Source organism: Rhea pennata, chromosome 20 (genome assembly GCF_028389875.1).
Source record: "Rhea pennata isolate bPtePen1 chromosome 20, bPtePen1.pri, whole genome shotgun sequence".
In the NCBI taxonomy this organism is placed as follows: Eukaryota; Metazoa; Chordata; class Aves; order Rheiformes; family Rheidae; genus Rhea; species Rhea pennata.
The window spans coordinates 4,897,654-4,999,131 of NC_084682.1; the positions used below are offsets into that span (position 1 = coordinate 4,897,654).

At 55.9% G+C, this 101,478-nt stretch overlaps 3 protein-coding genes across 7 annotated transcripts; 2 read left to right on the top strand and 1 right to left on the bottom strand.

The window, feature by feature from the left end:
* Positions 1 to 20,632: 20,632 nt before the first annotated feature.
* TIMM22 (translocase of inner mitochondrial membrane 22) lies at positions 20,633 to 24,097 on the top strand. Its single transcript, XM_062592801.1, has 4 exons — positions 20,633 to 20,910; positions 21,084 to 21,280; positions 22,342 to 22,414; positions 23,520 to 24,097. The coding sequence occupies exons 1-4, from the start codon at positions 20,697 to 20,699 to the stop codon at positions 23,594 to 23,596; spliced, it is 561 nt and encodes a 186-aa protein (XP_062448785.1). The 5' UTR covers positions 20,633 to 20,696; the 3' UTR covers positions 23,597 to 24,097.
* Positions 24,098 to 25,635: 1,538 nt separating this feature from the next.
* On the bottom strand, positions 25,636 to 72,206 carry ABR (ABR activator of RhoGEF and GTPase). 5 transcript variants are annotated; one of them, XM_062592795.1, is made up of 23 exons: positions 72,109 to 72,206; positions 57,391 to 57,575; positions 51,172 to 51,276; positions 50,317 to 50,502; positions 49,118 to 49,225; positions 48,232 to 48,292; positions 45,090 to 45,142; positions 44,619 to 44,759; positions 44,151 to 44,272; positions 43,846 to 44,011; positions 43,487 to 43,609; positions 43,174 to 43,249; positions 42,893 to 42,997; positions 42,264 to 42,338; positions 41,965 to 42,062; positions 41,726 to 41,857; positions 33,035 to 33,094; positions 32,744 to 32,853; positions 32,369 to 32,508; positions 31,346 to 31,480; positions 30,773 to 30,878; positions 28,696 to 28,843; positions 25,636 to 28,124 (listed from the first exon to the last, which is right to left on the bottom strand). In XM_062592795.1, the coding sequence occupies exons 2-23, from the start codon at positions 57,496 to 57,498 to the stop codon at positions 28,035 to 28,037; spliced, it is 2,448 nt and encodes an 815-aa protein (XP_062448779.1). In that variant the 5' UTR covers positions 57,499 to 57,575; positions 72,109 to 72,206; the 3' UTR covers positions 25,636 to 28,034. The 5 variants fall into 5 exon arrangements, with proteins under 5 accessions (XP_062448779.1, XP_062448784.1, XP_062448780.1 ...); XM_062592800.1 differs by lacking the exon at positions 72,109 to 72,206 and having other exon boundaries at positions 51,172 to 51,266; positions 57,387 to 57,575; XM_062592796.1 differs by lacking the exons at positions 57,391 to 57,575; positions 72,109 to 72,206 and adding an exon at positions 53,391 to 53,881.
* Positions 72,207 to 79,438: 7,232 nt separating this feature from the next.
* Positions 79,439 to 90,216, top strand: TRARG1 (trafficking regulator of GLUT4 (SLC2A4) 1). Its single transcript, XM_062592814.1, has 4 exons — positions 79,439 to 79,834; positions 86,273 to 86,405; positions 89,579 to 89,639; positions 90,045 to 90,216. Exons 1-4 carry the CDS (start codon positions 79,439 to 79,441, stop codon positions 90,214 to 90,216), a joined length of 762 nt encoding a protein of 253 aa, XP_062448798.1.
* Positions 90,217 to 101,478: the final 11,262 nt, after the last annotated feature.

Consider the following 101,478-nt stretch of genomic DNA (forward strand, 5'->3'; position numbering starts at 1 on the left):
TCACCTAAGAGTCCAAATAGACCAGCGTGAACTTGGATATCTTTTGACAGAGACACAAAAATCAAAATTTCTTCCTGGCTGAATGAGTAGAAGGGCTTTGATTACATTTTTTTTTTAATCTCACAATTTGCTTTACATGTTATTTCACATTCTCAAATAAGAACACTCGCTGAACTCACGGGAAACAAATCTGTCTGGGGCCAACTCATAGTGAGAACTGACAGCCCCTTCCAGGTGCCACGGAGGTCTGTTTACGAAGGGGTTTGCTGCACAGAGGCACAGGGGAAGGTCAAGTGCTCTGCTGCCGTTCTGCAGAGAACAAAGGGAGCAAGTGACATTCCCTGTATTTAGCCTTGGTGCATTTGCAGGAATGGCTGTATGCTTTCTCCGCAGTTCTAACCTGTCAGCTCCTAATAACTAGCAACATTTATTTATTTATTTTTACTAAGTATATTCATTAATTCATTAAAATTCTCAACACATACTGTATGGGGCCATCACCTGATCTCATTAGAGGAGAAAGCTTCACAGCCTTTGTTGAGGATTGTGATCACTTGACTCTTTTTTTAAAGCATTGACAGATTATGTAAATTGTATCACAGTAACATTCATTTAGCATTCCCACAGTTCATGATTTACCTTAACAATCTTTGATGCTTTACATATATTTAATAAAATTTTTTTTTAATGGACATATGGTTCACAGTAATTATATGAATGACCAAGCAACTGCACATGCAAACTATCTCACTGATTAGATCTCCAAATTATGCAGATTTGGGGTTTTACAGATCCAGTGGCTGCACACATATTTTTGCCTCATTATTCTCTCTGGATTTCTTCATAACTGTATCTCATACATTCCTGTATCTCATACTTTCCTGCTGTGAACTGCACAGATGCTTTTTCTTGATATCCAGAAGAATTTAATCTTGAGTCGTCCATGGCATTATAGAGTTCCAGTGGAGTGGTAGGTTCATTATACCATAATATTAGATGTAAAAGGAGATACTGCTAAAGTAAACCTCAAAAAACGCAGCCAGAAGCCTGAAGTAAAGTGACTTTATCATGGAACGATAGCTGAATTATGTGCCATGTAGCTTTAATAATATTTTGCCAAATCAAACAGATCAAACCAAAATTGTTTATTGGTTTTCCATGTATTTATATATGAATAATCATCTATAAAATATGGAGGAAAGGCTTCTCATATAATTGGCTAACCTGAACCTGCGCTGTAGGTAAAAGGTTTTAAATCTCTGAAGTGGGACTCCAATACTTTTTTCAAGCCTTATATTTACTTCAAAGAATAAAGGCAGGTCGCACACATCTTAAGCTGCTTTCATTCCTCAGTGACACAAATCTGAGTTATTAGAAGTACTGCTTCAGGAGGAGCACAAAATAAAACTGCTCTCCAAGAGGAAATAATGTCCTGCTATTTTTTGCTGAGGGCAGGAAATATAGTCACACAATCAACACCAGTTTTTCTCCTCCTCCAAATTTAATTTACCATATTACAAGAAAACAAACAAACAAACAAAGCTTCAGCGAAGCCGCAGGCGGTTGGAACGATGGAAACCCCCAGAAGTTACGTACCACGAACGGCTCATTACGCATTGAGGGGCTTGGCTGTCTAGTCAGCAATGAACTGTCAAGCAAAGTATTAGCTTAGATACATAAAACAGCAGCAGTCAGTTAGCATTTGGGAAATAGGACATCAAGAAAAAAAATGTTTCTCTGATCCTTGCATAGAAACAGTATGTGTGGGGAGAGTTTGTAATAGTTTATAAAAGAAACTGTCTTTATCTAGTTGGCTCAAGCCCACCATTTGGTATAGGTGAATGATTAAAAACTAAAATAATTTTCAAATCTGGAAAGATAAAAAAGGAAAATATTTGTGGAGAAACAAACACGCTGAAAAAAGAAACAGTGTAAGAGATTGAGTGCTACTAATAGAAGCCACAGGTAACAGATGGCAATTCTGAAGACATTCAGGTTAAAAGACAAAACCTTGAATTGTCCCAAATCTTAAACTAGGCAGCAGTTTGTCTGAGCAGTACAAACACTACACGGCAGCCTCTGCTTCCTTGACAGCATTTTTCAGGGTGAGGTTGAGAACATCGGCTTGCAGAGACCATCCTTCTGAGCTTGTAGAAATCGCTTTGAAAGTAGCCAATCACTGTCACAAACCATCCTGAATAACAGCTTGGGGAAAGGATCACTATTAAGTTTTTATCACAGCTGAATGGATCTTGAGAATTGTCCCTTTCACAGGTCAGGACAAAGGTCGCATATACGTATTCACATCGTAATTACTGCAACAGAGACTATTGTTCAACATGCTTTTGTACACGATATTCCAAATCCTGCACTTCTGTATCTGTGAAGCTGCCAACAGGTAATAGCTCCCAGTGGCTTTAGAATACGCTGATCGAAGTAAGCCTACTATATTTACAATAGATATCAGCATCTCCTTCTAAAAGGAGCCCAGAGAGTTTATGACTTGATTTCTAGGATACTGACAGAGAAATCTGAAAGAGAGAAAACAGCAGAAAAAACAGCTTTTCACAAGAGATGCAGTCAAGCTGTTTGTGCAAATACAATGACAAAATCCCTAGTTTTACACTCATTATGCCACAATATGCTTCAGTTGAAACATGCTTGTGTTCAGTCTCCCTGAAGATGAGTCTATAAGCAATACTTGGAGCAATATGATTCTGCTTCTCATTTCTTTCTTTACATTTCACAGGGAACTTTCCTTCGGAAGCAAGCAGAATGTCACACTCCCAAAATTCAAAGCCTTTCCGTTGCATCAGCAAGAGCAGGTCAATAGTGGGCAACAATTAATCACTGTAGCATACTCTGCTTGGAGCTGTACTCCGAAAACATTTATAAATTGAAGATAAGAAGCAGTCCCATGCTGAAGTAAATTGGAGTTCATGCCAAGAACATGTTTCAAAGCAGCAAAATCAATTCTACTTGGAGCAAACTTCAGAATGAGACTGCATGTTTTATTTTTAAACTCGAAACTGTTGGTGTTTGAATCCCTATCTCTTCTGAATTAGGTGCAGCAAATGGGAGTTTGTTGTAGAGTTTATAAAAATGGAAAGCTGGTCCTGACAAAGCTTTTTCTTCTCAGCAATCCTCTGAATTCCCTGCAGATATCTGAGTCACAGTCCTTTAAAGATTCAGGCCATGATATATAACTCATCCTTTCTCACTGGCATTTTTAGGGTATTTGGAAAACTCCAATGGGGACTATTTTAGCAGCCAGCATAAAAGCTGGCATAGTGGGAAGACCACCCATTTTATTTGAAATATTATTGTTTTATTTAAGAACTTAGACATTTTTTTATTAGAAGAAATAAGCATTTATTAATAAAAATCTTTAGAACCAGCCTGGAATTATTCCCATTTTCTAGCTAGTAAAACTGGTCTGAGAATTTACCCTAAATCTCATGGGCAGTCATCAGCAGAAATAACGCTAGGTTTCTTGGCTCTCAAGGCTTGGCTATCCATCAAAGGTTTAACATACCAATCTTGTACAACACTTCCACTTCTAAGAAACACATTCTGCTGAGTATTAAAGGCTATTTTACTCTGAGTAAGTAAAAAGAGTACATAGGTTGATCTTAAGTGATGACAAGTCATATTAATTCAAGGTCAGAAAAACTAGCAGTTACTCTATCAAGTTAATAAAAATCATTAACATACTTGCAGAAATGAAATTACATAGGAAAATTATTTTTTGGCTGTTGAAGACAGAATGTATCCATACCATCTGTACTTTGCATAAACTATATTTTGGTGCTCATGTCTGTGTAATACTACTCTCTCAATAGGCAGTCAAATTAAAGCAGAATCATTCAAGTTGCTTTGGGAAAACAAACAAACAAAAAATATGAAAACTCGTTACTAGGTCTGGAGAGCAATATAGCAGATGGCAGGTTCACTGAGACCTGTAAATGCCCAGCATTTCTGAAAAATGTGATCAGAAGTACCAGTATTGCAGATAGGACTCTCAGAGGACAGAAGTCTGTGACTTTGGCAGGTTAATAAAAACAGTTCCCAGTGCCATTTTCCTGCAATTCAGTCACTTATGTTACATTGAAGGGTTAGACTATTCCAGAACCCATACTACACATCCACATTAAATCAAAGCATGATTCTCTTCTGGATTTTTGGCATGTAAAATTTGAATCAAGCTCTGCTATTTTTAGACAAATTATCAACTGGAACAGAGAAATACCTAGCAAGTTCAGTAAGCCATAAAGCATTTCCTGCTGGAGTGTTGGAAGCTGTATGGCAGCATAGCCGTTAGTGTTGAAATAGAATTCTTTGCTGCCTTTCACATCAATTCATTTTAAACAACAATTTTTAGGGTTGACAGATGCTTTCATGTGACTCATCTTGACTATTTAGCTGATATCAGGAATCAAGCCAGGGTCACAAAGCAGGGAAGCTGATAGTCCAACATAGTAATTGCCAATTTGAAAGTAGATAGTACAGATTAAAACCTATGTAAAAATCATACTGGAACAACAATTAAAAAAAACAAAACAAAACAAAACTTTCTTTTACTCTCTTTTCCTCATCTTTAACAGCTACTTTTGAGCCTCTGTTCTTTTAACTCAATGTGTAGTATTTCTGTATCTAACACATCCTCTTTTTCCTCCAGTTTCCATTATCTTGTTTTCAGATTGTCTTTGAGTCTATCTCAAAGTAACCATCATCCGTAACACTTGCTAGATTTTTGCAGGTATAAAGTTTAGCTTTCATCAGAACTGGACTGAAAAAAAATATTACAAGCCAGACCACTGTCTTCCACCCAGCGTCAATCCAAAATAAACTAACAAGATATGGCTATTTCTCACCACCTCATCCCTAATGCTCCTCTTACTTTTGCTGACCACAGAAACAGAGAATCAATTTTAAACCTGACCTCAAACACTGAGAAGCCTTTTCCTCTGGTCTACCTCAGTAGACTTGCTTTCCCATCTCATTTGCAGCTGAATTATCATGTTTTGCTGGTAAACTACCATGAGACAAGACATTACTTGGAAATTTTTATGTCCAGACTGCATGCTACAGCCAGGCAAATTCTACAGGTTTTGTGGGTGCCTTAGGTAACTTTTTTTTAACACACACAAAAAAACCCCAAACAACAACAACAACAAAAAAAAAACCTTTCCAGGGCTCAGAAAAGTGTAGAATAATAATACAGCTAAGCAATTATAAAAATCAAGGTGCTTTTTCTAACATATTAAAACGTATATAATTTTTAGATTTAAAACAATACCCAGAAATAAAGGCCTAAGATCACATAGTTGGTCAACAGAAGAAATATCAGTTACCAGAAAAACAAAACATCAGTTTTAGGATTTAATCATCAGTGATTCTGATAAAACTTAATGGTCACATCTTCAGCATCTTCATTGTGCTAAGATTGCCTCATAAGAAACTCCTTTGTAAGATTTCTAAAAATCTCAGCAGAAAGCTTTTACATGAGATCAAATGAGAATCTTCTTTATAGGGCACATGGTTCCCCTCCTCTACAGTATAAACAACTGTTGCACAGAGCCAGTTCCTCTCCCTTCCTCTTTGTGGTCTCTGAAGGAAACACACAGCCAACAGAAACTCCCTTGCATCTCCCAAAGATAAAGTTACTTTACCTGCGGTTACAGCAGCAAGACAGGACCTCACGTTCTTGTTTTTGTGTTCAAGACTTTTCTTGCTTATTTCCTAAGTGCCTTTTCCATAATTCTCTAAAATAGATACTTATTGGTCTATAAATAAATATCCTGCATGGTTACAAAGATAAGTAAATTATATTAGAAATAGTCTAAGTGAAGAAAGTTCCAACTAGCCGTGAATTAAAAGTGTATGACCATCAACTCAGCTTCTTAAACCATCCCAACAGAACTGCCAAACTCCAGATCAGCTATTGCAGGACTCTGTGTAATTCTCAACACTGATCAAAATAATTCCTTTCTTCCACTAGCTAGCATTAGGGTCATTGATGATTTTTCCAGGCATGGATAGATGAGACCAGAGCGAGGCCTCCTGCCTACCCTCTCCAACAGAAATTCTCCCTAGAGTTTTGGATTTATGAATGTTTTATTCTCAAATAGATCCCACTTTCCAGCTGGATGTGAAAAACGAAGCAGAAATTACAACAAACCCCTCATTTGTGCATACAGACAAAGAATTTATTTAGCTGCATTTCTCTTGTCCTTGTTCCACATTCCTGGCAAGTTATAAGAGGAAATAAAAAATATATATATAGCTTTGCTACTTCACCAGATAAAATTCCAGGAACAGTCATCCAGCACAGTAACTGATGCTTAAGATCAAGCCAAAGCTGTACGCTGAAATGGCTGGGAATCTTTTCTTCCAGTAACTTAAATTATGCTGTTTGTACATGGATATTCAATTTCCTCCTCCTCTTTCCTCACACTGATTATCTAACCAGACACCATAACACATCTCAGAAGAGAAACTATGCTACCTCCCTATGACTCCTGATCATATAAACAACATAGGGATAAGGAAACAAAAATATCAACTCATCTGCAATTTTATGCTCACTGGCCCTTCAGAAGAACAATGGCAACTACTAGCTGGATGGTATGATACCTTAAAAAGTTAAATGAAGGACAGCTGTATGCTGGCTGTCAATACAGAGTCCACCATGCTTCTCTATATCTACTTAAGTAGATGTAATTGTTGTCTTAGTAAAGTTAAAAGGACAAAAAAAAATTGATATGATCTTTCACTAACTTGAAGGCAGAGATGTGGACCTGGATGTGGTAATTCTGCATCGTGTTCATCACATTACTGATGGATGCATGTAAGAAAAAAATAAAAAATAAAAACCACACGTAAGAGTAGGGTGGCAACATGCATTTGGATACCGGCAGGCAGGGGCAACATATTCTCAGTCTGGGATAGTGTATATTAAATCATGCAATGGTTGTATGCATACGTAAAGGTTATACAATTAATTCCCATTTTTATCAAGTCACATCAAAACTACTACAGTGATTCCACAGTATAGACTTTGGAGAACACTAGTTGCAATTCCTTATAACTTGAGCAGACAAGCAGACAAAGTATATCAGTTTACACAGTGCTCTTTATCCACCTTTTGGAAACCTAAGGCAAAGGAAAGATAGAAGAAGAATAACACTGATGCACTGATTCTGAACTTCCTAGCTTTTGGAGATTAAAATCGTGCTGTAATTGCAAGTATTTAGGTCACTCTGGGCTTTCCTCAGTATGCCCCTGTTCTGAGTAAATGGGTTTAATTTAATTTATGTGCAGTGTATTGCAAGTTGAGAACAAAATGTTTTTAGAGCTATTTCAAGGTAGCTAGTGCTCATTAATCCAGTTCTTTGAATTACTGTCCCAGTGAATATAGCACCAAGCAAGTGACACATACAGTTAACACTTCCCGTTTTATCAATTCATAAGTAGGAGGAAAAGGTTTCATTTTAGACAGAGCGAGAGCTATGTAATTGCTAAAGAAATGAAAAAATAACAAGGGGTTTCCTTGGTAATTACCTATCATTACATGTTTCTATAGCGCAAGAGGTAGATACTTCTGTAAAAAATAAAAATAGAGAGAAAGAGAGAAGGAACAATCATGTTTTTTGAATGGCAGAGAGATGAACAGCATGTGGCTACATGCTAATCCTGACTGGTATATGTACACAGGCCAGTGGTTCCCTGTCCTCTCAAAGCCAAGAAGGAAGACATTGTAGTCACTGGTTCAGGATTCTACCCGATTCTACCCTCAGTTCCATCACAGATTTCTTGTACTACTTCTGACAAGTCACATAATCTTGCTATGCTTTAATTTTTCATCTATAAAAATGGAAAAATCATAATGATTCACCAAACAGCAGACTTGCAAAGATTAAAAACATGAACGAACATCATTCATGTGCTTTGGAAAGGAACTCCATAGAAAAGCAAAGTAAAAATGAAATAAATCCGCATCTCTCACATAACTCACAAGTGAGCAGCCCCACAGATTGCCACATACTGGGATGTTTCCCTGACTCCCATTTTCCATTCATTACAATGCAGAGAAATAATAGAGATCTGAAAGCTATTCCTTAAGGAGATATTTATCCTTCATTAAAGTGCCAAATTGTGTCTTGATTTAATAAAGTCAATAAATCGAGAACTTTTGAACTTTTATACGAATGACAAGCAGTACGAACTTCTAACATAAGGATTTATTTGGAAAGAAGACCCCATTAGTAAATTACAAAACTGTGAGAGAAACCAGAAAACTTCTGCATTTTAAAAACATTCATATTGCATAGGAAGATAACAGATTAAACAGTGATATCAACTGTTTATGATCAGGTCTTACGGGATCACTAAGGGGCTGAAAGATTGGCCTTGGCATGCTGCATAACAAAATTGTTTGAGAGCTGAGCTAGAAAGGGAAGAGGTAGTACTTGTGTGCATGTGTTAGTATGAGGCATCCCTATTGTAGTTATCAGGAGATTTGTGTGAACAAAGGACAGTGTATTTCAATAAATCAAATATCCTCTATCCAACTGAGGTTACAATAGCAGAGAAGAGTTTAGAGTTTAGAAAGGGTTGAAGAAAAACACTCAAAACAGCCCCTTTTGGAAGAGGAGGTGAGGGGGGAACAAATAAGTATGAGGCACGGAGGAGCTTAGACTGTATACAGGAGAACCGGTAATCTTTTACTGCGAAATACAAAGACTTAATTAACATCTGTACAACTTTGCAAAGCTCTAACATGCTACATAAATACCAACTATTACTGTTATTATGATCAAGCTTCAGTCCAGAGTACATTTTTAAGGCCAACTGTTATACTATTATAGTTAAAGGGTCTTGCTGAGATTCTGAACAGCTCTTTGCTATGATGGTGTAAGAAGCTACCAGTCTGGTACATTCCTGATGCTTTCACTGATCGCCCACAAAGGAACTAGCTGCCAAATCGATTTGCTTAGCAGCTTGCTCCTTTCTGCCCTTTCTTCACTGGGCCATGTGAGCATACAGTAGCAGAGGAAAGCTTATTTGTGATTCTATTTGGTTTAAGTGTTGGAACACAATCCTAAATTCCCAGAGAAGAAAGCAGAAATAGGCACGGAGAGAAAGCTTCAACCCCTCTGTCACTAAACTCCATGTAGCCGAAGAGAAGAGAATACAGCAGCTAGCTCTCATAGGCTCATATGTTTTTTCTGCTGTAATGGTTTTAAATCACCCCCAGGCTATTTTCTGCCTATGCAGCATTGTTTGCAATGTACATTTTTTTTTGCATTTCCCACAATTTAGTTTTAATTAGAATGAAATACTGCAAACAAATGTTGTTGAGCAAGACAGGTCCATTTACTCTAAGGCACATTGCTAACCCCAGAACACTGCTAGAGATAATACAGTTCTCACCTTAAAAAATAAAAGAGATTAAAATACTTACAGTAGGAGCTTGTCCTCTTTTCTGCATTAAAAAGAAAACTGTCTCCCACTAGCTTCTGACTGCATGTGCAAGCCAGACTGAAAATTTAGGGTTTGAATGCTTCCCTGAGAGGAAAACCACATTGCAACGAGACACAGAGCTGCTTGAGAAATGATTCACATACGGAAGCAAGCTGGCTTCACCAGCACTTTGGCATTCAGTACACACACGCACACACATATGCACATTTGCTTACTCAGGGAAAGGAGAAATATTTTATTTTCATCAAAGCAAGAAGGATTTATGCAAGTTAAGCATTTGTACCCCAGCTCTGAAATACACAGAGATGCTTCAATCTATAAAGCAGCAGAGGAGTTTCTTTCAGTATCCCATCATCCCAAGAGCAGAACTGGACACTGGGCAGAGAGTATAAGCCCCAGACTAGTCTGCATAATCAAGTAAAACTGTAGAAAGGGCAAGGTGGTCATAAAAATAAGACCTTTTTTCAGAGGAAATCACAGAAGCAGCTCCCAGAAGCTTTTATAGTCCACACTAATAATCTCTCTCCCAGAGTGCCAGTGATCGCAGCCAGGATACCTTATGACATTTACTTTGCATCCACCATTGCTTCAAAAAAGTGAAAAGCAGGAAAAGTTACATTAAAACAGAAGCTTTTACTCATTTATAAGGCAGAGTATAAAATGCATCCATAGACTGATACAAGAATTGAGAGAACATTGCTCCTTGAAATGACAAGTAGTAGCTCAGTAACTCAGTCCTGAGTGACTTTTCTTGAGCTGTGCAAGCAGAAGCATCAATCTGTTCTTTATTTAGAAGAGAACAAACAAGGATCAAGAGAGTGAGAATTGTTAAAGAAAGTCCCTCTTTCTTTAGCTTCCTGAAGAGAATTTAATCTATGAAAAGGGAAGCAAAGGGTCAGAGGTTCTAATGAGATAAATCAGACACAGATAGGATAAAGTTGGAGGAAACAGAGGAGATGCAAATAGAAATCAAATTCAAATCTAATTTTCAAACACTGAAACCTAAAGGGTTCAGAGTTGGGATTGTTGTTTGACTCTAAATGTACAGGGTACTGTTCACTCTCTGATGTAAACCTCTAACCTAGAACACTCAGACTGAAACTATAGATCAGGAAGTGTCTTCTGAACTGCACAGAGGGATCCTCTTCCAGCAGTGTGAATACAGATAAAAGCAATGTTGATGCTATAGTGGCAGTCTCATAATAATAGAAATAGGGAATATTTAGAATATGACCCTAAAAAAAATTGCATTATTTGAATAATACAATCTTACTGGACCCTTTAGCAACCCTTCATTCTAGGTGCCATTTTTTTTATCCAGGCTACTTTGACAGTTACTTAAGTACCCAAGGATTGACTGTGTGGTCACAGGTAGTAGAATTCATCCATTCCTATCTTTTTTTTATGTCTAATATTAAGAGTTTTTGAGACTGTTCACAATCTAAGATCAGATTAAAAGACAGTATATTCTGTCATTCATATTAACAAAATACATGCAGATATTACAATCTAAAGAGACTATGTTTCTCCTTCCCAAGGAAGGGACACTGCATTCAGTGATACATGCATAGACAACGAAGTCCCTCAGATATGCAGTGTAGGTACTGCAAGTCAGTCTCCGCTTTGATAATGGACCATCTTCAAAACTGAAAATATACAGCTGAAAAATATTGACACAGAAATAAAAATTGCAAGCCCCTAGACCCTGAACTCATAAATGAGAGTAACATCACTTGCATTCATCCTGCTGAAAAAGTTTCTTGTTCGAAAAAACACATACTTTTTGGACTGCAGCATATGTTTGTCTGCCATTTCTGGTGAGTTCATATAGGCTCAGTGGGAGAGTAGCCTTGTCAGCTCAATAGGTTTTCCCATCCTTCAGCTAAGAGGAATAAAAACTTGAAGTGAAGGGAGTAGGGAAGGAAGAACTACTATATTTCACTCTCAAAGACATTTTTAGCTTTGATAAATATAATTTAACCAAAATCTAAGAATAAAAATGTTTGGGCATGAGGAGACAGTCATAACATGCTTCAGCTTTGGTAGATGGGCTACACAATTTTCCTAAACCCAACAGATCAGAGAGTACATTGGTTTATTTAGAGGCTTTTTGGTAGCACTTATTGCTGTAATTATCTGATTTCTTCACTTAAACCAAAGAATTAATCAGCACATAAACTTCTCAGTTGAAAAATTCCCTCTATTATTTAATGAACAAAGAGCCCAGAGGCAGCTAAAATAACTTGGCCAAGGTCACAAAGAAAGTCTGTGGCCTATCCAGGGCCTTAACCATAATTACTTTCACATATCCAGGATCAGGGGAAAAAAATCAAATAAGGATATAAAATTTTGTTTAAGAGTCTGCCAGACTCACACTCAACTTGTATATTTGGTTGACAGACAAATGAACAGTTAGCAAATTGGTTACATGATGGCCCATCCACTAGCACATCCATGTCCCATGACGCTGCAACAAGGGAGGAGCCTTAGACCAAACCCCATTAATCAATACACCTGCACCTCAAATACTGCATTGAACTTAAATTTTTTTATATTGCAACCTGCATTGCCTACACACTTTTATAACAACAAATGTGGATGAGACAACATTATGGAATCAGTGAAAGGCAGAGTTTGTAGTGGCATAGCTCATCTGAAAAGCAAACGCACTGAAAAAGAGTGGGAGAAAAAAGGTTCATAGAAGGAACATATAAGATTAAAAATATCTTTGTAGTTACAGGTATTTATGCTATATTTAACTGTTTTTGTGCATGCAACAACCTCAATTACAAAGACAGAGATTCCATAATCAAGGCTATTATGTCAATAACAATGTCTTTTTAAAGCAAGTCTTTAATTCAGATATAAGACTTGGAGCAATACTGTCTGGAGTTAAAAAAAAAAAAAAAAAAAAAAAAAAAAAAAAAAAACGAAAGTAATTACAAAGGAAAGTCTTCAACAGACAGTGGGTATTGCTGGAGACAGACCATGGCTTTGGGACAGTATTTACTCCCTCTCTTTCCTCCTCTTTGTACATAACTGATATAAACTTCTTTTTATTTTCTCAGTTCCACTACAGATGTCAGGAAGTTCAAGGAGCTAGTAGACATTTGCAGAATGAATCACGGGGCACCAGTTTCCATTTTGACAAAAACAACTGCTGTTCAGTCAACAAGATGATGCTGATCAAATGGGTGGGTATAAAAAGTGAACTTCTGGAATTGTTGCCAGAAAGGCTCCACCAGCGTGAGAAAGCTATGTGTGCAGGCTTTGAGAACAGTTCTTTCCTGCATTTAGGAGAATATTACGTGGCTTCATGTTTCCATCCATGTACCTGAGAAGCTCAGCCTGTGTCATGGCTACCAGCTTTGACTTACAACTAGAGAATTTTTTTTTTTTTTTTTTTTTTTTTTTTTTTGTAGGAAGAAACTGGAATCATTAAAGTTGGAAAAAAGCAGCTATATTTTATGGAACAGGGAGTGCTATATGAGATGAAAAAACAACTTCCTTTGTTGCCTGTTGCCAAAATTTCTGAAGACCAGACAACAACTTTAAAATTTCCAAGGGAACAGCCACTAAGTATGTCAAAAATTAGAATTAGAAAACAGACTGTTTCAACAGTAAGCATCTGTAAGAGGCTGCAGCATTTTTTAATACTTCTCTCATTTCCAAATAGAACAGAGAATAGTTAATAAACTGCTATTTACCACATGCTTCCCCCCAACCAAACCCGCAGAATGGTGCAAAATGAGGAAAGAAATCTATGCGGTGATGGAAGACTCACATAAACTATGTAATTCATTTATTTAAAATAAAAGTCTCTGATTACTTCTGCACACATTTAACCAAGCAAGGTTATTTTTCTCTGCATTTTTCAAATGTCTCTGTACTTTATTAGGTATCATGGCACAGCAACAAATCAAGGATAGCTTTACTGGAATCATCGTTATTCAGAATGAGGATAAAACTAAATATGTGGGGGGAAAAAAGGCAATTCTCTGTGCTTCTGCCTAAAGGGTGGAGATATACCTACTTTCAGTGGTCTTTTTGACTTCTTATAAATAACAGAAACTTTGTACTTCAATGACTAAGTCAAAGATTTAATGTGGGGGGGAGGGTCTCCAATCTTTAATTCCTCACTGCTCTTTTTCTGCTGTATAGGTTATAATGCAGCACTCATTAACAATTCGTAGAGAATTCAAGCAGCACAGCAAGTTCCCACTACCTACACAGGCAAAATACTGCACAATGCTGCTTGCTCAACCCTGCTTGCTCCTTTCCCTTATTGTTCCAGATGGATCATATCCCTAAAAAGCTAGCATTTTATCACCTAACAGAAAAGAATTAGAACAGGTGTCTATTAAAAACAGTAAGAAACTTTCAATATAAATAATTTCATTAGATTTTTGCTGTTCACTTGACACTGCAGAACTGTGCAGGAAAATTAGGAACTGGGAGAATGTTTGTGAAACTGCCATAGAATTAAAAAAAAAACAGTAAGATGGTGTAAGAATGTCCCACTGCTTTAAACTTTTCAGTGCATTTCAGGTTGATGCAAATAATACAACCAAGTTTTCAGCTTTGTTTTAGAGGGACTGATACTTGAATTGCTGACTTAAGTGGAAGCAGAACTGCAGGATATGCCTCTTACAGAGTGTTTACTGCAAGAAGCCCAGCAGCAACAAGAACTAGGACAAGTTAACAGAGAAAAATGATAAAGTACAGCGAGTTCAAATCCCTGGAGATGAACAAACTCTCTAACATAGATTAGGATTTCAGAGAAAAGTTGTGAGGTTTGATTCTCTATACTGTAATATCTCTGAGTTTGTCTTGTTCTTACTCTCTACATCTACTTCACAGGTTACTTAAACGGAATCAACTAATCATTGCTATAGATTATTTAAGATCCTCCCAGTATTAACTATAATGTTACATAATAAATAACAAGAAATATTCAATGACATAATGCAAGGAAATTCCATTCTAAGATCCTGGTTCTGCTTTCAAGATTTCTTACAAAAATTACTTGCTTAGATTTTTTGGTTACTAACCGTTACTTCAAATTTGGAGCCCTCAGTCCAAAAGTATTTGGTATACAATAAAAATCTCATGATATCTAAAATCAGTTATGAGCACTTTTTAACTCAGCAGGAAGATCTTAATATGCAGATCATACTGCCTACAAGGCAAGTAAGAAGAAATACCTGTACTTCATCAGCATGAACTCTTTGTGTCATATAGGTACATAGTAACACTTGCCCCAGCTCTGTCATGTCTGTTGTCCCTACACACAAATTCAGAAAGTGAATGCAATTTGCTTCTGTCCTTAAGGTACATAAATCAGCCTCTCATTTTCTTATAAAGACTAGCTAAAGAATTGGCCTGTTGTACAAATGGAAGCCTCACTTACTTTTAACGGCCAAAATCAGCAGGCCATATAAACAGACGAATAAGGTGCAGAAATAGTTATGTATATTTATTGGAAAAATTTACCATTTCCAACAAAGGAGGAAACATTTGATTTGTAAATTAAACACAAAATTTCTAGCTGTTAATGGCATAGAGAAGCCTAGGTCTGGGTCCAAAGAATAATGAATGCAATGGAGTTACTTGCATTAGATACACTGGATTACGTCTAAAGATAATCAAGCCATTACTAAGTATTTGGTTCAGATCTCTCTCACACACAAAGTTACCAATAATCCTTACTTTCTGGTGATTATCCTGCATTGCATGAATTAGAACACCTTGGATTTGTTCATGCAGTTCCCTTCACAGCTACTAACACTAATTAGTTCACTTCTTGACAGTATCAGTAGAAAGGCCATCAATAGAAAGTGTTGGATCAGCCAATGAATGTGACTTCTTCCTACTCCTAAAAGAGCTCAATGGTGAAGACATGTTCTTCAGGGAAAGCTTGGTCCATCACTGTCCATGTCACTGTCCTCTATTCTTTGATTTGAGGACTTCATACTCTAGAATCACCGCTCTTACTCCTTTAGTACCATTAACATTCACTGTTATTAAAAATTAGAAATACATAATTTTCCTCCTTGATAACGAGTGTGATCTCATTCAAAGTGTGAATACAACAGCCTAAGCATTATCCCTATAGTAACTCATGGAGCTGGAAACCTTCTACCAAGAAGAAGCTCACTTACAGCAGTTACCATGGTGACACTCAGTAATAGATATTTAAAGGCAGCTCAATCATAATCACATAAATTAGATATCAAGAGGCTTTAGTAAGAAGGACACAAAAAGCTTGAAACAAGACTGCCAGGTCTAGTGGTGGTTTAAGTGGACAAGGAATCTACAGAGTGAGATCTGCTTATACCACCACTCAGTTGGACACAAAACATCCATTCTGTTCAAATCTGCACTGAAGTTTGTAAAATAAACTGTTTCAAATTAGTCATTAAAAAAATTGTTCTGAAAACCTTATTTCAATAGCTGTGGCTCTATCAATCCTTTCAAAGTTGTCACTGCCAGAAATATAATAAAAAGGTGTGCTTCTGTTCACCCCACATTAGAATCAGGCTGCTAGAAACTGCCCTATCTACCAACATCACCTCAAGAGGGCTGCTTCAAACAGAGAAACGCTGGCAGCAGCAAATACTGCCCTTCCCCTTCACCCTGACAGTGCAATGCCCCCAAACAGATAAGCCCCATTCCTGCAGCGCAGCCACAGATTCAACTAGAAAGGGACCTTGCCTCTACATCTGGAGGGCTGAGCTACCCTAAAGAAAAGTGCCATGCTGCTTTTTGGGGGATTACAGTGCAGTGAGTAATCATGAATCTGTATAAACCTGAAGCTGTCTGAATTGAAGAGGAATCTTTGGTGAACTAGAGATACGAATGTTTCTTTAGGCTCTGATATGTAGGGCTGCAGTCCACTGGAATATAATATAGAGACTCTTCAGGATCAGATCGCTAGATATGAAGACACTTCACTAAACTGGCAAAGTCTATGTAACGTTTATCTAATTGAGATTTCCTTTCTCTTTTTGCTGCATATTTCCATGACAACTTTCCCTCAGTATCAACTTCTTTATATTGGAAAGATCTCTCAAAAGAAAATGTAGGCTTCTATAGCAACAGCTAAAATCCCTGGGAGATGATGATGTCTAAACTTTATACAGATCTTTTTTTAGTCCATGAGTTACAACATAAGCACATTTCAAGTTTAATAGGTGAAAACAATAGTATGGCTGATATTAGGTAAATGATGAAGAAGGAAATGAAAAGCTTGCTGAAGCAGCACAAACACAGAGAAACTACCTTACTTTCAAAAGAAGTAGGAGAAAAGATGTGTGCTCTAAGATTATAAAATGTTAAAGAGGGAGATGATAGGATCAAAGCTTTTAAAAACCCACATCCTACTCCTTCCTCCCCACTGAGCTACAAAACAGTCACATGAAACAAGTCTGTTGATCCTAAAAGATTTTATTTTAAAACATATATACATATATCTACAGTCTGACCTGAAAAAAAAAAATCAGGGAGTCAGGGTACCTTTTTGGTTTTAACTTCCCTGTATCTGCCATTTCTAGCTACAAAGATTTTGTCAGTATTTTAGCTGTTTGCCATCATAGTGGCAGTGCTTTTCATCATGAAAAGCCTTGTTACCTTAGAAGATTCATGTAGGCCAAGGGAAGTACAGAAGTTAAACCAAATTTCATTAGCTGACTTTAGGCATAGCTCACAAAGCAATTTACTTCTCCAGTGCCCTTTCAGACATAAAATCTAAAAATCTTCTAACCAAAATACTATTACATTCACAATCTGAATGAGAGGTAGGAAAGCACTAGCATTAATTTGCAGATGGGTAGACTATAGAATGGAAATGTAAAGTAGTGCTGCCAGAACCAGAAACAGAACCCAGCAAGCCCCAACTCACTTCCTTTTATAGCCAATGGAAACTCTTTGCTATACATAGGAGGCAAGGTGACCTATTAATGCAACTAGAAAACAGCCATACCTTCTTCACCTCTTGTGTGCCTGAAAGGTTTTCATTTTTTTCCATAAAAATATCTATTGATCCATTATCTCTTCCTCTCGTATCCCTGGATGATCACTGTTCCAGTAAGGGAAAAGGGAGCAGGTGGACAGGCATAAGAGTGAAAAAAATACATTAAACAAATTAGTTTGACTTCCATCTTCAGCCACTTTGTGTCCAGTTAGATAATTACAGAAAAGGCTCTGGAACTGGAGTGATTTATAAAACAAAGTTGAGAGCAATGAAAACACCTTTTTTATAGCAATACCAAAAATGACAGCCTAAGTCTATTGAAAAGCTAGGAGTTCTACAACCAAGACAGGGACACAAAAACAGCATTTCAGGCAGAAGTGCTTTTTTCATGGTTTAAATTCTTTAGAACTTTTTGGAGAATATTGAAATGTTGGAGAAAGGCTGAGTGACACTGCTGCACATACTGGTCAAGCAAAACTGAAATATTTAATAATATTTATTTTTTTAGGCGCTGCCCTTCGCTGAAACAGACACAACACATCAGCACACTGGCATTGTAGTCTCATGTAACACTATCATCACATAGGAACTTTCTCTCTCCTCCCCCCCCGCCCCGACTCCCCCCAAACACACACCTGAAATGTTAAAAATAGCCTAATGTCTTACACTGGACTTCAAGCTCCAAGACTCTAGTCCAATCCAAGTGTGATTTTAGGCACACCATTCAGATGAGAGCCTTGTGAAGGAAGATCAAATGCACTGGCTACACATCTGCAATAGTGAAGGTCCACAGGATTATGAAAGAAAATAAACAGCTTGAAGTTTCATATAAAGAGCTCATTAACCAAAGATGTGTTGAATTGGCCTGGATTGCCCAGACCTCAACCCTCCATCTAATTTCACTCGCATGAAAAGCCCATTCAAGCTGATGAGGTTATTCAAATAATCAAGTGCATTTATTTGTTTATATGTGAAACACAGATCTGCATGTATGGAAAAATGAGAAAAACATTTAAATACCTAGAGAGAGAAAAAAAATAGAACAAATAAATATACAAATATTTGTTTCTAAATATAAATATTTATGCAAATATGTTCATAAACATTTTATTGTATTTGTAAACAAATATAAATGCCACATTTTCTCCAAAACCCAGGAATAAAGAAAGTCAAAACAACATTCCAGCTATACATGTAAGCTCTCAGTGCTCAAATTCCAGATCCAAGATATCCTTTTTTCTTTGTGCCTTTGGAAAATAGGCTTTGCAGTGTGACTTCAAAATCAGTCAAGCTAGGCTATTTTGGATCAAGGAGACGATTGAAATCGAAAGTTCAGGATTCCTTAGGGAGATGATCCTGCCAGCAACCTTCTCTTCCACATAAAGATACTGTTTTACTAGATTGCAACAGAATGCTTTTCTACTGTTTCTGATCTTAAAAAAGAAAAGAAGCCCCCCTCTACTCTCAAAACAAGAGTGAAGAGGAACAGCACTGAGCAGGTCTGATGATTCAACCAGTAGAGGGCAGTGGAATTTTAGAGGAAAGTTGTCGACAATTAATGTCATATAAGGAAACACTTGAAGTGGTAAAATCATCAATTTATATTGTTATTTGAACTTATTTATCCAGTTCAGAAGATATAAACACGATACAACGCAAAGGATAAATGAAGAAAAAAGAACAGATTACTTCAGAATTTCTAAAATCTGAGTTTCATGGTGTGCTGTCAGGACAAAATAATAATTATTTTAAAGTAATTAAAATAACTAACAAAAATTTTAAAATTATTGCAAAATTTTATATCATTTTAAATTATTGAAATACGCTGCTTTGAAGTATCCTATTGAAACCATCACAACTATTTCTCAGGAGTAAAAGGACTATAGATAACTTTTTAATTTAAAAAGAGAGAAAACATTTTAAAAAAAGAAGTCAACAAAGCTGATTTTTATAGACATATCCATCTTCACTTGTGCTAAGTTGAGCAGCAAACTGTTTCTAGCCCACAAGAACAAGAAGGTTAAACAGGCTATGCAAATGAAACACAAGCAAACCACATACAGAAGACTTTTAATCTTGACAGCTCCCTGGTTACCAAAGTAGTATGAATGAAACAACTCTCACCTCATTACCAAGCAGAAAAAGCATAAAAGAGCTATACTTTTATGTGATTCAACACTAGTTAAGTTTGTCATTTGTGACCAAAAGTCTAGAGGAAATGCTCTGACCTTCTCACCTTTTCACTTAGCATATGGAAAAGGTGGAAGACAGGAGGTTCCTGTCCAAGCTCAGGCTAGGACCTCATAGCCTGAAATTGCCCTATGGCGTGAAGCTTTTTTGGGTCTCACCTCAGAAGACACAGGGCGTCCACTGGGGCACACCACAATTTCCCACACATCTGTGTGGGACACTTTAGGCAACGAACCGTTGCTCTCCAGAAGGACTTGGGCAGGACTTTGTCCCTGTGGGGGGATGGCGGTGACACCGAACGAACGGTGGCAGGACATTACCTGCTGGGTTGCGTCGCCCTCACTGGAGCACGCTCCGGACTTGCCCTGACAGCTCGAAAGATCGTACCGGGGCAGGCTGCCCCGTTCCCGGACGGGCTGCGGCAACCGCCCGACCGGCGCAGGGGCCTGGGACTTGTTGCCCCCACAGACACCGGCGCGGTCAGTCAGGTGGGAAGCCGGAGGGGGGGGGGGGAAGAGGCGCACACTGCAGTGCCTCCCACCCCCTCCCCGCATCTCAGCCGGAGCAGAGGGACTCAGACCCGCACCACACCGCCTCAGCCCTTCCGCAGCCCCGGCCCCACCCCGGGCGAAGCTCCCCGGCCTGCCCCGGCCCCGGCGCCGCTCACCTGCCGCCGCCTCCGCCGCCTCCTCTCGAGGATGCTCTGGCAGCTGGTGCTCTCGCCTCACCTGTAACGGTCCTAACGGCCGCCAGGGGGCTGCCGCAGAGCACGCCGGGTAGCGTAGTTCTCCCCTCAGCCCCGAGGGACTGCCAATCCCGTGAGCCTCCGCGCGGCCCACACCGCCCTCCGGCGGCGCGGAGCCTGTCGGGAGCTGTAGTTCCTGCGGGGCAAAGAGCGCGAGGGAGCGCTGGCGGCGGCGGCCCTTAGCGAAACTACAACGACCGTGGGGCGCTTCGCGGGGGGGAGGAGGGGGGGCGCGAAGGTTGGGGCGCGTTAGCGGCGGGTCCCCCGCTGCCGCGCTGAATCCACAGGCGGGCGAAGCCGGTCATGGCGCCGCCGCCGGCCTCGGAGGGCCCCGAGGCGCCGCCACTGCAGTACAGCCTGCTGCTGGAGCACCTGGTGGGCGAGCGGCGGCGGCCCCGCGCCTGGGACCCCGCCGCCCTGGGCGGCATCCCCAGCCCGCCCAAGAGCGAGGAGCAGAAGATGGTGGAGCGGGCCATGGAGAGCTGCGCCTTCAAGGCGGCGCTGGCCTGCGTGGGAGGTGCGGGCAGGGCCGGGGCCGGCGAGGCAGCTGCCGCGCGGGGCGCCCCGCGGCCTGCTCCCCCGCGCTCCTTGAGGGAGAGCCGGGCCTGAGCTGCCCCGACCCCCGGGAGAGGCGGGGGGGGGAGGAACCTGCTCTGGCGTCGCTCGTTTTACACCTTCTGTCCTCCGCAGGGTTTGTTCTGGGGGGCGCGTTCGGCGTGTTCACAGCGGGCATCGACACCAACGTCGGGTTCGACCCCAAGGACCCCTACCGCACCCCGACTGCAAAGGAGGTCCTCAAGGACATGGGGCAGCGAGGCATATCCTATGCGAAGAACTTTGCCATTGTGGGCGCCATGTTCTCTTGCACCGAGTGTCTGGTAGAGTCTGTGAGTAACGATTTCCTCAGCGTTATAAAGCGTTGTCTTGTATGTAGATCTAAATAAATATGTGTTTCCCATTAAAGGGAGGGGGGTGCAGACAGGCATAGGCTAAAGTCTGTTCTGCTTCTTGGCCCACAAAGCTTTTCAGCTTTGAGCAGCGACTTCAGAACTGCTGTTCTCTGTAGTGGAATAAGCACGAGTTCATTGTGCTCCAGGTCCACATGATAATGAAGTGCTTGTCAGTTCAGGGCCTGAATGTATGGGCAAGTAAACAATACTGTTGAAACCCCAACTACAATTACTTGTTATTACTTTAAAACATCAGTCTGTGACTTGCAACCTGGTAATTTGAACCTATAAAAATTCCAGATGCAGAAGGGATCCTTTGATGGAAATTCTTTAGTAACAGGCCTTTTTTCATCCAGCCCCTAAAGCAAAAAATGACTTTGTGCAGCTCATTGGTAAATCTCTCAGCCATTTACTTAAATAGGAAAACTAGCCTGTTTTAAATTTTAGTGCTGCCTTTTAATTGAAAGGCACAATTATTTCTTAGCTCATCTAGAAGAAAAGTGCATTCACTTGCACAATGGAGCAGTACATAGAGATCTTTCTGCACCAGTGAAAAATTAGTATGTTCTAGCTATGGAAATTTGTCTTCATCAGCAGAGTGCAACAGCCTGTGCTTGTGCTCAGAAATGAGCTGGCTATGTGGACAGGCTCAGTGTTGCACTTGTTGGATTGTTGTGCCTTTAAAAGTCTCTGAGCTGGCACCACTTCACAATGCTGTGTTCTGGGGGCTGTGTCAGATCACCTGAGAATCTTTGCCATAACACTGCATTGCACCATATGGCTATGACTTACCTCTCCTAGTGACCTGTTTCTTCCCCTCCTTCCGCCCCCAGAATTCTTAGATTTGAAAGTGCAGGGGGCCATCTGCTGAGAACAGAGGGGAAAACATCTTCAGCTCAGAAGAAACTAGAAGGACATTTTAATATCTGTTGGCATTAGCATGGATACTGAGTGTTCGTTCCATATTTGCTTTTTGACTCTGATTTTTAATTCCACAGTATCGTGGAAAGTCGGACTGGAAGAATAGCGTTATTAGTGGCTGCATCACAGGAGGAGCAATCGGCTTCAGAGGTTGGTAGTGCCTGCTGTGAGGGGCTTCTGTGATGAGTCCATAATTTGATTAAGTAGCAAGCAGTGTTTTTAAGGCAATGCACAAATCTCTTTGCATGGGATTATGATGATGTGTGAGTGAGTACTCCAAACTGGCAGAACTGCTATCTCCATCACTTTCCTGTCAGCTTGAAAGATTTGTGTGGGTAGGGAAGGCTGGTTGTACAGGACAGTGAGATATGAGAAAATTTAACACAAGTGACTTGAAAGTTAATCAGAAAATGCTCTTTGCTATCTGCAGTCTTCTATGGTGTTACAGTGAGTGAGCCAAAAATACATAGTGAACAACTCACTGATGTTTTAGCTTTTGTGCTAACAGAGCTCTGCTTTATATATAGTATTTCATTGTCAGGAACTCTGTTAGCTTCAACAGTGTGCAAAATGCTACCCTCCCTGCCCTGAGATCAAATCAAACAGGCAATTCTACCTGACTGTACAAAAGCAGGAAACACTGGGATTTTATAGTCCATCAGTCCCTAGTAGGGACCTTGCTGGCAAGCCTTAAGGGAAAAGACAGCTGGAGAGAATCTGCAAGTAGGAAGAGGGCTGCTCTGCTCATCAGAAAAATTAAACTTCTTTCATCTCTCCTTTAAAAAACAAACAAATAAAAAAGCTGTCCAAAGAACATAAAAGAAAGAGCTATTTGAAAATCCTATTTGAGCTTGTTACGCTATCCTGGACTTATTCCTCCTAGAGCTTTTAAAGCAGCAGTTGCTCTTCCTGTCCATCTATTGTCCAGCAACAAAGATGTTTGCAGCGCTCTGATCAGAGTGCATTGAAGTTAGCCAGAAGCACTGGAGTTTTCTCTTCTAGCCTTTGGGTGGAGACTGGGAAACACAGAGGCTAATCAATGTGTCGAGCTAGTCGAGCCCTGGGAATGCAAGTCGAGTATGTGCCAGGTTACCCCCATCCACTTGGGCAGGAGCAATGACAGCTTTCCCTGGTAGAGGACTATGAGGTTTCTGCAGCTGTAAGCTCTTCAAGACAGCAGTGGAGGCTAGTTACTGGGAGGAAAAAATCTTTCCTATTTTTTTTCTCATTCGTTCTAATCCCTCTTGCATTGCAGCTGGTTTGAAGGCAGGGGTTATCGGATGTGGTGGATTTGCTGCGTTCTCTGCAGCAATTGATTACTATCTACGGTAACAGCAAGATCCCACAGGGCAAGTTTCCTCTACATCACAGCAGAGGAACCATCAGGCGTACCTTTCCACTGCCTTTTGAGTCCTGATCAGTGCAAGCTGGAGGGCACTGGCAGCTCTTCCTGAATGACTAACAATAATCTGGCTCTGAGCCCTGGCGTGCTGCTTCAGGCGGAGTTGCAGGAATATGCGAGGATGGAGCGAGCCAGACACAGTGAGCAGTATCACCAGTATGGATCAGCTGACTGTCGGTTTCCAGGAATCAAGCCTGGAGCTTTCTAGATCCTTTGGGTCTGATTTTAATTAAATCTGTTGCTAGCATCGAAAGAGGCAGGAGGACAGTCTTTGTAAAGAAATGCACTGGTTTAGGTTACTGTGTATTTGAACATGCTGCAAGTATTTAACAGTTACCACTTTGCTGCTTGCTACTCTGTTGGGGAGAAGTAAGATCCTGTGGAGAAATACTTTGTTCCAGGCTTTTCTTAAAATATCAACTGAAGACAAACCGCCATCTGCACAACTTGTCTTATTTCAAGTACAGAGATGAGAGCCAGATTTCTTTACTATGTTTTAAATGGAAAAGCAAAAAGGAATTCTTAGCCTTAGAACTGTGTGGTTACTGGCAGATGAACAAAACAGTTTAAGGGGGGAACGGAAAAGAGGTAGTTGCAGAAGTATAATTCTCTATAGCCACTTGGCTAGCCTGACTTAACCTCGCTGTGGGAGTACAAATAATCTTGCTACTGCTTTAACTGCTACAGGCTCACACCATTAGTTCCAGCAGCTTGATGGCTAGACTAGAAAGCAGAGTTTTAAGAGTAAATCACTGTTGGACCGATAGAGGCATTCACTTAGCACACAGACTGTTTCCCATGATGTTTTTGCACCACCCCTGAGTGCCCCAGTGTTACTCTGGGGAAATCAGTCATTTCTGCTGTATTTCTGCAAATCATTGATATTGAAGTCAAAACACCTGTTTGTGAGCTCAGGGAACTGCTCCCTTTTTGATCTGCACTCGTGTTAGGTATCTTGCTGTTATAACCAAACGCTAGAAACACTGTTGCCAGACCTCAGGGGATGACTTTTAAACTCAGAATTGTTTAGAATAGTTTTAACCTTCCTTAAGCCACTCTACAAAGGCGAATACCTACCATTGTGTTCTAGAGGCATTGGGATTTCAGATTCAGTGTACTCCTCTATTGAGGGTTCCCTCACCACTTCCCATTCTGCACATCCATGTTTTGACATCCCAGAACAGCAACAGCACTTGCCTTACCTTGGAAGAGCAATACAAGCAGAGTAGTTTGGCTGTTAAGGTGGTCAGTTTGGAGACATATTGTTTCCCATGCCCAATTAGGCAGCACCATGTGATCTATCAGCTGAGGTTTCTCAATTGCCAGCTCTCCTTTGCTGCACCTGTCCAGTATCCTCAGGCCAGAAGCTGTGCAGGTCAGCTGAATTTGAAGCTTGAGTAATTCTGGACTGATTAAACAAGCTAGCTCCAGACAGTCCAGGTTTTAGCTCCAGACAGTCCAGGTTTTTGCTCCAGAATGTACTGAAGTGCAAGGCTGTAGCCCAAAGCATAAGATCTCAGTACCTGAAGGGAGGGTGTCAAGGGGACAGGGACAAACTCTTTTCAGTTGTCCCGTGTGACAGGACAAGAGGCAATGGGCAGAAATTGAAGCACAGGAAGTTCTGCCTGAACATGAGGGGGAATTTCTTCCCTGTGAGAGTGACGGAGCGCTGGACCAGGTTGCCCAGAGAGGTTGTGGAGTCTCCTTGTCTGGAGATACTCAAGGCCTGCCTGGATGCAACCCTGGCTAACATGCTCTAGGTGACCCTGCTGAGCAGGGAGGTTGGACTAGATGATCTCCAGAGGTTCCTTCCAACCTTACTGATTCTATGATCTCTCTTAAAAGATTACCTGGCACAATGCCTGTGTTTGTACCACTGTCTCAAAACACATAGCAGAATTTCCATGTCGAGGGAGAAGCTACGATGCTACGGTGTTCAGTTAGTGCAGAGCGCAACACCACAGGGCTCTTTTGTGCAAATGTTGGGGCTTTGCATTTTTATTAACTTTTTTTCCTCACGTGGTTTACAGCCATTTAAAGTTTATAATCTACAGAAATTGAAACAGAACACAAACAAAAATATATCCTTAACAACTTTTAAAAGTCAAATATTAATTAACAGTTCTATTCTACCTGTAGCTGCAAGAGTCCATCCCCCCTTCTTTCCTTTCTGTAGGGACAAACAAAAGCCAGTCACTGGGACGGCCGCAGCCTGTTGTGCCAAGGCTGTGTGGACCAGGCCTCCAGCCACTGACGTGCAGGGGGGAAACTGGCTGTAGAGAGTCTCCATCTGGAACGACACTATCGTGGACAGAGACTTGGATACGTGTAACAAATCAGACACACACAGGGATCCCTTGTGCAGTCAGATCTAAAACTGAGCCTCCTTACTGGGTCCAGGGCCAAGAAAGACACTCGGTTATTTTCTACAATGCTGTTTCCCTTCTGTTTAGCTGGTAGTCACGAGGAGTGGGGTCTGGAGTGTGAGCCCTTTAGAAGGGGACCAAAAGGCCTCCCCTCCTTTAGTTGCGTTGCTGGTGCAGGGCTGGCAGGTGCCACCTTTGCTGGGGAGGTGGGCTTGGGACACACCTGGTGCATCGGTGGAACACGATGGGCTCTACCTGGAACAGTCTGTTAGTCAGATGAGTAAAGGCAACACCACTGCAAGCAGGGATACGCTTGGCCACTTCTGGTCCATCTCCCTTTGGCACAGGAGAGTGCAGGGCCAAGACAACTGAGGAGGGGGCTTTCCCCACAAGAACACAGACTCGTCTCACAGAGCGAAAGGATTTGTGTCCCAACAGGTACCAGCACCTACCTGTAAGCATGGGAGGGTGGGGAGATACTGGGAGCCAAGCGCACAGGCAGCCAGAGCAGATCCCGGTGGCCAGTGCGTGCAAGCTGCTGTACTGCCTTGGGACATGGCTTGACAGCTCCAGCCATCAGCCTTTGGGTCAAGACCTGGCGCTGTAAATTAAAAATGGAACTGACCCAGCTGGGCATACCTGACCCAGCAGCGATCGCTTTGTGAGAAAGAGCAAAAGAACCACTTCTGCCTTCAGTGCTGAGGGCCAAGGCAAACAGAGCCTCCAAAGGCTTTCCCTCCTCTGGGCCTCCTGAACTGGTGCTCGGGCTGGGTCGCTGGCCAGCTGGAGCACAAATAGCATTTGCCTCTGGCAGCCTAGCTAGCACTGAGGCAGAGCCGGTTGTTTCCATTTGCCTGGTGCTCAGGGCAACAGGGAACAGCCAAGGAGGGTAAAGAAACTCCCTTTCCGGTGGCCACGGCAGGCCACTCCACTGGGTTGCAACAAGAAGCTGCAGCAGGTTTGGTGGCCAGGAGTCTGTAACCCTTTTGGCAGTGCTCAGCTGGAGAGCGGCCTGTGCAGACAGCTAAGGCAGAGATGCGGACGTACAGAAATGGCGGGGACGCATCCTCTTGCTTGGCAAGAGCAAGGCCTAAACCCCATTCCTTTCCTCACTAGGGCCTGTTGAAGAAATTTTTAACCTTCGTGGCCTGATGGTCATAGGCTAGAACACAGGTCTGGGGTCAGCCTAGGGCCAGAAGGAGCAGATCCAGCCCTGCTGGCCTTCCCTTGAGCCTGCTATGGTTCGGGACCAACACAGCACCTCTCATTCCAGCCTTGGAATAGCAGGTTAACCCAAAACGCTGCTCAGGAGACAAGAAACAGCGAGGGGAAGTAACCACCATGCTACACACGCACAGGCAAAGCACACGCAAGGGCTATAGAGGAACTTGCCTGAAAGCACCCGGAAGAGACGTGGTGAGGAAGATGCAGTACCCTACTCCTGTGCCCTCACAGTCGTAGGTTTGCTCAGGGCAGAGCAGGGTCCAGGCACAGGGTCCAACATTTGCGCAGGCAGCAAGCCAAAAGGGAGCTGGCCGTCACTGTCACCAGGGAGCTCCCAGCCTCTGAAGCGAGCCGGTGCTGCACATGCAGGCATGGGGCAGGCGAGCTGGGCAGAGAAACAGGCACTCGTGGGACGCTGCAGTCTTCGAGCTGGGCAAGACGTGAGGACGCTTGGTTGTAGTTAGAGGGCAGAAAGGAATCCAGGAGAAAACGAGCCAAGGGGGAAGCCTGTGTCCACAGCCCTTGTCAGTCACTACCTCTTCGGTTGAACAAATATACATAAAAAACAATTCCTGAACACAAGAAGGGACATAAGACAACTACTTTACAGACGGGCACGGCGCCTGGGGCAAGACCAGGCCACTGGTACGAGATTGTACAGGAGCTGCAGGCGGCACCATCCTGGTCCAGGCTGTTCTCCCTGGGAGGCAGCGATCCAGTCCATGTCCCCCAGCAGGGAGGCTGGGAGTGTTCGCAGCTGGTGCCTCCCCCCTGCAGGCTACACGTCCGTGGAGAAGTAAAGTGTGTTGCGCTTCAGCTCAGTGAAGGAGATGGGAGGATGCTGCAGGTAGTAGAGGAGGACCTGGACCTGTGGGAGGCGAACGGAGCGTGTTTGGAAAGAGCTGGAAAGAGGCAGAGCTGCCAGGTCCCAGTTTGTCTCTGCACTGACATTTCCAGCAGAGAAGGATAAATCTACCCAGACAGGCAGGTAAAACCCTCCTCTCCGGCCTCCCTCCGCTTCCCGTGAGTGTCCGGAGGGCCTGGGCTAGCGCAACCCCAGCGAGACCTGTGAGCCCGCAGCAGTGCTGCGGCCGCAAGCTCGTGCTCTGCTCTGAGTTGCAGAGTCCCCGCGTTTCCAGGCCTCTGCATGGGGACAGACCTCCACAGCGAGGGCTGTCCGGAGGCAGGGCCAGCCTCTGCAGCCGCGGCCGCGCACGTTGCTGGCAGCCACAGCGCCGGCATGGGGCTGGCGATGGGCCGGTGAGCAAGTGGGGAGGACAAGGCCACATCGCAGCGCTGCCCCAAGCTTTGTGTCAGCCGCAGGGGACACTTCCCTCCTCGCCTTGGGACCACGGACACGTGTCAGCGAGCGGCCAGGGCAGGGCAGCGCCGGCGGGGGCCGCGTCCCAGCACGGCCAGCACACCCTGCACAGCCTTACCTGGGCCATCACGTCATGCGACCAGATGTCAGAGGCCAGGGTGAGGTGTCCTTTGCTCTCCCCCTCTGAAGGTCTCAGCAATGTTGGCCCAAAGACTGTGGCCAAGTTGTGGAGTGACATTTTATTGATGGGCTCCTTTTCAGCTACCCTGCAGGATGGGGAGAGAGGGCAAGTGTCAGACCCTAATATTTTTCTCCCAGAGCAATGCAGCCATGGGGCAACCGGGGCGGGGGGACAAGTGCTCCTCTCCCTTCCGGCTTCCAGCCCCTGCGGGGCAGCTGCTGCTTGCAGCTGCCCTTCACGCCCCCCCTTCCCCCCCCCCCCCCCGCAAAACCAGGGGCAGGGCAGGCAGCTCTGCCCCCCACCCGGCCTCCGCTGGAGCCGGCCGGGCCTGGCCGCGAGCCCCGGCTGTGATGTGGCAGTGACCAAGCCCTCGCTTGCTGATGTGCTGCCGAGCCTCCGCCCTCCCCGAGCCCCCGAAGGGTACGGGGAGCTCTGCATCAGCCCGGGCCTCTCGGCACCGACTCCCCCAAGACGCTCCCAGCCCCTCCAGCCCCGCTGGACCGCAGCCAGCCCTCACCAAGGGAACCGGGGCCACAACATTGCCATGTTAGGAGACAGCTGTGCTCCCCCGGCACAGGCTGCACCGCTGAGCCCCGGCCAGGGGAGCAGATGTGGGAACTGGCTGTGCCCGGTTCTCAGGATGGAAACTGAACGGATTTTCCTCCTCCACCCCCGGCAGCAATCACTTTTTCTGTTTGATTTTAGCCAAACCAGAGAAAAACGTTTCATGATGCAAGTAACATGAGCCACGAGCGCCGTTCCCAAACTCGAGGCAAGCTCTCTGGCCAGGTCCTGCCTGCGGGACCACAGCCCTGTGACAGCCCTGTGCCCTCTGCAGGGTTTGGGGTTCCAGAACTGCCCTTGCCCAGGCTCGGATGGACTCTCCCAGCTGCAGATGGACCCAGGCTCAGCCAAGGTGAAGCAGGTATGGGAGCACAATTAGGGATACAGCCACTGGGACCACTTGGCAAGCCACATATTGCTGCATTTGTCCCAGCACCAGCAGCTCCGTGCAGCACGGGGGCATCACCACAGAGCTGGAGAGTTCCCAGGGCTCAGCCACATGCTGCAGGCAAGTTACAGGAATTACTGCAGCTTGTTTTGCAGGGGCGTGAGTGGTGGGAAGGGACATGACATTCAGTTTTCCTGCTAAGAGTGACATTGCGCAGCCCCGAACGGACACCTCCTCCCGCACCGAGGCCAGCCGGTCCCTATGGAGAGCTCATCTGACCAGCTGCACAGCTGGGCTGAGGCGGCCAAGAGCTGCGTCTTGCCCAAGGATGTGCGCTGCCTGCGGAACAGGCCTGCACGAGCGCCCCTGCTCAGCCGCACTGCGGGCTCCCCGCTGGCACCGTCAGCAGTGGGGCTGCTCTGTGGGGCCTCGCTACGCAGAACTGCCCCAGGATCCCTCCAGGATCCCACAGGGCCCATGGAGAGGAGCCGCAGGAAGCCCAAGGAGAACATCAACATCAGCCAAAGGGGCTCACAGTATCTGAGCCCAAACAAACTGCAGCCCACGAGGCCTGGCCACCGCTCCCCACGAACGCACCAGAGCCCAGGGCGATGGGGCTGGGCACACATCTAGTCTGTACCCAGCCAGCACCAAAGCGCCCCAGAGCAGACTCTGCAGGGCCACACCGCAGCCCCCCAGCATATCCTAGGCCTGGCAGTTCCCCGCCCTCACCCTGGCTGCCCCACAGCACTGTCCCAGGCCTTGCACCTCTCGGAGGGGCTGGCAAAGGGCCACGCTGCAGCCTACCCAAAGCAGCTGCTGCCGCCGGCGGTGCCGCCCGCCCGGAGCCCCATGCTGCACCTGCACGGTACCATCTGCTCCGTCAGGGAGCAGCCCGCAGCCACCGCGCAGCCCGCGGGACACAGACAGGGGCTCGAACTCTGCTCTTTTCCCCAGGCCCACGGAGAGGCAGGGAGAGGGGCCTGTCCTGCACGCATCCCGCCTGTGCTGGGCAGGCCCTGGGAGCCACCGCTTGCTCTGCTCAGCGGGCCGAGCTGTTACCTTTTCAAGTGCTCCAGCAGGAAGAGGAAAGTGATGAGATTGGGGTCAGGTAGTGAGCGGAGAAGGTGCATCATGCAGTTCTCCTTGGCAGCAGGATCCGAGAGGGCTGGCGACAAGGAGAGAAAGCTCAGAATGGGTTGCCAAAACCCTACGTCTTGGGTCACTAGAGCACTGAACAGGCGCACGCAAGCAGCTGGATGTCGCGGGGCAGGGTGGAATACCAGCAAGTCTCGCACTAGACCCACTGCCAGGAGAGGTCCGAGGGTGCTCCAAGGGGTGCCTAGCCTCCAGCAACGGCACTGGCAAGGGTGCCTGTCCCAGGCAGGCAGCTGGCACCTCCGAAGCAGCGGGACTGGACTCCTCTCTGCAGCCAGCCCTGAACTGCAGGGCTGTGCCTGGACCCCGGAGCTGCATCATGATCCCGGGGCCAAGGGCAGCCGGGACGCTGCTCAGCAGCCCGCCAAGCCTAGGCCATGCAGGGAAGGACTCTGGGGAGTCTCCAGCCTCAGGGCAGGTGATGCCAAACAGAGCTGTGCTTGGGGACCCAACCCCTGCTCATCCCCAAACACTTACCAATCCCCTCCATGAACGCGGGGTAGAGCCTGTCAGTGAGGAGAGGCTCGGGCAGCTCACGAAAGTACAGCTTCAGCGTGCCAGCTATGGCATTGATGTCCATGTCACTCAGCATCACAAGGATGTCCTTGTTATCTGTCCAGAGAGCACCCACGCGTGACACCTTTGCCTCTGCTCTCAGACACCTGCATCACCCCAGCTGACTGAGCTGGAGGAGCAGGGACAGGGCTGCAGACCCGGCTGCGCTGCCACCTGCTCGGGGCTGGCACTCAGAGACACACCAAGAGCCCCCTGGGCTTGCTGAGCCCCAGGAACAGGGACGCGCGGGCTAACGTAAGCATTAACCCAGCTCCTGCCCGCAGCAGCGAGCGGCACTTAGCCTCGCTGTGCACGGGAACCGCTGAGCGGCTCCGACCTGCCCCGGCAATGGCACGCGGAACAATTTGCAAATCCATTTGCAACGTTTCCCTGACTCAGTGTCTCCCGCGGAGCCAGCCAGGCACAGAGGCAGATCAGAGAGGGCAACACACAAATGCTACTGAAAACAGGTCAGGGCAGAGCAAGGCTGCCGGGATCCCTCGCGGGGGCTGGCAGGGCTGGCATGGCCGCCCTTGCGCTGGCGGCGATTCCAGCGGCCTCAGCCCGGACGCCCGGACGCAGCCTCTCAGCGCTTGCTCTTCCAGCTGCAACTTCCTCCTCGTACCTAAGGCCCTTGCCGGGCACGCCTGCACGCTTGGCACAAGTGCCGCGCCAGCCCCCCAGCTTGCGGGGCCAGATGTCACAGGAAGCAGCTGGAGGGGAGCCAGCAGGGCTCCCGACACGGGGCTCGGCGCAGGCTCGGCCTGGGGTGCCCAGCCAACGCGGTCCCTCGCCCTCAGAAACCACAGGCTTTCTGAAACGCTGCTTTAACCCCAAGCTCTGTCGAGCTCAACTGGTGAGCGACAGCCCTGGAGGCTCAGCAAAGCCTGCGAAGGCTCCCAGAGCGGCCGGATGAGCAGGGAAGAGACCCGCCAGGCCACTCACTTGCATCGAAGACTGCCTTCAAAGCCTGGATGTCTGTGGCGACCCCGGAGATCCTGTAGATGCCAACCTCCTCGATGCCCCTCTTCTCCACCTCCTCGACGCACTGGCGCACGATGTAAGGCACCTTGGAGCGCTCGCGCCTGGCTCAGAAAGCAGAGGCGTGAGCACAGGTGAACCCGCCGCGGCCAGCCCAGCCCTGCAGCCCCCGAGCCAGGCAAGACCCCCACGCGTGGTGGCAGGGACGGCGCGGGCGAGGGAACGGGTGGAGACGGGCCCAGCTGAGGCAGGGGACGCACGGTGAGCGTGGAGCGAGTCCCCAGGCCCCATGGCTCACAGCGACAGGAACAGGCCAGCCACCCCCCGGCCCAGACGTACTTCGTCACGACGCTGATTTTGACTCCGAAGACACCAGTCTGCTTTTTGGACGGGGTCCTCTTCAGGCTCATGTCCCTGCTTGTGAACTTCATGGAGAACTCCACCTTGATCTGCAGGAGACACAGGTGGGCCCCAGCCCACACCTCCGTGATGCATGAGCCCACAGTACGGCCCCCATGCGCCCTATGAGCCCCGCAGGCCCCAGCTGGTCACCCCCAAAAGGAAGGGGCCAGCCGCTCCCCTCCCGCTGCCATCACCAGGGGCTTTGGGGCTCCCCTCGGCCCCACTTACCCCGTTCATCTCAATCACGTCCATGTGCCAGTTCTTGGTCTGCACGGCCTGCGGGTCCAGCTGCAGGGAGAGAGGGCACGTGAGGATCCCCCCGCGCCGGCAGCCCCGCGCCGCCCCCGCTGCCTGCCCCAGCCCCACGTGCCCTGGGGCCTCTTCACCAGCCACTGAAGCCCTTGGCCTGCAGATGGTCTCGCGCACCGGGCACCCTGTCCCCCAGGGACACGGGGGGATGGAGCTCTCCTCTCCACCTGCCCCAGGGGGCAGCGCAAAGCCCCCCGCCGAGCCCCCGCGACACCACCGCCCAGTGCAGACCCGCGCAACGAGAAACTTCCAAGAATCACAACTATTTCTGGAGGCAGATTAATGAAACAGAACTAGGGCAGCATTTTCCATGCAGAAAAACAACATCTTCCGATAGCCAAGGCTATTTATAACCCCTGGGAATGACGGGCTCTGCTATTTCTGGCTTTCGGGCTAGCAGGGGACTCTGGTACGCTTCCCTCGGGCCCGGCCCGCCGCGGCCGCGGCTCTGGCGTTCCCAAGGCCCGGACACGTGCCGCAGCGAGCGCGGCGCGGCTGCAGCCGGAGGCCCGGCGCCCCCAGCCCAGCAGCCGGCCGGAGGGCGCACGGAGCTGCCCCAGCCCCCCGGCGACGTGGGGCCCTGCCCGGAGGTGACAGCAGCGGCTGCAGCCCCCAGAGGGGCCGGCAGCGGGGCTCAGCCCCCGGAGGGGCGATGAGCTCCAGCTGCGAGCGCTGCCGTGGCCCCAGGGGGAGGCAGGGAGCGGAGCCAGGGCGAGGGAGACCGCTTGTGCCGGGACGGCCGCGCGGCACCAGCTTTCCTTCCCGCGGGGACAGGGACGGGGGCACCGCAGCCACCGCACTGGCCTTCGCTCCAGCTGCCTTCTGGGGCTTTTGGTCCCCAGCTGGCGGCATCGATCCGTCCCCATCGATCCATGTAATGCACGGCACGGGCGGCGGGTGGGCGGCAGGGCAGAGCCCGGCACTAATGTGCCCTCCGGGAAGGGGAAGGGACAGGCTGGGCTGGGCTGCACTGCGCTGCGCTGGGGGGGCTCTGGGGGCTGCGCGCGGGGCTGCCAGGCGAGGCCTGCGCCAACCGCGGCGCGGCGGCGGGTCACTGCTCAAGGACGCGGGAGTTTCCCCCAGCAGCTGCTGGCTCAGGAGATGCTTGGCACGCGCAAAACACCACGGAGCGCCGCCGGCCCGGCCGCGGAGCTGCCCTCGCCCTGCCCCGGCGCCGGCCACCCCGCGGGGCTGCTCCGCCACGCGCAGGGGACCCTGCGGTCCCTCGCGCCCCACTCACGCACCGAGGCCCCGTGCTCCCGAGGGGAGGCTCCCAAGCCACCCTGGCCCCCCAGCACAGACCCGGTACTGAGCACCCCCTTGCTCAGCATCTCCCACGGAGGCAGGATAGGGCCCGCAGCAGCAAAGGGGAGAAGCAGCAAACGAGGATCCCAGCGATGGGGCCGCTGCCAGAGGACGGGGAGACGCCAGCAAACGGGCCCCGCGGCGGCCCCAAGCAGCGCCCGGGCCGGCCGGCCCACGGCAGCCAGCCCCGAGGCCGGACCCGCCGCGCGCCCGCGAGCCCCGGGCCTGGCCGGGCGGCGGCGAGCGCGAGCGGCCCCGGTGCCACGTGAACCGGCTGCGGCTTCCAGCGCGCGGCCCAGGAACGTCTCCTCGCGGACCCCTCGCCGGCGCCCCAGCGCACCGGAGAGCCCAGGCGAGCCCTGCGGCGGTCGGGAACAGCGGCTGGGCAGAGGAGGAGGGGGAGGGGGAGGGAGAGGAAGGCTACAGCTGCCCTGGGCTCCTGGGGGGCCCTGCAGCATGTCTGGGCACAGGGATCACGAGGCTGCAGCCAGCCCGCAGCCAACTCTGGTCCTGCCGCTCCGAGTCCCCCGTGTCCCTCCCTCCCTCCCGGGCAGGGTCCCCCCCCCCCCGGCGTGCCGGCTGCTGCGGGGAACGCCAGGGCCCGCACGGCACGGCCGCAGCCTCCGCCCAGCACGACGACGACCGAGACCCTCCACGTGGGAGCACCCTGCTCCCAGTCCCAAGGTCCTGCCCCCGTCCGTGGCACCCTCCGCTTTTCCCTGTGCAGCCCGTTTACGGCACCGACAGCCTTGGGGGCGAGGAAGGGAGCGTGCCCAGCCCCGCGAGCCCCGGGAAGCTGCCCATCGTCACCCCAGCCAAGGGCAGCCCCGGGCCTCCCCACTCCGCAAGGTTAATCGGAAACAACGCACGCTTCTTCCCTGTCCCGTGGGACCCCGAGCTCCGCCAGCCCCGGCGCCTCGCACCTGGAAAGGGCTTAGCAGGACTCCGCGCAAAGCTTTAATAAAAGCCAGCTCGGCTGCCGCCAGCGCCGCAGACCGGCCTCCCGAGCACACGGTGTCCCTGCGGCTGCTCGCCCCGCCGTGGCCCCCGGCACCCGTGCCAGCGGCACGCGAGACGGCACAGTGACGTGCTGCTGTCACAGACCTGGCACCGTGTCGGTGCCCGGTGCATCCCCGCTGGAGCCGGGACAGCTGCCCAACCTCGTCCAGGCACAGACACGTATCAGCCCCTGCCCAGCAGCTCTGCACCGGATGCAGAACAAGGCGTTCAGAGGTGCTCCCAGGCCCCTGGGCTTCGCCAGCTTCGAACACCCACCTGTGCCAGGGCACACGTCTCGGCCGGGTGGCTGACCCTCTCCAGAGCTGCTCGCGCCTTCGTCTAAGCGGACTCTCAGCAATGGGACACCCGCGTCAGGCTGGCACCGAGACTGCTGCAACACAGCTCTCACCCACAGCAAGGTGAAACAGCCCCAGCCGCAGCCAGCGGCCCACAGACATTTGCAGTCATCCCATTTTGCCAAATTGTCCGCAGCTGTTTGCTTGCAGGACGAGGCCCCTTGGCCCTGCGGGGCCCAGGGCAGTGCATGAGCATCCCGGCAGCCCCGCAGAGCCTCCTGCGTCCCGGGCAGGCTCCGGCGGCAGCCTCCTCCCCGCCGCCCGGGCCTGCTGCTCGTCCCGTGCACAGCAGGACGCTGGACTCGAAGGAGACGAGGCTGCATACTTGGATTTTGTCCTCAAAGCACCTCCGGGCCGTGCGCTGCCGATACAGCCGCCGCGTGGGCGGCGGGAGCCACACTGTGCCGGGATAGGTACAGCCGCCGGCGGCTGCGCCGGGCCGGGGCCGAGCCGGGCTGCTGCGCCGCTGGCTCCCCGGGGCTCCCGGGAGAGGGGCTGGCAACGGCCTCGGCCGGCTCCAAACCCTCGTGGCGGCTCTGCAGAGTCCCGAGCAGTGGGACGCCGCGGCAGGGCAGGGGCTGCCAGGCCGGCACGTCCCTCCCTCCTGCCCATGAGGTCACCCAGCGCATCAGCCCTGGGGAGACGCCGGCATGAGCAAACCGGTGACTCAGCCGGCGAGACCGTCTCCGCTGGGGCAGACCCGCGCCCGGCCGGCCCCGCGTCACCCTGGCTGCCGCATCCCCGGGAGCTGCTGCAGTCACAGCGCCCCGTCCCGTCCCGTCCCATCAGCACGGCACCCACGGGCGCCCCAGCCAGGCCCTGCCCTGGCTGCACCCACACGTGCCCCTGCCCGCACCAGCTCCGGCGGGCCAGGGGGTGCCCCCCCCGCCACCGCGGCACCTTCGCTAGGGAACCAGGCGGTTGCTAAGCTGCTCCGCGCCGCGGGGGCAGAGCAGCCCCCGCAGCAGCCAACGACGCTGCCGGCAAAGCGCGGCCCCAAAGTAGCGGCGATTTGCGGCCCCGGCCGACAGCAAGCTGAGAAGCGGCACGCGCCCGCGGCACGCCGGAGCCCTGCCACGACCCACGCGCGGACCGAGCGGGGCCGCGGACGGCACCCGCAGGCGGGTGAAGCGCGTGGAGGGCTCAGCCATGTGCGGGGGCCGAGCGCCGGCGCCTCCCGCGCGGCCTCAGGGCCCCTCGGCTGGGCAGCAAATGGCTCGGCAGGGGAGCTGCTGGCGCGGGGCTGGGAGCACTCGCTGGAGAGCCACTGGGCTCCGCGGGTTGCGTTACAGCCGCTCGCACCCCGCAAAACAACCAGGGGCTGGTTCCCAGCCGGGAGAGGCCGCGGCTCCTTTGCGGGGTGGCTCGGGACCGCGCATTCCCCGCTCACCCATCCCACCCCCCCCCCCCCCCCGCCAGCAGCCGCGGGCAGGAATCATGGAGCCGAGGGAAACAAAAGCACCCCGGGGTTGGACCCGGCGGCACGGCAGCCAACGGGCGGCCCCGCGGCGCAGCCCTCGCCGCCCCTTAATCCCGGCTGCACAAAATCGAGGTTAATGCCGCTGCGTCACAGCCAGCCCTGCCGGCACCCAGGCGAGCGCTGCTGCCGAGCAAACCTCGGCCCCAGGGGGGCCCTCGGCTCCTGCCCGCGGCCCCGCTCCTCCCCGCGGCGGGAACCCCGGCAGCCCGGGTCCCCCGTGAGAGACGCCGGGAGCCTCGGGGCAGCCTGCGACGGCGCCTTCGCCTCGCTGCGCCCAGCCCCGCACCGTCTCCCCCCGCGGCCGCACAGCGCCCGCTAACGCAGCTGCCGCCCGGCTCCAGCCTGGCCCGGAGGAGCCCGCCGCGGACCAAGGGCGTCTGCAAAACAAGCAGCACCTATCGCCCATCTGGAGATGCGGCACGCGGGCACTGGGTGCTGCGGCTCCCCAGGGCCCGCGAGCAGCGCTGCGTCCCCGCAGCACAGCCAGCCGACGGCCGCGGCCGGGCAGGGGGCTCCCCGCCGGGCCCTGGGACGCGGCCGCGTCTCCTCCCCGCCGGCCCCGCGCCGCCAGGGCGCTGCACCCCGCGCCGCCGGCCCCGGGGCACCGGCCAGCCCCGCACAAAACCAGCCAGCCGCTCCGGGGGGCACGGCTGCCCCCGGCACGCAAAGGGGGAGAGCCCAGGAGAGGGGAAGAGACAACAAGCACCAGGGACAAACTACTCCTGAGAGCCGCGCAGCCGAGGCACCCCCATACCCAACTCGCCCCCTGCAAGCAAAGCCACCAGCCAAAATGCCACCGGGTAACGCAGCCCCCGCCGGTGCAGGGCCGCCCCCCGGCCGCCCGCTCCGTGCCCCCAGCCCCAGAGAGGCACCTTCTGCCGGAGCAGCTTGCTGCGCACCCTGCCCCAGAGGCGGGCGCCTGTGTTGGAGGGCCGCTTGCCGTCGGGCTCCTCGATCCGCTCCAGGCAGCCGCGCTCCAGCCGCTCGCACACCGAGCCGGGGCTGCAGTCCGGCTGCACCAGCACGTCCGTCATCGCGACCGCTTCGGGCTCCGGCGACGCCAGGCGGCAGGGATCCCCCGGCGGGGGCAGCGGGCGCGCGGCGGGGTGGACGGCCCCGGCTGGCTTAGGAGAGTGCCGGCATCCCCGCCGCGGCCGGCCGGAGGGGAGCTAGCGGCACCCGGGGCGGCTCATCCGGGAGAGGCGAGCGGCGCTCCGGCAGCGCGGCGGCGAGCAGGCAGGGCTCATCTTCCCGGGTGTGAGCCAGGCGGCTCGGCAGCCCCCAAAGCCTCCCTCCCCCTCCGAGGAAGTGACTCAAAGGCAGGGCCCCCCCCCTGTCCCCCCCCTCCCGCGTTTAACTCTCGCCGCGCCGCCCGCCGCGGCTGCTCGCCCGGGAGCCTCGGCCGGGCTGTTCAGCCCCGCGGCGGCCGGCCGCCGTTAACCGCTTCCCTGCTCGAGCGGGAGGCCTGGCCGTGCGGCAGCGGCCGAGGCTTCCCCGGCCCCCCGGGGCCTCGCCGGCCTTGCTGGCCGGGGCCAGGGCTCAGGGCCAGCCCTTCGGGGGCTCCTGCTGGGCCTGGGGGCAGGCTGGGGAGCGGGGTCCCCTCCGCATCTCCCCAGGCTGCCGCAGCCCTCGTCACCTCGGCTCCGGCAGAGCTGCCTGGGGCGCCGGGTGACCCTGCCTGCACCCCTGTCCCGGCACGGCTCTGCCCGCCCGCGGCGCTCCTGGCACCGGGATGGCGGTGAGATGCCACCAGGCGCAAGCTCAGAGACTCGCGCTGCCCCCATCCCCATCCAGGACTGAGCACCGGGCAGGATCTAGTCCTTGGCAGCCCAGGCCTGCGGCCCCTCGCAGGGCCAGGGAGGCGGCGGAGCCCTGACACCACAATCCTGCCCCCTCCAGAGCCTCTACCAGCCGGGCAGGGAGCCGTTCCCCGTGCCAGGCACCCATGGCCACGTCTCCTTCCCGTGCATCACATGGGGCTGCACAGCCGGGAAGGGGCTGCTCCATCCAGCCCCATGACGCCTCCTGCCAGAGACCCCATCCAGCACCGTCTCCTCGCCCACCCCAGGGCCCGGGGGCTGGACTGCTCTCTCCCCTCCGCACGTACTCGCGGGCTGCTCTGCACGACCCCGGCACCTACCTGCCGCTCACCGCGGCACCGGGCAGCCCTGCCCGCCCAGCCCTGGCAGCACCAAGCATGGCCGCCCGGCTGCGGCAGGCTCCGAGCTGGGCTTAGCCCCATCGTGCTGGGAACACGGAGCTGCTGCGCCTGCACCCCTGCGGCACAGCTACCCCCATGGCAGCCCGGCCTGGCCTTGGAGACGGCACGCAGAACGGGGTCAGCGCAAGCTCGGAGCGGCAGCGGAGCCATCCCCACGCACGGACGCACCTTCACCCGGGCCAGCCGGCGAGGCAGCAGGGCCCACGCGGCCCCATGGGCGTCCCGGCCGCGGCACGGGGCTCCCTCCGGCAGCCACGGAGATGCTTGGCACACCACAGACCCCTCCGGGGCTCGGTGCTGGGATCCTCGAGGTGACCCTGGGCAACGACTGCAGCACCATCCCCAACCACGTCCTCGATGTTGGCACAACGTGACCTGCCCGTGTCCCCTCCACACTCACGGGGCTTCCCCGCCGCTCCCCCGGGAGAGGCGCTGCGGCGTCCCCCTTGCACGCGACCCGCTCCCCTGCCCGGCATCCGACAGCTGAGGCCGAGGCTCAGGGAAGGTCCTGGGAGCAGCCAGCTGCTTCCCATTGCATCCCTCCTGCCCCCGAGCGACTGCGGGGCCGGGACAGGGACGCACGGCACGGCATGGGGAGGGCACTGGGAGCCAGGCTGCCGCGGCCTGGAGGTACGGAGCGAACGGGGCAGAGGCCAGCGCCTGCCTGGGCTCCGAGAGCGAAGGCTCAGAGGCCCCCAAACTCCCTCCAAGGGCCGGCGCTCCCTGCAAGCCCCAAACAGCCCCAGCCCTGTGCTCCCTCCACATGTCCATTGCTAGGGGGTAAGCGCTGGCTCTACCGGTGACATGAGGTCCCACGGCAGAGGGATGACCCGCCAGCGCCAGCCCCTGCCCCAAGCTCTGGCACCGGGTGACAGCGGGACGGTCTCGATCCTGCCCCACGAACACTGCTCCGTCCAGCCAGGCCCCCTCTGGAGCCAGCAGCGCTGGGGCCTCCTCGCTCCCGTTCTTCCTCCTCGACTTTTGCACGGCGGAAACAGGCTGTGCTGTCCCTGCCCCAACTCACGCGTCCCCCAGGGTGACTCATGTTTGTTGACACAGGCTATTTCCGAGAGTGAGAGCGCAGCTGAGCTGGCTCCCTGGGGGCGCTGAGGCCCTTCCCTGCCCCAGCCCTCCTGCGCATCGCAGCACCCAGTGCCACCCCTGTCCCCAAGGTGGGGGGCAGCAGGGCAATTTCTGCCAGGGACAAGCTGTTGGCAAAGCTGAGCCCCTGTCTCCCACCTCGCATGGACCTGTCCCCTCCATAGCGCCTTCCTCCCAGCAGTGACGTTTCATGCTCCTTCCTCCTCCCCCGGGACCTGCCCTCGGGCATTTTCCCACAGAACAGGCAGCTGTGCCGGGCCCTGTGAAGTGGGCTCGCGTGGAGGGACATGTCCCAGGAGCAACACCGTCACGGGTAGAGGAGCAAAGGCAGCCAGGCTGGAGGTCCCCCACCAAGGCACTACATGGGGCACCCCTGACCCAAACCATCTCCTGTTGCCCTGGGCCATCCCGCAGCCTGCCGAAGGTGGGACGCCACAGGGATGCAGGCCCCAAGGTCGTGCTGGCCCCCTCCTGCCCCGCCGACTTGCTCACCTGAGAGCATCTCAGGGCAGCCGAGGCCTCCATCCTCCCTGCCCAGCAACAGCCAATCCAAGGCAGCTCAGCCGTTGCCCTGGCAACACCGGTTGCCATAACAGCAGTGCTGATGGAGGTGCAGGCAAGGCAGATGGTGGCAGAGAGGGACAGCCGCGGCCGGCGGGGAGGGACGGCTGTGCTGCCATGGGGAGCGGGGCTGCACGCTCAGGGCCCCCTCTGGGGCGGGCAGCCGCCAGCATCGCGGCTGCTTCACCGGAGCCGGCCCCCCTCCCCGCGGCCTCCATCTGCCCGGCCATGCTGCAGCGCACCGGCAGGAAGGAAGCTCTCCCAGCCCGGCCCGTGCCAGCCTGCTCCTCTCCTGGTTCTCCGGCTGACGCGCATTCACTGAGACCGACACGGGAGCTGTGCCGGGGCCCGAGGCCGGATGCATGCTTGGGGGCAGCTGCCAGCTTTGCCGCCTCCCCAGGATCCTGTCTCGCTTTGTCCCACGTTCTGCTGGCATGATGCCCCAGCTCATCACTCACATCCCTGATGTCTATCCACCTCACTCCCTTCAAACCCGAGCCGAGACCCCCATGCTCTGCACCAAAGGCACAGCAGCCTGTTGGGCTTCTCCGATCCCAGACACAAGCTTGGAATGCCCCAGCACATACCTGGATCTGCCCCTTGCCCATGATCTTGTCCACGATTTCATTGTTGTCCTTGTTGAGCTTGGTCTTGTCGTAGCATTTCTCATAGCACAGGATCCGCAGGGACTGGGAGCCCTCCAGCTCAATCTCAAACTCCTGGGGAGCAGAGGGAGGGTGGCTCAGCCCCAGAACGACTTCAAAACTGGGGCTGGAAGGGAGAGGGAAGCACAGTCCTTTCCCTGTGTCCTGCTGCCTCCCCTCACCTCATTCCACTGCGGCTCAGTTGTGTCCCGGAAAACCCTGGTCTTGGCTTTGCTGACGAAGTAGCCGAAGGAGTCCACTTCCAGTGTGCAGTAAAGGTCTGGCAAAGAAGACACAGCTGAGTGCCTGAGTGACACCTCCCAGCGCTTGCACAGGGGACAGCAGCACTGAGCTCCCGGGACCCATTGGCTCCTGGGCCTTTCCCACGGGACTGCTGAGCACAGAGCAGGGCCCCATCTTGGAGCCAAGCCCACACAGGTCCCTCTGAGTGCTCCGAGCCAGTCTGGGCACCCTCACTTACTGGCAGACTGCTTGAAGCCCTTGGCAGAGTGGACGATGACATGCAGGAACCCGTAGAGCCCGGGGGACTCGTCGTCTGCAACGGAGGGAGCAGAAGAACATTATTAGGGTTCCAGATTCAATCTCCAATGCCCCTAGGACCAGGGCATCCCCAGGACAGACTTCCCCATTGCAAGCCCCAGCACAGACCACTGAGGTGCTGCGTGCCTGCAGTGACATTGCAGGGTCTCCAGCCCCTGTGGAGGGCTTCCCCAGAAGGCTGGGAAAGGACAAGTCTTCTGCTGTTGGACAGCTCTAGAGCACATTCCCAGTAGGACTGGCTGGTCTCACTCGGGGAACACCCTGGTCCTGCCCAGCCTGTGAAGACGTTGGAGGGACCCCAAAGCCAGCCGGGGAGCAGAGACCTCGGTGTGGCTGGGACACTACGCCCCTGTCCAACTCTGCCCCGCCAGTGCCACCTGGTGGGTGCATCTCCCCTGCACAGCCTGGACAGCCTGAGCAGAGCCCCCCATTCCAAGCAAGGGACCCTGCAGGCCCCAGGCCATGCTGCATGGGGACACTGTGCTCCCTAAGGAAGGAGAGGCAATTGCCTGGAGGGAAAGCGGGGCTTCCAGTCCAGTGGACACTCACCATCCTTATTACTGGTGACTGGGATGTTGTGGACAGTGCGTAGCTTGAAGCAGGATCCCGTGAGCACCTGCAGCTCCACTGAGCTCAGGACGAAGGCCTGGAGGTCTGGGAGAGGGCAGGTAGGGAGCCTCAGCAGGACGCAGCCAGCGCTGTCCCCAGGGGATCAGACTGCAGCAGGCTGCAATCCTGCAGGGCTCCCTGCGGCCCACAGGACCCAGGAGCTGTTATAGCTCCCACAGGGGCCAAGAGCCCCGAGGGGCCCTCTGCAGCCCAGGACTTACCCTTTTTCTGCAGTTTCTGAATGGCCTCCCTCCACTCAGACCTTTCATAGTCAGATGATAGCAGGAACAAGTAGCTCTGCAAGAGAGAGGGTGATGTACCAAGCCATACACACACAGGGCCGTGAACATCTTCTGCCCAGATGTGCCAGGGCGGAAGAAAATACAGCGCTGCTGGATGGTTGGGATGGAAGGTGTCTGTATGCTTGACCCTCCAGACTGCAGCTGAGAGGGGCAACACTTGTCTCTCTCTGGAGAGCACCGTGCAATATGGCCCCCTCCACTTCGCTCGCTGCCTCCAGCCTGCCCTCCTCACCTTGCCATTGCGGTTGTGGATGCGGAAGGGAATGGCAGGCGAGTTCAGAAGCAGCCAGAATTCATTCTCAAACATCTTCTTTTTGAGGCGTTCAATGGCCCGGCTCTGCCCCTTGTTGGCTTTCTGTAGGCAAGGAGAGGACAGAGGGTCTGAGTCAGCCAGGGACGCGTGGGCGAGACTCCCCAGGCACCCCCATTGTCCGTGTGTCCAGTCTCCAGGACGAGGTGTTGGCTGCCCACTGGTGACCCCACATGGGGGCAGATGGTCCAGCCCCATGGACATCCCAGCATATGGCCCACACCTGCACCGCTAGCCAGCTGAGTGGGCCCCATGACCTCACTGGCCCCCTGCACTCTTACCTCTTTCTGCACCTCGCTCTTGATGGCTGAGATTTTCATCTTCATGTCCTCCAGCTCGTGATCAGGGATGACATGGACCTGCGGGCAGTGCTCCGACTCCTCCGGTGATGGGAACACCAGATCAGCCAGGGGCACATACCACTTGCAGTCATACTGCTGGTGCTTCCTGCAGTTGAGAGTCAGGTGCTGAGCGATTCCTCCTGGCCCTTGACCAATTCTCACCGGCACATCTCCTGAAGACATCCTCTGTCCTGCTGGAGGATGGGGCATGCAGCACATCCACCCAAGCCCAGTGCCCTCCTTACCCCACTGCTGTCTTCTTCAGCTTGGCGCACAGCAGGACATCAGTGAAGAGGAAGACATGTCGCAGCTTCCGTGAGCCCTCCGACAGCTCCACCAAGAAGCCATCCTTGACCAGCTGCCGGGTCTGCAGGGAGGCAGGGCTGGTTTGAGAGCAGGCAGAGAGCGAAGGCCAACAAACCACAGGGGAGAGACACCTTCATTCCACTCCAGGCCTGGCCAACAGGCCAGGGACATGGGAAGATCCATGTCCCCTCGATGCCATTATGGTCCCTTGCTCTCACTAGGGTGCCAGAAAGAAGCAAGGACTAGGTGCAGCCCCAATCCTGCACCTTGGGGCTGTGTCAAGAGGCCCTCTCTCTACCTCGCAGACAAGCTCTGTGGGGTGGCTCAGAGCAGAAATACCAGCTGGGGGCTTGCAGAGAGCTTGACCATCACCCCGCGCCCAGGTACTGCCCTCCCTCCTGCCTCACCTCCCCCTTGGGGGTGGTGACTGCTGTCCTCCGTGGATCGATGTCCTCATTGATGCTGGAGAGGAAGTTCTGTGAGATGCGGAGGGCATCCTGGAGCAGCAGGTAGTCAGGGTGGTCAGCAGGGGTGTGCTTGAGGAGGTCCTGGAACAGGACAGCCACGGGTGAGCAACCAACAGTACTGTTCTCCTGCAGCACCCACTCTAGGGTGCTCCCAGAGGACCCCTGGCAGCAGTCCTTGGGACATGGGCAGCTCCTGGTGAAGAAGCTGCCAGGTGATTATCTCCCAGGAGCTATGGGACCCAACTGCAGCATGCCACAGGGATAGCAGAGCCACCAAGAGCTTGCTCCATGCCAGGAAGGGCCATTCCAGCCCCAATACCCACAGGAACACAGCCTCCATCAGCCATTTTGCTCCATGACATCTCAGTATCCTCCCTCCACTCCCCACCTTCAGGCTGGCATCACACTCACGTGCAGGACGAGGGTGCTCCGTGTCACTCGATCAATGGGTTTGTACAGCAGCGCTGTGGGGAGACACAAGGTGTCAGCACCCACCCACCTACCGGGGCCCAGCACCTCTTCCCCCATCCTGTCCCTGCCACAGGAGCCAGCACAGTATCCTGTAAAGGCTCCTGCTGGGCCCTGGGCCCTGTTGTGCTGGGGGCAGGATAAATGGCAGCCAGGCTGGACACTGGAGCAAGTAGCAAGGTGTAGATGGGATGGCTGGGCTTGGCGGCCCAGTGGCAGCAGCTGCCCGACGCACACTTTGATTTTGGGGCTGCACCCAAGCGGTCCCCCTCTCTAAGCAGAGCACATGAAGAGCTGGGCTCTGCTCCCCAAGCTTTTCCCAACACACAGGATGAGGCCACGGACGTGCTCAGGACCCTGACTGCCACCACAAGCCAGCTCTGTTCCTCCTGCACCCAAGCCCCAAACGACCCGCTGCCCCATTGCTCGTTTCGAAGGACACACGGTACGACACTGGCAGGATCCCACGTGGGAGCTGAGTACTGATACAGAGCCGAGCCCAGACCCGCTGGCAGGGACAGTCCTGCCCTGCTGCAAGGGCTGGTGGACACTGTGCCATGAGGGTCTCTGTCCTCTTTAATGGGAGGTCTCCACAGGTGGTGACAAGCAAAGACAACGGCTGTGTGTGCTTCCCGCAGTGCCCTGCTCCAGGCACATCCCCACACCAGCCAGATCTGCCCTTGCCCTGGGACCAGGCATGGTGGGGACACTGACCCAGCACTGTCCCAGCTGTGTCACCCTCATGGGCCCAAGGTGGGTGCTGAGTGCATGTGCTGGGCCAGTTTCTCTTCCTCTCTGCAGAGGCCGGTCACAGACTGCAAAGCAAGAGGGGCTCCACCATCATCATCATCATCATCGCTCCACCCTACTTCACCTGGGCCACGGGACATCCCTACCGCAACTGTGCCAACACATCTGAAAAAAGCAGCCAGTCTTGACTCAGGAGCTGCTGGCGCAATCCCTGCCAGCACATCTCTGCTGGCTAACGGCTCCCAGGCAGATGACTTCCCCGAGCGCTCAACGGGCCTCCGTACCCGGCCACCTTGCTGTGACGCAGCTGCCAAGCGGAAGAGCCATGCGCTGTCACCAGCAGCTGGGAGCTTTGGCAGTTTCCCTTTTCCCTCATGGGCATTGGTGGGTCCCGCACGGAGCCGCTCCAGCCCTGCTCTCGCTGCGGGGGCTCCCAGCATCTCCAGGAGATGCCCCTGGTGTCGCCCAGCCCGTCAGCAGCCCTGGCCCCAGCTGGCCCCGGGTGCAAGGGGAACTCGGTCCATCCCGCGGCAGCACGAAGCACAGCTAAAGACGCGGCCCCAGGGGTTGAAGCCTCGTCCCATCACCTCTGCCTGTGACTCCTCCCTGCATTTCCTCTGCTGCGCCTCCGTCACACCCCTCGTCCCCGCTTACAGAGGGGAGCAGAGCAGCTCTGTACAGGGAGGGGGTGCAGAACTGCCCCCTGCTCGGGATCGGGCTCACAGCACCTACCCCCTAGAGCGGGGGACACCAACACCCCTTTTTCTCCCATGGAAAGCCTGCCACAACCCTCCCAGTGGGGAACAGGCGCGGGGGACTCTTTAGAGGCTGGATCCTCTTGCTCCCCATCCCCTCTTTCGGAGGGCAAACCACGGAGCATGCACACAGAACCGGCTCCCAGGGCCCCGGGGCTGGCCGCTTGCACGCCTCTCTGGGCTATTTATACCCAGACAGATGCATCTGGATTTTCCCTTCGATTCAGATCACTTCCCCAAACTGAAGGGCCCAAGCGAGGACAGGCTTCAGGCAGGAGGAGAAGAGGGAAATGCACAGCCTCTCCCTACGCTCGCTATGAGTCACGGAGAGGGGGTCCTATTTCGTTTCCCTCCGAGGAGCTCGGTGGAGGCAGAGGGTGGTGTTGAGTTGCACCAGGCCACAAGAGAAGAAGCTTGTGTCCTAGCAAGCAGGGGGTCTGTTTGGGAAGAGAGATCCTGGGACCGGCCCCCAAACCACGGGTAATTCCCTGTGCCTGTTGGCAGGGAGAAAAGACACCGCAGAGCGAGCCAGGACACTGGTGGCACCCAGCAAGAGCACCGCTCCAGGCTGCCTCAGGGAGGGAGGCGTTCGGGGTATCCCCCCTTTTCATCCTGCCCCAGACCCACGGGACAGATGGAGCCTCCCACTGTCATCGTTAGGGATATATGCGAAGCACGCAGGAGCCCAACGTGTCCCCAGGAGGGGCCGGGCCAGGCCCCTCTCCGGCACAGTCCCCAGCAGCCAGGGACCTAGAGGCAGGTGGTGCGTGGCCGGGGCCGGCAGGCAGGCACGGCGACAGGGAGAAGGGTGTCACAGCCCGAAGATGCTCGCAGCCCCCGGCGAGCGCACGGGGACCCCTCCCGCGGCCTCCCCCACCGCCGGCCCTGCAGCTGAGCCTGGCGGAGCAGGTCCTCTCCCTGCCCGCCCTGGCCCGTCGCCTTCCTGCAGCTGGCTCCACCGCCGGCACGAGACCCTGCCCTGCGGGGAAGGCGAGCGCGTGGCCACATGTGCCGGAGCCAAGACGATTCAATAGAGCCGGGAACAAAGAAACTCCCAACTTCAGGCTGCAGAGCACGATGCAACCGGCAGCCCCCGCAAGGACAGCATGCCCTAGGCCAGCTCCCCTCCCCTTGCCCCGCGGCAGGGGGCCAAGCTGCCAAAAACGCTCCCCACCGGAGCCCCTGCTGGGAGCCTCCCCCCATGCAGCCCCCCGCCTCACCGTAGGTGCAGTTACAGCAGAGCCGGACGACGACAAGGATTTCCATGGCAGCCCCGTCTCCGCGCAGCCATCTCTGCCTCCCCTCGGCAGCTCAGCCCGGCTGCGGCATGGCATCAGCCCCTCAGCACGGCTCTCCGCGCAGCCCGCGCGCGGGGAGGAGGGGATGGGCCGGGGGTGGGGGGCTGCCGCACGCCCCCGGCATCCTAACGAGGTGCGTCCCCCCGCGCCGCCGCCGCCGCCGCGCACGGCAACACAAAGGGCTCCGCTCCCGCGAGCCGCTCGGTAATTCACGCGCTCCGGTCCCGCGCGGAGACAAAAGGCTGCATCCCCCTCCCCACGCCCGCCTGGCGCATTCCCTACCCTCCATGGTGACGGACGTGTGGCTCTCCTTCGAGTCCTTGGGGCCTTTCACCTTCAGCTCCTACGGAGGGAAAGGCCATGAGAGCAGCCCGCCGGGGGCTGGGGTCCGGGGAAGGTCATTGCTCAAGGTCACGGGGAACCCCCCCCACCCCAGTGCACCCAGAGATCTCCCACCAGCCCCAGCGGAGCGTCTCCTGGAGCGTCCCAACGCTGGTCCCGCTGAGCTGAACACAGATCTCGTGCTCCAGAGGGGTGGTAGGAAGTGGGGAACCAGGTCACGGCCACAGAAGCCCCCATTTCCTAGGGGAGCTCAGGGCAAGGCATGGAGGCGCAGCCGGGAGCCCGGAGGGAGAGGGGCGGCAGCTGACCAGCACCCAGCGCTGGAGGGAACGCAGCAGGCGCGCTCGCCGGGCCGGGACTGGGAGCTGTGCTGAGGCAGCCCGTGTGCGAAGACTCATCTCTGACGGTCTCCCAAACCCACTCGCAGCACCGCAGCAGTGGGTGCAAAGGGCGGCTGCTCCCTGCAAGGTACGCGCAGGGCTGGGATCTGACATCCCCCACGGCCACCCCCTGCACGGACATCACCCCAAACAGCTTGCACAGGGGGACCAAAGCTTGAAAGATTTGTTCTACCATCCTGCCCAGAGGCTACTCACCTCAAACTCAGCAAAGATGGCCTTGCCCAAGGGACAACTACTGACAGTCCTTAGGACAGGGACAGCACCTTTTATAGGGCATCAGGGAAGGACTCAGCCATGGGGACAATGTTCTCTGCCCCACATCTGCCCCCCATACCATGATGCAGGCTGTTGGAGGTCTGGCCACAATAGGGGCTATGCACAGAGGCTTCTCCCTGGCCCCACTGTGCAGAGCCTGCTGAGCTCACCTCTGAGATCTTCTGGAATTGGTAGTTGCTCTGGCTGCATTTCTCTGCTGTCTCCAGCGCAATTTTGTAGTTATCCACAAAGGCCTTGTACACCCCGAGCTGGCTGGCCTGTAGGGAAGGAGGTTAGCCAGGCACCCAGGGGGTGGTAAAGCCTCCAGCACTGAGAGAGGCTGGGTAGCAGTAGCAGGGACATACCCAGAGCTGTCCCCTGCCTGAGGGACAGCATGGTGATGCTTGCACCCTCTGCCAGACCCCAGGGATCACAACCAGCCAAGGACAGAATTGAAGCCTGCATGGCTTGACTCTGCACGGAGAGCCCTTGGCCACGGCAGGTGGTGGGGCTCACACCAAGCTCCATGCCATCACCATGCCACCGACCCCCGACAGATCTCCTGAACGAGTAGTAGAGGTGGCTGAAGCTGTAGCTGCTTCCTAGCGCCCTTCAGCCTGTCCTCTCCCTGTCACATCCTCCAGCGAGGCCATGGCACAGCACACAGCAGAATCTATGCTCCCATTTACAAGTCAGAAGAAGCTGCAAAGCCCAGCGTGACCCCAGGGGAGCTGTCACCACAGCACCCTCCTGAGCCTGCGGGCAGCCAGCAGCCCGGGGCAAAGAGGAAGCAATTTCGCTGCCTCTCCCCAGAGGGCAACCCCTGCGGCTGCTCCTGCCCTCACCTGCAGAGAGCTCGTGCCAGCCCAGAGGCAAAGTCAACCCCTCTGCTGCAAGCCAAAACCGTACCAAGGTTTGCCCTGAGGGCTCACTGCTGCTCTGCAGTCGGCGGCTGTGCAAAGCAGCCAAGAAGGCAGCTGGTTCAGGCAGGGCCTGAGCCCACGGCCGACGAGCTGAGCACACACGCTGGTACACAGCATCCCTGCCACGCAGAGGGGCACCGAGGCTGCTTTCCAGCTTTCCAGCACTGGATAAACAGTGCTAATCTCTGTCCCAGAGGCCACATTAGTGCTCCCAGGATGGGAGGGATCGGGCAGCAAGTGGTGTACTCTGGACACAAGCAAACCAGACTGGGGCTGCTACAGGGAGGGTGCAACAAGTTCCCCAGCCCACGCTGCTAATGAGCATGTGGCAGCACAGGATCCGGGCAATGCAGTGGGACTGTTCTGAATGTCCTGCATCAGAGCCTCCTGGCACTCCAGCCCTCCTCCTCTTCCTAAGCAAAGCAAGCCCCAGGGAAGGCACATACCAGTTTCTGGAAGAGGTGGCCCATGGTGATGTTGCTGTCCCACTGCTGCACCTTCGGGGACAAGCTGTCATAGAATTCTTTGTGGATCTCATAGATGTCCTGGATCTTGTAGAAAATTGTCTCAATCTGCTGGAGGGTGAGGACAGGCTGCGATGTGGTGGCTGTGGCCTTGAGTGGCTTCATGGGCTGTCAAATGAGGAGAAGGGAGAGTGTTTGAGCCCAGAGTTCAGAGGGAAAATGCCCCCAGAGACATTTCCAGACCATAACAGGGCTCACTGGAGGCCCACCACTGCCTAGAGCTGAACCCCAAGGTACTTGCAACCTTGCCAAGCCAGGACACCAGGTTGGTGCCAAACAGCTAGAGCTGTTTGTGCAGGGGTTGTGGGACACTTGGGGAAGGAGGATCTGAGTCAGGAGCAAATGTATCTGGGACAGAGTCTCGAACAAGCATCTCTCTCTGAGTGGCCAGGAAACAGCCAGGAGTGGGGATGAGGGGCAGAATCACTGTGCAGGGGTCATGCTCAGCTTGTGCATCCTTGCAAACTTCCTTGTCCGTGGCAGTAGTGACCTCCATGTTGTGCAACTGCGTCTTTGCCACAACAGCCAGTAAGTCCACAAGAGGAAGCGGGGCTATAAATACCTCCACACCAGGCATGCTGATGGAGGGGGAGGTGAGACAGGATGGCCAGGCCAGAGCAAAGCTGGCTCCAGTGTGACTGCTGCTGCTTTGCTCCCTCCGAAGCAACTCTCAGGGCAGGCCCACTCAGGAGAGGCTGTCTGGGAAGAAATGACCCTCTCTATCCATCCCATCTGGGGGACATCCTTGGAGAAAGGTCCCCTTCGATCTGTGCTTACCAACAAGAGTGCCTCCAGCTGGTTGATGTAGATCTCCTCGCTAGCCAGGAAACCGGAGAGCACCAGCTTCCGCATCTCCAGGCCTTTGCCAGCATCTCGCTCACCCTGCGCAACACAGCAAGAAACCCAGCGGAGTCAGCAGCCAGCATGGGAAGAAACCCCGCATCCCTCATCTCTGCAGAATCCCAACACGGAAACACGTCCCTGCCTGGATAGGGGTAACTTTACCACAAGGACCAGTGAGGCCAGGCATATGCCCGCTGGGTGGCACAGCCAGACTGGAGCCAGCTGCAAGCCACAGGCTGGGCTGGCTTTGCTCCCCTCCCTGCTCCTGGCTGGCCGGGAGCCCAGTGCCACTGGCAGCACTCCAGGGTGGCGCGGGCCACAGCAGGACTCTCCCAGGGCAGAGTCCAGAGGCGCCAGTGAAGCAGTGCACGGCGGCGGACAGCGCGGCCACGTGATCCAGCACCACTCTTCTCCCCGGCTGGGGCTTTCCCCCGTGCCTGCGCCTGCTCCCCGGAGAAGCACCACCCCATGCAGCTGCCAGACACGCTCGGCTCCCACCGCCCAGCAGCATCAGCGGCGGCCCTAAGCTGCGGCGGGATGCGGGAACAGTGCCCCATCCAACACGCCATTCCTCGGACAGGCCAGACCCTCCTCTTTCCTCCGCAGGCGACGCGTCTCCCACCCTGCGACACCAGCCTGCAAACGCCAGCGTGGCTCACCCGGCACCCAGGCACGGATGCCCCATCCCCTGGATCTCCTCGAGCACCCAGTGTGCCCAAGCCTCCTGCACAAGTTGCCCCGAGAGACACAGTCGGGAGCTGGGCTGTGCCGCCGAGACCAGGGCCAAGCAGAGCACAACCCTGCAACCCCGCACGCTCCCCCCGGCTCGGCCTGCCCGCAGAGCATGTGGGTGCTCTGCCCCTGCCCTGGCACCAGTAGCCCACAGAGCCCGCACGGGGGTGGCCGGCTGTGCCCATGCAGCCGTGGCCTGCGCCCACGCAGGCGCGCGCTCACGTGGGGCAGGACGCACAGCTCCCGGGCCGGGTGGGTGACACTGCTGGCAGCCAAGCCAGGAAGTGCTCGCCCAGCTCCGGGCCCAGAGCAGCATCTGCCTGGCCCGCTCCAGTGGGTGCCCCACGCTGGCACAGCTGAGCCCCTGCTCCGCCAGCCAGCTCGGGGGGCTGCCATGGCCCCCACTGCTGCCTGGGTGCCCACCCTGCTCGGCCCCGGGGGCCTGCTCCCCGCAAAGCTGCACCCTTACGGCCGGGGCCGAGATTCCTAGCACGGTGGAGGGTGCTGGGGGGAGCCGGTTTTGTGTGCTCAAAGCTCACGGGCTCTTTCCACCGATGAGTCACGGGCTCTTCCTGCTTCCCCCGAGGCCGGGCCCTGCGAGGCAGCCTGGGAGATAAGGGGGCCCGTCCGCTCCCGGGGCCCCCAGCACCGCACGGGGCAACGCCAGCCGGACCCCCGCGACCTGGACGGGAGAGGAGCAGGGAGCCGGCCCCGGGGCAGCTCCCCACGCAGGAGAGCCCAAGGATGGAGCGGCTGCAGCTGCAGCCCCCTGCTCACCTGGGGTCCCTGGCCGGGGTGGCGAGAGGAGGGTGCAGAGCTGGGGCCAGCAGTGGCTGTCAGCACACAGACCCCCCCTCCGGGCACCGAGGCCTGGCTGGGGTGCCCAGGGCCAGGGTGCAGCGTGGGCACAGATGGGTTTGGGGCTGCGTTTGGGGGATTCGCCCGTGGCCGTGCGGTGAGTCGGTAGCACAGAATGGTCCAGCCTTTTCCGCAGCATCCAGCACCAGCTCTGCTGGGAGAGCCCCTGAGCCACGGCTGCCCACCGCCGGCCGGCACGACGGCTCCTGCTCCCCCCCGAGAGTGGGGCCAGACGCTCACCATGCTCTGCTCAGCCACTGGCTGAGCTCTCTGCAGCCAGCCCCTCTCATATCACTGCTCCCTTCCCACTGCTCCTGCCCTGGGACATCTCGTAGCCAAGCCCTCAGCCCTGCGCCAGCCCGGGGTACGGCGGGGCCGCAGCGATGCTCCCTGTGCCCCCCACGGCTCACCAGCGCCTTGCCGCGGGGTGCTGCTGCTGCAGTGGCTCAGGTGAAGAGAGCCCCCAGACCAGGACGCTGTTGGCACCAACAAAATGCCCTTTCTTCATCCCACCCACGGTCCAGCACAAGGCCCTGGTACCCCGAAAGGGAATCTGTGCCCACCTTCTCGCTGGCCAAGAACGGAGAGCCTGGGCTCGTGGGGGTTCCCGGCTCAGAGTCATCTTCATCCTCTAGGACTTTATCCAGGTACCCTATGGCCTCCTCTTCCTCCTCCATGGCCTGCCGAGCACCGGGGGACAGAGGGGAACCTCAGGAGGCTCCAGATGGGAGGGCCTACGCCACAGAGCCAGCCTGGCCTGACTCAGCCCTGGAAGCTGGCCACAGCCTCTCGATGAAAGGAGCCATTATGGGATTGCCGGTGCTCCCGCCGGCCCCAGCTCAGGCCGTTGGCCCCGGTGTCCCGGCGGGAGCGTGAAGGCACTTCCCAGGCGGCTGCAGAACGGCCTCTGCGCCGCAGCGGAAACTCCCGGGCCGTCAGCGGCGGGGGAAGAGGGCCAGCTCAGCTCTTCCCTCGCCTCCGCCGAACCCCGCGGGGGGCTGCAAGCGGTGGAGGGCTGCTGCCCGCCGCGCTGCTCCGCAGCCAGCCCCGCCGCTCCGCCCTGCGCTCTCGCTACAGGAAATGCATGTCTTGGAGCTGGAGGTGGGGCCGCTCCGGTGGCGTGTGGTCAGCGCCGGGCGCGCAGCAGCCTGCCGCCCGCCCGCCTGCTTTTTCGGAGTTGGATTTTGCAACGCCGAGCGGCAGCGCGCTTGGCCTTGGGGAAGCCAGCTCCAGTCATCTGTCCTGCCCCTGTGGCGAGGGGGTCTCGGGAGGGAATCCAGCTCCCTCCAGGGACCTCAGCACAAAAAGCAGGACCTGCTGGTGGAGGGGTCCTGGCTGCATGCTCAGCACTGGCACAGCGGCACCTGCCCCTGTGCCAGCCACATCACAGCACGGTGCCCCAGCCTTGCCGGAGCAGCACCTTTGCCTCCATCGGAGACCCACCTGGACCCGCTGTGCCCCCCTACACTGCTGCTCCCCAGTGCCTTCTTGTCCTGCCAGACAGAGCAGCAGCCATATGGGAGCATCCACCCTGCCTGCTGGCACCCACAGGGGCCCCCACCATCCTCCTGCGTCCCACAAGCAGGGGGACCACAGGACTTTTCACCAGCAAGAAGTGACCCCAGGAAGACAGCAGACAGGATCAGCTTCCATAACAGGGACCTGGACCTCAGCTCCCCAGGAAAAGGGTTCTGGAGTCCTCCCATCCCACAGGAGACCTCAGCAGTTTGGCCCAAGAAACATGGCCACACAAATGCCCCTTCCTGGAGCATCTACTCAGCACCCAGCAGAAGGATGAGAACCAGTGCCTCGCTGCTAGCCCTGGCCAGATGACAACCCACCCCAGCAGCTGCTGGGGCAGACGGAGAGCCAGGAAACAAGCTCTGATGTGTGCATCTGTGTGGACATCTCCTGGGCCTCAGCAAACAGGGCAAGACTAGACTGGGGATGGTGACGGGTGCTTGAACCAATTATTTCAAGAGCCATTTTAGCAGTTCCCCCCTCTCCTCTGCAGTAAAAGGGAACCAGGGGCTGCTGGCGCTCTGCCTCCATGAGCCTATTTCTTCTCTTTGCTCCTCTCAAAGCCCGTAACAAATTCCTGGTGCCAGAAGCAAGGGCAGGAACACAGACACGGACTTTTCAGAGCCCACATCCAGCTGTGCACTTCCACGCTGAAGCTCCGTCTTGACACAGTCATGGGATAGGGGTCTCTCCCAGGATACCAGGACTCTGCACACAGTAGCCAGTCCTCAGGGCAGGGGAAAGCCCCCCACACCACAGGAAAGCCACCTTCCACCCAGTCCCTGACCTCAGCACACAGATTTGTGGCAGGCGGCAAGCACACTGGGGATGTGGGGAGAAAGGCCGACAGCAAAGCACTATCCTGCCCTGTGCCAAACCCCACAGCATCCAAGGAGAGCCTGGGCCACCTACCTGCACAGGGATTGTGGCCTGTGCCAGGACACTCACATTTTCTAGGCAGGGAGACAGAGGGAGGGACTGTGTTTGCCCTCAGCTGCTGGGGGCTCCGGCCTCAGTCACAGCTACCCCAGGAGCTTGCAACAAGGGATGTCCTGCTAGAAACCCACTCTAGACCCCCGAGCTGAGGGATGTCACCCTCAAGCATGGAAAGGCAAAGATACTAGTCCCACCTCACCAGAGAACAGCAATGAGGCTGTGCCAGGCACCCCATGTTATCCGGACACAGGGATCAGCACACTACCTTGTGCCCACCTTGAGGCTGGAAGCACAAAGAGATTAAAGCTGTCAGCCCCAAACTGGTGTATTCAAACGGCACTCAGCTAAGCTCCAAGGCAAGCAGCTGCAGATAAAGAGATTGGAGGCAGAGCCGGCAGTGAGCTTTAATGCTTTCCAATCCTGTTAGCTCCAGGACAGCGCAGGGCCAGCGCTGAGCTGAGACGGCCACTCGAGACCACTTCAACGCCTGTGTCTAGTCTGAACGGCTTCTCTCCACGCTCAGTCGGTCCCAGGGAGCACACCTTTGGCAGCACCCCCGAGGACCTCCCCATCCACCTTCCTATGTCTCCAGGATCACCCTTCACTTTCCTTATCAGCCCCTGGAGAAGGACACTATCTAACAACATATCCACCAACAAGTCCCAGTGCCAGTCTCAGGCGCTGTAGCTAGCTTGTCCCGGGGGACAACTAAGCTGCAATGCGGGACCCAAAGCCTGGGTGGTTTGCACCCAGCCCTGGGACACTGCTCCTGTGTGTTGCCTGGTGGGGAAGCAGCAGGATGGCCTCTCTCTCGGTGGAGGTAGCACAGCCCTTGGCTAGCTGGTGGGGTGCAAGAGGGCTTGGATGGGGCCCACCTTTGTGGCCGCCAGTGCTGGCTGCCCAGAGGATGCTGCGCTGCTCACCCTGGGCAGAGGCAGGGGAAGGCAGGGCAGGCACCCGCACCCTGGGGAGGAAGCCACACCTCTCGGCTCCTCTGCCTCAACATCCGGGTTTAGGGCTTAACTCTTTCCATGACACAAACCCTCTGGCTCTCCAACGCAGCCTCCGCCAGCACGGACCGGCCCCCTGCAAAATCACAGACTTCAGCCCAGCTGCAGCCCACTGCGGGACCCTGGCAGCTCACCCTGCCACGCTGGGTGGCAGCAGGCACCGGCGCAAGGCTCCCCCACCCAGCGGCCCAGCAGGCGTTTTCTGAACCAGCCTTGTGCCAAGGGAGCGTGCCAGGGCCGGTGCCCAGGGAGCCGGGAACAAGGCTGCGGCACCGCCCGGCCGGAGCCAGCCCTCCCAGAGCACACCGGGAAAGGCAGCGCTGGGGACAGCAGCCCCCCTGCCCCCAGGCTTTAGGGAAACGGTTATTCCAAAACAAGTATTTTCTCCTTTTGATTTTCCAGTCCAAAACTTTCTAAACTTTTCTCCTTTAAAGATAACGGATGAAATCCCAATGGCTTCACAGTTGCTACTAAGAGCACAAGGAGAGCAAGAGTTAAATCTAAGTTTCCCAGAGAAGAGGAGGGGATTGACAAGGTCAGTCTCCAGCTGGCGGATTGTCCCCTGCACCACTAGATGGAGCTGGCAGCCCAGCAGAGCGGCTGTCCCCTGTCCCCAAGGCTGGGCTCCTCCCCAGAGCACGGGGACAGGGATGCTAGGGACCTCACACCTCCTAGCAGCTGGAGATCCCAGCCACTCTCCGGTCGATTCAGGCAGCTCTGACTCTCCAGCAGCCAGACCCTGCTCTCCTACCTCCTTGTGCTCTCCTAGCTGTGCCACCAGCAAGGCAGGTGTGTTTTCACTTGTCCCAAGGGGCTGATGCCGATGTGACCCTCAGCTGCCACTTCCCCTGCTCCTTCCCACTAACACGGAATCCTTAAAGAGAGCAACCAAACAACGTGCTGCTCCTCCCGAGCTGCGAAGAGGAGCCCAAAGCATGGAGGGCCGAGGACAACAGGGTTTGGGAAACCAACCCCAGCCATTTGGGTCACAGCAGCTCCAGACCATCACCACCACTGGAGACATGTCCAAGCTGGGCAGTCCTCCAGTGCCTGCTTCAATGGGGCCCAGTGCAACGCTCCACGTCCAGCCACCTACCCCTGTGCCGAGGCCGTCGGTGGGCGTGGGAGAGACGCCGTCCCCGCCGTCTTGGCCGCGGGCGCTGAGCTGGGGGGACATGGTGGGCGACTCGTCGATGTAGGGCATGGTTTCCGAGCCCTCCGGCAGGGCCTTGGGCTCCTCGTTCCCCTCGGCGTCGTAGTCGTCTGCACCATAGCTGAAGTCTACGAGGAAGAGAAGATGGCGGTGGTGAGAGTCCGGGAGCTGTTGCCACATCCAGGCCGCGGGAGGGGCACAGGACCCCCTCGCCGCCCAGTGCCTACCAGCAGGAGAGCGGGGGGGTGCCAAGCGGGCGCCTCCATCGCCGCTCGCCCAGGCTCTCCGGCGCGCAGGACGCTCCCGAGCCCCGCGAGGGCCCTCCAGAGCCGCCGCGGCGCCCGGGGCCCTGCGGCGCGCGCCGGCCGCAGCCCTGCGCCCGCTCCCTGCCCAGCCCCGCGCGGCGGGCGTCCTGCTCCGAGACGCTTCCCTCCCTCTGCGGAGCACACGCAGCCGGAGGAGGAGGAGGCCGCAGCCGGCTCTGCCGAAGGGTGGGGGGGGGAGCCATTTTGGGGAGGATGGAGGAGGGACGGGAGCAAGGGTGCGGGGGGGGGGTCTGCGGTGGCCTCCCCGGCGCGGCGGGGGGCCGGGGTACGGCCGGGCTGTTGCCATGGAAACCGCGGCCGGCTGCGCGGCGGCGGGAAGAGGCGGCCGCAGCCGCCCCGAGATGCTGACAAAGGGGAGGGCGGCCGGCGCCGGCGGGGGAAGGGAGCCCGGCCGCGGCGCGGGGGTCCCCTGGGGTCACGTCTCGCGTCCCCCCGAAAGAGCTGTAGGACAACACGGGTGCCCCGTGCCCAGCAGGGACAGGGAGGAGCAGGGCCCCCCAGGGCCGCCCGAGGCGGGATGCGCAGAGGCGCCGCCATGCCAACCCGGCCCTGCACGGCGCCCGCTGCCCCGGCCGAGGGGGCTGCTCGGCGGCGCCCGCCCAGCTCCCACCGACGCCCATTAATGCCTCACGCGGCTTAATAATTAAAGCTGGCGAATCTTTAAATCAAAGAGCGGGGCCAACGCTGGGCAGGGAGGCAGGGAGCCCCGTCCTGCGGCCCAGGCGCGGGTGGAGAAGGGGAGGCCCGACACGGCCCTTCCCGCCCAGCCAGGCCAGACGCGTCCGGCTCCGCCAGGACCACGGAGCCGCTCTCAGCACACACTTCATTAGCAATTAGCTGCTAATGAGCTTCCACGGGTGCCGGCCGCCATCATCCCGGCCGGGCGGCCATGGTGGCGTCTCCAAGGCGATGGCGGCTGCCGCCCCGGGGGCGACACAGAGTCACGCAGAGACGATCCCGGCTCTCCAGCACCCACCACGACCCGAGCGAGCGGCAGCTCCGGGGGTGGTCACCGCCTCCCCCAGCCCAGGGATCTCCCCGGACCCAAGTGCCACCGGCAGTCTCCGCTGCTCTTTCCCAGTCCGAGCAGATCGGTGCCCCCGTTCCATGTCTGACTTGGAGACTCGAGACCTAAAGACCTTTGCACTACCCAAACAGGGCACCAAGAGCGGACCCCTGCAGCGCTCGGAGAACTGGCTGGCACCTGCAGCACTGAGCAGCCTTCACCATGGTCTGGAGAGCCACCAGCCCGAGGTCCCACAGGAGAGCCCGTGTCACCACTGCCCTGGCCCCAGCATTGCCTCCAGCGGTGCCACCTGCTAGCAGGACCCATCAGGCTGCTCCTGAGCTGTGCATTATTTATCAGGCTCCCATCAGGGGAGGATGGGCAGAGGTTTCCCACACATGGTTCCCCAGAGAGCCAGACAGCTCTAACTCATGCAGCAGAGAGGGGACAGCAATGTACCCTAGGACTTGCCAATACTACATCTCCAGCTGCAAGGAGACAAATCACCCACTAGCAGGAAAAATGACCACTTTTTGCTGTGCTCTTGACTCTGTGTAATGGGCTGGACCTGCATCACTGGATCCATGCGGAGGAGATGCCTCTTCTTGCAACCAGGGACCATCTCTGACTCTCCACATGGCCTCCCTTCTGAGCCAAAGCAAAGCAACCAACCTCTTGAGGACTCTTCATGGACCACTCTGCCTCTCTGGCAGTAGGGCAGCAGCTCTTGTTCCCACCAGATAAACACCACTCTTCCCTGGGCTGGATTAGACAACTAGCCCTCCATGGAGCAAGACTCACACAGCCTCTGCACTCTCTTCTGGTTGCTACTTTCCCCTCAGCCGAGACAAGCAGGGAGAGGGCATGAGCCAGGGCGCACTGCATATGGAGCCCACCAGGCTGCATGCAGCCCCCCTGAGGGGAAGCATCATCCCTTGGCATGCCAAGGTCAGGGCCAAATGCCAGCAAACAGGCTGCATGGGCAAGGGAGGAAGGGAGGGCATGGACACTACTTCATCCTAGGGGCCATAAAAGATCTGTCCCCTGTATCCGCCTGCCTCAGTGGCTCCCCCTCTATCTAAATACCCAAGTCAAAATCCAGACTTATTTTTACTCCAGACACTTGGGTTTTAGTAGCAGCAGAAATTCTCCTGCTCTGCCCAAGGTGTGGGTGCCAAGGCAATGAAAGAAGCCTGGTCAAGCACAGCCATTTCCACTGACAAGGACACCTTAACCTGAAGCAGTCTCTTCCCACCATTTCTCCAAACTGGTATGTGGTCCCAGGACAGTCACAGGACAGCAGGACCAGGACCTCTGCCAGGAAAACAACATTTCAGTTCTGCCACATCTTTTCAGGTGCAACCTAAGTTAATCCTAGAAAGGAGATCTCCAAACGGGAGTGCAGTCCAGGATAGCAGCCAGCTCCTTCACAGCCCAGGCCAGACCCAGGTCTCTAGCACAGTCACAGCAACTCAAGGTGCTTTTTTTTTTCCTTTTCCTGCCTCTGGGAGGGATCGGGCACACCTCAACAGCTCATTTGTCTTGTCCCATTTCCAATGGAGAAGTTCAATGTTAATGGGTAAGAGAATTTTGCTATTCTGAGTCTTCAAGGTTTGGGAAAATGCCATGTTTTTACTGTGGCTGGGTGAAAATTCACCATGACAACACTGATGCATGATCTGGCCTCAGACCTGCCTTGCTCTTCACCACCTTCCTCCTCAAGTCTCCTTTGAAGGGTAGCTCACAACACAAACAGCATCTTTTCTGCACCCTGCGCTCCCTTTCCCATCCCACCAGCACAGCCCTGTTTGCGCCCATCAGGTTGTCCTCTCAGGATGTTCAAAAACCAGAGTGCTGGGGAACACAGCTTGCTGTTGTCCTGACATGCCACAGTCTTGGCACCAATTCCAGTTGCCAGCATCCTCCAGGCAGTCACAGCAGGAAGACACCTGACAGCTGGAAGCGAGCCACACATGGCTGCACAGGAGCCGAGGATGGCAGCCAAAGCGCCCACGCAGGCAGTGCCTGGGCAGCCAGCTGCCCACGTGGCCAAACACCCCTCAGCAGATGCACCCACATGGATGGAGACCACCAGTCACGAGCTTACAACATGGATGAAGAAGCCTTTCTTCAGTCAAAGCATAGCTCGCCTCAGGCAGGTGGAGGAGGAGACATCAGCACAAAAAGGCATCTGTCCAGAGACAGAGCCCTTCTGCAAAGTTATTCTCCAAGTGAAACACCACGGCTTGCCAGCCTGCTTGAAGGGGTCTTGGGCTGACCAGGCTACAGAAAACAGCTTGGCTTCTTGGAAGCCCCTTCTCACAGCTGCACAGACATACAGACGTGTGGGTCCACCATTGTCTTCACTTACATGATGAAGGCCAGAACTTGCCAAATATCCCAGGAAATATTTACATGTTGAACTGTCTCTCTTGGGCCTCTATTCTCAGCAGCAGAGGTGGTCAGAGAAGAAATCAGGAAGTGGGAGCCAAGCCAGTTTTTTTCGTAGAGATGCAACTGCTGGGAAGGTGTCCACGGATGCTAGGTCTTGATGTGGCCTCCAGGCTCTGTTCCAGCTGCCAGCACAGCCATAAGCAAGACATTGAGACTGATGATTTTGGAAGCAGCCTCCAGCTGTGGGTGTCTGTGTTGCAGGCTTCAGGCTGCAAAACTTCGGGGGGCTCAGCCTGCTTTCATGCCCAGCCCCACTCAATGAGCCGTCCAGCTGCTCCTGTGGCCTCCACTCCCACTCACTCCAGGTTCAAGGGCAAGTAGGTGCTAAATAGACGCAGGGAAAATGATTCCCCCTATTCTTTGGATTCCCATCTCACTATCCCACATGCTTGCATCAAACCTTGCTGCCCACTGATCCATACCTCTGCAAACGCCAAACTCTAAACTCAATAGCTCCAGAGCAAACATCCTAAGGGGAATTCAGACCCCTAAAACTACCCACCTGCATGGCCACACAGCTCAACACTTCCCCAGAACCAACAACAGAGAACCTGCAGCTGAGTCCTCCTGCATCTCATAGCTGTGTCTCAGACTCCCTTAGCCATCTGCAAGACAGCCAGTCTGCCCTGGGGCCCCCAGGCTGCCGTGGGGCCAGGACAGCTCTAGGGAATGCAATTCACACACCGGGTCCAGGTATGCCTAACCGTGGGGTTGGGAATCACACGCAGCCTGCACAGATGTGCTGCTGCAGGATCCCCTGGCCCCGGCGGCTGCCGGTCCTTGGATACAGACCCCACAGGACTGCATTTCCACAGCATCCTCAGCACAGCGCCTCGGAGCTCGCTGCGAAAATCACTGCTGGCGGAGAGGGAGAGGAGGCTTCCGAGGCCACAGAGAGCCAGCGACGGGACCCGGGGGAGAAAGTCCCCACGTCCCCAAAGACCCTGGTGGGCAGAGCAAGTTGTCAGCCTGCTCTGGCCCCGGCCCCAGCGAGCCCCACCGTGCCAGGGCCACCATCACCATCCTGCTGGTGCAGCCCCTCGGAGCAGCTCCCCCAGGCTCCGGGGGTGCCTGCACTGACCCCGGCTCCGGGTCCCCCACGGCCTGCCCCCTGCCCGCGGCTCGGCTCAGCCCGCGGCCCTAGGGCGCAAGCTGGGATCCCCGGGCGCAGCATCCTTCCCCCAGCGCAACGCAGCGTTACACAACAGGTAGGGAGGGACCCGCCGCCCCTGCCGCAGCCCTCCCGGCCCCCCCTGCCCAGGGCACGTACTGCTGTAGAGGGTGTCGATCCAGGAGAGCCGCGGCAGGCCGCGGTGGCTCAGCGGCTCCATGCTCGCGAGGGCTGCGCCGGCTCTCAGTCTCGCCAGCCGGCTCTCATCTCACAACAAAGGCGGCGAGGGCGGGAGGCGGGGGGCCGCGGGCCCGGCGGGGGCTGCACGGCAGCGCTGGGCACGGCCGCCTGCCCGGCCGCGCCGCCGCTTTTCTGCCAGGGGCGCCCGGCGAAGGAGGTGCCGCCTGGCGATGGCAGCGCGTCCCGCCTCCCGCCTCTGCCTTGCCGGGGGGGAGCCGAGCCCAGCGTCCCCCGCACGCGGCCACGCCAGCCCCCAGCAGGTGCCTGGGGACCGGCGGCGGAGGGAAGGGAGGGGAAGGGAGGGGACGGTGGCAAGCATAGGGCACGGCACGGTGGGCTTGGGGGTGGGCAGCTGCCCCGCAGCCCCAGCTGGGGCAGCAAGAACGGGAGGGCCAAGGGGGTCCCCAGCTCTGCTGCTGCCGCTTGGTGACCTTGGCGTTGTCCCCCACCCCGCAACGGGGGGATGCCAGGCTCTGCCCCCTCCGCAACGAAGCATTGCTAGCTCCTCGCCAGAGGCACCACCGGTTATCGACGAAGGCAGCAGACTCCTCCTCATCCCGCTCCCCGCCCGGCTCCGGAGGCCGTGGGAGGCACCCAGGACCCCCTACCAAGGCAGAGGCATCGGTGCCACGGAAAAGAGGCACGGGACTATTGCCGGCCCCAAGGAGCCATTCCAGCAACCCAGGGCAGCAGCTCGGTCACCGGCAGGTCCTGCCACGTCACGGACCGCTACACGGCGCCTGCTGGCCGGGAGCCAGGGACTGGCAGCTCCCTCGGCCCCACGCGCAGGGCTCTTGGGGGCTGGAGAAGGCAGCGAGCAGCCCAGGCAGGCAGGGGTTAAACTGTCCTCCCCGTCTCCATGTAGCCAAAGGGAATCCAAAGCGCTGGAGTCATCAACCCCAATATGTCAGCGCACCAGCCAAGCGTTCAGGCGCGGAGACTGCCCTCCTCCAGCTCGTACCAGCGCCGGAGGCACGGGCAGCCTCCAGATCCGGTGTCCTCGGCGACCTGCCCGCGGCCTCGGCCGCCCGGGGAAGGGCCTGGAGCGGGTGCTGGGACCAGATGGGAAACGCGCGGGAGGGCTAACGCTCTGCTGGGCACGCGGGGATGGAAGAGCGGCTCGAGCGTGAAGTACCAGGGCACGGGCGGCATCAGCAACGGCCTTGCCTGGACAAGCTGAGCGGGACGGTGCCAGGGCGCTGCCACCACCGACCCTCCGCCACCGCCAACCCTGCGACGTGGCTGACATGTTTTGGGGGAGCAAGGCGACGCCAGGGAGCCGCGGGTTCGGACGAGGCCTGGCACGGAGGGAGAGGACTCGGCCCTGCCTCCCGCCGTGGGCCCGGCAGCCGCTCGCCGCGCAGGGACCCGCCACCCCCCGGCTCTGAATCAGCGAGCGATGAGTCACCAGCACAAGGTGCAGCCCGGCGCAGCGGGCAGGCAGCCGCGGTTTCCCACTCCCCGCGCGCCCGCGCCGGCCGAGGCCTCCCCGGCGCCAGCCAGCACCGAGTCTGCAGCCGACGCTCCCGTGCCCTGGCCTCGGGGCTGCAGGGCACGGAGCGCCGGCACTACTGAAGCGTCCCCTGTCCCCAGCGCAGCCTCAGAGGAACAGGCCCCTTTGCACCAGTCCTGCCACCCCCTGACTTCTCTCTGCCAGGGCAGCTCTGCGCAGAGGTGCATCCGAAGGAGCAGAGAGCGATGCTCGCGTCCGGCCGGCACTGCTGACCACGCTGAGCCCCCGGGAGCCGCGGCGCTCCCCCGGCTCGTTACGGCTCACAGCGGTGCTCAGAGGAGCCGGCCTTGCCGTGCTCGAGGCACCCAGGAGCTGCCCTCCCCGGGGCCCCTGTTACCCATCCCGGCCATCCCGGCGGCAGCCCCCGGCCTCCCCCGCTCCCCCGCGGAGCCGGCGCCGGCGGCTCAGCCGCCACCGCGGTTCCAGGGGCTGCGGCAGGGCAAGGCGCGTCGCTGTGCCGAGAGCCCCGGCTCCGAAGGCGCTGGGGTCAGGGCGCCAAGTTGCCAGTCGCTGTCCCAGCCTGCTCTCAAGCGTTTTGAAGCTGGGGAAACACCAGAAAGCACCGAGTGGCACCCAGCACTGCACAGAGCGGAGCGCAGGGAGGGAGGCGGGTGCTGGGCTGGGCTGGCAGCGCCCAGGCGAGCGCAGCAGAGAGCGCGCACACAAGCGCAGCAAGTGCCCGGTCCTCGGCAGCACTGGCACCCTGTGCAGCGAGCGCCGCGCTGCCAGGAAGGGGACAGCGGTTCAGCTGAGCGTGCACGTCTGCCCCGGCCCCGGCAGGAAACCGCGCTGCGCTCGTGCTTCGGAGGACGCGTGAGCAGCAGCAGCGCCGGCCCGAGGTCCGTCTCCCCCCACCCCCAGAAAGCGCCGAGCATCAGCTCGGGCGCAGCAGGCGGGCTGCCGCACGCAGCACAGCCCCTGCGGTCTCGCCGGCACCGGCAGAGCTGCAAGCGGCCTCCGCAGTGCCGTTCGGCGAGGTGCTGGGGGAGGCAGTACTGCTGCCCTGGCCGCAGGCCCAGCTCCCACCCCGGCCCCGCGTGCTCCACAGCTTGGCCCTGGGTCAGGTAGTGACAGCGGTGAGCCCAGGGCCCGCCACAGCCCGCAGCTGGGGGCACCCCGCTCCGCTCTGTGCAGGGTCCGGAGCTATTTCACAGCCACGCGGAAACAGCTGGGGGGTTTGGGGAGCAAACGCTCATGGCACAGCTCATGCTGCGACCAGGAGAGCCGGGCGGCCCCGGGCAGGAGCCACCCAAGCACAGCGCCAGCAGGCACGCGGTGTCCCCAACACCGCTCCACCAACAGCACCGCCGCCGCCGCCACGGGGCCGAGCCAGCCCGACCCTCCGCGGAGCACCGGGCGCCCGCGGGCCCTGCGCGCCGGCGGCAGCGGGCTCGCTCGCGCTGCCCACCCCGCCGGCTTGGGGTTTTCACACGCTCCCCTCCGGGCCCTGCCCGCTTCCTGGCTGCTCCCAGCCAGGGCACGAGCCCCTCCGCCGCGGGGAGACCCCCCTTTGTGCTCCTTCCTGTTTACCCAGCGCGAGCTGAGCATTCAGGCGAGGAGCCACCTGCGCCAGCGCCCACGGGCCACCGCGGTCCCCCAGGCAGACCCTGCCAGGAGTCCCTCCGCTGGGCGCCCACGGGGTGACACTGCGCAGAGGGCACTGGCAGCGACGTGGGCCGAGGGGACCAGGGCAGGACAGGTCCCCGGAGCCAGGCTGGGCTAACTAAGGGAAAACGGTCCATGCTCCAAGATGCCCAAACCAGAGCTATCCCTGTAGCACGGCTCAACACGCGCTACCTGGCAGCAAACAGGCGGAAAGGTGCCTTAACACAGCCAGGGCAAAGCAGCTCGCCCAAACCACACCGCCACTCGGGTTGTCTGGGGTTTTGTGCTCTTCTCACTTTGCAAAAAAAGACCTTCTAGGTAGCTAAACCGCCTCACCCCAGGCACCACCCTGGCACACGTGTGCCCAGCTCTGCACCGCACACTGCACAGGCAGCAATGCTCTGGGCGGACACGTGGCTCCAGCACAGCTCTGGCACCAAGCAAATGGCTGCAGAGAGGGGGAGGAGGTCAGGGCAAGGCAGCTCGCGGGCAGCGCAGGCGGTGGCCGCGCTGCAAGGAGGCACGAGGACACAAGGGACAGCAGCACATCTGCAGGCCCCCGCTACCCGGCGGCATGCGGCAATGCAGACAAGGCCCTGGCGAGATGCTGGGAACCCCATCCTCAAACATCCCCAGCTGCCTCCCCATGCAACGCCGCTCGCCCCAGCTGGGAGCATCCTTGTGGTGAGAGCTGAAAGCTGAGTCCAGCCACCTCCCACACATGGGTCGGTCCCTCCCTGCCACCCGCGGGCCCTGTGCAGCCTGCCTGGTGTCTGCCTGTCTGCCTGGCCTCTGTCCAGCCGCTGCCAGGCAGCCCACGCGTTTCTATTTCTGGACGCTTGTGCAAGATGCTCTTCCAGTTGTGGCCACATGACCCTCAGCGCTCGCCCGGGCCAGGCTGGGCCGGGAGCTGGGTTGGAGTTAGCACACCCAGAAAGGGGCACCCGAGCAGCCAGCGACCGGTGCACGGGGCTGAGTGCTGCCCCGGCGCTGCCGGAGCTGCCTGCATATTCCACGCTGGCATGGGGCAAAGGGGGCTTCTCCCGATGGAAGAGCAGAGAGGAAGAGAGATGGGGAACACCGAGCGAGGGGCAGCGTTTGGGCAAGGACGAGGGAGCAGCCACTAGGCAGCACTGGGAGAGCAAAGCCTACGCTTCTGGAAATTGCTCCACCACATGCGCTGAAGCCATCGCCCAGCCATAGCCAGGAGCCAGGGCTCAACATGCCGGTCCAACTCAGAATTACACTTTTTCCCCAGTATTGGTTTCCTGCAGTATGGAGACCCCAAGGTTTGTGCAGCTCTGACTCCAAACTCGGCTCCCACCCTGGGGCACAGGCGGTCCACAAGTGCCACTCGACTGGCAGAGGTGACCAGGGCGACGGCAGCTGCTCGGAGCCTCCTTTCTTCCAGGTCCCCCGCAGAGGAAGGCAGCGAGATGCCCTCCCAGTCTGGGCAGGGCAAAACCTGCCGCATGGCTTAGAAACACAGAAACGAGCCCCACGGGGACAACCACTTGGGAGCCAGCACAAACATCGGCGCTTCCATGGAGAAGCCCCGAGGAACCTGCTGCCGGTACAGGACCACGTCTCCTGGGCAAACAGCGCTCGAGCGCGAAGTGCCGTCTGCTCCCGCAGGGCGCAAACGAGGGGCCGATTCCCCGGTTTGACAGGGCACTGGTTGGGCCCTGCCGTCAGCTCCGGCAGGCAGGGACAGGCCCATCCCCACGGGTGCCACCACGGAGGTGCCGAGACCTGCCAGATCCGTGCTCCAACACCCATGTGTCCCTCCTCTGCCAGCTCATGCCTTCCCCTGATGCAATTTCCACCTGGGAATAGCTGGTCTTTCCGGGCAGGGAAAGGGAAAACACAGCGCAATCGTGCTGGGGAACAGCCCTGCTCATTCAGCCTCTCAAAACAACAGATTCGACAGAAGGAAAGAAAGGTGGTGGCATCTCATAAGAAAAAAACTCTAATATCAGATTAAGGCCTGGTCCTGCTACCTGAGCAGCATCACATCTGTCTTCCTCGAGATAGCAGATTGGCTCGGTATCTCTCAGACACAGAGCACGAGCTAGTCTTCTGCTCAGCCCCTGTGGCCATTGCTGCCAAAATAACTTGGCTAGGTTTTCCTTAAGCTGCAGGATCTGGGAGGGAGAAGGAAGAGGTGTTGGTCTGCGCTATCAGAATTAAAACCACCCATGGAAGAAAGCCTCAGTGCTGGGCACAAACGTCTCCCCGTCTGCCAGACCTTCAAACAATCGCTGAACTTAGTGGCCGCAAGGTATCTCGGAGCAGATCTCCCAAACGCCCCTCTCAGCGCGTCGGTTCAGACACGGTCCAGGCTCTGCTTCTGAATCAAGTCCAAGGGAGCCATGAGGCATCGCTGCTCCTCATCTACATATGCAAAGTACCCTCATTAGCAAACACTGATAAAGAGATTAGGGATGGAAAAGCCAAGTCTATTTTAAGATCTCTCTTAGAGGGGATGCAGCAAGATTTGCACGGTCCCCCGATGCGATGCCTTGGCGGCTGCACCCACACAACCGCCCCGTGGCTGCCCAGACCCAGCCGACGCTCGCGCCCCCAGCTGCCCCCAGCGGTGCTGCTGCCAGAGGGAAAAGCGCCGTTTTCCTGGCTAGACACACGTTTTAGCGAGCTGCTCTGGCTAAAGGGGGCCTGCTGCGGAGGAGCATCTTCCCAGGAATGAATCCCAGATTTCACGGCTCTAATAAGACTTAAATGCAAATGTATTCAGGACCCGGAGGGCACTTCTAGCTCGAGCTAGAACCAGCCACCAAAGGAGGGTTTCTGGTGAGTCCTGCCAGCCTGTACAACCACGCTGCGCCTGGCTGCCACTGCTCGCACCGATGGCAGAGAGCACCCAGGGGCCAAGGGGCCCGACGCGGCCAGCGCCGTGCCGAGCCAACATGAACCGCCCCAATTCGCGGCCCGGCCGCGAGGGCGCCGCGACGGAGGTGGGAAGGGGCCGGCTTTGAAAGAGGAACTCCATCATCCTGCGCCTTGCCCTCCGCGCCGCTTCCCGCGGCGCAGGAGCAGCCGGAGCTCGGGGACCTCCTTTCTTCGCTTTCTGAAGGAGCGGGGAACCGGAAAGGGGGAAAGCAGGAGAAGGACGGAGGCAGCCCCGCAGCGCCAGTGCCAGCCCTCTCCTCTCCCGCAGGACAACGGCGTTTGGCCCAAGGGAGCTCAGCATCTCCTCGGCCCCAAGGGCTGGGGGAAAAAACCTCTGCAGGGAAACCCAGACACCTGCCGCTCCCAGGACCGCGTACGCCTTCCCATCGCCCAGCCCGCCTGCGTTCCCGGGGCGCTCAGAGGGGCTGTGGCTCCCGAGAGAGGCGTTCCCCCATCTGGGAGATCCCGGGGTGCCACACGGCTCTGCCCGGAGCAGAAGCCCCCCAGCACCCGAGGAGCCGATGGCAGGTTTTACTCTTTTAGCTCCTTCACAAACTGCTCCTCTGCCCTTGGGCCAACACAGCGAAGTTACGCCAAAACCCAGCACTTACTTACCACTTTCATTTAAAAGCCATGAAGCCAGAACTGCTCAGCTCAAAGGCTTTTAACCTCCCGAACTTCTACATTTATTTTTTTTCCCCACTTTTTAATGGTGCCAGCCTGCCCCCAGCGCAACCCTTCGGCCCTCGCGGCCCGTCACCGGCCGTGCCCGTCCCCCGCGAGGGCGACCTGCGTCCCGGCGCGGCGCGCGGCAGCCAGCCCTGGCAGGGGTTCTCGCAGAAACGCCACGTTCGGCACCTCCCCAAACCCCGCCGGGCCTCGGAGCAGAGGGAGACGGTTCAAAGGTCCCAAGCAGGGCTCGCTCGCTCGCTCGCTCACGTACGCCAGGCTGTGATTTCGTCCTCTCCTAAGCACACAAAATTACCCGCTGCAACTCTCCGCCTCCTTCACCCACCAGAAGAGGAGCTTTCAGCACGTTCAGAACCAAACAAGCACTTTTCCAACAGCTGGGAAATACTGTTAAGTTAAAATTTAAAAAAAGTGAGGACACAAACTTTGCAGACGAGCCGTCCTGGCGCGCGAACTCCCATGCAGGGACCAACTCCAAGATCCTGTCCGTGCTTTAAAGACGGGGAAATGGGTGCACAGAGAAGGAAGCAACTTGGCAATAACACGCCTGAGATCCTTCACCTTTCACGCACCGCGAGCACCCCGCACAGAAAGAGATGCCTCGAGATACACTTACGACTTTGCTCACTATCTTCTGTCCTCCTTTTGTTTGGGCTGGGGGGGATTTTACGAGGAAGGGACGAGGACACAGCAGGGTCCACAGGCGACCCAGGACAGCGGGACAGAGCCACGGCTCCAGCACTCCCCGGGCACGGCCAGGGCCACACCAAAGTGCCATTTCCAAGAGCATTTTGGCACACAGACCTTTCCCAAGGCTCCCGTGTTTCCGTGCTCACCAGCTCTCCGGCATGGAGACAGAAACCATAATTCCAGCTAAACACAGGGCTCAGGATTTCCTTTCCGACATGGCCCACACCCGCAGGGTCCTGCTGCGGCCAGAGCCACCGGCCAGCCGCGCGGGGGCTCCCGGAGCCCTGCCGCCGCGGGTGCCCGGGCGCAGGGTGCTCTGCGGGGCGGGGGGAAGCGGACGGCGCCCCAGAGTCCGACAGCGGCTTGCAAAGTCCCGGCAGCAAAGCAGCTCCGAGGTAGAGCCGGCCTTCTCCGAAGCCTCCCAAGGGCAGAGCAGGGAAACTGAACACCGAGGTCGTTCCCCCTTGGCGCAGCGAAGCCGGGAGCACCGGATGCAAAGCGTCTCCCGCAGCGCACCCTCTCCTCGGCCGCCGGCATGGCTGTGCCGCGGTGCTGAGCTCGCATGCAGGCGAGGACCCCTCCGGGCTACGAAGCTGGTGCTCTCGCAGGCCCAGAAAATTATTTCTTACACTACGCTCCAGGAAATCCCTTGAACAAAATACATCCTCCCATCCACTAGCTCGAGAGCAGCATTGCACAACCTTGAGTATTGGGAAACATTCAGGAGCATCACGGAGATATAAATAAAATACAGCATTTAACCGTCAATAAGAACGCATTGCCACACGCGGCGCTCGGTCGCTTGGACACACTCGAACCTCCCCGCGGCCACTGAGCAGCTCTCCGAACCCACAAATGCTGCCCGCTAGCGGGCAGCGCTGAGGGGCTCGGGGCCGCGCTCCGGCACAGCCGGCGCTCCCGCGGTGTCCGGGCACAAGCTCCCACTCTCCCGCCTGCCCCGAGCCGGCTGCTCCCCATGGATTTGCGGCCGGACTCGGAGGGTCACAGAGCTGCATGCATGGGCACCTTACAGGGACGTGCCGCCGACACCGGCCACGTGCCACGGAAGGGTCACCTCCGGACAGCTCAGGGATGCGAAAGGGAAGCCGAGCTCTTCTCTGGCTCCGGAGACTAATGCAATAAATATAAACTAGGCTCAGTAATAAGCATGTTTATAGATCAGAGTACTTGCTACCTGGGCAATCTGAAAAAAGTGCTATATAGGCTTGAAAAGAAACCCCCAAGCAATCAAGCAACAACAAAATTAACTCAAGCCAGCTGCAGAACTAGCTGCAAAAAAAAACGTGACATTTGCTTGCTGTCAAGGCTGCGTTTGAACCAGGACTGAAGCGTGTGGGCTGATGCAATAACGACTTCCAGGCCGCTGGAAGTAGGACAGCGCGACACGCGACAGCGCGCTGGCTGTGCCCTCAGTGCCACCGAACACCCCATCGTGGGCGAAAAGCCACCGTCCTGAGCGGAGCTGGGGCCCCGCGGGCCCAGCACGCTGCTGCTGCGGCGGCTCCAGGGCCTCCCCGGGGAGGTCACGCAGCGCAGCGTCACCTGAGCAGAGATGTCCCCACGGCCAGGTCGCTCCCGGAGGAAGTGACCTTCACGCAGTGCCCCAGCTGTGGCTGGAGGTGGCTCCGGGGCCAGAGGCCCTGGCTGCACGTGGGATGTCACCAAGGGCCGGCCAGGTGGGGCCGGCCACCGCCCCTTGCTCACCTAGAGCTGAGTCCTCATGTAGGCAGGGGCAGACTGCGGTGGCACCGGATGCAGTTAGTGGTGGGATGAGGACAACACAGGGTGTTGGGTGGCCTTGCTGGTAGGACAGGGACAGCACAGGGGGTCAGAGTGGCCTCGGTGGTGGGACAGGGACAGCACAGGGGTGCAGGGTGGACTTGGTGATGGGATGGAGAGAGCACAGATGTGTGGGGTGGCCTCAGTAGTGGGACGGGGAGAGCACAGGGGTGCAGGGTGGCCTCGGCGGTGGGACGGGGACAGCACAGGGGTGCAGCGTGGCCTCGGCGGTGGGACGGGCAGCGCCCGGGGGGCCCGGGGCGGCGTCGGCAGCGCGATGGGGCGAGCAGCGGGGCCGCGGGCGGGGGGCACCCACCTGCCGAGGACGCGTCCTCCGGGTCGGAGCTGCCGTCGCTGCCCGCCTCGGGGGAGCTGGCGGGCGGCGGCGGCGGCGCGGCGGGCGGCGGGCGGCGGCGCGGCGGCGGCGGCGGGGCGCGGGCGGGCGGCGGCGGGGCGCGGGCCAGCGCCGCCTCCAGGTACAGCACCTTGAAGCGCTCCTCGGCCAGGGCGCGCTGCAGGCGGCGCAGGCGGCGGCGGCAGCGCTCCAGCTCCCGCTCCATGGCCCGCACCGAGCCCAGCTCCATGCGCGGCGCCGGCTCCCCCGGGAACTCGGCCTGCCAGTGCCGGGCGAAGTCGGCCCGCGCCGCCGCCTCCTCCTCCGCCGCCGCCGCCATGCCCCGCCGCCGCCGCCCCCCGCCCCGCCGCCGCCGCCGGCCCCAACTTTCCCGGCCGCCTTCCGCCCCCGCCCCGGGCCTTGACGTCGGCCCCCGGCGCCGCCCCGGGCCCGGCCCCGGCGGGGCGGGGAGCGCCGCTGCCGCCGCCCCCGGCCCGGCTCCCGCCGCGAGCCCCGCGCACGTCCCTCACCGCGGCCTCGCGGCGGCCCGCTGGCGGGGGCCAGCAGAGAGCGGCTCCGCTACGAGCCCAGGTTTCGGCCGCTCTCGCCTTCCGGCTCGGCCGCGGCTGGATAGGCCCCGCGCCCCGCGGAGCCCGCCTCGGAGCCGCCGGCCGCGGGGGAGCCGAGCGGCGCGGGCCGGAGGATGGGGAGCCGCGGGGAAGCGCCTGGCGCCGGCAGCGGCTGAGCGTCAGCAGAGCGGCAGCTAACGGCACCAGCAGTCCCGCACCCGGCGAGAGCCGCCGTCCCGAGGACGCGGGGCGGCTGCGGTGCCGCCGCCAGCGCCTGCCCCTGCGGGCGCCCCGCACCGCTGCCCGGGCGCACGCTCGCGGCCGTGCGAGCGCGTTTCCAGCCCGGCCGACGTCGTCGACTGGGCTTGCTGTGGCACGGGGCCCCCCCGGGGGCTCTGGGGCTGCCGGTGCTCCCCAGCTGCAGGACGGAGGCTTTCTAGCCCCCCCGCCCTGCCCTGGGCCGCAGGAGCCCGCGGGGCCTGCACGTGTCTGGGACATCCCGGGGGACCCCAGCAGCGCGGGGCCACGCTGGGTGCCACCGCGGGCGCAGAGGCGCCAGGGCTGCGCGAGCCTCCGGGCGACAGGGCCCCGGGGAGCTCCTCGCCCTGCTTCCTGCAGCGCTGCGGGGGCGGCTCGGAGCATCCTTTGTGCCCCAGCAGGGACAAAGCGCCCGAGTTATTTACCCCCAGGGCGCCGGCCCTGTCCCTGCCACCCCAGGGTGCCAGCCGTGTCCCTCCCAGCAGCCGCTGCCTCCTTCCCCGCCGCCTGGAGCACCCCGGGGCGGGGGGTCGTGCACAATCCTCCGCACGTGCCCATCCCCGGCTCGTGGGCGCCCGGCCGGGCACCAGCACGAGCTCCCTCCCCACGGGCTCCCTCCGGCACAGCCTCCTCCGGGAGGCCGGAGGCTGCCGGAGGCTGCCCAGCTGGGTGGGAGGCAGGCGGGCACCGCGGCCCATCAGGGTTGCCCCTGCACCGGCCGCGTGGATCTTGTCTCTACCGCAGCGTTCCCAGGTGCAGCCATGTCCCCGGGTGCTCCGGGAAGCTCTCCCCTGCCGCAATGGCGGTTTGGGGACACGGGGTGACATGGGGGGGGGGGTCTGATCTGGGACTGTTTGCAGGAGCTGCAGTCCCACTGCAGCAGTGGGGCTAGGAGTGGCGAGCTGGACTCTGGAGACAGGCGTTTTGGGTGTAGGACCAGTGAAAAATGTGAGGATGCCGCCCAGGCGAAGGCGGGAAGTGCCTGCGTCCCGCACGCCACGGGCCAGCGAGGTGGCACATGCCCACAGGGCAGAGGCCTGCGTGGAGGCCGGAGAGGAGCGGGGTGCGTGGAGTGGCCTGATTTACGCGCGGCCTCGGATAATTACAGCGTGTTCAGCAGCCGTCAGGCAGCCGGGCCCGGCAGAGCCTCACAACACGGTTCTGCCTCCCTGGCTCAGCCCATAAATCTTCGGGGCACCCGGCCGTAAATCAGCGGGGCCGAGGGAGCAGGCCCGGGGGGCACGTCGCTCCCCGCCTGCCCACCCGTAATGGGCACGTCGGTAGGAAGCACCCGGGACGAGGTGGAGATGCCTGGCGGGATGCACTAATTACAGGCAGCGGGTGGCATCCGATGCTCCGTGATTTATGGTCCGGCCTCCCCCTCTGCTGCTGGATTCCTGCAGCCCCCGGGCGCCCGGAGCGGAGAGGCCGGGAGCCCCGCGCGCGGCGGGCACAGGCAGGGTGGCGGGGGCGGCTGGCTGGGCCCCGCGCTGGCGTCGCCTGGGCAGGACACGGCTTCCGCACCCTGCTCAGCAGCTCCGGGCTGCACGCCCGGACCTGCCCCGCCAGCGACCCCGTCCCCGCGGCGGGGGTCCATCCTGTTCAGCCGGGCCTCCGTCAGCCTTTCTGCAAGGTGAGGGCCGTGGGGAGCGGTCAGAAACCCAGGCGAGCTGCACCTCCTTTTGAAGTCCTGCCGCCCCGTCCTCTCCGCTGCCCGCGGCTCCCGGCTCCTGATTTATTGGGTTCCTGGAGCACAGGCACCTGAATTAGCCCCAGCTTCAAAGAGGGACGAGAGGAGCAGGGTAACAGTCAAATCACCTCCTGCTAATTGCGGCTATTGATCAAACGCCATCGCAGGCGATCAGATAAGAGCGGCCAGCTGGAAGGGGGGGCACGTCCTCCTGGGGCGCTGCTTTTGCACCGCGAACCCCAACAATTTGTCAGCATGCCTCCTGGGCCGCTTTTCAAAACATTACTCCTGGCACGTTTAGGCATTTAATAACTGCTTTCTAATGAAAGGCTGGGCAAGGGGCAGAGCGATGGGTAATTTGCTCAGTGGGAGTTTATCGAGCCACCTACGGAGGGGGGGCAATAGAGCCGCGAGGGGCCGAGACGCTCGGTGCCAAGGGACGGGGGCTCCCGTGGCAGCGCGGGGTGCGTGCCGCAGCTCCACGCGGCGCCGGGGCAGGGTGCTGGGGCCTCCCCGTGGCCCCCCGCTCCACCCAGCTCCTCTGGCACCTGCAAACCCCTCCTGTGCTGCGGCGGCTGGAGCTGCGGGGAACAAGGGGCTGCTCTGAGCATCCGTTTGCCGGCAGGCCCGGCAAAGGCCAACAGGCCCGGCAGCACCAGCCCGGACAGCTCTGCCCCTGGGCCCTGGCTCCACGGGCAGGTAGCACTTTAGCTCTTTCATCCCCGGCCCCCCGCCCCGCGCCGTCCTGCTTCCTGCTCCGCAGGGCAGAGGCGTGCCGAGCGCAGCGCGGTCCTGCGCTGCCGGCGCCGCCGCGGCTGGGGGGCTGCTCCTGCCCCGGTGCCCAGCGCGGGGGTGAGGCGGGAGGCCGCCCCAGCTGGCCGCGCGGCCTCGCGCTCCAGGGCGCCGCGGACCCCATCGCAGGGCGGCGCGGGCCGCTGGGGATGGGAGAGGCTCGGTGTGCGGGGGGGGGGGAGCAAAGCAACGGCGGAGGGAGCGGGGGGACAGGGACAGGCAGGAGCCGCCGTCCCGCAGGGCTGTGCCGCCGTGGGCACGCGCAGGGCGCAGGCGGGAGCTGCTTCGCCTCCTCCCGGGCCCCGGCACAAGGCTTTGCTGCTTTCCCCAGCAACTCACTGCTCCGGGCCTCAGTTTCCCTATCCGGGAACTAGGGAGCACCCTGGAAAGGAGGGCGCTGGGGAGCAGGCGGGCGCGAGGCCCGCGCTGGGCTGGGGCGCCTGGTGGGACGCGCGGGGCCGGCCGCGTACCCGGAGGCAGGCACTAAGGGGTCGGGGCAGGGCGCCACGTGACGCGGGCGGCGGGGGGGGTTTTAGAGGGGGCCGGGGCACCGGCGGGGGGGGGGGGGAGTGTCTCCCGCACCTCGCGGAGGCGGCACGCGCGCCCGCGGCCCCTCTGCCGTCCCTCTGCCGCAGCCATGGCCGCAGCAGGCGCGGGGAAGGGCGCCGGCGGCTCCGGGGGGGAGCCGGCTGCGCCCCGGCCCCGCTGCGGGCAGGACGCGTGGGCGCCCGCTGGGCAGGAGGCGGCCGCCCGCCCGGGACGCGCCGAGGAGGCCAAGGTGAGGAAGAGGAGCAGACCGGTGCGCTCCAAGGCCAGGAGGATGGCTGCCAACGTCAGAGAGCGCAAGAGGATCCTGGACTACAACCAGGCTTTCAACGCCCTGCGCCTGGCCCTCCGGCACGACCTCAGCGGCAAGAGGCTTTCCAAAATCGCCACCCTCCGGAGAGCCATCAACAGGATTGCGGCTCTGTCCACGTCCCTGCACGGCGCCGCGCACCGCTGGCCCTGCGCCCACGCCGAGTGCCGCGGCCGGGCCGGGGGGCCGGCACCGGAGCGGGGTGCGAAGGACGGCCGCCCCCAGCTCTGCCGTGAGCCCAGCTACGCGCACGCCGCCGGCCTCCCGCGCTGCGCGCCGGCCCCGCCGCACGCCGCGAGCCAGCTCCCGCGCCCCGAGGAGGATCGCTCCGTCCCCAGCCCCGCGTATCGCTCCGGCGGGAGCCCCCCGCTCGGCCTCCGAGCCGCCTGCCAGCAGAGGCGCGCGCACGACCGCCCAGCTCCCCTGGCTGGACCCTTCGCCTGGCAGCTGGGGTGCTCCCAGCGCGCGGGATACCAGCAGCGCCTCCCCAGCCGCTGACCTGCGGGGCCGGGACGCGGCGGCGGCGCGGGGAAGGTAACGCAGCTGCCTGGCAGAGGGGGGGAGCGGGAAGCGGGAGAGCGAGCCCCGGCGGGGTGCCGAGCGCAGCCGTGCCGGGAGCACGGGATGCTCCGACCGGGCCCCCGGCACTGGCCGGCCGCGGCTCTCTGCTCCGCAGGAAAACCGAGAGCCGGGGGGGGGGAGTGGGAGACGTCGCTCTTCCCCTAAAAGAAGCTCCAGCCTCACGTTTCTTCGCTGCGAGGTTTCATTTCGGCAGTTTGTCAGTTATTTATTCTCTCTTGCTTTGTGAGAAAACACGACTTGAAACCCAGCATCGGGGCGCTGCCCCTCCCCGTGTGCGGGTGCGCAGAGGGGCCGCGCGGGTCCCAGGCAGGGCGACCCTCGCTGCGCTGTAGCGCCGGCTCGGAGCTGCCCTCTTCGGGGCACTTCCCCCCGGGGGCACCTGGGCCACGGAAACGCCCGGGTTTGGGTGGGTCGAGCGGCCCTGGCTGCCGGAGACGAGGCGGCCCGGGGGCGCGAGGGCCAGCGTGTGCCGGGCAGCACGGTCAGCCTCACCTGCGCCGGGCCCCGGCGGCGCCCCGAAGGGCTCCGACCCCGGCTCGAGGCTCCCGCTCCCGGCCAAGGGCCGGTTCTAGCTCTCGCCCTGCCAGCGGTGGGCGCGCGCCGCTCGCCATTGAAGTAGCCAACCGAGCCCTCTGCTCGCCGTGCGTGCGGCCCAGAGCCAGCTCCTGGCGGGAACCGGCTGCTTCCTTCAGCCCGGGAGGGGGACCGGGAGCTGGGCCATGAGCTCAGCGGAGGAAAGCTGGTAGCAGCCAGGAGAGAGAGCTCTTTGCTCAGCTAAAGAGGCTGCTTAAAGTGCTGACAGCTGAGATATCTTGGCTTTAATCTCAGCAGATGTTCCCCTTCCCAGGAGAGGGCCTGCAGCTATTGCTGCTGAGGAATCCTGCTTCTCCGCGCAGCATCCCCGCTCCGGCCGGCTCGGCCACGGGGCTGCGGCTCCCCCGCGCCCAGCTCGCTCCCAGCCCACCACCCATGTCCCTGCGCTAACCGTGCCGGGAGGCTGAGCCCGGGGCTGCTGCGATTCAAAGAAGATTTGAGCGAAAACCAAACGCGTGTCAGGCCTGCCCTGGCACAAATCCCCCGCTCCAGGTTTCAGCCCCTGCACCGGGGTAAATCAAAGCGGGACAGGTGGAAACTGAGGGCCACAGAGGCAGGAGGAGGGGGAGAAGCACCAGCTGGCACAGTGAGACCCCAGCGGAGCCGCTCCCCTGCTCCCAGGCTCACGTTTATGAAACCCGGGCCCCACCTGTCTCCAGAGGCTGCAGGACAGAGACTGGCCTGGACACGCAGGGATGCAGCACGGTGCCGGGCCGGGTGGGATAAGGCCCAGGGCCGGGGCCGGGTGGGGGCAGCAGCCGAGTGGGCTTTGGTGGGTCTGGGCCCAGCGGGTCCCCGGGCACCTCGGGGTGAGGCGGGCGGCATGGGAGCGCCCCGGTAGATGGCACTCACTGCCCGGGAAATCCCTGCCGAGCCGGAGAGGAAAAGCTGGGAACCGAAACAGCATACGGACTGGTGGAAAACATCCATGTTTGCAGGGCAGCCAGGCTTTGTGCTTTCCCACAGTCCTCGCTCCTGCCACCACCCCTTGCCCCTCGCAGCTCGCCCGGGCAGAGCAGTGTTTGCTCCCAAGGATGCTGCTATTTGCTTTATAGGACCTTGCACTGGCAGGTCCCCCTGCAGACCCTGGCACATAGGGACAGACTATTTGTCACCGATCTGATCTCCCTGTCCTCAGGGTTCCCAGGGCGGCTCTGGAGTCACCCACACCCCGTGAGGGCCAGGGCTGCTCAGCACAGCGTACCCAGGACCTCGTCTCGCCCTGTCCCCGGGGCCTGCCAGCCTCAATTCCCAGAGGAGCAGGAAGCCGGGGCACCTCAGGCACCCGCACACTGCCCTGCACCCCACACCCTGCCCCATGCCCCACACCCTGCCCCGTGCCCGCCCCTCCCCTCCCCCCCACACGCTGCTCCGGCAGGATCAAACCCCGGGCAGGGGGTGGCACAGGTTTGCCCTGCTCGGGAGCGGATGGGGGCTTTGCAGCCTGCTCTGCACCCTGTCCCCCCACCCCGCCTGGCCTGAGGTGTCCCCGGGATGGCAGGGCCGCGTGTGCCCACCACCCTGCCCAGGGACACCCCCTCCTCCTCGGGGACGGGGGGAGCCCCGGCGGGGGCCGTTCACAAGGTGCCGCAGTGGGGCCCGGTCGCGGCGCCGGCCTCGGGGGAGCCCCGGGAAGCGCGGGGCCCGTGGGGCGGGACAGGGAGGCCGGGATGCGGGGGTGCCGCGGGGAGGGGTGGCGGGGGACACCCGGGATTTCCCACGGCCCCCGCCCCGCGCATCCCGGCAGCAGCCGGGAGAGGCGGCGCCGTCCGCAGCGGCCGGGCGGGGGCCGAGCGCGGCGCGGGCCGGGCGAGGGGCGCCGGGGACACCCCGGGGGCGGTGGGCGGCCCCGAGCCTGCCCCGGGGGCCGAGCCCGGCTGGCCCCTCCTCCGGCACGGCCTCCCGCGGGGCGGTGGGCCCCGGGCGCAGAGCGGCGGCGGCGGGGGCGCTCGGAGCCCGCTCCGCCGGGCCATGGCGAGCGGCAACGCCGCGCCCGGGGGCGCGGGCTCGGGCTCGGGCTCGGGCTCGGCGCTGCCCGCCCGCTCCCTGGAGACCGAGAAGCTGCTGGCGGCGCCCGAGGGCCGGGAGGAGAAGGGCCTGCGGGGCTCCAAGTCCTTCTCGGCCGCGCTGCCCGGCGAGGCGGAGCGCAACGGGCACGGGCTCACCTACAAGTCGGTGTCCGTCGGGCACCTGGAGGCGGCCCCGCTGTCGCCGTCCCGGCTCAGCCTGGGCCGAGCCTCCTCCACGGCCACCAGCACGGCGGCGGCGGAGCAGGGCCGCCCGCGGGACTACCTGGTGCTCGCCATCTTCTCCTGCTTCTGCCCCGTCTGGCCCATCAACATCGTGGCCCTCGTCTTCTCCATCATGGTGAGTGCGGCTCCGCCCGGGCTCTCGACGGGGCGGGCGGCGGCGCGGGGCCGCGCCGGGAGCTGTCCGCGGTGCTGCGCCCGCGGTGCTGCGCCCGCCGCGCCGCCGGGCTCCGGAGGGGCCCGCGCCCGCGGCGGGGCTGGGCCGGGAGGAGGCTGCGCTGCTCCGGCAGCCCAGCCGGGCGTCGGCGAGGGGGCTCGGCTCCCCCGGGGCCGCGGCGAGCCGGGCCGAGCTGGGCAAGCGGTTCCCGGGCGGGGCCGGGCCGGCTGCCGGGGCCGCGGGCTGCCGTGCCCGGCGGGACGGGACGGGGCAGCTCCTCCACGCGCCGGGAAGATGCGCAGCCCGGGCCTTGGGACTGGGAAGTGGGTGGGAGCCAGGGCTGGACACGCTGCCCCCCTCCCCGCCGGTGTCCCCGGGGCGGACGGTCCCTCTCCCGGCAGCTACGGAGAGAGCTCGCAGCTGCTGCCATGCCTGAGCCCCGATCCCCGCGTTTCCCCGGGAAGGGGACGCCCGGAGAAGGGCGCTCCCTGAGCACCCCTTAGAGCGAGCCCACCCCTGCAGCGCCAGCAGACCCTGCCCAGCCCTGCTGGCTGTGAGCTACGTCCTCTTCTCAGATGCTTCAAAGGAACTGGCTGCACCTGCAGCTCTTTTAGTTGCCCTAAAGAAGCAATTTTCTGCTTAAAATACACCAGCATCAGAGCAAGGGAGAATAAAGCCAAGCAGCCTTGCCCCCCCCGCTCAGGTACAGGTGGCTCCGTGCTCCCAGATCAGTCAGCAGAACCTCAGGAGTGCAGCCACCTCCCAACCCTTGAGGAAGGGGCCCTGCTCCTTTACACGCCCCGGGTACCTTTTATGCCCTTGATTTGCAATCAAGACAAATTTCTCCTTTGAAAACCAGCTCATGGAAAGCAATTGCCTGCTTACGGCACAGAAATACCCCAAGGGAGATGAGGAGTCAGCACCTCCCCAAAAGCCAGTAACAACTTGAATAGTCACACACCCGTAGGTGCGATAGTGAGCCCTGTAGAAAGACCAGTTTCCATTTTGAGGAGCAATCCATTTCTGTAGGTGCCAGCTGCCATCTGCATGGCACAGTTGCGTGGTGGAGTCTGTTTAGCCAGCATACGGGCAAGCCGGGCTCGGCCACGTTTGGCTTTGCACTGCGGCGAGAGGGATAGCAGATGGGTACTGCATATCCCCGGGAATAAGCGAGGTCTCTCACAGGGATTTTCCAGCCACAGCAGCCTTCATGCAGAACAGGTTCTCACAGTCTCCTCTGTGGGTGTTAGAGCCTCCAGCATGGTGGGAATGTGCCTTGGGCCCGGGGTGGCTTTTCAAACACATGCACAAGCCCCATGGAGTAGAAGAAGGACCGAGGAGGAGGTTGACAGCACCAGGCTGTGACACAGTGTCGCCCACTTACTGTGTTAAACACAAAGGGAGGCAGCACCAACAGGTCAGTAAGACACTCGGCTTCCCTGCTGGCCTCTGCGGACCTTGAAAACCTCAACCAGCCACCACTCACGCAAACCTAGGGAAGGGGGACACTTGGCCCCAGTCCTCCGGAGCCTCCAAGGCAGAAGGCGCACCCAGATGAGCTGTTTTCCAGGACGAGCTTTCCGGCATGTTACGAGCCAGCGCTCACCCCTGGACCATTCCCAGCCGCACTGTCCCTCTGCGGGGACGCTCAGTTTATTGCTGCTATTTCTCTTTGGCTGTGCCTGGGTCCACCCCACACCCCAACACCATCTGCCAGCCCGCGGACTCCCGCATGGCTCGAGGATGAGGAGTGATCCTGGCTCCACGCTAACTGTGGGGAGCCAGGAAACATTATCTGACTAATTCCTCCTGCAGACAGGAATAGCTTTCAGGGCGTTAGCTGGCGTTTCACCTGCTGATGAATTTAGTGACTACTGAGACTCCCAAACGCGTTATGCTGTGTCCCCACAGCATAAAAACTGGGAGCTTCTGAGCACCTGCAAATCTGCGCAGAACCAGGCTGTTACCATTGCCAGCACCTGGGGAAGAGCCTCGCTGTCACACTCTGAACCTCGCTCACAGCCAGGGAGGGGGGGAGACACTTTACAATGTGCTGACTTTCTTTTAGCTCTGCGATTGTATTTTTCTTTCCTAAGTCAATGCTTTTTGCACATGAAAGCTTTTCTGGGCAATGAGCAGCAACCAGAGAGGAAAGCAAATGAATGCTTTTGGATGTAGTCTCATAAATCATTTTTCAAAAGCTGCTCTCAGATCTGAGCAGAGCCCATGGCCAGAGGCAGGAAAAAAAATCTGCTGTAATGCCTAGCCTTTCGCAGCTTAGGCTGGTCTCATGGACAGGAGTAATGTGTGGCTGCTCCGCTGACCCTTGGATATGTTCTCCTGATAAACCGAGAACCAACTACGGTGATTCCTGGTCTGGCTGCACAGTCAGGTCTGGGTTCCTCCCAGCTCTCCGTGCTGGTGGCCGCGAGCGCAGGAGCAATCCCACGAGGAGAACGTGGCAAGGCCCATGACACACGCACACACACTTCATTTATTGAAGCCCTTCCCCTTACTACCATAGCATAGGCCCATGGTGAGGGTGGAGGTGCAGAGTTCACCAAACACCCAGCACCACCCAGACCTACTTAGGTGAAGCGAGAAAGAAGTGTAAATCCAGCCAGAAACACCATAAAGTAAAGCCAAGTGCAATTCTGCGCAGCATTTGTTGTCCAAAATAAGTACTATCACTATAGGAAGATGTAGGAGAAGTCAAACTATCCTTGCTCATGTTAAATTACATATTCATAGATCCATGCGTGATGTTGACTTGCACCTCTCGGAATGCTTTCTCCAAGAAAATGGAAACCTTAAGTATTAATGATTTATTCAGAGTAAGTGGTGGAAGCCAGCAGAGCACATCTGAAGCTGGCTGCTAAACTGTGAAAGATTGCAGGGAGGAGGATGTGACAATTTGTCTTCTCTGTCCCTGGGACTAGCACAAAAAAGCAATTGCCTTAATTTGCAACAAGAAGACTTAGCTTAACTCTTAGGTTTACCTGCTGAACAGTAACTTGAGCAGAAAACAGTTTGAAAACAGGTAATACTAACATCTCTTTTGGATCATCTACACACACCTGACTCCATGCATGCTGATGAAAAGTATGTCCCTTCCTGCCCCGCTCCCAAGGTTGTTCATACTCTCGTACTACTCCTCTGTAATACTAAGCTCCTTGATACACATGCTGATACACTCCCCCTTAGCCCTCAAGCATTTTTAAGGATATTCTGCCTCTGCAATCCTGATTAATAAACAAAACATTCATGTTTTTATGTAGAAATCAAAATACAGGATTACTGATACCAGACAGCTGTAATCAAACCATTCCACTCCAATGAATAATATATGTACAAATGCTTGCTAAACACTCCATGCAAATGCTTATGTATTTTTCATAATTGTTCAGGATAAATGAGCAGTAAATATTTCCAGAAGCTGTAGCGATAAATATGTCAAATTCATTAACCCATATATTTTTGCCAAAAGAAAGCTAAAACGGCAAGTTTCGCTGCAGTCACGGCGCCCAGCCGGTGCGTTGTGATTGCAGTGAAACCACACCCTGCAAAGATATTACACTTCTATTACGAAAACCCGAGCCTACGAAAACTAACACGTTACAAATTGTCAGTGAGCAGCTAAGGGATCATCCCACCAGTCCCTGCACTACTGTATTCTCCCCATCTCCCCCCATCGTCCCATGAGGCTTAATTTTGTCACCTCCAGTTCTGTAATGAAAATAGGCTCTTGGCTGCACACAGCTGATTTTAGAAACTGTCTGTCAAATATTCTATAGAGTCCAAAAGGAATAAGGCCATGAGCTCTCCTCATGTCAAGCGTTGTGGAAGTTGCTCTACAGCCTGATGCGTTGGGAGCAGGAGGTTTGGGGGAAGGCAGCGGCATCACCCGGTTGAGGCTCTGCTACGCGTTATTTACACGGTGATGCCAACTGAGCCACATACATGCAAATCTTAAAAATTGCATTTTAACAGTGCAGGTGTTATTTCCGAGATGTCCCTTTTTTGAAAGGAAAGTGAGATTGTTCTGATACACTCCATCTTGAATTCTTCTTACCTAGCTTATTATTTTACAGAGACTTTTCCTAGTTTTCTTTTTAAAAGTCACCTTCCAAAACCACGACTTGGAGCACGGGAGCAGGCTGCAGAGAGCTGCCGTGCTCGGCCGGGCTCCGCAGGCTGCTCCCGCTGCTCTCTGGAGACCCACGGCTCAGCCAGGGCAGGCACGGCCGGAGCTGCGGAGGGGCAGGGGCACGAAGCTTTAACCCGTGTGCAAATGCTAAGTACTTAAAAATAGCTCTGAAGGACAGGACAAGATTAACAGTTTCAGACTGGTTAAAATATTTACCAAAAATATGACCCAGTGAGGTCAAGGGGAATTTTGCTGGGCTCCTCCATGAGGTCAAGGTGGCACCTCAGGGTGCAGGGCTTCCTCGTCCTTGCCATGGTCTCCCCCGGCCTGCGCTGCTGCTCTTTCCTCTACCCTGTCCCCCTGCTCCAAGCCCTGCCAAACACGTGAGAATTTTACCAACAGCCCTTTAGACTCCTCATCCAATTTCCCTCCCTCCAAAAACCCTTTCTGATAGTTTTTGTCTGAGGCAAAAGATTCCCTGTGTGAATTCGGGTAGACGGCTTTCCCGTTGGGAGAGCCGTGCCCGGCACGTACTGCCTGGCTCATCCTGAGAAGGGAGCTCCACTTTTGCTGATGGAGGGACTCCAGCCTCTCCATCACACGCGCCATGAATGCTGACGCACTGTGAGTAATTTAACCGTAATAACCTCACCGTCGTACTGCTCAGCTGCCCTTCTGCTAAGTGCTAGGTCCTTGCGCAGCCAAATGCAGGAAGCCTAGCGCACTCCTTTCTACAGGCTGAGGAGCACTTTGTGTTCTCCTGTCAGCAGCAAAGCTTTTCCCTCACCAGGAATTTTTGGTTTCAGTATTTTTCACTTGGGAACCAAATTACTGCCAATTACAAGAGCAAGAAATAAGATCATTCCTTATTTAAACTTACTCTGAAGGTTTATGGTGCATCTAATTGTACTTACGTATTACACTTTTTCTGATGAGCCTTGTGCTTGGTCCTCAGGCTTCTGAGTGTCCTTAGCATAGGTAGAGTCTTCTCTCACCTAGCCGTTCAGCAGTTTGGTTGAGCACAGGGCAGTGAAATAGCTGATAATGAGGCTCAGAGGAGTCAGCCACAGTACCGCTCTTGCTGCCCTGTCGGACACTAAGCACGGTCTTGGAGAGCCCACACTGAGCTGTGGAAGGACAAGTACAGCTGTAGTGGGCAGACCACTACCAAGTACCCGAGGAGCCCTAGGATCTAGGTCTCCAGCAAGGTCTCTGTCTTGATGACCAGCCTTGATAGAGCTATGAGACATGGAAAAACACTGAGGTCTTTGTGGGACAGTTTGAGGGAAGCTCCAAGTTGCCTTCTCTGGCCACTGTGGGTTGCCACTTCCTCCCCAAAACAAGGACCACTGCAATTCATCCCACCAGGAGGCTGCATACTTCAGGATCTAGTTATGATGCCAGTGCCTACAAAACATCAGCATGAGGCAAGCCCCCGTCTAGCTCCAACACTTGGGGATCCCTACTGATGAACTGACGCACAATAATTTTCAGCTGCCTACCAGCAAGCTCCCCCTGCCCTCTTCTTCGTACCTGCCACAGCTAGGGAGCCCTTCTGTTCAGAGTAGAGGAAAGCTTTCACTGACCCGCATAAAGAAATCAATAGAGCAGCAGGGGAAAACGCAACGAAACCAGAAGCAGAGCAGAGATGCTATGGGGACTATTCCTCCCCTCCCTACAGCGGGCATAAGAGCAAGAAATCACTGTAGGAGGATTGCATTCAAAAACAGAGATGACAAACACGAGCTATGTAAGTCAATGTAGAAACTCAGGGTAATGCAGAGGCTCCAAAGTGCATCCTAGCACAGGACGAAGTGCAGTGGTACCCATGGGGCATGCAATCCCTCTTCAGAGTCCCCATACAAGTGAGCTGCTTTGGGGGCTGAAGTAAAGAATTTCAGCTTTTTTTTTTTCCCCTCATAAAGACAAAGACAAGTTGCTGTTAGCTGGGGCTTCACTATTCCTCATATCCTACACGGGATACTACACTGATTTTAGACACACCGATAAAAAAAAAGACTTGAGTCAGTGCAGCTTCTACCAAAGAGGCCAGTCTAGAGCAGTTCAGTTCACCAGGGTAACAGGACCTGGGCTTGCAGACGGGAGACTTACTTCTGTGAGAGCTGAGGACTGTAAATCCAGACCCACATGCCAATGCAGTAGCTCTCATTTTGGGGAATACAGCCAGAGAATCGCCAGAGAGCCATGACCGGTCTCCAGCCCCCGTTTCTGTGTTTGTGTTTCCCCCCCAGTCGAGGAACAGCGGGCAGCAGGGGGACATGGACGGAGCCCGGCGCCTCGGCCGCATGGCCAGGCTGCTCAGCATAGTCTCCATTGTCCTGGGGACCATCATCATCGTGCTCTACGTGTCACTCAGCGTCAGAGGTAACATCTCCTTCTCTTTTCCCCAGCCCGGTTAAAGCAGGGACTCCATACCACTCCTTGCGTGCTGCCTCCAGCACATCATTTGTAAGAGACACTAACCCGCATCCCCAGGGCAGGTGGCACATCGATCCCAGGGGAACTGAAGGGTCAGGGCACTAAGCCCCTGTATGATTCCGGCCAGTGTGTCCAGCCCCTAACTGCACACACACACGCAAAACACCTTGGAGAACAGGTTAGTTGTAGCAGTAGTAGGCACTGTTCAAATGCCCAGAAGGAGAAGTCCTTCCTATGGTGTCCTGGTGTCCTATGCACTAGGGACAACACCAGATTTCCCAGACAAAAATTGGTTTGGCTGGGGCTGCAGGTCCTACCCTGATCAAGGTTGTGGCGGGTTTAGAAGCACAGTAGTGGGGTAAAGCAGAAGTGATTCAGCGCACAGATCAATCTGCCTAGAACTGCAATCCCCAGATGGTTGGAGAAACTCCCAAACACAAGCCCAGCTGCCAAAACCAGCAGCGCTGCTCAGCCAGACAGCAGCACCTCGGATGCAGCACACCTGCACACCCAGAGCCCTGACCAAGAGCATAAATAGCTGTGACTATTGGAAGCTGCCCTGAGACTCTCTTTATTTTACAGTTTCCTAGAAGACATTTCAGCATGCAAATACCTTGAAGAGGAGGAAGACAACTTTCCTTTTGGGGTTTTTACTTTCAGCCTTGCAACAAAAATTGTCACAGTATAGGTGGACAGCCCTGGGAAAAGTCTGCTCTGGAGCGCCATCTGAAGAAATGCATGCGTCTACTTCACGATCTCTTGGAAGATGAATTTGTACAAAACTAAAGTATTGGATAATAAATTGTAACAAGCAATGGGAAAGAATATCAGATCCCGAGTGGAGTTGAGAAGGAGGAAATCCACTACCTCATTCCTCTCCAGCAAAACTCTGAGCGGGGAGACAACCATCGGTAAAACACAAGAAGAGGAGAGAGAGTTTCAAGAATGAAGCTTATTTTAAAGAAAATTTAAGGAGAGAACAGGACACTTTGAGGAGTCCTCCTGAGAATTTTGGCACAAGCTACTGTATTTTGGGAGGGGTTGCTGGTTTTTAAATTGTCAAATTCTCTATGTCTACAAAAAAAGCTCAAACTGCCAACAGGAGATGAAATCTGTTCCACGCAGGAGGAGGGCGAGCAGAACTGCAGAAGAAACACAGCTCTGCTCTGAACAACACCCAGCTACAAAAGCTGGAGGATGTGGTGGGTGTTTTTGTATTTTTGATGAAAAAAAAAGAGACAATGACCATTTGCATGCCTTTGGGAATGTTCTCCATGTCCGTTCATACAAGCTCTTTTATCACTTACAGCATATCTCAAAGCTGGGAGAGCAGGATGTTGCTGCATGAAAACGCCAGGCTCCTCCTCACCCGGATCCCATGATGGGGTTTTTAATGGAAGGAAAAATGTTTTCTCCGTGAAACCACACATTTATTTTTCCTCTGTGCCCCCAAAGTGAGGTTGATACCTGTGGCGCTGAGGAAAGGGCCTGGTTAACGTGCGGCGGCAGCAGTACCAAGGCACAGAGAGCCCCTTCTACCCGCTCAGGCATATATGTCATGTCACATCTGTCACAGAAAAGCTAAAGCATGACCCAGCCTCCGCCACGGGCAGTGCTCATCTCCCCTGCCCCTTCTGGGCTTCAGCTGAGGGATGACCAGGGAGATTTGCGGAGGCACAGAGGGGTTTAAGACCCCTGTTCCTCTTCCACATCCCTGGATATCTCCAGCGCCCCGTGAGCTGGCTGGCATCAATTCCACAGATATTGTTTTTTAATGTTTTATATTTAAAAAAAGTGGACTTTGCTCTTCCGGATCTGCCTAACGGGCCTCCCCCACCCACCGAGTCTTCCACGGTGCGTGGCTCCCGAAGGCGTTTCCCGCAGACTTGGCTCTCGCCGCTCTCCCAGCCCCTCTGCCCAGCCTTGTCCCACATTGCACCGTCTCTCGTCCTGTACTCGCTGTGAGTTGTTCCTGGGTTCGCTGCTGTATTCGGCCACCCAGACTATGCAAAGTTTCATTGTTTTTTTTTTTTTTAATTCAGGCTTTGTAGATGGCTTTCGGCCGTAGCCATTGGCTCCATATTAGCTGAAAACCTCTCCTTTATGAAAACTTTGCAGACACAGTTAGATGATCAAGAGCTGCACTCCCGGCCTTTCTGTTGTCTGCAGCTAACAACCTGGGACCTAGCTATATACAGTGCATGGAGAAATAAGGTGTTCCAGGGCACTTCATCTGCTCCGTACCATGAATTTCTTGGAAAAAAATGAGACCAAACCTAATGTTTCTGAGAGTTTGTCTGCATGGAGAATTTACTGCACAATAAGGTAGGCTACAAGAACGTCCACTAGATCGTGACTCCTTGGCACTAGCCTCCCTCCCAGGCAGTCTGAGCAGGGAAACCCCTCGTGCCAGGGCGCGCGAGGCCACGCGGGGAGTTAGCGCAGAGGAGCTGGTGTGCTGTAAGTTCACCCCATCGTTACTACGCAGTAACTAACCTGCAGAGCCACGGCCTTAGCTGCGAAAATCCTCATCATCCTTTTGTCTGCTCCTCATTAAAACATTTTCCTTTGCTAGACATTATTTGGCAGGGGACAAGAGAGCCAAATCCCCTAGACGCACGGCTGACGTTTTTCTCTAAATTCGAAGGGATTCCAGGGACTCAGAGCAATAGCACATCACTACAGCACTTTCCTGGGCTGCATTCCCATCCACCCCATCCCCAGGGATTTATTAGAAACTAGCAACTTCTAAAATGGACCAAATTTCCAGTCTTTCCCTTGCAGTTCGTCTGGTGCTTAGAGACGGCTTTGTGAGCTTCAGCGCACAGGGAGCCAAGGGCAGCAGAACTGCGGCAGTCTCGAGCTGAGCACTGCCCGGCCTCGCGGCACGTAAATCCCCCCTGCAGCCACCATCGAGGTGCCCCTTGGCAATCACATCTCTTGTCCTATAACTCATCAGAAACCCTCCCTTTGAGGCGAAAACTCTGCCACGTTACGGGTAGGCTGCAGATGATGCTTCTGTCCCAAGAAATCCCCCAACTGCTTCCTTCTGAATGCCCAAATCCCAAAGCTGCTTGCTGCATAATGTCCATTATTTTTTCTGACACACGTTACTGCAGTGCAGACCGTCTATGCATCTTCTTACCCTTTGCTCTTCAAGCTGCTGAAATTCAGCTTATGGTAAGGGCTGAGAAGGATCCTCCTAGAACAGGAAGAGCTGATACTCGAGAAAAACTGCAGCAATGAGTTGCACAACTTAAGAGAGCTCAATATTTATTAAATAAGAATTTAAACGCTATTTTATCATCATCTAAAGCCTTTCATCTAAAGAGCCTGAAGTGCCCGACCACATTTAAAGAATTAAAGTTTGCAACCCCACATGAGGTGGTTTAGCATTACACTAGCCTAATTGCACGGATGGCAAAGCTGCTGCAGGCTGCGTACCCTGCGCAGCTAGGGAGAGAAAACAGCTACTCTTTCCTGTCCTTAATGTAAGTACGTACAAACGAACATGTATCTCTTTGTAGTGGGATTTTCTCTAGTGGGATCTAGGCAAACATGTACGCTCCACGCTTTGTAAAACAGCCCGGGATACCTGTCGTTGCAGTCCGAACCGATGGGGCTTCGCAAGGCAGCCGCGGTTGGAATGATCCTTTCTAGGTGGAGTCCTCGGCTGCTGAAGCACACAGCAGCAAACTCCTTTCACTTGTTCATCTTCTTTCGGATCAGATACAAGTGCACTGCTCTGCGCTCGTGAACACATCCCAGACCCAGCTGAAAGCCTCTATGGTTATTCCTGAGCAATGAATTATTATACACATATATATATATATATACACACACTCACACATGCATTTTTTTCAAGTTTTCTTGTCATCTGGGTCTCTTGAGAAATAAACTCTCCAGGACTACCTAGAAACAGAGTCTCTTTAATCTGCTCTCCAACGTCTTGCTCATCTATTTGCAACCTAATATTTTGTAGACATTTTTGCCGTTTGATCCTTAGGAAGCTGCTCTCCGTTTTGCCCTCTCTTTTTACCCCAGCTCAGCTGCCTATTTTGCTCTTCCACTGACTCCCTTAGATGTATTAGCCAGCGCTTGCAAGGGAAGAATTTGACTCCTCCTCTCCCCCCATCCTTGTCTCATACTTCGTACGTTATTCTGATATGAGAATATATGGCAGAACGCCGTCCCGAGGCCGCCAGTTTTCTCCTTTGCTCTGCATCTGGGGAACAAACAGCTGCCCCGTTATCTCCCAGTTCCTAAGCATTTTGCGCAGTAGCATCTGGATTGAACCAGGAGAACCCCCCCCCCCCCAGCATCCGTCGTGAACTTTTGCTAATTTAGCTTTTAATTCAGTGCAAAAAATCTTGGTTTCCAAACCTAGGCACAACTGCTCCTCTGCACAGACTTCGTTTCTAGAACGCAGCAGGGTGATCACAAAATCACGTCACGGGAAGACCTTTCCTCCCCGTCCCCGCGGGTAAGACCTGTTACTTCTGCCGCAGCTCGTTGCCACCTGCTGCAGCCTCCTCTGAGCACGCGCGGCAGCAGCGAGTTTTCTGGGCGTTTGCAACCATAAAAGTCACGAAACCCTCGGGATCTGGCCCGCTCGCACGCCCTGGGGAGGCGGGGAAGGGCGGAGAGGCGAGACGGGAGCGATGCGGTGGAAATCCAGCCCGGCCCGACCGCGCAGAGCTTGCCGAAGAGAGCGCGAAGGTGGGAAACGCGCCTAGACGCAAACTTCAAGTAGGAGTTACGATCGACAAGCGTGAGGTCCCGGTGGTACACGAATCCATGGCTCGCGCTGCTCAGGAAAGGGCGTCTCTGCTGGCGCGCACGGCTGCGGGCTCCTCTCTCGGGGGGCTCGGCGGGGAGCCGGGCGCGGAGGGGCGGCGGAGCCGAGGCGGCGCGGGCGACCCGCTGCCTCGGAGGGGCCGGCGCGGGCGGCCTTGCTTGCAGGAGCACCGGCCGGTACCAGCCCGGCAGCCGAACGCCCGCGGAGGAGGCCAAAAGGGTTTTGGCGCAAAGAGAGGGAAGAGCGGCAGAATATTTGATTTCGGAGTTGGTTGGATTGGCGGTGACTCGCGAGCGGATAAGCCTGCGGGCGTTTCGCCCGGCGACGGCTCGGGGCGCGCACGCGCTCGGGAGCGGGCTCCCGGCCGCCCGGGTCCCCGCGCGCCCAGCGCCGCGCGCGGAGACAACAGCTTGCGCTCGCGGGCGTCAGGCCCGTCCACGTCGCCGTCTTGCTGCTTTTCTCGTCAAACTCGCCGCCCCGCACAGCTGTGATTTTGGCACGTTTTTTTCTGCCTGCTTTTCCGCTCCTTCCCAGTTTTCTTCTCTTTTCTTCCCACCGCGAACTTGACGCGTCCCTTGGCGCCGCTGCCCCTCGGGCAACGCCGGAGCCGCGCGGGCTTCTCGCGCGGCCGGCGCGGCGGTGCTTCGCCTTCCGAAGGCAGGGGGGTGCTCCGCGTAGGCAAAGGGAACAGACGCTGCCTTTTATATAAGATTAAAGCTTAATTTCCATCCAGTCTACAGAGAGAGGCTGCAGAAACGTCCCCGGTGGGCTGGTCCCATGCCTTTTTTTTGATACTCTCAGCCTTGCCCTGTCACTTTGTTACTCACATCATCACAGACCCACAGTTAGGGCTTCGGAGCCAAGCTGAAATAATTTCAGATTTACGGTCAATTTTCTTTCAATGTGCATCCTTTAATTTTGGCAAAGACTGTTGGATTTGGCCTGAAAACTCCCATGCTTGGGCCCAAGCCAAGGTGGGGGGGCAGCCTTTTCAAAGTGGGAATATTCGTAAAGCATTTGCTAACACCAGTGGGAAGCAAAATTCAAACCTATAAATACACAGCCAGGATAAGCGGCTTCAGGAAGGCAGTGCGTGCAGTATTCACCAAGGCAACCCTGACACCACTTCTGAGCACGTGCCCCCTCCCCAAGCCCGTTTTAGATGGTGCCAGGACACAGACCCTTCACGTGGCAGCGCAGGGTATACACTCCCACGGGCGCTGGAAGCGCCTTACGTGCACAAGCTCATCCTGTTCTGAAGGCAAACTGGAAGAGTCATACTGTACAAACAGCATGAACACATCAGGAGTTTCAGCTGGGCGCTTCTCTTGGCTGATAAATGTTTCTTTTCTTTTCTTTTCTTTTTTTTCCTGCAGGATGATATGGTATATCTTATATACTTTCCTTTGTATTTCTTGGCATGAGAAAAAAATTAAAATGTAACATGCATGGTCAAAGGTGAACTCGTTTGTTCTGTCTAAATGAGAAAATACCAGATCCAAACTACTCGTTTAACTATTGCTTCACACTCCAAGAGCAAGCAGATCTGGTATTTTGGGGGTAGCGGGTTGCAAATAAATACATACAAGCGAATGGCCAAAGAAAAGAGCATGTGCCAGAGCACAGAGGGGTCCAGGCAGACTAACCTTGTGCTGCAGAGACGAGCCGCTCCGTGTTCCTTGGAAAGCACAGCTCTTCCGGGAGGCGCCCGCCCAAGGGTGCAACGAGGCAGGAGGAATCCTCCTTGCTTGCAGCATGGGAAGATGGGTTCGCAGCTGGGAACCGCTTCTAACTTCTGGTCCTGCCGCTGCGGTTTAATATTATAACACACAGCTAAGCATAAGGCAAAAGTATTCAAACTCCAGATCCACTCCAAAACTGAAATTATTGATTGAAAGCATAGATTTCAAGGACGATCAGCAATTTTGGGTCTCCACTTAAAAAGCCTAAATGCAAGCAAGTCCTTTTAAAATTTTCTTAAGTCAAGGCCCGAAAACGTAGTCACTACTGAAAACATCGGCTTTAGCCCTTCCCCAGGAGAAGTTTTTCAACCAGTCAGACCGGACAGTATCGAGCGTTCACGTACAACGCAGAGACCCTCTGGCCGCAGAGGGGTTCCTGGCTGGTGCTGGCCTCAGCACCCCAGCGCTCACCCACGTCACTGATGGCACTGCTGGAAAAAGGTGGATTTAAACTGTGCAACTTCGGCAGGCCACGGCGCAGTTCAGCGACCACCGTGCCCAACGGCGCTGCCCGGAGCACGTCCTGCCGGACGCGGCGTCTCCCCCGCCGGAGCGGCCGGACGCGTTACGCAGCGCCGAAGCAGGAGCTGCGACACCAGTCTGGGAGGTCCGCGGCTCCGCTCCGCTCCGGGCAGCTCATCAAACAAAGCCGAGCTGCTAACAACTCGGCGGCCGCTGCTGCAGCGAGATAGACTCAGCAGTTTGACTGCTCTGTGGTTACGCTTAGGAAATCGTTATGTCCGTGTTGGCTAGGCGGCGTGAGGAAGAGACTGCTGCAGACCAGCTCTGCGGTCCAGCACCAGCTCCCCGGGCCTCTAACGTGACACGGTACGGCTTTGCTCTGCCCGTCATTTTCCTAAGGCAGCGTTACGATAAATACCTCCCTGCCTTATTAAAGATGCAAACTATAGTCTTGTTTTTGAAAAAAATAAAGGAAAAGAAAAGAAAAAGGGCCAGGTTCTCAAAGCAAGAGAAGGGAAGAATGAAGATTAAATGTCTTTAAACGATCATGGAAAAGGCAGATATTATCCTCACGTGCATCCCAGCCGTGGGTCAGAGGAACAGTGTGTTGGCTCTTCCCTCCAGAGCTCTGCCCTTCCCCAGCGCGCAAAGGCAGCCGCTACGAGCCCGAGCTCGTCTCCGTACTGGATCTGGCTCCGAGGCTGCCCCGCGCTCGGGCGCCTCAGCACTGCTGTTTCGCTGCCAGAACAACTCCCAAGGAGCCAGAGCTGTTTTGCAGCCTGGAAACCCCGGGCAGCGAGCTCTGCCTTCTTGCACGCGGCAGCCATCCTACTAGAGCACGCCCGCCCCTCCTGCCGGGCCCTGCAGCTGGCTAATGTATTTGTAACACATCCGCCGTATTTCTTGTGGGCCCATTTCCACTGCTTTGAAATCTGCTAGTTTTACTTCTCAACACCCCCATTTGTAATAGGATCTGAATCCGTATTCTTGATGCTTAGTTTCACTTACAGAGACCAGGAAATCAATTGCTGAAATTTTGTTTCCTCGTTTTTTTCTTTACTCTTTTTTTTTTTTTTTTTAAAGGCTCATCAGCCATGAATATTTACTCACAGGCCCAGACTTGCACTACACTGCAGCCAGTCCCACTTTGCGCTAAGGCAGCGCTCTTCAGTGCAATGCCCCCCTCCTGCCTCTCCTCACCGAGAAGCGCAGTTCTGCAAGAACTGCGAGCCCTGCACGCAGCCCCTTGGCGATGAAGCATGACAGCAGGGAAGTCCTCAGGCCATCTTTCTTTGTCTCGATGCAGAAGCAAGTTGGATGTTTAGGGAATTCTAATTTACTCCTCAGTATTCAGCAAAGGGAAAGGACTCATGGTTGTGGTTGGCGGTACATAAAGAGACTTGGACAGAGTGGCGCTGGTGGGGAGAGCTTTTGCAGAATGAAAACAATTTGCTTCTCAGCATATTGAGTCTCCTTCGCCCCTCTGCATGGATCACTCAAAGAACTCAGTATGCAAGAAGGATGAGCAGGACAGAGTAATGTTTTTGTCATGAAGGAGAATTTTACCAGCTTTGAAAATAGTACATCATGGAGAGCTCTCCCTTGGAGAGTACTGACTGTCACTGAAGCAGCTGGGCAGATGTGAGCTTTAGGCTTCAAAGACAGAAGCTGACAGTCTCCCCTCTGATGTTTCACTAAAGGGGTGGGTGTGCCAAGTGCTTTAGCCTCCTGTTTTATTAATACGCTGATCTGATGGGCTCATGTATAATAGATAGGCAAGGGAAGAGCAAGAGGTTTGCGTCCATTTTCCATGTTGCACATGTTTCTATCAAACACTATAGGCAGATCGTTCACCTCTTCATACTTCTCTTCGCTAATGAATTTGCATGAGTTTTGAAGTTCAAGGAAAGAACAAAAAGTGACCGATTCTTCAACTGGCTTCAACAGCTCAGCTCTGTTCAGGAGCTATGAATTGAGCACAGGGAGAAGGGCTAAATTTGCTCTCATTCATAACGTGGAGCATTCCTGAAGGAAGAGCGGAGAGCAGCTAAGGGCTTCCCTGGGCACCCACAGGACTAGCTGCAGCCTAAAACAAGTCATTGGTGAAGTGACTTGTGAGTGAGAGTCACAGGCTGCTGCTGCAGCTGTACAGAAATACAGGCAGAGACATTGCACAACTACACAGGAGAAGTCAGGGCACTTCTGCAAAACCGCGATGACAAGTCCCTGTTAACAAGTGCACACGAACACTTCTGCTTCTGCTACAGCTCAGCCCACTCTGCAGGGACGTAAGGGGCTCGTAGCTCAACACTGCGCTGGGAAAGCGACAGCTTGTGCCTCAAACATCTCTTTACTAACAGAAAAGGTAAAATCAAAATGACTAGTATACCTTGAATTAACGGAGGGAGAATAAAAGACCAGATCTAGCACACACAGTGGATACATCCTTCAAAGTTACCCGGAGCATGTTGGTGAACTACTTTTAGACTCCAGTAAAAAAGCAGAAAACTGAATTTGACTTTATAAAGTGCTGATAACCTCCGTCTTGCTATCTACCTGCCCAGAACCAGCCCTGCCCTTTACAGATGAAGACCTTTTTGCAGCACACAGTCTGAGCATTGCATCCAGCTCCATGCTGTTGCTGTTCCCCCCAGCAAATGCAATCACAGCTTTGCAGTGATAGCTCACAAATCTGGATAGTGCGAGACATTTAACCAGGAGCCAAGCTAATGCTACATGGCACAAGCTAAGTATTTCTACTGCATTTCAAACTCTATCGGAGAAGACATATTCCACATCCCTTGTGGAAGGAACAGTGGTCAGAATTTACACAATCAAAAAAAGGAAAACCCAGCTCGCACTGGTACGAACAGGTATGTACTTGCATGAAGTATGGACTGCCTCAGCAGATCGGGTCACTATTCTAAATTAGGATCTTTCATTTACGGTTGGTTACTGCTGGCTACTTCAGAAGATGAAAATTCCCACCCTGCAAACTCTAGAAGACCTAAAATAGAGTAATGGGGATTTCTCCATGAGCTAAGCTACCTAGTTTTTGTGCTATAAAATGAAGACGGATGGCCCTCATTGTTTCTAGCTTAGCTGCAAAGTTAGATGCTATTCCTGGTCTCGAGCTGCCTAACGCTTCTGCAGCTTGCTAAGCTGTTCGCTTTAATAGCACACAGCGTGAAACAAAGCAGAGGTGGGAGGTCTGCACAGCGAAATGCCTCCTTCTGCTGAGCTCACCGGATCTTGCTGCCTCTCGGAAATGTTTAATTATAGGTTGCAGATTCTAAAGCATTTTCTTCCAACTATTTGGTCTCAGGCTCAATTTCAAAAACCCCTGTGTTTTACTCTCTTTCCCAGCTAGGATCAATGGCAGTGGATTCCTCCATCAATTTCATTTGGGCAGGAACCCAAAGCAAGCACCTTACCCACCGCACCGTAATTCATCACAGATCTCAAATAGCCGCTCTCGGCAAACAGAAAAGCCCTAATAAAATTAAAGGAATGTTGAAAAGGCATGTTAAGATGCCCTCAGGTAAAACAAGGCGGATTCATACTGGAACTTCTCAAAAACAAACTGGCAGTCATAGAATGAACTCTTCTTGCCCTGCCCTGGCAATGATTGGCCTCAGCCTCTCGTGATGAGCTAGCTCACCAGTGAAGTCCAGTCCCAACTCCAAAGCATCCAGGTAGCACCATGCTTGCAAAAAGGTCAGGGACTTGGGGACTGCTGAGTTAAAGAACATCCTGTTCTCAGGAACTGTAAGAGCAGCTCACTCCTCTCAGCTGTAGTCGTGTCTGTGTCTAGATCGGAAGGGGGTAGTTCAAACTGGCCAACATCGGCCAGTCTGACATGGCAAAGCGCACAGGACACTCGGCACATACAAAGCTGCCGCTGGGAGCCTGAGATTGAGAGGCCCAAAGATACATAATACCTGAACCAATAAAATAATAAAAAGAAAGATGTGGCTACCAAGGTGCTCATGGTGGCACCTTGCACATCCTTCCTCCTTTCCCTTCCGCCAGAGGGGCTGCATCCTAACTCTTCAATTGAAGTATTCTGGCGACCTGCCGCTGCCTTCTGCAGTAGGTGTGCTGCAAACGGCCCCGAAGGAGAAACGTTGCAGAAGGGGCAGTCAGCATTAACCAAACGGCCCCAGGGTCTGCGGATGCAAATCTTTTTTTCATGGACAGCAAACACAAATGCAAATATTCACTCAATACTCTGCAAGAACATAAGAACTCATTCATGCCCAAAGTGGCTTTTGGTGTCCCCCCCCCCCCCCAACCTAGGCCAGAACAGAGGCTTGAGAACTATCTACATTTTCCGAAACGCACGGGAACTCGGTAACAGCTGCCCAGCGCGGAGCTGCCCAGCACATCCCCTCAGTCCTGTTACACGTTGCAGGAGCCACTCGAGGGAGCAGCCATTATCCGAACACAGAGACTCGTTTTTGTTCCAGAGGGCAGACGTACTATTAACGCCAGCCTCTGCTCCGGGCCAACAGCTCTCCTGCCTTCTGCCTCTTCGTAAGCAGCATTTCTTTACATAAGCAGTGCATGCTTTTATAGCCCTCACTTGCAAACCTCCCCACCTCAGTAAAATTTTAAAGTAAATTTAGCGCTGGTGATACACGCCTGACCTAGAGGGAACTACATTTATAGCACAGCAGGGAGACTTTCACGTATACGCCCGTTTTGCACTTCACCTCTCTACTGAGGCGTTTCTCTCGCATCAAGGAGACAGGCTGAGGAAGTCCAAACGGCAGCTCCAGGAGACGCTCAGCTAGCCGCCTCCTCCGGTACAGGAAGGCCCGGGAACATCCACGGGCCCCGTCCACTTGCCTGGCACCGTGACACACGCACCCACAAGTCCGCAGTGATGACAAGGCCCTTACACGCTTCACCTAATCTTTAGCATAGTAAAGAGTCACTTGTGTGTTAGTATCTTGACCTGTCACGGACAGCCGACCACTTTCACAGGCTACTCAAGGTGTCTTTTAATACTCACAATTTTCCTTGGCATCCTGCAGACTTAAAAAAAAAAAAAAGTTCCCTTAAAAATCTAATGCTTCAGCAACATTTCATCCTGAAAGATGCCAGCTCAGCACAGGTCCGAAGCCAGGTGGATCTGTAACACATTACACACCTGGGCACATGTTCTAGCAAACACAGGAAACCTTCTGCTATATAACTAGCAGCTCCATAGGATTTTGGTTTGCAGCTTGGAGCAAGGAGGTATTACCTTTTTATTGGTGTATCTCTTTAGAAAGACAAAAGACCAAGAATACTATCCCAGCTTTCAGGAGCCTTGCATCAGACAGATGCAAATGGACACAGAAGATTTAAGAAAAAAAAAAAAGGCAACAAAACAGTATCTGAAAGGACTAGAGTCTACCTGCTTACTTTATAGCATTCGAGAAAGAGCACACTGTGCTTGTGCACCAGGGTAGTTATCAGTGAATTTCCAGATACAGCTCTAGGTGTGGTTTTGATCGATAAGCTGCAAGCAGTTCCAGTATAGCCTGTTTGGACTTCAAAATATGGATAGATTTTTAAAAGGAATGAAAATTATGAGACCAAAAATAAATTCACATGTTTGAAATGCTTATTTGAAGTGAAACACCATGGAAAAAAGAGATAGGTATCTGAAAGGCAGCATAGTGAGGGGAAAACAAAAGGTGAAGAATCAAAAGACGCAAGGTCTGAAAGCACAGGTGCAGAAGACCTCCCAAATCACACCACTGACAGAGGCTTCACAGGCTGTGAAACTCAAAAGACAAGAAAATGAGAGAATTGCAAATGCTCCGTTTCAAAGACAGAGGGACAGCAAGCACTGCTTTACAAGCACCGCGATCAAAACTAGGTTAGCGAAACCTCAGGGTCCATTAAGAACAAAGAACAAGGAGGGCTGCAATGACAGACTAGCAAGAGATGAGTACCAGCATATATGCCTGTAACAGTCTTAAACAGCTTGAACAGAAGAGAGAAGGTGAAGGCAATGGCAGGTTCACAGCGTTCACTGAACACATCGCAGGCACTAAAATATAATCATTGCAAGCACAGTTTCTGCATCTGAAGACCCCTATTTTGGATAAAGACACAGAGCTTGGGAAACGTTAAACACCTACAGCAGAGATTTTCTGTTAAAACACTGAAAGTCAAGCCCACAAAGCAGTACATCTCCCACGTTCAACAAAAGAGATGAAACGCAAAGACACTCCTGTTTCTCCTTATGAATTTGTAACGGAGTGCTCCGTCCCCTTTCAGCAAGGGACCAGCTCATGGAGTCGCACCGCGACTGAAGGACCAGCGCGGAGCTCATCCATAATGCACAAACACCCAGTGGGCTCGAGACTGTCAAGAACGACATTAGTTTTCAATATGAACAACGGTATTCTGGGAGCTGGATGGTTAAAAATATGTATCTTACACTTGTGTCACTATAAATTATTGACTGTAGCTGGAAAAAAGGATTCAGCTCTATTAATAATTTACTTTCTAATCCAAATGGAGATGGAATTTTATGCATCACTTATTACCAGCGCTACAACTGGAAAACCTAACTGCATTTCCCACTATTTGAAGCCAGAATTGGCTTTCCATTTTCAAAATGGTTTCTGAAGTTTGTTCTCTAACTGCAAACATACAGATGAAACCTTCCCGTGAGAAAGAATATGGTCATTCTTGAATATTTAGTAGGCACATTAAGGCTACAGAAATATATCTTTAAAGTAGCATTACAGACACAGCATGACAGTTCTGAAATGAAAGGAACTGCTGCTCTTCATTCAGTCTTACGCAAACAGACACAAATCACACTGCTAGTCAGATTTTCTTGTTTGAGAAAATAACTACCTGAGTGACATTGATTTAGCAACCAATTGGAAAAGCATCAGATGCAGAGGGGTGAAAGACCGCTTTCCAGTTCTTCGGGCACAACGCAGCCTGCTTTGAACTCCCGAGGACTGAGGTGGTCCAGACTGCAGCAGGGCCAGAAAGTTACAGGATGTGCTAGAACTACACAGACAGACGTTTTACAATTGCTCATACCGTGTTTGAAGTGTCGGTTTATTTTTGGTGTTTGTGTTGCGATTACTTCTTTGAGAAGGGAAAGGAAAAAAAAAAACTGCTACAGAGAAATGTATTTAACACCCGCTCTCCAAAAGCCACCTTATGCCCAGAAGACTGTTCAAGTCAACATCAGTTTTTGTGTGCATTTGGGAATTAGATGCTTTATAGTTCAGATTTATAGAAACTTATTAAAGCCTACCTTTAAAGAAAACTATCCTTGTTTCCATCTGTCAAAACACTGCAAAAGAAATCATCATTACTGTATTCAAACTGCCTGAACGTGGATACTTGAAACAAACTGGGAGAAGGGAGCAATGCACACGCCCGCAGGAACACATCCTGTCTGACTGCGCACTTCTGGTCAGCGAAACTCCATCCCGCCTGTTATTCAGGACAAGGCTGGAAAACAAATTAGTGTGTGCATTCGGTGGCAACCCCGACCTGGAGAGATGAGCTACTGAACCTCCTCTGCATCTTCACTGAAGTGTAAGTAGGCAAAGATTGTCATGGGGAAAAAAACAAGCACCTTGCTTAGAATTCTGATTTATTATTAAATTACATATCAAAGCCTTTTTTAATACATACAGAGAGTGCACAATAGGTGAGAACAAAAAAAGTTACAGATACAATAAGTTTCAAGAAGCTATATGAAAAAAAAAAAAAAAAAAAAACAGAAAGTGCAATCAAAAACTAATTACGAGGGGCCGGATGGGGATATTTGGTGAAAAAGAATTTTTGTCTTGACAGAGTGTTGATTCAAACCGCTTTTCTCAGTAGTAGACAGAGCAATAACTGCTTATGCACTTAAGAGTAGAAAGCATCACACTGGTTTCAAATATCCAGTCAACAGGAAAATACAGGGCAACAAGAGGATTTGCTACCTAGAATGCGGCTCAGCTTTGTCTCAAGTATGTCTTTTATCGTAGTCTCCTGTACT

Coding starts and splice junctions, on each gene's coding strand:
- ABR (XM_062592796.1), bottom strand. CDS start 53,504: ATGGAGGAGGAAGAGGAGGCCATAGGGTACCTGGATAAAGTCCTAGAG. Junction 43,610..43,845: donor AGAGCGAGGTGCAGAAAGAG/GTAAGAGTGCAG, acceptor CCTTGCCTACAG/AAAGCCAACAAGGGGCAGAG. Junction 43,250..43,486: donor TCCACAACCGCAATGGCAAG/GTGAGGAGGGCA, acceptor TCTCTCTTGCAG/AGCTACTTGTTCCTGCTATC.
- TRARG1 (XM_062592814.1), top strand. CDS start 79,439: ATGGCGAGCGGCAACGCCGCGCCCGGGGGCGCGGGCTCGGGCTCGGGC. Junction 79,835..86,272: donor CCCTCGTCTTCTCCATCATG/GTGAGTGCGGCT, acceptor TTTCCCCCCCAG/TCGAGGAACAGCGGGCAGCA. Junction 89,640..90,044: donor CTGCTGAAATTCAGCTTATG/GTAAGGGCTGAG, acceptor TTTGTAAAACAG/CCCGGGATACCTGTCGTTGC.
- TIMM22 (XM_062592801.1), top strand. CDS start 20,697: ATGGCGCCGCCGCCGGCCTCGGAGGGCCCCGAGGCGCCGCCACTGCAG. Junction 20,911..21,083: donor GGCGCTGGCCTGCGTGGGAG/GTGCGGGCAGGG, acceptor TGTCCTCCGCAG/GGTTTGTTCTGGGGGGCGCG. Junction 21,281..22,341: donor CCGAGTGTCTGGTAGAGTCT/GTGAGTAACGAT, acceptor TTAATTCCACAG/TATCGTGGAAAGTCGGACTG.